The sequence below is a fragment of the Rutidosis leptorrhynchoides genome, chromosome 3 (assembly GCF_046630445.1).
Source record: "Rutidosis leptorrhynchoides isolate AG116_Rl617_1_P2 chromosome 3, CSIRO_AGI_Rlap_v1, whole genome shotgun sequence".
Taxonomy (NCBI): domain Eukaryota; kingdom Viridiplantae; phylum Streptophyta; class Magnoliopsida; order Asterales; family Asteraceae; genus Rutidosis; species Rutidosis leptorrhynchoides.
In genome coordinates, this window is record NC_092335.1 from 147,033,552 (window position 1) to 147,177,730 (window position 144,179).

General features: G+C 34.7%; 2 protein-coding genes and 1 long non-coding RNA gene across 4 annotated transcripts; 1 reads left to right on the forward strand and 2 right to left on the reverse strand.

Annotated features, from left to right (window-relative positions):
* Positions 1 to 7,311: 7,311 nt before the first annotated feature.
* On the reverse strand, positions 7,312 to 91,822 carry LOC139896894 (uncharacterized). The gene is made up of 7 exons (XM_071879535.1): positions 90,774 to 91,822; positions 90,605 to 90,631; positions 73,355 to 73,429; positions 53,088 to 54,143; positions 29,769 to 30,650; positions 28,419 to 29,471; positions 7,312 to 7,520 (listed from the first exon to the last, which is right to left on the reverse strand). The coding sequence occupies exons 1-7, from the start codon at positions 91,710 to 91,712 to the stop codon at positions 7,503 to 7,505; spliced, it is 4,050 nt and encodes a 1,349-aa protein (XP_071735636.1). The 5' UTR covers positions 91,713 to 91,822; the 3' UTR covers positions 7,312 to 7,502.
* Positions 35,453 to 36,331, forward strand: LOC139896893 (uncharacterized). 2 transcript variants are annotated; one of them, XR_011776355.1, is made up of 4 exons: positions 35,453 to 35,743; positions 35,830 to 35,914; positions 35,982 to 36,053; positions 36,161 to 36,331. It is a non-coding gene; the product is annotated as an uncharacterized lncRNA (long non-coding RNA). The 2 variants fall into 2 exon arrangements; XR_011776354.1 differs by having other exon boundaries at positions 35,453 to 35,914.
* Positions 91,823 to 104,403: 12,581 nt separating the features above from the next.
* Positions 104,404 to 107,458, reverse strand: LOC139900482 (receptor-like protein kinase HERK 1). The gene is made up of 4 exons (XM_071883251.1): positions 107,331 to 107,458; positions 105,477 to 106,434; positions 104,654 to 104,776; positions 104,404 to 104,547 (listed from the first exon to the last, which is right to left on the reverse strand). The coding sequence occupies exons 2-4, from the start codon at positions 106,410 to 106,412 to the stop codon at positions 104,404 to 104,406; spliced, it is 1,203 nt and encodes a 400-aa protein (XP_071739352.1). The 5' UTR covers positions 106,413 to 106,434; positions 107,331 to 107,458.
* Positions 107,459 to 144,179: the final 36,721 nt, after the last annotated feature.

Sequence of the window (144,179 nt, forward strand, 5' to 3'; positions counted from 1 at the left end):
ATCAAACAGAACAGAAGCTAATAGATTGTTGATAGTGAATATACCTGTGACCAAGTCGGGGTTCTCACGGGCATCCCTTGCATTTACATTGAAAGCTCTGCCACGCGGTGGTCCGCCGTCCTTTCGTTTGTTGGGACACTCATTTCTGAAGTGGCCCGTCTGTCCGCATTCATAGCACTTTCTCGGTCCAGTAGGGTTCGGCTTCCTAGTCATGGTGGTGATCTTGCAGTCCTTGCCAATATGCCCGGTCTTCTTGCACTTTTCACAAACCACGTTACAGTACCCGGTATGGTGCTTGTAGCACCTCTTGCATTGTGGTAGAGTACCCTTGTAGTTGAGGTTTGAGCTTGTGTTTGGGTTGGAATTCCCACCGTTTTTGTGCCTCTTAGCGGGGGTTTGATCATAGGCTTTCCCCTTGTTGTTATCCCACTTACGCTTATCACTACTACTCGCTTCAGACTTAGCCTTCTCCGGTTCATCGATGATAATTTGGTTCATTAAGGTATGCGCCATGCGCATTGCTTCCGGGACATTAGGTGGCTTAGACGAGGTGACATTTCCCTTAATGGACTTAGGAAGTCCCCACAAATACCTTTACATGCGCTTAAACTTCGGGGTAACCATGGTAGGACACATCAGGGCTAATTCTAGATACCTACGGTTGTAACCATCGAGATCGTTTCCCACAACCTTCAACTGCATAAACTGCATCTCCATTTTCTGGATCTCTGTCCTAGGGAAATATTCCTCAATTAGGGCCCCTTTGAATTCCTCCCATGGGGTAGCAAACGCCTCATCAATACCCTTTGCTTGAGCCAATGTGTTCCACCAAGTTAGTGCACCGTCAGACAGCGTACATGAGGCATACTTGGTCTTGTTCTCCTCTGAGCAGTTGCTAACTCGGAACACAGATTCTAATTTCTCAAACCACCTAGTGAGACCAACTGGCCCCTCAGTTTCGCTAAAGTTGTGGGGCTTGCAGCTTTTAAACTCTTTGTATGTGCACCCATTACGAATGGGTTGGATAACCGGTGGCGGTGGAGCTTGGGGGTTCATTTCAGCTAAAGCTGCGGTGACTCGTTCATTGATCATTTCCTTGATTTGTGCCGTGGTTGGCATTGATCTTTCGTTTGCCATTGATGTTCTAAACAAAAATTTTGACTCAAGTCAAAATCTAGTATTCAAATAGTAATAATACAGTATATGGTAACCAGCATGGAATCAACACAACACATGCTAATTAAGTAACGCAAATAGATTCAGATACCACAAAGTCATCACACAGTAATGTAAATAGAACACCGTGCAAGGATTAAACAACACAAAGTTCTATTCATTAATAATAGGTTGCATACATCATCATAGGTTCCTACAATACATAAGCGAAACATAAAACTACAAATGAGATTACATAAAGAAATCTAATACAAAGGCCCTATGGTGATGGTGGGTAAAGGATGTCCATCATGTGGGACATTTGGTCCTCGAGCTCAGCTACCCGAGCGCGGAGGATCTCCACTTCCCTTGTCAGTTCCTCGATAGAGGGAGATGGTGGGGCAGGCGGTGCAGTCGGTACGGGTGGTGCTGGTGGAGCTGGTGGTGCAGACGGTCCGGCTCCAGAAGTAGATGCTGCGTAACGGTAAGGCTTACGAATGAAGGGATCAGCAGGATACGGCACAAGCCGCTTACGTGCGGTAACTCTACCACGCCGACCATGAGCGTCAACGAATGGTCGACCTCCATTAATCCCTAGAATGACGGTACCATCGAAACAGTACCGCTTCTTCGGCGGGGTGGAGGGTGGCTGTACAGGTGCATCATCAGGGTCCTCATCTGAATCCTCGTCACTAGAGTCGTCAGAGGATGAGTCGTCAGACGAAGAATCGACTGATGATGGGTCATCTAGATTGGCTGGGGGTGGTTGCACGGGTGGCTCTCCTCGGGCGGCCATCATCTGTCGGTATCTGGCGGGCCCGATCAGCACGAGACGTCTATCAGGAAGGTGTCGGCACCAATGGTTATGCTCATTACGGACTGGACCTTCCCCAAGTTCTTGCGGAATTACAGCACCACCAGAATGGTGATGTGGCTCAGAGGGTCCTGGGACAAGTGGAGCTGGAATCTCCTGTAGGTCCTCGGCTCCGTCTGAGGAAATCACTGTGCCGGGTGCATGGCTACTAGCTCCGGAGGATGAAGCGCCGGAGTCACTGGAAGGTGTAGATGACGGGATCGAGTCAGCAACAACGGTAGGTGAGGTGGCCGATGAGTCCGAGTCGCTCTCCAAGTGAATGATAGTGGGCGGGGCATCCGACATCTGAACAAGGAAAAATAACTTTTTCCATGTCAGTAAGTCATAAAGCAATCACGTATTAGGCAAAGTAACTACGACAGTCTAGATCATGTATAGCAGTAAGTAGCATGGCAATAATAACAAATCGTACAGAAGTATCATGCAATCGAAAGCAGATAATATCATGCAGTAGCGAAAGCAAGTAGCAGTATACGACATATAGCGGTGAAAGTAAACAGCAGCATGCAGTAAGTTCCGTAGAAACAAGTAACCTAGCAAGTTGTAGATTAGTCCTATTAGTGAATCCTACTCAGGTCGGTCCAGACTCACTAATGCAACCTAATTCCCTACAACCAATGCTATGATACCAAATGTGACGCCCCGTACTAAATCAACATGTACGGACCATCAACAACAGGATCATTACAAGGTCAAACACTGTATGCGTTTTCAAAACAAATTTGCATTCATGATAAAAGGTGACGTCATAACCAACGTCAAATGTTTTACAACCAAAAGTATGCTTCTATGAACAGAAGCAAGTAATAATAGTATGTGACCCTTAGGTCGTTACAATTCATAGCTCAAAAGTAATAAAGTTTGAATGCAAGATAAAATGTTTCATGCGGTAAAATCTCTAATAAGGCAGCGGGTGGCTAATCAACAATACTAGTACAACAGCGGAAGCAAGCAACCTTAAGCACCTGAGAAAAACATGTTTAAAAAACGTCAACACGAATGTTGGTGAGCTATAGTTTAAGTATAACAGTAATGTAAGGTAGGACACGAGATTTCAGTGCTTTAACAGCGTTTCAAAAGAGTATGAATAGTATATGTATAACCGTGGGCCCTTGGTAACTAACTTAACGTTTATCACCCCATAAAAGTGCACTTGGCGAGTGCGTATGTTTACGAAGTATTAAACACCCGTTAAATGCTAGCGCTACTAGCCCGAGTGGGGATGTCAAACCCTATGGATCCATATCTAAGATTCGCGTTCACCGGTTCAAAGACCAATGACTAAACGTTACCGAGCTAAGGGGAAAGTTTATGCCGTTGTATAACCCACACATATATAAAGTTTAAGTACTCGTGCCTAGTATGTAAAACGTAAAATGCGCATGTATTCTCAGTTCCCAAAATAGTTAAAGTAAAAAGGGATGCTATAACTCACAGTGGTTAAGTAGTAGTAAAGTTGACACGGGAAAGGTAAGCAAGTATGTTTGTCCGAAAAGGTCCTCAACCTAAGTCAAAAGTTACTAAGTCAGTAAATCATCCCAATAGGTTTATAAGTATGTAAATTAGGTCTTAAATATCATCATCATTCATCACCAAACAAAAAGTATAAAGTAGGTTTCATTCAAGAAAAGAGTTTGAAACAAAGGCTGACTTCGATCAGTCGTCACGGCCTCTATACAAACTGAATTGAGGTGAGTAGGTCAGAATTTTCAGCACAACGTTAAAAGGACATAGTGACGTTCGGAGGGCCATAGATCCTAAACCGTAACTCGGATTAAGACGAGTCTTAAATGAAAAGTCATCTACACGAACTGAGAAAACATAAAATAAACTTTACAGTAGCCCAGGTGGTCTGATCAGTTCCAGAAAACAGTAAGTAATGTGTTCTGGTGGGTTCTTGGTGCTTGATGCTCATCACGGTTCTCATCCTTGATGCTTGTAGCTTCAAGTGTACAACTCATTGATGGGTTTGCATCACCTTAACCAAGGTTTGACCATAATAACACAAGTTTAAGTCTAAGATTAGTAGCACAACTCAATTAAGTATTGTAAGTAGTTTGATGAACCAAAGTTACATCAAGATCTTAGATCCGACACATACATGAGTTATAAAAGTAATATAAAGCTATAAACTTGAAAGTAAACTAAATAATCAAGATCTTAAGTTGTAGAACATAGTTCTTAGTTAGATCTTGAAGATCCTAGACCCAAAAGTCTAGATCTAAAGTTCTTAAGTTAGATCCTAAGTTATAACACTTGAATCTTTACTTTAATGAAAACATAAGTTATGAAACTTAGATTTTTATTTTGTGATGTGTATGTAAGCTTATAAGCTCTTGTTTATAACAAAATTAGAAGACCATAAGCTATAGAAACTTAGATCTATCAAAAGTATATGAAGTTGTAACTAGAAAGTTACACTTCCATGTTCTTGAACTTTCAAAGTTAACTTTAGTTTCACGAAGTATGAGATCAAGTTTTAACTAGTAATACTTGACCATGAACAATCAAACATGAATTTAAAGTAAGTAAAAATGAAGAACTAAACTAGATCTGCAAGTATTATGTTCATATTTGCTTCCTACTTGAGAAGATTCAAACCAAAGTTTAGATCTTAAGAATTCAAGTCAACAAAACATAAACATAAAGAAGATCATCAAGTTTATGAACTTTAGATCTTGAAAACATTTAAGAGTAGAACCTTAAACTAACAAGTTTAGGTTCTTGTTCTTGGTTCTTCATCAAACAAAAGATGGAATTAACCAAGATCTATGAAGATACAAGTTAAAGAACTTGATCTTTAACATCAACAACAACCAACAAGTAATAAATCAAGTAACAAAACAAGAAACAATGATGATGATGGATATGGGTTACGGTTTTTAGAGAGGAGAAATGAGAGAATTCAAAGTTTGTTTACTTACAAAGAAGAGAGAATATTGAGAGAAAATAAAGTGTTGTTTGAATGTGTGTGAAAAAGTGAGGTGAACTAGCAAGTATGTAACAAGTTAAAATGAAAATTGAACTCCCATACACCTCCTACAAGGCCGACGGTTTCCTAGCATAAATGGGAAGTCAAATTTCACTTTCAAGTATTGGAAAGGTGGTGAAAGCTTGAATGGGTAATAAGGTTAAATTGCATGGGAGAAAGGTGTAGCATGCTTGAAGTATTTGTCTCCTAATTAGCTTAATAAATTCATACTTAACCTTAATGTAATACTAGTATAATACATGGGCTTACAAGTCCATTAAATGTGTAGGGTGGGCTTACTAGTCCATGAAATAAAAGTCCAAGCCCAAGTACAAGTAAGTATGCAATTTAAATAAATAAAGCCCAAGTAATTAACTACTAACCTTAGTTAATTAAAATAATTAATAATAAATAATCATGAATGTAAATAATATTCAAAAATATTATTCGTGAAAAGTACGCACGTCACAACGACAAGTCGGGCCATGGAGATTCAAATACGATAACAAGTAAATGTATATAAATACATTTATTAAAGCGCAAGTATAAATAATAAATATTAATAATAAACGTTGGAAAAATACATGGTCGTTACATCCACTCTTCGTTGGCCAATTATGAGGATGTGGGAAGTGTTACCAATTGAGACCACACTTTCCGTTGACCACATTCGGATGTACATGGTGGTGCCATCCGGGAGGCGCCTTCGTTGGCCATGTGCACGGGTTGTTGGTGCTTTTCATTTGATGATTAGCACTCTTGGGAATGGTTAACCATTTTTGCGTTGTATGTTGTATATTGGGTAGTGTAGCGTGTAATATTCTTGTTTATGCAATTAACATGCTAGTTTGTGCTTGGTTGTGTTATTTGCGTTAGTGATGCTATCTTGTATGTGGTTATGTGTAAGTTGCGCAAGTAAGTGGTTTATGTATGTATGCATATAAGTATTGCATTCACTAAACGTTGTAGCTTACTCCTTTCGTTGTTTACTTTTTTTTTTTAGATTGTGGTACATCGAAGGACAAGGGTAAGAGTTTGGCCTAGCTTGCTTGTGGCGGATCTTTGGAAGGCACTTTTGGTAATGGTCCCGACGGTCATGCTCATTAAGGGGTCATTTTAGTTGAAACAATTGGTTAAACTTCTGGGTCGTGTTGTTGCAATTAACGATTTGTTATGGTTTTGTTAGACTTAAATGTGGAAGCGAATGTATTTTGAGTCATATTGAACTTGTGCTTGGGATCTTGGGGTGTGAACTTATGTTTGAGTATTTGAGTTGGGATAACACTTAGTCAAATTTCGAAACTGCACTTCCCAGGTACAGGAGAGCCGCTTTTAGGGGCAAAAGCGCTGCTCCTGATCAGCATCTGGTGATCTTTTTGATCAGTCGGAAGAAGCGCCGCTTTTGGCATCAAAAGCGCCGCTCTTGGGTCACAAAAGTGCCGCTCCTGTTTAAAAAAAATGGTCGGTCTTTAATTAAACGGTTTCGAGTCGTTTCATCTATGAAGATAATGCAACTTGTATAACACAGATGAAAGAAAGGTATATCAAAAGTGACCGAACAAAACACATACCTCCTATATTCTTCTCATGCACTCAAGATCTCATCAAGGACAACCAGATTGAAATGAGATATGTTCAATCCAGCAAAAACTCTGCCGATATTTTCACCAAAGCACTTGTAACTGCTATTTTCATAATGCATGTTCACAATATTGGCATGAGGCATGTTAAAAGGATTTAACGTCTCAGCGATGTCTAATTGAGGGGGAGTCAACTCTATGCTTCACTCTTTTTCCCTTAGCTAAAGTTTTTTCCCACTGTGTTTTCTTTAGCAAGGTTTTTAACGAGGCAGTACTAGTTGCTTTAAAATAAGATAAATTGTCATCCAAGAGGGAGTGTTATAAATACAAGCTTCAAACGTCATGGATGATCAATTATATGCAAGCCTTAAAAGTCATAGATGATCAATTATTTGTTACTATAGAATTAATCTAAGTTAGTAACAATTTTACTATAAATAGAAGATGTATGCAAGCATTATACTTGCACTCATTCAATATTTATTTCAAGTATTTTCCTTCTTCATTATCTAGTCTTTCATTATTAAAATATCTATAATAAGTTTAGGCCACTAAGGGTAGTAATCAACTAGTAAATTATAACGTATACCAATATATGTAGTTAACAACTGATAATACTCTAGTAGTGTTTTCAGTCACCTGGTTACGTGGTCTGATCAGCCGATATGTAAAGTAATATATTTAATATTCGAATCCTGGTTGTAATGGAATATTTTAAGTTCTGTGTACTAGGATTCTTCGTAATTGAAGAATTATGTGTGAGAGAGAGTAAGAAGAAATAAAAACCATTACCAGTATTTGGATTAGATTTTTTAAAATACAAAACGCAAAACACAAAACAAATGAGACGTGATGAGACACGAATAATATTACAACAGGATTCTTTTGGCGAACATGATGTCTTCAATAAACATGAGTTCCATTACAGTTTATCTCCCTCCTGTGATTGAATCAAACACAGTTAATAAGTAAAAAAATATAATAACCTTATTTCAATACGACAGATATATATCCAGTCTAGGTTAAAAAATAAAAATAAAAAACTAAATAAAAAAATTAAATCTTCGAAATATGGCCAGTTGGCCACCATCTTGTCTTAGCCAAACCCAGAACCACTCCGAATTCGAAATGATTACTCCAGTTTAATTTGCTATCACTTTTAGCCACTTAGTACCACTCCCTTCTCTAACTGAAAAAACTTAAACCGTGTATATATAACTAGTATTTTATTATATCCTCGTAGTGTTTTATTCAATAGGAAAACACTTTTATGAGAGGAGTGGGGAAGTAATTTTTTTCGTTTTATTTGAATTTTTTTTTCAAACATTAAGATTACATGAAAATATGAACATTTAAAAAAGGCACTTTGTGATAAATGTTATTATTTTGACAAAAAAATTTTCGAAGAAATAAATAATAATAATAACATGCATATGTAATGTTTTAATTAATTAATTTTTTTTTTTTTTTTTAGGTTATAAATTGGATGGAAACATCTTCTGGCCATGAGGGATAGAGTTAGGCATCATGTATTTGAAGACAATGATGGTGTAGTCAAATGGATTACAAATAAGGGCAACAGAGTTCCATACACAACTATTCAAGCGTGGGAATCTTAAAGTTAATACTTTAACTGTACCCTAGCATCATGTTGTATGGTTCCCTCGGGCAAATCCTAAACATGCTTTCATAATGTGGCTTGCTGTTCAGGAAAGATTAACCACACAGGACAAGTTAATGAAGTGTTACCCTAATAAAACATTCAAATTTGATCTATGTGGCAAAGAAGAGGACTCAATAAATCATCTATTCTAAAGTTGTGATGTGGTCCAGCGGTTGGTGGCATGCCTCCTTTAGGGAAGGTCAGGAGTTCGATCCCCGTTGACTACATATTAAAAACACAATTTCAGCCATGCCATGAAGTATCCACACATGGCACCTTTCCCATCGTTTGGGGGGGGGGGGGGGGGGGGGGCGCGTAAAGGGGAGGGGGTTTTACTTGTCCGTGCCCTTGGATCGGTTTCAAGGTTTCCTCCCGAGCAGCGATGGGGGCGGAGTTATTATCGATGCATCGACATAGTCGAAATGGGAGATGATCGCAACGGGTGATTTAGTCCCCCTCGGGTGATCCCAATCGCTGTTAAAAAAAAATCATCTATTCTTTGCCTGTGTGTTTTCAAGAAAAAGTATGGTTTGAATTGAAGAAATTTCCTATATTTAGAGGTTTTCCAGCAAATCTTCATGGCATTGTTAATATGCTAGCCGGATTTCCGTTTAGAAATCAAATATGGGATGTGATAAATCGACTTACCATTGCTGCTACTGTGTATCAAATCTGGCAAGAAAGGAACAACAGAATCTTCAAAGGAAAAAGAAGGTCAGAAATGGATCTTGTTCAAGGCATAGTTGAAGGTATTCGCTTAAAATTCACATCTCTCAAGGTTAGAGGAATTGCTGCAATTGATATGGCTGCGAAAAATTGGAGGATGGAATTGAAGGGTTGCATATTGATGATTAAGAATGGATGATTTCCTTTTCTTCTCGTTTTGTTTAGGGCTCAATTTGTTAAGTCCTAGGTTTGTATGTATTTTGTCGGTTGCTGTCTGGGGTAGTGAATATTTCCTGCCCCTTGTACTTGTTTTTTGATTTTCAATAAAACATTAATGTTTTTTTAAAAAGAAAAAAATTAGGGTTTAGAAATTATGGTTCAGAAATTAAGGTTTAGATTGAATTTTTAACACGAACGGTTTAGAATTTATGGTTTAGGGTTTTAAATTTAGGGACTAAAATTAAAACACTAAACCCTAAACTCTAAATCGGGCTAAATTTTGAAAAAAAAAAAACTTAATATAAGATGAAAAAAAAACGATTAAAAAACTTTAATTAAAACATTATTCATGATGCATGTTATTATTTAATTCTTCGAGCATTTTTTCGCCAAAATAATAACATTCATCACAAAGTTTCTTTTTAAAATGTTCATATTTTCATTTGATCTTAATGTTTGGAAGAAAAAAAATTTACTTCGCCCTTTCTTTCAAAAAAGTGTTTCACTCTCGATAATGACTATATATATATATATATATATATATATATATATATATATATATATATATATATATATATATATATATATATATATATATATATATATATATATATATATTTATTATATTATACACAGTATTAAAGTATTAATTCGGAGAATACAACTAAAAGTGTACGTAGTTTTAGTATTAGTATATATAGTATTAAAATATTAAATTGACTCTATTAATCAAGTCAACAGCAATCGTCGATTTTTGTTGGCGACTTAACTGCCGCTTAGAGCCTAAATTGAAATTCGGGCAGGTTTAAAACCCATGAAAATTTGGTTCTACCATTTTCATGGCGTCTCATATTTTCCTTTTTCTTTTCTTCTTTTTTTAACCTACTTATTAGTTGCAGGGCCATTCGGAAGCAATATCTCTATCCATAGAACATTAAGAGGGGGGATTTTCTTTATTGTTGAGGTGTTTTCACTCTGGGTGGAGAAATGACTTCTCTTTATTCTAGGACATGGGAAGGATTGTCTACATCTTACCTCTCTCATACTCCAATTTTGTGAGATTGAATCTTGTTGTTGTTGTTGTTGTTGTTGTTGTATTAATGGAGTTCATCGGAATGAAAAAAAGTTTCTTCTGAAACTTGGTGTTTAAGGATAAATTTTCTAAACGATAGTGTATAAACTTAGAAACATGAATAGCATATAGGATTTATTGTATATTCGTTGCAAGTTATTGTCATGTATCATTTACGATGACATGTGCAAGCTTAACTCTACTTTCTCCATAGTATAAATAAAAATGTAGGGTTAGGCTTTGATGAATTGTGATGATGTGTGTGAGAACACCATTATTCCTCCCTATTATCCTCTATCATGTATTATGATCCAAGTGATTAATCATTCGGGTTCAATACAATTCGATTAGTGAATCGATTCCAGTTCTTGTTTGTGGAGCTCAAATGCTTGTCTCGTGTTTCTACGAATTCATTTCCTAGAAATACATATCAGTTGGTATCAGATTCGTTCGATCCATGGGTTTTAAATTAAAAAAAGAATATAAAAAACATTAAAAAAGTCGATTATTTGTGTTTTTAGATCGATTTTTGGTTGAAAAGTGTAAATTGGAGGCCGGGGAACCTATTTTGATCATTTTCGTACGTTTAGCTTTGATTTCTGTGAATTTTTAGATATTCGCCGCCACTAACCACCACCGCTTAGTCACTGGAATCTGAAAAAACTTTCAGCTTACACAAACTTAATTGGTATGTACGGACCAGACGACTCATACGTACGCATCATAAGTCTCTTACGTACGGATTACATTCCCTAACTGTTCAGTCGTACGTACAAGATAGTGATAAGTACGTATATAACAACCGTTTTTCAGATTTCATCCGCGTCAATTTTATAGGGTTTATGTGTTAGAAGAAGAAGAAGAATAATAACAGCTTAGAGAAACGTACCTGGTTGTGTGGTGCGAAACGAAGAAGATGAAGGATAGTACGTGTACTGATTTTTGTGATTATCCAGACTAGGTTAGTAAAGGGATTTATTTTAGGCTCAATTAAACAGATTTTAAAGATTGAAGGATATTGAGTAAGTGGGCCTAATTTTAAGTCGACTTATATTTGTGAGTAAAATATAATGTGTTGTTTGTTTTTTAAGATGTTTTTGTCTGAAGGTCTGCGGATCATGTCTGTAAAGAAAATGTGACCTGAAGGTCTGTCTGCTGAATATTGAAGACTGTTTGTTTTTATGACTGCAAAATAACTTAATCATGTTTGCAGCAGTTAGAAGCACAAAGTCTGCGAGGTTGCAAATAGAATAAGACATTATTTTATCTTATATCTTCAGGAAAAAAAACAGTCTGTAGTAAAAACGTCTGCGGGCTGACAGATATAAGACATAATAAGATCTGCAGACTGAAAAACAAACAACACCTAAGTCTTTTAAGTCTTTTGTAGGCTAAAATAAACTTGTACTTCTATTTGTGAGTAAAATTGCGTTAGGCTGGAAATTGTCAAAGTAGGCCATCAAATTATTTTGTTGGACTACAATTGTTTTCTCGAAACTGATTGACGTTAGGGTGCGCTTGAGAAAACTTGGACCATTCAGCATTCAGCGCGTTTGTTTCTGAACTCTGAATGACATATGGTGCTGAATGGTTCAGCGCTAAATGCTGAACCATTCAGCGCGTTTGTTTCTGACCTCTGAATGACATATGGTGCTGAATGGTTTATAATTCAGTGCTGAACCATTCAGAGCTGAAACACTATCTTAACCATTAAGAGCTTAAATTTTCTGTAATATTCTCCTCAAATCACATCCTGAACACTTAACCAACAACTATATTGAATTTTTTATTCATGTTACACGTTAATAAGGTAATTTTCTCAGTTCATATCGTTCATTCTAAATGATTATTCAACAGTTTATTTTCATTCAGAACAAACTTTATTGAGAGACTTTGAATCATTTAGCAGTTGAACCATTCAGCGATAAATCATTCGGTTTTATCAAACGCACCCTAAATCACATAGTTGGTACTTGCATGACGGACTACACACTCGCACATAGAGCTTCACGTCCATAGCTACATGACCGAAGACTTAAGAGAAAATGATTAACAAAAATGTCAATCTTCGATGCTCCAACGCACGTTGAAACGGTCCAAGAATATTACGATACATTTAATTCGTGGTTAACAAGGACGAAGGTTTTTACGGAAACAATCATCATGTGTTTTTGGGTTACAGCTTAAGATTAAAAACCATGTTACCCTTTCCGAGCCCAGGGATTTAAATCATGCATATTTTTAGTAGAATTTGAAGAGGTCAAGATTCGATTGCATAAAATATTGGATGTACAGGAGACGATAACAACACATTGTATAAATGAGGATGAAGTGCAAGTTAGTGATGAGGAGGTTAAACAAGACACGGAAGTGGTGGTGGAAAAGCAAGACGTTCATGAAATCGTACCACACATTTCTATGAATGACTTACATGGGACAACTGCTGAGAGATGCAAACGATGATACGCAAGAACTGATCGGAGATCATTAGAGCTCATTGGAAAAAAATTGTTTCAAGTGCAAATTAAGAGACGTTTATGAATGACACTGAAACCGTTGATGCTATTGTCCCTCACGTGATACCATGCGAATCTAAAGGGGGTGGTGATGACAAGATAGAAACGGGAAGCTTAATGCATATGCAAACTACACCGTTTCAAGCCGTGGACAAATTTTATGAGACTGCTATTCTCATAAGCTCACTTCTAGATGAAACATATGAGCCAAGTGAGCTTTACACGACAATCGAAAAGTACGATAAGAAATTGGCATTCGGGGTTAAAATTGATTCTTTAGATGAACATGCATCGAGATTTTGGGATCAGCAACACATACAAGAGTCATACAATCTTTTTAATGCAACATTGGAATCTAAGAGTTTTCACGTGTTTAGACACCAAATTCATTTCATTCTCTGTACAAGAATAATTTCATTGATTGCGATTGATCGGGTAAAGAATTGTAAGGCCCGAGCCCGCGGGAATGGGGAGATGTATTTGTGGCCTAAGAGGAAGATTAAACGGCTTTGTTCAACTGACAGTTTGGTGGTCCGAGTTTGTTCAACTGATGCCACGTTTGTTTTTGACTAGGGATAATCTTTACGCGATTTAATCAAATCCGAATTCACTACTGATGTGAAGTCGTTTGACACCACTAGGTATCGAAGGAGATTCTTGAGTTCAGAATCTTTTCATGGAGAATTGACTCTATTGTGACTAATCGAATATTTGTTTTTGACTGGGGAAAGCCTGCGATTATTGTTGACAATACGTTCATTTTTTATCGTGGAAGGTTTTGGTGCGTTTTGATTTGTGTTGTTACTAAGACTCGGATCTTGATTGAACAAACGACCTAAAGGCGGAAAACAATGGATCGTATTGAATCGAATACTTTATCACCTTCGGATCACTAAAACCTATGGGAAAACCTAGATTTCGGTGTACTAGGGTTTGGTATTCGGTTGGGGTTGTGGAGGAACGACTCTGGAACTGATAGAATGCTATTAGGGTTGTGGGAGTGCGTAACATTAATCTGTAACCCGTAACACGTATTTATACTGATTCCAGTGTCCTTCGGTCGAAGGTCTATGACCTTCGGCCGAAGGTCGTCGTCCCTCGCCCGAGGGTCTCTTCCCTCGGTCGATGGTCAGAACTGTCCAACCAACAGTTCGAACATCGTATTGTCTTGGTTCATAATATATGTCAAACAAAGTATAACCAATAAAGTAAACAGTAAAGTCCAAATGTTAATGTCCATTACAATCATTAAAGAACTAGGGATTATGCACCAACAAACTCCCCCTAAGACCTAGTTCGCAGTAAAAACCAAAACAAAATAAAAGGTCTTTAGTTCTTCAGTCATCTTCTTTCGGAAACGGATCCACCACTGCATTTCTCAAATAGCACAACTTAGCTACCCTAACAAACTGTTCAGCTTGGACTCGATTCTCATGGCGGTATAACATCGTGTTGCAGTAAAGTGTAAATATATCAGCTTCGCAACAATTCCTTAACCAGACTGGATCCAATACCCGAATATAGTCATTGTCATCACTGTTTACCCTTTCCAAAACAATCACAGCCTCTTCTGACCTTTCATCATAATACCACCAACGAAACCTTTGGCTCCAGTTCTGTGGCATTCTCTTGACGGGAACTTTCCTCATGTAGTTTACCGGTTCATACTTAACAACCTTGCGTCTAACGCCCGTCTTTTTGTTTCGGCGATACGTGATCTTTGGAAATTGTGGTCTCCACGGACCAGAGAAATTCTTTGCCTTAAACGACCTTCTAACAAAGTTGGCGACCATACTTGCTGTTGAGTCCAGTTCTTGATATAACATCTTTAGTCGGCCAATCTGCATAAATTCAAAGTACGGAAGTGACTTAAAGTGCCATCCTCGTTTGATATAGTCCACTCCGTATTCCTTCTTCACAGCGTAAATGTCAAAATCTTGAATGTACGCCCAGGCTAAAATCTTTCCCTTACTCAAATGTTCATCCTTTTTCTTAATGAAGTTCAACCAATTCGGCTCTATTTCCGGTTTCTTAAAGTATTTTCTAACTCGTGAGCTTTCCTTCCATTCCTTTTCTAGACCCTTAACCTGTTCAGCACTCAACTTTACCGATCCTTCAGGAATATCCCCGGTCTTCTCCTTTTCTTTACATTGACGATTCAGAAGATCATCATTCATCTTAAAATAATCTGAGAAAGTTGGAAGTTCGTCAGCTCCATCATATACCGGATACGCCTCTGTTGGCTCATTCTCTATAACAATCTCATCAAACTCATTATCATTCTCGCCTATCGCCTCAGTTTCACTAAACTCATCTTCAGACTCAGTCCTTCTCGAAGAGGACTCTGCTGGTATGGCGTCAGCGGGTATTTCAGATTCTTGCTCTTGACGCACCAGCCAATCCAGCTCCTCTCTAGTCAGATCGTGAGGGATCTCTCCCTCTTCTAATTCATCATACACAGTACACAAGTTTAATTGATCCTGCATCTGCAAATATTCAAACATATTAAAGGATATGAGAGGAATAGCATACAGTGGTTTGTCAGCTAGGGCCAACGCCTTCGAATTCTCATCTTCTTCCTCTTCAGAATCTGTCTGTTCTGCAATCCTTATCCTTTCATCCCAATCATTCACGCGACCTTCCAACAACTTAACCTTTCCCTCAGCAACAATAGCTCTCTCTTTCGCATCAGCAATAACCAATCCCTGATTACTCACCGTCTTTTCAAGATTAGTCACCTTATCAGTCAGACGGTTAACCTCTTCAGTCTTTAAGCGGTTCTCCTCCCTCAACTTTCTCATCTCTTCTTACACCTCTTGCTTGTATTTCAACGAGTTGGCCATCGAGTCAAGTACCAACATACGAAGAGATGTAATCTCCGAAGATTCCGACCTAGAACCCTCACCTACATTCGGAGGTACAAACGGTTCTGACGTATCAACACGTTCTTGAAAGATAGGTTGTTGAATTGGAGGCGGTTGTGTCTGTTGTTGAGTAGGTGGTGGTTCAGTGGGTGTAATCTGAGGTCTTTGTTGTGAACCCGACCCCTTATCCTTCAACAAAATAAGCTTCTTCTTCTTCTTTCGTTTTGGTTTGGTGGACACATAATGCAAGTCAGCATCTACTTGTTTCCTTTTCAATCCAGCGACGCTCGTATCTTCTTCATCCTGATCCACCAAACGATTTCCACTTTCAACTGACGGGTTTTGACTCTGTACACTCTGAGTCTGACCCGTTTGATCTGCTTGACGTATCGGTTGGGTAACCTCATCGTCACTGTTAACCACTTCGAAATCTGGCTCGTTACCCGAAGTGCTGTTTTCATTCCTCCACTTCTTCTCCGGAGGACAGACATAATCTTCCCGAACTAAGTGACACACAAGCTTGCCCTTGTTCGTTGTTTTGTTCTGGTTCAAACGATTAAAGGTGATATCCTTCATATGAACCTGCTTAATCACATCCTTTCTTGTTTTCTCTAACGTTGGGATCCTCTTGTCTAACAAAATCTGTAAAAACCTAGGAAACACAAGATGACTCTGAGTAGCCACATTCTCAACCATCTGATCAAAAATAATCCCTGAAAAGTTGAAATCAGCTCGTAAAACCAAAGCAGCAAACATGCTCTGGTAAGTGTCATTCAGCTCATCAAAACCTCCTTGCAGATTACTCAAACATTTCAAAATCACCGCTGTCAAGTATCGGTAAGGATGCGAGAAACCACTACGCTTTATTGTCTTAGAGATATCCCCATCATAACTACATCGCAGCATACAACCAGTAACCTTTGTCTTTGACAACCGCTTTGGCATATCACTCGAATCACCAAAATCAAACTCGTCACGTATCAGTTGCTCGGTAATCTTAACCTCAGTACCCGAAACCTTGCTGATTATTACCGTTATCCCATCCTCAACCTCAACCTTTGCGTTTCTCCAGAATTCTCGTTGATGAGAATAGTACGCAGTGCATTCAACAGAAATAGCCGTCACAATCCTTGATCTGATAAGAAACCGGATCATCTCTTTGTATTCTTTTGCATTACGTCCATGCTCATCCAAACAAGCCACTACATTGGCCATTGAGTTGGCCTTCAACCCTGGAAGTGTAGATGAAAACGGAGTCCCACTAGATGCTGACTCAGTCTCTGAGCCAGAATTGTGTTGTTGTTCTGTTTGTTCTGCTTGAGATCCTGACATGGCTAAAACAATCTAACAAACACAAAATTCAGTCAGAACAAAAACGCGTCAAAACATTTTGAAATCAATAAATCTGCAACAGTTGACCTTCGGGTCAAAAGGTTGACCCTCGGTCAAAATAAGATGACCTTCGGTCGAAGGTCAATGTCCTTCGGTCGAAGGACCTGACCCTCGATCAACCAGTCATCGAAGCACAACAATTGGACCATCGGCCGAAGGAGGAGTCCTTCGGCCCAAAATAGAGACACCTTCGGTCGAAGGTCAACGTCCTTCGGCCGAAGGTAGTTCATCAGATCTGGAAAAAATCCCAAATCCAAAACCTTCGAATATTGATGATTTTGGTCTAAGACCTGTTGGGCTTTGCCCTAAGACCACCGATAAACAACATCACGTAATCAATTTCATCAAACATCAACCATAAATCCTTTAATTTAGCCATAATAAACCGGACCCTAAAACTGCAAAAATCAAGAGATTGGATGCGTGTTATGGTACCTGTTATACGGCGCTAGAATCACAATCAAAAAATGAATAAAAACGTCCGATTGAAAACTCTGTTGGCAACAATCAAATTCGAGAGAAAAATCGTCCAAAAACACCAAGTAAACTGTCCCGAATGACAGAACATCCTATATATACCCTTCAGTTACCTTCGGTCGAAGGTCTCTACCTTCGGTCCGAATGTCTCTGACCATCGGCCGATGGTAACTGTCCTTCGGTCGAAGGTAAAGTCCCTTCGGCCGAATGTCAGGCAGTTTAATCCAAGGTCAATTTTCTTCGATTCCCTTCAGTCGCTTCACATTTTTGCCACACTCGTGCGAGTGAGTTCTCACTCGTTCGAGTGCACACCTCATTCGTACGAGTGTAAAGCAGTCACTAATCCCAAAAATTTCAGCTTCAGTCGTTCGACTGTAACTTCAAAAATCAAAAATTCAACTTTTTCTTTAAAACTTCACTTTCCCAAACCGTTTGCTTCAAACTCCCCCTGGGACTGATCTTTCACATTAAAATTCATCACGTTTAGTCCAATTAGGATTCCAACCATAATTAAGTTCCATTTCGACAAAGAGACATCATTTAAAACAACTCTTATCAGTCTAGCTACACTAACAGATAAAATAAACGAAAATCTTTTTGTATTTTTCTGAATGAAACATAGCTGAAGAACAATTAAACACAAATGAAACAAATCTACATATGAAACCAGCAAACATTAAGGAACATATTCTTGTGAGTTAGATAACTTTGATAATTCAGGGATCAGAACTGTCATAAGTTGTAGTTTATAAACGTTCATTTCATAAAGTTTAAGTACCTATAAGCTTTATCGCGGGCTCTTGGTATTAGCACACGACTAGACTTACTGACTGTCACCCCAGACATTTTGATGATCACGTTAATTAATTACTTTGACATATTACTATGTTTGCTTAGATCATAGAGTCAGTCCTCATTTCATATCGCACGATGTTTACGGTAGTCAATTGAGCACGAAAATCCCGACGCTGTCCGTTACCACGAGTGCATACTTTGGATCTAATTGTGAAGGAAGGTTCTCATAGTAATTTTGGAATATCCCTGTCGACCATGAGTCTCTACCTTGACTTATCACTTTGAAACAATTAGCTCGGATGGATCTCACAGAACCAGTAACCTGTACACATGCGTCATGTATTTGACCACTGTCGCTAGAAACCCCTTATGCCGTATTCTAATTATTATTAAAGTTGCTTGGGAAACGGAATAATCATCGCATATGATGGCCTAACCTAATACGTCAGAGATTTTTGAGATATCTCCTTGATTGCCTAAACTTAAGAATACACCTCGGTATCTTCGTGAAATGATCTGAAACATGAACATTCTTCGCGTGTAGAATTCATCTCAATCTCGTTCTTGACGATTGATCATGATTTGAATCCTTATCTTCTTCAGAACTGTTGACTTCAAATGTCTTCTAGACCAACCAGTTGTCTCAAAGCTTTTCTAATTTTTTTTTTCATTTTTTTTTTTTTTTTTTTTTTTTTTTTTAAACAACGGTTGTCTTTGTATATCTTGAATATGATGTCTTCAATAAGTATATCTTCAATTGCTTTTCAACAGTCCATGATAAACTGAAAATCTGAAATATCTTTACCTCGGTGTACGCTCAAGTATCTACTATTTTGAGTGCATATTTGAGTTTAATTTCGATTCTCCTAATCTTGGCATGTAAGGTAACTAGAAACAGTGTGCACGCATAACAGAATACATCGCCTTGTATTGATTTTCTGGGTATAGTATTGTGAGTACTTGAAATACCCAGCGCTAACTGTCTCGCAGAGAAAGTCTCAATAGGGGATACCCTCACCTTTTGTTGATTTCCCCAACAATTATTTCTTTCATACGCACCTGTGGTAGTTAAGTGACTACCATCAACCGCTATAAACCTTTCCACGATTTCCTTGTCAAGATATTTACTTGATTGTTCGTGTGATCACCTCATTCCAAGATTAGGTCAGTAAGACTTACCAATACACCTTTGATAACAACCTATATTACATACGCGCTTAGAACGTTAAACATACATGATCAGTAAAATTTCCTCATCTCCCAACAAGGTTAAATAACTCTTTTTCCATTTTCTAATTTTTTTGTATTTTTGATTTTTCTCATTTTTTTTTTTGTATTTTCTGATGTTGCAGTTTTCTCCCCCTAAAATACTAAAACCGAAAATATTTTTGGCTTTTTGGATTTTATCTATACAAACAGAAAATAAAGAAACACACAAAAATAAAAAGCAGTAATGTTACAGAAAAGACTATGACTCGAGTTATTTTTCAGTCTCTTTGTCGGGAACCATGTCTTTTAAAAGCTTTAGTCCAATTTCAGTTAATAAAAATTCAAAACGTGGTCTATCAAAAGCTTTTGTGAACAGATCAGCCCTCTGTTCAGTAGTCCCAATTTGAACTACATCAATTAAACGTTTTTCATAACAATCCCTTATAAAGTGGTACTTAATCCCGATGTGTTTAGTTTTGGAATGGTTTACGGGATTCTTAGTGACCGCTATGGCGGCAGTATTATCAACAAAAATAGGGGTATTAGAAATTTGCAAACCGTAGTCACGCAGCTGTTGTTGGATCCAGATAACTTGAGATGTACAGCTTGCTGCAGCAATGTATTCAGCTTCACAGGTAGATTGAGCTACCGCAGTCTGCTTCTTACACTGCCATGTGACCAACCGCTTTCCTAAAAACTGACAACCCCCAGAAGTTGACTTGAAATCCTTTTTGCATCCACCATAATCCGAATCACTATACGCTGTTAACTCAAACCCATCCGCACACGGATACCACAAACCCAAACTCGGCGTTTCTTTCAAGTAGCGCATTATCTTCTTTACGACCAACATGTGATGAACATTTGGATTCGCCTGATAACGAGCACACAGGCAAACCGCAAACATTATGTCCGGCCGAGACGCCGTCAAGTACATAAGGGACCCAATCATGGCCCGGTACAAAGTCTGATCCACCTTTGCACCGTCCATATCCGGCGAAATGCCGTGATTAACCGAAAGAGGAGTCTTAGCAGGTCTCTCAGCCTCCATTTGAAAACGAGTAAGTATATCGGCAACATATTTCGTCTGGTGCAAGAAAATGCCTTTATCTGTTTGTGCAACCTGGAGACCGAGGAAAAACTTAATTGTCCCCAAAGAACTCATCTTAAACTTGCTCTGCATGACCTCCTCGAATTCATCAACCATACCTTTGTCTGTAGACCCGAAAATAATATCATCGACATAAACCTGTACCAACATCAAATGCTTCCCCTTTTCTTTAATGAAGAGCGTCTGGTCAATAACACCCCTCCTAAAACCATTTTCAATCATGTAATTGGACAAGGTTGCGTACCATGCCCGCGGAGCCTGATGTAAACCATACAAAGCTTTGTCTAACTTGTAAACCTTTTCTGGAAAATGCGGATCCTCAAACCCAGGTGGTTGCTCGACATACACAGTCTCATTAATCTTTCCATACAAAAACGCGCTCTTGACATCCATTTGATAAACCTTGAAACCTTTGTAAGAAGCGAATGCCAAGAAAATTCGAATCGCCTCCAGTCTCGCCACTGGAGCAAAAACTTCATCGTAATCAATGTCAGGTATCTGAAGATATCCCTTGACAACTAACCTTGCCTTATTCCGTACCACTATACCCTGTTCATCCTTTTTGTTCTTCAAAACCCATTTCAAACCCAGCGGCTTACAGCCGTGAGGTGGATTAACAAGCTTCCATACCTCTAAGTGTCTAAATTGCAACAGCTCTTCTTGCATTGCCAAAGCCCAATCATCATACTGTAAGGCTTCGTACACATCTTTCGGTTCGATCTGACACACAAAACAAGAATGGGCATGTCTGAAGATCCTCCCCGATCGATTCAGTTTGGAGTAAAATGCTGTCACAACATTAGCACTTAATGATTCAGTAGGTTCCGAAGTTGAGGCATCGGTAGGAGGTTTACCCGGAACACCAGTATCATCCACAAAATAATCATTCAATCGACACGGTCGTATAATATTCCTATTCGATCTACGTACTCCCCCTACATCACTGCGGGGCGCTTCATCTGATTCGGACCCTGAAGATTGCTCATGAAGACCCGAATGAAAATCAACTAACGGTGGAACCGGCTGTACTTCTTCCTCTTCTGACTCACTACCATTAACAGATTGCTCAGCCTCATAATCACTTGTATTTTCCAACTCAGGAACCGAATTGGAAGTAGACGGAATATCAGCATTCGGAACAGGAGTAGGAACACTAGTAACAGGAACATTCGCTGCAGAAGATCGAGTCTCCCACAAAAACTGTGCAGCTAAATCTTCATCAGTAACTTCTGGAGGAAGATTAAACGAGTCGAAGAGATCATTGTAGTCAAAGTGCCAAGCAAAACCCTTGACTGTAATAGCTTTTGGATCCGTCTTAGGCACCTCAACCTCATAGTGAACTTCAACACGTTTCGTCTCTGTATTATACACCCTTTTGTTCGGATTCCCATAACCTAAGAATATACCAGTAACAGCTTTCGGGTTAAATTTACCACCGGTATCTTTGATCATTATGGTGCACGGCGCACCAAACGGTTCTAGATGCTTAATGTTAGGTTTCCGCTTTTGTAACAATTCGTAACAAGTCTTCCCGTGCCTCTTAACAACGAGCACACGGTTCATGATATAGCAAGCAGTATTCACGGCCTCACCCCAAAAGTTAATAGGAAGGCCCGAGTCCGCTAACATGGTTCTAGCAGTCTCAATCAACGTACGATTCTTTCGCTCAGCTACACCATTAGACTGTGGGGTGTATGCAGGACTAAACTGTTGTTGTATCCCTTTCTCTTTGCAAAAGTGGTCCATGAACTGATTTTTGAATTCAGTACCGTTATCAGTCCTTATCTTCCTTACCTTTATGTTATACAAACTTTCAAGCTTCAAAATTAACAGTCGGATTTGCTCAAACGTTTCCGACTTCTGTTTCAACAACACAACCCACGAGAATCGTGAGTACTCATCCGTTACCACAAGACAATAAACTTCCCCTGTAAGTGTTTTCTGCTTAATTGGACCGAAAAGATCCATATGTAATAACTCTAGAGGAATGTTAATCGAATGAAACTTTTTCGCAGGATGAGATTTCTTCGTCTGTTTCCCTTTCTTACACGGAACACAACCATCCGGAATATGAAAACTCTTTACATTCAGCCCCTCAACCAAACCTTTGTGGGCCAGATGATTCATCTTTCTCAAGCTTAAGTGACCCATACGCTTGTGCCATAACACTGACTCTTGTTCAGAAGCTTTCGAGACAAAAGCTTGTTGACCACCAACAGAAGCAATGGCCTTCTTCATATCAAGAATATATAAGTCTTTGTGTCGCGGCGCAGTCATAAGGATCATATCTTTAGGAATCTCAAACTCTTTCTTCAGAATGTAGCTGTTCTTATCATCAAATAACACTTTGTAATTCTTTTCAGCCACTTGGGAAACAGACAGCAGATTGTGAGACATCTGCTCCACATAATTCACCTTATCAAAACTAACAGAGCCATTTGACAGAATGCCCTGAGCAGTAATATTACCCCCTTCAGCTCCAGCAAAATAAACTGGTCCACCGTCTATTGGTTTAACATTAGAAAGCAAAGCCAGATTCCCTGTCATGTGCCTGGACACTCCACTGTCAACTATCCACGTGCTGGTACGTGGATTGTAAGCGACCTGCACAAAACAGTAAATGATTAGTTCACAATGGGCACCCATGCCCGAATGGCAGTGGGTTTCCCATCAACACCAACAACCGGCAACTCAACCCATTTCCCTTGAGATCCAGACGGACCTTTAGAGTTGCCCTCTCGTTTCACTTCACTTTTCGGTTTCCAGACCTTTTGAACAATAGGTTTTCTATAATAATCGGCAGTCTGGAAATCATTTCGGTCACGGTCTGACATTGGAGAGACTGACCTCTGCCAGTAAACTGGCCTTGGATTGAGGTCAACCTTCCCTTTTGGGGTCTGTTTAAATGGACAAATTCCCGCCCTATGACCTGAAGTCGCACACGTATAACAAGTAGTTTCGGCAGCTCGGTAGCTGTCATCAGAATTCACGGAAGGCGGTCCTCGATATCGGGATCTTTGGACCTGAATTTTGGTAGGTGTGGACTGTCGTTTTGGTGAAACAGGTTTGGTCGGTGTTTTGGTTTGGGGTTTTGCCTGCTGTCTACGACCTGGTGGTATATATTTGGGTACACTACCATCAGTTACTCTCTTGCCAGAAGCATATTCATGCTCATGGTTTAGTCCCTGTTGGAACTTCACAACTGGTGGTGGCGTACTTTTCTTGTTTGAGGGCTTAGGTCTATCAGCAGGTTTTACGGGTCTCGGTCTCGGTTTCTGCTCAGTCACCTTCTTAGCATTTGAAGGATTCTTAAGGATGGTGACTGGCTTAGTAACGGGGGTTGGTTTCTTCACTTCGACAGTCTCACTTTCACTCTCAGAGTCAGTTTGACTGTCTTCCACAATACCCTCAACGAGGATCTGGTCCTTTGGTTCACTTTTCAAAACCTCGGCTTTTGTGGGTTTGCCAGATTTCTCTCCACTTTTCTCCTGTGGGGTACTGGAATAGTCACCCATTAGAGGTGGAGGAATCCCGTCATACCCAAGCCCGGTCTTTCCTACGTTCTTATGCGAGTGAAACTCATGCACATACGACATTCTCTGGTAATTATCAAGCCTAGCCTTTTCACATTCGTACTTATTCTTATAGGATTCTCTCTCAGTCTTAAGTACTTCCATTTCAGTAAGGTTCATATCTAAAATTCTCTTATTCAAAAGAGCATCAGCAGTTAAGCCATCTACCTTAGTTTCTAGGTTCTTGATCTTATCTACATACTCTTGCTGCTTATTCAAGTAAAACAGGGCATCCTCATAATCCTTCTTATTTACAGCTACTTCCTTTCTAAGGCTATCAACTACACTAGCATACTTAGGGCATTCACTACATGTAGTGGGAATCTTATTCAAGGTATCTACAATGGATTCTAACCTAGCTACTTCTAGTTCGTAAGCATGGCATTTTAAACAAGTAGAAGTAGAATCATTTGGTACCTTAGGTGTCTCAGAAGCATTTGCCATGAAGGCGCAGTTATCTTTCAGTTCACCAGATTCCTGATACTCCGATTCCGATTCCAGCTCAGACTCTGAACTGGTACCATCCGAGTACTCATCAACCTTATCAGCAGCATTATCTTCACTACCCTTACCCTTAGCAGCAACATTACCATCAACTATCTTTTCAAACCAATTACCCTCAGCAAAATCCAACCCAATAAGCTCATCATCCGACGAATCAGAAGACACATCAGACAACACAGCTTTAAACTTCTCAGCAAGACCCTTTTCTACTCTCTTTCTCAAACACATTTTCACTATCTCATCAGCCCGTTTAACTCGAGCTTCGCACTTGCAGACATAACAAACACAATCACAATTACCCAAACAACCAGCTTTCACTCTTTCTAACCGTTCAGCTTCCTTCTCAGATTCTGACTTACCCATAAACACTACATTGGCATGTTCAGCATCACCCAATCCAATTGACCATTCAAATCCCTCATCAGCATAGGTTGTATTCATTGCAGAAGATGATGTTTCACACACAGTCTCCCTAGGTCCGTCAGTAATTGTAACTACTTTCCTGTCAACATTCCCACTATTAGGAGCAAACGGATTCTGAAACCCTGGTTTGTGTGGTCTAGTGCAAGTTCTCTTAAAATGTCCGTACTCACCACAATTGAAGCACCTAACCTTATTCTTATCAAAACCTAACTTTGAATCTTTGTTACCATTCAAACTCGTTTGACCAGTCCGTTTCAGATACTTCTTCGCCCTTCTGATAACAATTCCCATAGCACAGATAATGTCCATCCGCTCAAGTTCATCTTCATCGATTTGTTCTAAATCCTCAGCACTCAAATGGCTATTAACCGCACTACCTGCCATCATCTCATTGCAACAGTTTACCACAACAGCCGCTAGTTGCATTTCCTCCTTAATCACCTCAGGCGCTTTGCCTTTGTAATTGTCTAGATGCATCAAAGGTAACTGAAGTTCCTCTGAGGCCTTTCTTTTCTCTCCACTTTGAGGCGATGGTTGTTGAACACAAGATTGCTGTACTGGTGGTAATGGACAAGATGTACCATACGAACTCGCAGACATGTAAGCAGTTTGGAGTGGGGCATGTTGCACCGGAATCGAGGAGATACCGGTGGTTGCTCTGTATAACTTCGGATTTTGAGCACCGTTAAGTCTTGCTTCCCTAGTCTGCATTTCTAATTCTTTCTCCATCAACTTCGATGTGAAACCATACAAAGTCATTATCCCACCTGGACCTTCTCCAGTAGTTGTACTAATTTGAGAGACTATGTAGTCCCACTTCAACGGTAACCCAAGCTTGAACTGTTTTATTGCTTTCTGTTCATCCACTGTAAGTCCATAACTTTTTAATTCACTAATCAGATGCCTATATCTTGTAACAGTCTGTTCTAAGGTTTCATCTGGTAAAGCTGCAAACCTTTTCCACTCCGCTTTTAACAACTGACCCTTGGTTTTTCTGTACCCCTCGGAACCCACTGTTGCAGCTACAAGAGCATCCCAAAGAGTTTTGGATGTCGAGTACTGCTTGAACTGATGAAAGATTTCCGGAGACAAGGCTTGCGTAAGATGGGCATATGCCTTACATTCTTGTGCATACGCAGCCTTCTCTTCGGCTTGAAATTCCGATCTGTTCTTTTCATGTAAGTCATTTCCCACAACCACGGTTGGCCATACGTAGCCAATCAAAATATAATCCCAGAGAGTTGCATCGATACCATTCAAGTAGATTTGGAAGCGACCCTTCCAATCTAAGAAATCATTTAAGTTCTCGAGTTTCGGACTACGGTTAGCCGAACCTGTTAAACTCTCGGACAAAATCAGTTTCTGTAATCCAGGATTAATTGCTAAGGCGTACTGTTGTGCAAGTTGTTCATTAGTGTCAGACATGTTTAATTGGTTTAAGTGGTTAAGTTTAAGTTCAAATTGTCCAAAATCTGTGTTCTGATCAGTTATACGTTCGGCCGAAGGTAAGGGTCGTTCGGTCGAAGGTGTTGTCGTTCGGCCGAAGGTCACGTGACGATCGGTCGAGGGACGATACAAAGTGAGGTGTTCCAAAAATTTAACTCGTTCGGTCGAAGGTAGACACTCGGCTCAGAAAATATGACACTCGGTCGAAGGTTAGGTTACGTTCGGTCGATGGTAAGGTTACGTTCGGTCGAAGGAAATACTTAAGACACTCGGCTCAAACTTTGTCCTTCGGGAGTAGGACTATGACCTTCGACCGATGGAGGTATTCGTTCGGCCGAAGGTAAATGACGTTCGGCCGAAGGTAGTTCGTCAGTAGGTTTTCCAGAAAAACGTGGGTTTCGAAGGAAAATCAACTGTAGGCTCTAATTTTTGACCAAAATCGACAAACTAAACCGATAGAAACCTTTTAATACTAAAAACGACCTCAACTATACTCAAAAACACCAAACTATAACGTGGAAAAAGAGACTTTTGATCCTAAACACCAAACGAAAACCCTAACACCTTTTAACACAAAAATTCGACTCAAAAACGTTCAATCGGTAACCCAAATGCTCTGATACCAATTTGTTGTTACTAAGACTCGGATCTTGATTGAACAAACGACCTAAAGGCGGAAAACAATGGATCGTATTGAATCGAATACTTTATCACCTTCGGATCACTAAAACCTATGGGAAAACCTAGATTTCGGTGTACTAGGGTTTGGTATTCGGTTGGGGTTGTGGAGGAACGACTCTGGAACTGATAGAATGCTATTAGGGTTGTGGGAGTGCGTAACATTAATCTGTAACCCGTAACACGTATTTATACTGATTCCAGTGTCCTTCGGTCGAAGGTCTATGACCTTCGGCCGAAGGTCGTCGTCCCTCGCCCGAGGGTCTCTTCCCTCGGTCGATGGTCAGAACTGTCCAACCAACAGTTCGAACATCGTATTGTCTTGGTTCATAATATATGTCAAACAAAGTATAACCAATAAAGTAAACAGTAAAGTCCAAATGTTAATGTCCATTACAATCATTAAAGAACTAGGGATTATGCACCAACAATTTGTCATGATCTACTACAGGCTATGGACATTACTGCTCCACATGCTTGGGGACAAACATGTCTTGAAGGAGAGGGGATTTTCATGTATCATTTACGATGGCATGTGCAAGACAAATGCCAAGCTTAGCCTTACTTTCTCCATTGTATAAATAAGAATGTAGGGTTCATTAGTTTACTAGACTTTGATTAATTGTGATAATTTGTATGAGAACACCATTGTTCCTCCTTATTATCTTGTATCATGTATTATGATCTAAGTGATTAGTCATTCGGGTTCAATACAATTCGACTAGTGATTTGATACCATTTCTTGTTTGTGGAGTTCAATTGCTTGTCTAGTGTTTCTACGAATTCATTTCCTATAAATACATATTAGTTATTTAAAATAACTAATATGAAGATGTAATTGAAAGAGAAGCTCTAGTCGAAGTTAAAGATGAAGATATAATGAAGCGTTTCCATCATATGCGTTTACGTAGAGAAAACTACTAGTTTAACGTACATTTTGTGTCGTTTTTTGGTTACATTTGGTGATTTTTTTTTTTTTTTATAGCTTTTGTTGAAAATTTTTGCCCCCGGTATAGGTATAAGACTGAGAATCATAGTTTCGCCACTGGTTATTTTCTTTTATTTTTTCTTCGAACTTATAGAAAAACATTTTAAATCAATGTCATTTAAAATCACACACCACGTTATTATCATTATTTATCATAATCATAATTATATTATTTACTATTAGTTATACGATCAGCATAACAAGTAGAAGAAGATAAACTGCATTATAAAAATATTGACTTACTTGAAAGGATATTGCTTTTTCAATCTCTTCGACGACCACTTTCATCATTGGACGTTGATTCTGCTTTGGTGCCAGACATTGATACATGACTTCTATGAATGTGTCCAGAGAACCTTCATTTATTCCTTTGTTTAAAGAAAAATTGTTTCCAACATTTTCGCCATTTATACTAGGATCCATCTTTTCCCTAATTATCTTCTTGTCGACAAACCATCTACCCAAACGCGCAGCATTCCTGTAATCATCATCATGTACATACATTACATAACGTTTGTAATCATAGCTTTGTTTTTTCCACAGATAATACGCAGGCATCCCACATAGGACCTCTAACATAACTACTCCAAAACTGTATACATCCGATTCTCTTTTCAATTTACCGGTCTCGACATATTCCGGATCCGTATAATAATTTTCTTTAGGAATCTCATTAAGGCGAAGAGCATCGTCTTTTTGATTTGGAGGTAGGAATACAGAGCATCCGAATTTAACAATCTTTGCACTCCATTTATTCTTGTCCAACACAATGTTCTTACTATTAACATCACGGTGTATTACAATCTTTTGGTCCTCCATTTCATTGTGTAGGTAGTTTAGTCCACGTGCCACGTCCAAGCATATTTTTAAACGCTTTTCCCATGAAAGAATACTTTCATCCAAATAATTATAAAGATAATCAGTGGAAACAAATTCGGTGACAATATACACCCAAGTATCTTCTTCACAGAATCCAATAAAAGATTCTATGTTACCATGGTTACAACTGCTGAGAACCTCAATTTCCGTGGACGAATATTCTTTACGGTTTGTTTCAAGATATGCCTCTGTATCGATCCTTTTTATCTTTACCGTGTAGCGTTTCTTGGTTAATTCTTCTTCTTCTTCTTCTTCTTCTTCTTCATTCACGCCTTTAATGCGGAGACGTTCTCTATCATAACAGATGAGTTCTGTTTTCCAAAGATCATGATTACTATGGCCCTCGAAACTTAGAGATTCACGTTTGCCCAGTAGTATGTCTTCTGATTTAATCCTCCACTGTTTAAACTTATCTACCTGCACGCGAAAATGTGATTGTTAAATAAAATAGTTTGTTATGCATCTCTTATTACAACATTTATCTCTATAGAGATTAGACGAAAGTTGCACTAATTTCAAAGGGAATTAGGTGTCTTTTATTTTATTCATCCATCATTAACTAATAATCTCTACTCCGGTTATAAACCCGTTTAAAACCTTTAGAACCACTATTACATTAAAATAAGCTGTTTTAATAACTAAAAAAATACTGTATTAAGCTAGCATACACGACTTTAAAAAAAAAAAAAAAAAAAAAAAATCAAGATTACTTACTTGTAACTCAAGTGCCTTCTTAAGTAGATTTAGAACTTCTTTCGACGTAGGCCGTTTTTCTCCATCTCTGTCTAAACACTTAATGACAAGGTTTAAAAATGTGGTCAAGGATGTTGACACAATACCCTCCTTTATATCTTTAAACACCAAATCATCTTGTTTTCCTTCTTTACATTTGTGCTTAACAAAACCGAGAAGATCCGGTATCTCACGTTCACGCATTTTGTAGATTGGCCTCCCGTACAAGATCTCAAATAAAACAACACCAAATGAATAAATATCAGATTTAATGGTTAAGAAACACGATTCCAGGTACACTGGGTCAACATAGCCTTGGGTACCACAAGCACCATCAATGACATAGTTTGAATCTTCATTTAATGTATACATCAAGGAAAGACCAAAATCACCAATTTTTGCCTTCCAATCATGGAACAATAAAATATTGGCGCATTTTATGTCCCTGTGTATCACTACGCTTTTGTCTCCATCAACTCCATGAAGAAACTTCAGTGCAGTTGCAATGTCAACACATATTTTAAGTCGATTTCTCCATGTAAGTTTAGCATCATCCAAATATTTATCAAGATTTCCTTTAGATGCATACTCCAAAACAATTATTTTTGCATCCGTTTCGTCACAATATCCCACAAGGTTGATGATATTTTCATGTTTATACCTGTAAAGAATTTGTAACTCGTTACGAAATTGTTGCTCCCCTTGACCTTCACTTTTATTTAGCTTCTTTGCAACAATGATACTATCTCCAACTTTTCCTTCAGTAACCGTGGCAAAACCTCCTCCTCCAATGACAGTTTTGAACTTTTCTGTGGCTAATGCAATCTTTTCAAATGACATTTTCAAGGTGTCCTCACTGACATTCTGTAAATATTGAAACAACCGAAATATATCACTTTCAAAAATATAACACATTTTTTTTGTTGATGGGATCGTCTTTTAAGTTAAGTATTGCACTGTTAAAGTACAGTTTTACAATATATTAACCATGCATGTACTATTACATTAGAAGGGAATTGTGAATATTAGACTAACTATTAATATTAATATTAATATTAATATTAATACGATGGTATCTGAATCATTCATTTTGTTGTCTGACCGCCTTAAACTCTAAGAATGCAACCTAAAATGCTGCCTAACATCCAAAAGACCGTAAGAGCGAAGGGGAATGGTCATTAGTGTTGGGAGCAAAGCCGGACCTGAGGTAGGGCCGTAGGTGCGACCTCGCTGGGCATCAAGTTAGAAAGGGCATCAAATATGGTGTTCAGATTTTTTTCTTAAAAAAAAAAAAAAAAAAGTTGCAGGAATGGGTAAAGAGATGAATGAGAATAAGGAAGAAGGGAATGGTGGAGTGACCTGGAGGCATACAACAAATTTGCTAATTAACCGCGCATAAATTTACACATTTTTAAAAAGTGTGTACTTCTTTGTTAAATTTCTCACACTTGTAAATGTGTGTAAATGTATTACATTTATAAGTATAGAATATCATTATAGTTTCACACATAAAAGTGTGGAGAAAAAAGTTCACACTAATTTGTGTTTATAATTATAAATGTAACCACACTTAAGAGTGTTAAGTTAATTTTGTCGCACTAGATTTGTTCACGCTCTCCCTTGTGTGAAGAAATGAGGTGTAACAAATTTTACTCACATTTTTAAATGTGATTAAATTTGTGTTTGTACACACTAATAAGTGTGAAGTAACTTTTCCTACAATTTTAAGTGTGAAATTTGAATAACATTCAACATTTATAAATGTAACAAACTTATACATATTTATAAGTGTAAGAAATTTGACAAAAAGCTCACACTTTCTTACAAATGTGTAAAAATATGCGTGAACAATTGATAAATTTGTTGTAGTGAGGGAGAAAATGTGTACATTACTTTATAATACAAGTATGTAATGCATTTACATGTACTTTTTGAAAATATATGAATATTTTAAGTAACAATGAATTGGTAATTGTGAAATGTCGAGGACATCTAGTGACTTTCAAAACGTCATATATTTAACTCAGTAAAAATTATTTATCTTTATATTTCTTTTTTTTTCTTCTATTTTGATTCTTTGTTATATTAAACGAGTTACACAATGTTTCTATACAAATTTGATGTTTATAGATTCTGTTACATATAAGAATTATACAGAGTAGTGTTTATTTAGATAACTCTTGATTATGAAGTAATATTTTACTATATTGATATAATAAGTTGTGGTTATTATTCCCTCTTAAATAAATTCTACATAGTATGTAATAATTTAGTAAAAAGTTAAATTATATTTTTGAAATCTAATCTTTTTCTAGTATGAAGTCACAGTATTCCGACTAGAAAATAACTTAGTTTTGATATTAGAATTAATTTATGAATATATCGATCTCAGACTTGACTTATAATATGAATTATCATTACCTGTTAGAACTCTAGAAATGAGTTAATCATACTCCCAAGAGGTCCTTTAGATGAGGGTTATATAAAAGACATAGGAATTCCACAGAAACCAACAATAGCCAATGTACTTCATAGAGATCAAAGAAGCCGTGGAACAAAAATCTCATAGAGATCAAGGAAGTCGTGGAACGATACCAATTGATAGGACCAAATACGTATGAATATCGTGTATATTGATATGAATGTTGAGAGAATTAGTCAAACAGTCAAGATTGACTAATTCCACAACTCTCTTGAACTCGATTAAGTGCTTGACTATGTGTGTGAATGTCTCACTTCTAAGGATGTCTTGTGGAATATATATAGCCCTCGTCTATATTCCACCATTCTAAGGCTTGGCACACAATCTATGCAATTTTCGGGGTTCTAACATTATCATTTTTAAATATAGTTTGTCTGTTCAAAGTATTACACTATACTGTACGTACTATTTGTTAAGATATTGATGTGAAAATGAGCAATATAAACTAACTTTTCAAACACTACATGTAGTAAGTTAATAAATCTTAATTGGGACATCTTATTGTCATCTCGCACCAAACAACAAAACTCTTGGAACCGACCCTGGTTGGGAGTTTTAAGACCCAAATAACGCAAGTGATTCAAGCAAATCACTCACCATCAAAAATAAACAAAAGTAAGAACGCGCACTACAAATAAAAGTTAATTTCCTAACACTTATTTTTTCACATTTATTGCAAACGTGGAGAAAAACTTAAATTTTTGACGCTTATAATTGTTTATAAACTAGAAAAAAATTCGACCGCGCGTTGCTGCAGTTGTATTCAACGCGCGGTCGAATTTGGATATTCGTTGTTTGGTACCTATTATATTTAGTAGGTTGGGTTGTTTGTTGTACTGCATGTATATGTATGAAATATAGCCCGAAATATTTAGTGTTTTTTTAACGATGTCCGTTTCACGTATAGTTAGTCGCATTGTGTTCGTAAAATTATTTTGAGTTGAACGGTGGTCTCGTAAAAATTTAACGCGGCGAGCGAGAAAATATGTCCCGTTGAAAATTTAGGTGAAGTTTATTTAAGGTTTTTAAATAAAATAATAAAATTTATGTTTTGTACCCTTGATTTGGAAAGTGAACTTGAAAGTTGCATTAAAGTGTAGGGGGTAATTTTTTTTTTTTTTTTGCATTGTCGTTTGGCAAGGTGGGGAGATCCTAAACGACCAAACCCACCATGCTAATTAGTATGTAGATAAATAAATAAATAAATAAATTACTCATCATATTTATAACATTTGTAACTGTTACAAAGCTTTAAATGCTTTAACACGTCACAAATTTAAAAATTGGTGACGTTTTAATCAGTTAAAAAAATTGTTGACACAATATTAACATTTCTAAGTTTCACCAAATTCTAACAATTAAAAGTGTTGGAAAAGAAGAAATGAGTGACACTGAAAAGCGTTAGGAAATTAGAAAAAAATACTAACTTTTAGAAGCGTCCAAAAAAATAAGTAAGCAACAGTTGGAAACGTCAAAAACGAATACATCAATAACGCTTGTAACCGTTAAAAAGAAAGGAAAAAGTTTTCATCAAATGCAAAAGCCAAGAGCTCGACTATAGATGCGTTTGAGGTCATCATTCAAATTTAACCGGCCAGTGGCTCACTATTTTCCCCTCGCAAACAGTGGCGAAACTAGGATTTCTTTCACCGGGGGCAAAAAAAAAAAAATTAATCGTAGCAATTTTTTTGAACAAAATTTGAAGATTTTGGGACAAAAGTTGGATATTTTGGGGCAAAATTTGAAAATTTTGGGGCAAAAGTTGGAGAATTTGGGGCAAAATTTGAAGGTTTTGAGGCAAAATATGTAAGTTTGAGGGCAAAAAATAAAATCACTGGATGCAAAGTCGAAAAACTCAAAAAAAAAAAAAAAAAAAAAAAAAATCCACCTGGCTGGCCCCTGCCCCTTAACACTTTCGCCCCTGAGTCGCAAATAAAGTGTTCTACCGCTTAATGTTCAATACACAACGGTGGCTCATATCGTTGAATTCATCCTTCTTATGCTACAAGGTTAATCAATATTTGATCTTACGTTTATTTCTGCACTAATCGTTATATGTTGTTAGGGTTTCATCAATTCATTTGTGATGAATTTGTTGAGTTAGGGCTTCATAAGTTCTTTATATCAATCAATTAGTTAGAATTTTTCATAAATTTATTGAATTTATTAAATGATTAATTTTGATTCTGTCAATTCAATCTTTGATCTTTGATGAGCTCGATTAGGGTTTAGGCTTTGAATTTTAAAAGCTGAAGTCGAACTTGATCTGAAACAGATTGCTTATAAGTAGTACAGTACAATGTAAAGTGCACACCAAGTGTTTGACATATTGCACCAATGAACTGCATGACCAGATTAATGTATGTTGTATAGATGTGATACAAGTTTTATGATCGTGTGCACATAATGTGAAAGGATTAACATTTCTCCAGTTAATAGTAAGACAATCATCATTATTGCGACAATGATATTACTGTAGTACGGACAGCACTCGAGGTTTGCCTATCATTTACTTTTTTTTTCTAACTAATAGATGTATTTATGTCTCTTCGAAGCCATATATACAGCTCCTATAGTATAAATTGATGCATCACATCATCTTCGAAATGTACTTTTGCAGTATGAATAAAGTGTATAACCAAATGTACTTTTGTTTGTGAACACCACCTCTTACATATAATCTATGCAGAAGAATGTTCTGTATATTTCTAGAAATAATCTTATGGTTAATATAATTGATTATTATCATAACAAGTTGTTAGTGATGGATAATACCAATTCAAAAAGTATTAGTTGTATTATGTGTTCCTTGACAATTTAACTCCATGCATACCCAAGTAGGTACGTGACTTTGGACTATCTACTTATTACTAGATGCTTAATTCGCAAGTTAAAATAGCTCGACATATATATACCGAGAGAAAGCTTATGATATTGTAAGTGAAATCATCTCCTTAAGGTCATGAATCTATACATCTTTTATTCCCAGTTATGTAATTGCGTCTTTATTGAACATACCGTTTCTTGATGCAAGAAGTGGTAAATTTGTTATAGAATAAGGATGTCATGTATAATACTTTACCATTATTGCTAATTGTACTTGATTCAGATATAAAATAATTGAATTTTGTGATAAAGTTAATATTAATGATATTGGTTATTGTGCAGACATGCCATATTATGTGCCCAACACCAATTTTTTGCAAGACGATTAACAAGCACCTCTTATCATAAGGGGTTAGTTTTATTTCCCAAGGATTGAATGACCTATCGTTCAATAGATTTGGTTTCTTGTTAATGAATAATGATTTAATTTAATTTAGAATATGATATGATGTGAAATGTATCATATTTTTATGGGTATATCTGAACTACCATATTTTTATGGATATATCCGAAAAGAGTCCACCTGAAAGGAGAACTTCATAAGGAGCTATGAAGGTGTAAACATTGTAGCTAACAAGTTCTTTCTACTGTAAGTTTTTAATGTTGACATTTTCAATTGATAGTTGATGTAAGTCTTGATTCTATAAGCTTTGTCTGTTTATATGCGATGAAAAGAACCATGGGATGTTTGTATTTGAGTTGTGGAACAGACTGCATCTAAATAATGGACTATTCTGCCCTTCCAAATTTTTATACCCAGGTGATGATTTAAGCCTTTTTATTGATTAATCATGTTCTTGACTCAAATTAGTATGCTTTTTTTCCAGCCCTCGTCTGGTGCATCGCGTGAGAGTTGTCCACATTGATCATATGTTTGAAGAAATCGGTTTGCAGACCTGGTAAATATTTGCAGACTTGGTACATATTTATGTCATCAAACTTTGAATCAGCTTTATGTTTAGTAAACAGTTTATATAACTTTATCTTTGTCATCTATTTAATGCAGGCCATAGTGAATAAGGATGTGATTAAGTGTGTTTTAATGTACTTGCAATATATGTTTAAGTTCAACTGTAGTCAAAATGTAGTTGAATGACGCAATGAAGAATGTAGACCTGAAGGATGTTTTGTTTGATATAGTTTGTTGAAAGGGCAAATTGCATAGAAAGGTAACATGAATGACAATTTTTTCTAATAAAGGGTATATCATAATTTTTTTTTGCCACAAAGGAATCTGATTTCAATTTAGTGCCTAAAAGGGTCTTTAATTGAAAAATGGTTGGAATTGAGGTAATACCCGACATGTGGCATTTTTAAATTATTTTTTTTGCTGACTTGTATATTCCACATGTCATTTTTTATATTTTTTTATATCCATGTCATTTTCATGTCAATAGCTTTGAAATTAATTATTTTTTATTTTTATTTTTAAAACTTCTTCATCATTTAACATCATCATTCTTCTTCAAGTAAAAAGTTTTAAATGTTATGAAATCAAAAGTCAAGAATGGTTGTGGATGTCAATTTGAATAATAGTTACGCATGCATTTGAATAGTTACTTGCACAGTAAAATTTATAATATAAATATAGGATCGAATGTAATCAGTTTTTGCACCATTCACTTTAATAAGATTTATTACTCTCTCCTTTCTCTTTAATATCAGTAGTCAAGAGTCAGATCACTAAAGGTAGTTATAAACTCTTAAATTACAACACGTTATTAGCACGAAGTGCTCCGTATAATCAAGGTTTATCTAAGCAAGCACAAGTCATTAATCAAGGTAAGAAATTCTTTAACGATATCTTCTATTATTTATTAGTAAGGTAAATATTATTATCATCATAAGTAAAATTATATTTCTGTAATCTAACTTTTATTAACTTCACTAACATTTATATTTATGTTATTTAAGTTATATATGGTCGGTTATACTGCCTGAATTATATTTATGTAATCTAACTTTTATTAACTTCACTAACATTTATATTTAAGTTATATATGGTCGGTTATACCGCCTGAATTATATTTATGTAATCTAACTTTTATTAACTTCACTAACATTTATATTTATGTTATTTAAGTTATATATGGTCAGTTGTACCGCCTGAATTATATTTCTATAATCTAACTCTTATTAACTTCACTAACATTTATATTTATGTTATCTAACATTTATAATTACTTATGCAATTAATTATTATTTATTTCATGCATACTAATGTTTATTCTTAAAATTTATTATTTATGCATAATATGTTTATTCTCTTAATCTTCGTATTTATACTAAATGTATTTATAGTAATCGTATTTGTACTAATAAAATTTTTTATTAAAATTATTATTAATACAACGAGTACATAACAGTCGTTAACGTCAACTAACGACGTTACAACGGTCATATATACATAACGGTTGTTAACGTCAACTGACGACGTTACAACGACTATATTTTTCAAATATAAAATAAACATCTCTGTTTTCACATTTTCACAAATCAATCTTCATTTTCTAAGATTACCACTCTAAAAAAAAAAAAAAAATTTGTAAAGATGATTCACACAAGGATGATTTTTCCTATTGTATTAGTCATACTAACTATCATCATTGTTGCTAATATACCACCGGATGAACCTATATTCTATCATGCTCTTGTGGTATTATCATTTGTAATCATGCCATTATTCTGTTGTTTGCTACTTATGAATTTAAAATGATTCTAATTTCATTTTATTATTTGTTTATGAATAGAAGTTGATTATGATTATGATTTATGTTGTTCATCTTTTTGATAATAGAAAATGTCGAATTTGAAAAGGCTTTAATTTGCTCCTTTAGAATCAAGTGGGAACAACTACTTAACATGGGTTATGAATGTAGAAAAACATCTCGAATCAATCGGTATTTTAGAAACCCTGAATGAGAATAACAATTGTTTCGAACAAGAGAAAGCAATAGCAAGTATTTTTCTTAGCAAACATATTGACGAGTCCTTGGAATCTACATATTATATGATCGAAGATCCAAGTGTATTATGGAAAATACTCAAAGATAGATACGATATTAATTATCAAGAAATAACGGTGATCCATGAAAGAATAAAATTGAAGATGTTAGTAGACGCTCTTATAAGAATCCCGGAGATTCTTATTAATGATCAGGTAACGTGGATCATCAGTCTAGTATTTCTTGAATACATGAACATCTTGTTTATCTCTACAAATAAGTCCCAAAAGAAAATAAAACGAGAGTGAATCTGTTGAAAAATCTTGATTAAATAAACCCTGAGCTACCTTGAGACTTGAATGGTTTGAATTTTCTAAGATGTCTAGCTTGTTATGTATCACTCATAAACAAATGGTTTTAGACCATAACGCATATGTTTATTAAGTGTCATCTTTTATGTACTTTAGATTGTAACTTGTTTGCAGGTAATATAATTTGATTATCTTGCTGAAATATAACTCATTATTTGTTTATCTTATTTGAAGTTTTAGTATGAATCCTGCTGAAATACAACATCAATTAAATGGTAAAGACCTATGTATTGCAGATAGTGGTAACATACACACTATGATCAAATCTAAGAAATATTTCATTGATTTAAATCAAATGAAGGAATTATAAATACAATATCAGGCCTTGCAAACTTGATATAAGGAACGGAAAAGGCAAAAAATCATATTACCAAATAGTACGAATTTTCTGATAAACAATGCTTTGTTTTCTCCCAAATCAAAGAGAAATTTGTTAAGTTTCTCTGATATATATCATAATGGATATGATTATCAGTCAATGATAACCGGAAATGAGAAATACCTATGTAACACCGAAAAGCGCATATGATGAAAAGCGCAACACATATGATTAAAAGCGCATATGATAAAAAGCGCATATGATGAAAAGCGCGGCGCATATGATTAAAAGCGCATATGATAAAAGGCGCATATGATGAAAAGCGCAACACATATGATTAAAAGCGCAGCATGATTAAAAGCGCATATGATGAAAAGTGCATATGATGAAAAGCGCAGCGCATATGATTAAAAGCGCATATGGTGAAAAGGATATATGATGAAAAGCGCATATGGTAATTAATGAAAAAGCACATATGGTGATTAATGAAAACCACATATGGTGATTAATGAAAACCACATATGGTGATTAATGAAAAAGCATATATGGTGATTAATGAAAAGCACATATGGTGATTAATGAAAATAATATTGAGAAAGAATCACCAATGTTTCTTGAAAGAATTCAAGGTTATATATATGGACCAATTCATCCATCATGTGGACCATTTTGATATTTCATGGTTCTAATAGACGCATCTAGCGGATGGTCTCATGTTTGTGTGTTATCAAGCCGTAATATGGCATTTGCAAAGTTTCTTGCACAAATTATTAAATTGAGAACATTATTCTGATTATACCATTAAAAGGATGAGACTTGATAATACTGGTGAGTTAACATCTCAAGCATTTAATGATTATTATATGTCTACAGGGATTGTTGTTGAACATCCAGTTGCTCATGTGCATACACAAAATTGGTTTAGCTGAATCAATAGATAAACGCTTGCAGCTAATAACTAGACAATTGGTAATGAGTACAAAACACTCAATATTTATATGGGGACATGTAAATTAACATGATGCGACATTAATTCGCATTAAACCAAGTGCAAGTCATAAATATTCTCCATTACCAACTTAATTTTGGTCGAGAGCCAAATATTTTCCATCTTAGAACATTTGGTTGTGCAGTGTATTTTTAATTGCACCACCACAACAAATGGTTCCTCAAAGAAGGATTGAAATATATGTTGGATATGAAACATCTTCAATCATAAGATATATTGAATCCATGACGGGTGATGTTTTTACAGCACATTTTTGCTGATTGTCAATTTAATGAAAAATTGTTCCCTAGATTAGGGGGAGAAATGAAAAAAAAATGATGTTTCATGATGTGAACATCAATTAAGGTATCTTGATACTCGCACAAAAGAATGCGAAACAAAAAATTAAAAAAAAAATGCATATGCAAAAACTTGCGAATAAATTGACCGATGCATTTACAGATACAAAAAGAATGACTAAATCATATATATCAGCAGTAAATGCTCTAGCAAGAATTGAAATTCCAAAAGCTGGCAATAATGTCACTCATGAGTCTTTTGTCACGTCTGAAACGTGGAAGACAAATTAGTTCCAAAAATAAAAATCCTCGAAAAGGAAATGTAACATCCCGCCTTTTTCCGTTTACTTTCCGTCTATCTATTTTAAAGTCCGTTATATAATTATAACATCTTCCGTTAATACGCGTTTTAAAATATTTCGTTTAGGTAATTCACGCACTCGCTTCAAACTTGAAGGACTAAACTTGCCAATGGACCTAAGTTGTGACTAGGTCAAAGTGGTCAAACCTCATCTCTTCCACTCATTCACCTCCTAACTCTTGATACTTTCACCTTTTACTCTCAAACACCCAATTCAAAGATTCATCATCTATTTCTGATCTAGCAAGAGTTTTGCAAAACAAATTACATCTTTGAAATCCTTGCATCTTCCTCTTCAATTTCATACCGATTTCATCTAGTTTGGGTAACTTTCTAAAATCACTAGATTCTTTGTTCTTGATGTTTTTAACTTATAAAAGTGTTAATTAGTGTCTATGGCTCAAGTCTAACATGAATATATGATTTGTATGCTTGTTCTTGTCATTTTGATGTAACTAGCTTAAACTTGAAATGGGTGTGTTTGATCTTGAGATTTGGTTGCTTAAATGTTGTTAGATGTTAAAAGTGCATGTATTAAATGTGTTACTAGCATCACTAGCTTCAATTTGGTGTGTAGGTTAACATGGAAAAGCTTCATAAACATAATTGTTAAATTTATGATTTTGGTTAGGGTTTGATAGACTTAATTATGAAATTTTGATGCATTAAATGCTTGACAATGTTGTTTGTAAGTGTTAGTTGTATCGTATGCGTAATTACCTACGAAACGGCGTATTATATGTGAGCATTCAATTCCCGAATCATCAATGTGCATTTATGAACTTGGATGCAATTAATGGTGAACATTTAATGCGGTTTTGGTTGTTATAAATGTTAGATTGATTGATGAAATGTGCTTAGTTGTTTTCCTCGTCAAAATACCTTTCCAACGATATAGGATACATGTTATAAGTGTTTCCGGATCATATGTTGTGTTTGATTAGAGTTTGGTTCGTGCACTTATGAATTTCAGCAAGCAGAACCTGTGTACCAGTTTGGACGCTGTCCAAACCTATGGACGCCGTCCAGTGCTTCATTGCTGGACGCCGTCCAGAACCTTTGGACGCCGTCCAAATGAACTGCCAGGGACTGATCTACTTAGTCATTTTTTGTTTAATTCTAACTATGCTACGCACCTCCGATTAACATGTAACTTGTTCTAACATGCTCATATATGATTATAAAACTCAGAAAAATTGTCCGAGACCCGACCCGAATGTGTTGACTTTTTCGTTGACTTTGACGTGACCAAAGTTGACTTTTATTCAAACTTAACCAAATACTTATGCAATCGTCCTAACATGCTTTTATACTTGTACCTTGCATGAAACTTGACAACGTGATTCACATGCTATATATTAATCGAGTTGTAACGAGCCATATGACTAATTGAACAACTTTAACCGACCGTGTTTACCGGTATTGATACAACCTATTTGATTAGGTCAAGACTAGCATTCGTTCTTGCACACGTTTACTTTGTGAAGTAAATTTACATTCGTGCACTCAAGGTGAGATCATAGTCCAAATTTTACTCTTTTAAACTTACATTGGGGTGAGAAAACATAAACGTTTTATTTTACAAAGTGAACGCAAGTACGAAAACAAACATTCTACATACGAGTTAGAACAAAAATCCTCAATTCGATTATCATTAGTTACACTTGCCGGGTGTAAGCGAGAACTTATGTTGCGTGGCCATACGGGTTTGACAAACCCTCATTCGGAAGGTTCGCTACCGTTATTCGGATGAAATATATTTTCGAGAAACAGTGTATGTTCTAACACTATTGTGATGGGGTTCGTGGAAAGTTAAGCCTTGATAATTGGGTGCTCGTGATAACAAATTTTAGAATGGTTTACTATTATTTCAATGTTATAAATCTTGTGGTTCATTTGTACTTACTCACTTACTTACTTAAACCTATGATTTCACCAACGTTTTCGTTGACAGATTTCTATGTTTTTCTCAGGTCCTTGAACTTTAGGTGTTACATGCTTCCGCTCACTATTTTTTGATACTTGCTTGGATGTCGAGTATACATGCATACATGGAGCATCTTTTGACTTACTTTTAAATCGCGTCGCATAGGTTTCATTTGTACGTTAAACGTTGTAATGTAACTAGTCGTTGAACTACTTTTGTAAACTTGAAACATCTTTACAGTTGAAATGAATGCGACATATTTTGGTCAAACGTCATTTTAAAGACTTATGACCACGTAACGGGACCTAAGTAGACGGCGCCGTCAATGACGATTTTGTCGGGTCGCTACAGGAAAATCAGCTGAGCTGATAATGAGGTAAAAAAAAAGGTGTTCAAGAAGAACCACAAATCAATATTCCTTCTGCAGAGGATATTGACGATGTAAATACATAAATTGCAATAAATTATGTAATATTATGGAACCGAAACAAAATGACAAATATTGATTTTTCATATAATCTTACAATGACATCATGAATAAAGATGATGATCTGGAACCAAAATCTGTCATTGCATGTCAAAATAGACATGATTGGACTCAATTGGAAAAGAGCAATATGAGCTGAATTTGAATCGCTCAATAAAAGAAAAGTTTTCGGATCTATCGTTCAACTTCTAAAAGAAAGAAATTAAAATAAAAGATCTCGGAAAAACCAAGTATTGCCTTGGTTTACAAATTGAGCATATGCCTGATGGTTTACTTGTACATCAAACAACATATACTGAAAAGATTTTGAAACGTTTTAATATGGACAAGGAAAAACCATTAAGTACTCCTATGGTTGTTAGATAACTCAATGTTGAAGCTGATCCATTTCGTCCATGTGAAGATCATGAAGATATTCTGGGACCAGAAGTGACATATCTTAGTACAATTGGAGCTCTTATGTATCTTACAAATTGTACAAGACTTGACATTTCTTTTGCAGTTAATTTGTTGGCAAGGTTCAGCTCAGCTCCTACCAAAAGACACTGGAATGAGATCAAACACATATTTCGATACCTTCGAGGAACTACTGATTTAGGATTATTTTATTCTAACGAATCAAAACAAGATTTGGTTGGTTATGCAGATGCAGGTTATTTATCTGATCCACATAAATCTAAATTTCAAAATGGATATGGATTCCTAAATAGAGGTACTGCAATATCATGGCGTTCTAAAAAACAAACACTTGTTGCAACATCATCAAATCATGCCGAAGTGATTGCATTACATGAAGCTACTCGGGAATGTTTTTGGTTGAGATCAATGACACGACTCATTACTGATTCTTGTGGACTACAACGCGATAAAAGCCCAATAACTATCTATGAAGATAATGCAGCTTGCATAGCACAGATGAAAGAAGGGTATATCAAAAGTGACCGAACAAAACACGTACCTCCTAGATTCTTCTCATACACTCAAGATCTCATTAAGTACAACCAGATTGAAATGAGGTATGTTCAATCCAGCAAAAACTCTGCTAATCTTTTCACCAAAGCACTTCCAACTGCTATTTTCAGGACGCATACTCACAATATTGGCATGAGGCATGTTCAAAAGATGTAACAGCTCAGCAATGTCTACTTAAGGGAGAGTCAACTCTATGCTGCACTCTTTTTCCCTCAGCTAAAGTTTTTTTTCCCACTGGGTTTTCTTTAGCAAGGTTTTTAACGAGGCAGTACTAGTTGTTCTCTAATGAAAACAAATTGCCATCCAAGGGGGAGTGTTAAGAAATCAAAAGTCAAGAATGGTTGTGGATGTCAATTTGAATAATAGTTACGCATGCATTTGAATAGTTACTTGCACAGTAAAATTTATAGTATAAATATAGGATCGAATGTAATCAATTTTTGCACCATTCACTTTAATAAGATTTATTACTCTCTCCTTTCTCTTTAATATCAGTAGTCCATAGCCAAGAGTCAGATCACTAAAGGTAGTTATAAACTCTTAAATTAATGATTGTCAACATCTACCTATTTTTAGTATCTTATCAAAACCATATTAAATAGTGCTGCTTAAAAGATTCATACAACAAAATCACAGCTTCAAATTTTCAAACACATAACTAGTTTAGTATAACGACCCTGGATTTTCCAACTATATTAATAATATTTATTATTAATACTTGCGTTGTACTAAATATATTCTTATACATTTTACTTGTTACCGTATTTGACATTTCAATGTCCCGACTCGTCTTTTCGACACGTGCTTTTCATGAATAATATTTCGAATATTATTTACGTTCATAATTAATTGTTATTAATTATTTCTAATTAAGTAATGTAAGTAGTTAATTACTTGGGCTTTTACTAATTTGTTACATACTTATACTTGGGCTTATATTAATGGACTTGGACTATCAAAGCCCACCCTACATTTCTTAATGGACTAATTGTGAGCCCATCATTATGCTAGTGATACATTAAGCTTAAACTAGGATTAATTAGTTTAGTGAGGAGACAAAAATGTTTCAAGCATGCATGATCACTTTCCCATGTATTTGACTTATACACTTTTCTAGCAAACACCACTCTCCCACACATGAAAAAGCAAAGTTGACTACCCCCTTTTGGAGCCTCTAAACCGTCGACCTAGATGGGTGGAGAGGGAGTTCATATTATTTTTTTTTTTTGTTACTTATATGCTTGTATTGAACTTCATTTTTCACACATCTTTCTTACACTACTTTCTCTCTAAACTTTTCTCTCTAAATTGTAAGTAATATATTTATTTTTCTTTCTTCTTTTTCCTTTAAAAATCACCAAGTATCATCATCAAATTGATTGTTTGTTGTTTGTTGTTGTTAAAGATCAAACTTTCTAGTTTGTATCTTCATGAATCTTGCTTCTTCCATCCTTTGTTTGATGAGAAACCAAGAACAAGGATCTAAGCTTGTTAGCTTATGGTTCTACACTTGAAAAGTTATAAAGATCTAAAGTTCATGAGCTTTAAGATCTTACTTGTGTTCATGTTTTGGAAACTTAAGGTTTACTTTCTTAAGATCCAAGCTTTGACTTGAATCTTCTTAAGTATGAAACAAACATGAACTTATTAATTGTAACTTTAGTTTATTTCTTTCTTTTGTAAGTATTTCAATTAGTCATTTATTTAATTTTGGTCAAGTATTGCTAGTTAAACTTGATCTCATTTTTTTTGGAACTAAAGTTTAAACTTTGTAAGTTCAAGAACATGGAAGTTAAACTTTCTAGTTATAACTTTAAACACTTATGTTGGATCTAAGTTTCTATAGCTTATGGTCTTCCAAATTTTGTCTAAAACAAAAGCTTATAAGCTTATATACATTTTACAAGATAAAAATCTAAGTTTCATAACTTATGGTTTTATTAAAGTAAAGATCCAAGTTCCATAACTTAGTGTTTAACTTAAGAACACTAGATCTAGACTTTTAGTCTAGGATATTCAAGATCTAACTAAGATCTAAGTTCTACAACTTAAGATCTTGTTTATTTAGTTTACATTCAAGTTTATAGCTTAATATTACTATTAGAACTCATGTATGTGTCAGATCTAAGATCTTGATGTAACTTTGGTTCATCAACCTTCTTACAACCCTTAAATGAGTTGTGCTACATATCTTAGACATACACTAGTGTCATGATGGTCAAAACTTAGTAAAGATGATGCAAACACATCAACGAGTTGTACACTTGAAGCTACAAGCATCAAGGATGAGAACCGTGATGAACATCAAACACCAAGAACCCACCGGAGCTTTTGTTTACTGTTTTTGAGGTCTGATCAGTCACCTGGGCGGCTACTGGAAAGGTTGATTTCCAGATTGTTCGATTCGAGTAGATGACTTTTCGTTTAGGACACGTCTTAATCCGATTTACGGTTTAGGATTTATAGCCTTCCGAAAGTCACTACACCTTTATAATGTTGTGCTGTAATTTCTAACCTACTAGCACTTAAACCGTTGCCACGGTCAAACGAAGACGAGTTTGGTTCTGAAAATTGGTCAGTAGTTGGAGGACTCACATACGGAGCCATAGCCACTGACTACGCGTCTTTTCGATTTTTATAGAGGTCGTAGCAGCTGAACGAAGTTAGTCTTTGTTTCGATCTCTATTCTTGATTGAAAACTTACTTTACTTTTTACTTATGTTGTTGATGATGATGATACTTAAGACCTAATTTACATACTTCTAAACCTTTGGAAACGATTTACTGACTTAGTAACTTTTGACTTAGGTTGAGGACATTTCGGACCAACTACTTGCTTACTTATCTCGTACCGACTTTACTACTTTTCACTGTGAGTTATAGCATCCCTTTTTACTTTAACTATTTTGGGAACTGAGAATACATGCGCTTTTTACGTTTTATATACTAGGCACGAGTACTTAAACTTTATATATGTGTGGGTTATACAACTATGACAACCCGGAAAATTTCTGATTTAAATTTCATTAAACTTCGACAAATACCGACAATTCACGAACAACTATTTGTATGTAATTACGTATTATTATTAATATTGTTTTAAACAATATATTCATTAATTACTTTTAACATTGAATATTATTATTATTAATTACTAATATCATTAATATAAAATAAATTATTAATATTATTAGTGTTAACACTTTTACTAAAATTATTAAAAATTATTATAAATATCATATTGAAACAACTTATCATTATTATTAATGACATTATATAGTTATCATTATTATTATTAAAAATGATAATTTGTCATTAAAATTATTATTGTTATCATTATTATTATTATCTATTATCATTATTAGCAATATTAAAAGTATTATTATTATTATTATTATTATTATTATTATTATTATTATTATTATTATTATTATTATTATTATTATTATTATTATTAATGAAATTATTATTATTAGTATTAAGTTTATTAATATATTTATAAAAGAATGAAAAGGAGATAAATACCTAATTTAGGTCGACCTTTGATCTGCTGTATCTGTTTTAATATTAATCATGGTTATCTGCTTTCATGATCTGCTTTCCTGAGTCGACACCCATTTTTATCAATCACTTTTTATATTATTTTTTTTCTCTTGCTTGCTCACGATATAATCTAGTCGACATCCACTCAATTTATATAAATCGGTCACATTTTCTTTGTTTATAAACACAGACGACCTTACATTATCATTTATCAAATACCACTAACCATTACAGTTTTTGATTCAATTGAATTGAAACAGAAAAACTCATTAAAAGCTCGAAAAACTCTGTACGAGTAACTTTTGGTCAAAAGCTCGAATTCGTATTGCATTTCAAAATCTTTAAATGCAGTGATGTTAGGAATTTCATACTAAAACTATCTGCAAAAGCACAACGTCCAATTCATCATATCGATCTTTAATTTTCGAGTCAAAGAAAACTCAAACAATGTGTTCATCGTGAAATTCGAGTTCATTTTGACGTTTTAGGATCAATTGATGATTTGAAAAGGTTCTAAGAACGATTTACAAACTATTTTGTGTAGAAATCGTGGTCTAAAAAGTTCTAAAAATTCGAATTTGAAATTTGAGTTCATACGTGCTGTTACAGCGTTTTTTTTTTCTTTCTATTTTAATTAATGTAACCAACCTTTAATCATCTCTGTAATTATTTATAAATCCTAAAATTTAATAAGAAGCTTCTTGTTAGTTGGTAATGAACTCTGGTCATGCGAATTGGTGAAGAAGATGATGACCAGATCTTAAGGGTTAAATAAAATTAAGTTTGGTTATAAAATAGAAAAGCAGTTGGCAGTTCAGTGGTTTGTAGTGGTGTCGGGTTAGCGAGAGGTCTCGAGTTCGAGCCCCATCTTGGGCAATTTTTTTTAGAAAAGCTTTTCAAGGTAGTTCTCTTTACCAATGTTTTTATTTTAATTATTATTGATATTATTATTAGCATTATAATTATTATCCTCACTATTATTATGATTTTAACTATTATTATTACTAATAAAAGTTATCAAGTATTATTCAAATTAAAATTATAAATTACTATTATTATTATTACTACTAAAAATTATTATTACTAGTATTATTAGTAAGTATTATTATTAATATTATCATTAGTATTATTAAAAGTATTACTAATTTTACTATTTTAAGTATTATTATTATCATTTTAAATATTACTATCATTATTTTGATTAAGAATTATTATTATTATTATTATTATTATTATTATTATTATTATTATTATTATTATTATTATTATTATTATTAGTATTATTATTATTATTATTATTATTATCATTATTATTATTATTATTATTATTATTATTATTATTATTATTATTATTTTGAAAACAATACAAATTATTATTATTATTAAGTATTAAGTATTATTATCAAAATTATTTTCATTATCATTATTATTAAACCTTTCATGTTATTTAAAAACTACTGTTATCATTTTTACTAGCAAAGTGACTAATAATAATTATTTTCAAAATCATCAATAAATATAATCAATAGTATTATTATTGTTATACAACCCATTATTCATTATCATTATTAATACCAGCTTATCAAACAAATACTTATACATAGAATATATATACACAAGTATATGTATAGAAATCTATAACAATTAAAATAATATATATAAACTTATTTGATTACGAGTATATGTGTTAATATATATACTTGATATAGGTTCGTGAATCCAAGGACAAACCTACACTTGTTTCAATACCATCAAACGCACAATTACTACAAACTATCGTATCGTATCGTGAGTTTTCATAGCTCCCTTTTTATCTATATTTTTGGGCTGAGAATACATGTGCAACTTTTATAACTGTTTTATACGTTTGACACAAGTACCAACTATTAAACTGTGATATGTTGGGCTATGACCAGCAAGTCCCCAACCGACAAGTATAAACGATAACTTGTTACGGGGCAAACTTGAAAGTCTAGTCTAAATATCAGTACCAACTGTTAAAACTATGCTATACCCGGCTATGTCCGACTAAGTTCCTACAGTGATATTTTTAATTGCTGCGGCATTCTTAATTATTGGGGATAGGCCTATCGGGAGTAACGTCCCCGATACATTTGACTAAGTCTTTGTATTACTTAATAATGAAATTAAAACGACAAGGACAGAACAACTTGTCACGGGGCAAACAACGTTTAGTCTAAATATCACGTACTGGCATAACTTTTTGATCCTGCGGGAGATCAACTTGACTGGATCTGAGTGATCTACTTATGAAAACAAATCTTGTGGTCTAACACTATTACTGAAATCATTATTTATGACAAACCTATGAACTCACTCAACCTCGTGTTGGCTTTTTAAGCATGTTTATTCTCAGGTACTTAAATATTGCTTCCGCTGTATATCTGCTGCTTTGATGATGATTGCTTGCCATGCTTGGAGTCTTCATGCATTACTTACCAATTCATTTAAAAACATTTAATGTAATCTATTTATCTTCCGCTGCAAAACTCAATAAAACGTCTCATATAGAGTCGTTCTCGTTTATACAACTGTGATTTGATATATTAAGTCACGTTATTCTTCCAGGCCCTATCTGGAGGACGTGACAACAACGGCATAAACTTTCCCCTTAGCTCGGTAACGTTTAGTCACTGGTTTTTGAACCGGTGAACGCGAATCTTAGATATGGATCCATAGGGTTTGACATCCCCACTCGAGCTAGTCGCGCTAGCATTTAACGGGTGTTTAATACTTCGTAAACTTACGCACTCGCCAAGTGTACTTTTAGGGGGTGATATTACGTTAAGTTAGTTACCAAGTGCCCACGGTTGAACATATACTTTTCATACTGTTTTGAAACACTGAAATCTCGTGGCCTACCTTACATTACTGTTATACTTAAACTATAGCTCACCAACATTCGTGTTGACGTTTTTAAGCATGTTTTCTCAGGTGCTTAGAGGTTTGATGCTTCCGCTGTAGTAGTCTTGCTGTGTAGACTCCCGCTGCTTTTGTTAGAGATGTCTCTGCATAAAATGTTTACCTTGCATTCACAAACTATGTTACTTTTGAAACAATGAATTTGTAATGACCTTTGGGTCTCGTACTTATGTTAATTGCTTCTATTCGTAGAAGCCTATTATCGTTTGTAAAACTTATGATGTTAGTTATGACATCACCCTTTCTTATGAATGCAAACTTATTTTAAAATAGCATATAGTGTTCGACCTTGTAATGATCCTGTTGTTGATGATCCGTACACGTTAATTTTGTACGGGGCATCACATTTAGTGTTCAAATCGATTCTCAACATCACTCTTGTTCATCATCATCATATGCGACGATCGCTGACCACCGACGACAACTTTACGACCACCGTCGACAACCTCCGACCACAGCCGACAACTTCCGACCACCGCCGACCACTTAATCGTTTCTTGAAACAGAAGACCAAACTCCACAAACAATTTCAAGGTGAAAACATGTCAAACCATTGTTACCGTCACCGTCTCCTGTCCTTTTCGTCATCATCATCTCCGGTCCTTTTCGTCATCATCGTTACCGTTTCCAGATCTTATCGTTTCCATTTCCGGATCTTATCGTCATCATCACCATCATCGTTAATGTTGCCCAATTGTTAATTTATATGTTTATAAATTTAATATAAAATGTATATGTTTATATATATGTAATATAAAATGTATACATTTCCAGATCTTGGTGTGTGTTTGTTGAATACTGATTTCAATGGAATATACAAATAGACAACAACAAAAAATTTATATTTTGAAATGATAACATGGAATATACACTTAAGCAAAAAATAATATAGTATAATGCCACGTGTCAGATATTACCTCAATTGACACTATTTTTCAATCAGACACCTTTTATGCACTAAATTGAAATTAAGCTCCTTTGTGGGCAAGAAAAAAACTGATATACCCTTAATCGGAAAAAGGTGGCATTTATGTTACCTTTCTGGGCAATTTGCCCTTGTTGAAGTGTATTTTAAATGTATTTGGATTATTATAATGACCTTAATGATGATTTATTCATTAAGAAATGTTGTTGGTGATATTTTTTTTTTTCATTAAAAATATAATTTCAGCTGGGGATGATTCTCACACACTGTTTTTTGATCCTCACACACCAATTTACTTGAACTCCTCCCTAATAATAGGGTAAAAGGGTGTGTGAGGATCAAAAAACAGTGTGTGAGAATCATCCACCCTTAATGCCTAGTACCATAAGCTTTTGACGATTACCTATATCCGCATCAGTTGACGCTTATAATAGTTAAAAGAATGATTTATTGGTGTCTAAAAGTAAATGGGTTTTAACATCTATTGGCGTCAACAACTAATAAATTTGTAACGCTTAGGTGTGTCAAAAGTAAAAGGTTTTTGGCAATTGAAAGTGTTAAAAATTAGTAGGTTTTTGACATTTCAAAGTGTCACAAATTAGAAGGCTTTCAACACTTAGAGGTGTTAGAAAATTAAAATGTTTTTAACACACCTAAGCGTCAGAATCTACTCAAATTTTGTAACACCGATTATTCCCACGCCGGGACAAAGCGTCAAAGATGTAGAAGGTCGCAATTTGAAGCGTTAACAAATTATTGAAAAAACGTTATAAAATACATACTTTCTTGTAGTGGCGAAAAATAAAATCGACACAATATTTAACGTGGTTATATGTAATTGTTGTGATTACTTTACTTCACGGACCAACTAAAGAGTTTTTATTGATATTTTTCGTGCATAAAGTTACAATGAGGTTATGGGTCTATTTATAGGAAATCGTTAAACCTAAAACATTATTGCACAAGTTTAACTTAACCTTCAATTACAAGAAACATTCCATAAAAATCAACTCCTTGTTATCATTTGTGATAAATGTTATCATTTTGACTTAGAAAACTCTCGAAGAAATAACATTAATCGTGATTAATGTTATTTATTGGAGCTTTTTTCCAACTTATGTGAAGTTTTTTCAAAATTTAGCCTGATTTAGAGTTTAGGGTCAAAGATTTAGGATTTTCGATTTTGGGTTTAGTCCTCAAACCCAAAACCCTAAACTCTAAACCATTCAAGTTAAAAACTCAATCGAAACCCTAAGTCTAATTTCTAAACCTTAATTTCTAAACCCTAATTTCTAAATAACATTTATCACGATGAATGTTATTTCTTCAAGCGTTTTCTAGGTTAAAATAATAACATTTATCACAAAGTATTTTTTTAATGTTCATATGTTTTCACCTAATCTTAATGTTGGTAAAAAAATAAAAATCAAAAACGGAAAGAAAAAAAAAATTTACTTCTGCTGACAGGTCACTACCCTCTGGATATATATATATATATATATATATATATATATATATATATATATATATATATATATATATATATATATATATACACACGATCGATTTGGAAACCAAAATCAAAATTCATTATCAATTTTTATTTTGGTTAAATTATGTTTTTTTTTTTTTCCTTTTTAACAGAAATCGTACTTAATTCAAATTCGTTTTTTGTTTGACATCGGTTTTAAAATTGAATTCGATTTTCGATTTTGCTCTAAAAAATTTCAAAGTCGAAAAAATCGAACTGAATAAAAAAACCTGACCGATGAACAACCGTAAAGAAAATTTTTTGGATCAACATAAGAGAGACAAAAGATAACTTGTACTATAGTATTAAAATATTGACTTACTTGAAAGGATGTTGCTTTTTCGAGTTCTTTAACAACCACTTTCATTGTTGGACGTTGATGCTGTTTGGGTGCCAAGCATTGACACATGATTTTTATGAATGTGTCTAAGGAATCTTCATTGATTCCTTTGTTCAACGAATATTTGTTTCCAACATTTTCTCCCTTTATCTTAGGATCCATCTTTCTCCTGATTATTTTCTCGTCAAACCACAGTCCAACCAAATTCGCCAAGTCTTCCGGATCACTATTGTGATATTCATCCCAAGACCTTAAACGATGGGGATACTCATAATCCATTATTCCATCGACAATCCTCCCATAAAGAATTTCTAACATAACTACTCCAAAACTAAAAACATCTGATTCTCTTTTCAATTTACCGGTCTTAACATATTCCGGATCTCTATAATGATTCGTTTTACGAAAAAGATCGCATCCGAAGTGGAGAGCATCGTCTTTTTGATTTGGAGGTAGAAATACAGAGGATCCAAATTCAACAATCTTTGCACTCCAGTCATTCTTGTCCAACACAATGTTCCTACTATTAACATCACGGTGTATTACAATCTTTTGATCCTCCATTTCATTGTGTAGGTAGTTTAGTCCACGCGCAACGTCGAAGCATATTTTTAAACGTTTTTCCCATGAAAGACTTTGATGCAAATAAGAACAAAGATAGTCAGTGGAAACAAATTCGGAGACAAGAAACTTCATTACAGTATCCATTTCAGAAAATCCAAGAAACGATTCTATGTTCGGATGGTTACAACTGCTGAGAACCTCAATTTCCGTGGTCAGATATTCTTCATGTTTTTCTTTATGATAAGCCTCGGTATTGATCGCTTTAATCATTACAGTGTAGAGTTTCTTGCGTGCTTTTTCATTCACGCCTTCTACAAGGATAAGACGTTCTCTATCATAGCAGTAGAGTTTTGTTTTCATAACTTGAGTGATATTATTATTATTATATTCTGAACTAATTGGAGATATTTCTGGCCGATCTATGGCGAATAGTATGTCTTTCAATTCAATCCTCCACTTTTCCAAGTTTTCTACCTGTGACACTGAATATTGTTAGATAACATAGTATATTATGTTTATGTTAGTCTAAATCTATACACAAGCTTAGTATAATAATAATTATTCCTATTCCTATGAGATTTCATGTATAATATGTTATCATACACGAAAGTTCCACTAATTTCAAGGGAACTAATTTGTCGGGAAAACAAATTCGAACAGAAATTAGTCAAATCTGACTCTATAATGTTTTGAATTTAACTAATAGTGAGTCTAGAGTGTAAAGATATCGATTACCTAGTTATTATCTATTCCTTAATTATAGATTGTATAGTTGGCATGTATATCTTTGTGTATCTTTTGTTATTATAGTTTGAGACTAACTCAACCTCTTGGATCCTATATATGTACCATATTGATTATTGGAATAATACGATTACACAATTAATCTCTAGATGGTATATAGAGCCAAAAACCCCTGATCTTTTTTCCAGTCGTGATGAGCGCAGCACAGCAAACGGTGTTTGCGCCAGAGGAGGGTGGTGAGAACCGTTGAGCCATTGGCATGCTGAGCTTTTGTGATTTGGGTTTCTCACCCACATCACCGAGATGAGAGCTTTTCGTTATAGAAAAGAGAGGTCAATGAAAGGATTCATGCTTCTACTCTTCATCTTTACAGTCGAAAACCTTCATCATCTTCATTATGTCTTCGCTCACAATTCCGAATGACATCGATCCAGCCCAACCTATTATTATTGTTGCTCTCACAAACATCATCAAAATCAAGTCCCTCAATTACACATCTTGGAAACTTCAAATCCAAGCAACTCTTGATGGATACGGCCTCTTCAAGTATCTAGATGGCAATTTTCCTGCACCAAATCCTACAGTCAGTCACAAGGAAGATGCCATGCCTTCAACCAATCCTACGCACACAACTTGGGTGAGTCAGAATCACCTCTTATTTGGGGCACTTACGGCACACTAGATCAAAAAATCGTTCCTCTTATGTCGACAACCAAAACCAAGAAAGAACCTGGGATACACTCACAAGCAGCTTCGCGAGTTCATCCCATGGCCATATCAAACAATTGAAATTAAAGCGCAATAATATCACCAAAGGACTGCAATCGATCACTGAATACATGCAAGCCATCAAAAGCTGCACGGATCAAATTGCACTCCTAGGTTCACCTATGCAGTCCGAAGACATCACTGACAAAGTCTTACAAGGGTTAGATAAATCTTAGCAAATTGTTATTGATGGCGTCAATGCTCGTGACACCGCCATCAGTTTTCTAGAACTTCACGAAAAGCTTATTAATCATGAATTAATGATTAAAAATCAACCTCTACTGCTCACCCTACCTCAACAGGAAACACACAACTGAAATCATCCAATTTTTCTCGATCCACAAACAACTCGATTACTCAACCAAGATCACAGAACTCATACACTGGATCACGGCTGTTCTTGGGAAAGTGCCAATGGTGCCACGCCAAAGGACATTCACTTCAGCGATGTCCCGTATTTGCTGACAGTCACCTACACATCAATTTTCCATCACCTTCCACATATCGTTCCAATAGACCGCAGGCTCATCCAGCTACAAAGAAAGCTGCAACACCTCCAACCGAATGGTTGCTTGATTTTGGAGCTTCGCACCATGTAACTCAGGATCTAGCCAATCTTTCCATTTAATCCATATAGTAGTACATATGAGATTGTCATTGGTCATGGTAAGAGACTTCATATAACGCACATCTATAACACACATCTGGTCTACATCCCTCTTAAATTTGGCTAAAGCCTTAAACCTTACTAAAGTTTTATATGTTCCTAAAATGCGTCGTAATATTCTTTCTATTTATCGTGTATGTAAAAACTATCATTTACTAATTGCCTTTACCTCTGATTCTTATATTGTGAAGGATCGACCGAGGGGAAAAACTTTGCTCACAGGACCCATTAATCATGGCATCTACCAACTATCTTCATCATTATCTTCCATATGTGTGTTTTTAAGTGTTCGAACATCAATGATCAACAGGAATCACCGACTCGGTCACCCATCATTGGCAACTTTTAAATGTCCTGTTTCGTCTTTTAAACTTCGTGTTCCGAACAATATTTCTTTTAATTGTAATGCTTGCCAATGTAATAAAACTCACAAACTTCCATTCTTTAATAATACTTTGATTTCACATTATCCTCTTGATCTGATGTTTGGACTTCTCTGGTGCACTCATTTGATGGTTATAGGTGTTATATAATCTTTGTTGACCACTTTACTTGCTATCTTTGGTTCTAAAAGAAGTCAGGACCTAAACCTCTTTTTGTGAGATTCAAGGCCATGGTAGAAAAGCATTTTTCCCCTCCTATCAAAACTTTATATTCTGAAAATGGTGGCGAGTTCATAGCATTGGCCGATCCACTTTCGATTGATGGGGTTTCGCATTTAACCTCACCACCACATACGCCAGAACACAATGGCCTAGCTGAGAGTAAACATCGACACTGATCAATCATAGAATAGATTCAACGGGTTTGGTCTATGCTTGACCAACAACAAAGGGGGATTTAAGGTTCATTTGAGTCTAACTCTCCGGTTCGGCATACCGTGAATAACCCCTTGTGGGATAAAGATCCCGACAGGGTGGTTAAACGTCGACCCACCATGGATAGCCAGCAATTGATGGCTCGAGGTAGGTGTTAGGATGTATGTTCATGGAACGTTACCTGTAACCGTAAAGAGATCGTGTGATGTGATGTAAGTTCGGTAGCGAGGGTAAGAGTTGCCCTATGTAGATAGTGCATGTGGTGGGACTGTCGTATGTCTTACTAATAATAGTATAGGTGTAAGTGAAGGTGAATCCCTTTAGTCCCCTTGTATCGTGATTCGAACCTCCAATTTATAGTGTAATCTTGCTTTTTCCTTTAGTGTCATGTAATAGGACAAGGAGATCATGGTCTGTCCTAACGGTACCAATTTGCTTGAAGGGCCGACAAAAGTAAAAAGCATCCTGTCGGACGTGCTTCCTGTCTGCCACATCCATCCTACAAGCTATAGCGCCTCCTGTCAAGTCGTACATAGACAAGGCAAGGTTCTTTTGCAAGCTTTGTGTCATTACACACCCGTCGTTGCCTGCGCGCTAGCATGTATGCGTGCACTACATATTAGAACGTGAGAGTCACGTGTGATGCGCTATACGAGCTGATCAGGTATACGTATCATTAATTCCCCCCAATTCAATATTAGGCGCAAGTATTGCGCATGGTTTTGAATTCAGCTGCTCAATCATCTATTTCATGCATCAATATAATTTGTGTTTTGTATTCTTCAAATGTTAGAAGTTATAGAAGACGACAGATGTTGACAGAGTGCATTCAATTCAAAGTGGCTTTTCCGGCGTCTATCAGTCTGTTGCATAGGTTAATGGGTCATAACAAGCATTGCTTGTCAATATCATTTTTTCCCACTCCACTTTCCGTCGCACGCTATGTGACACGTGTCCCTTATTGGCCTTTCCTTTTTTAAACGCCCATTTTTCAACTTCTTGATGGGTTTTGATTTTCACCTCCCCTATAAATGCCCCGTAATTTCACTCTAAATGTTTTTTACCTTCTTTCTTATCTTCACTCCAACGTGAATTTCCCTCTAATACGTCTTAGTGTTCTTCGCTTGACTTTAAGAATTCATATTATCAAGTACTCTGCTTCTTTTCTTTTATTGCTAATTAAATTCATTATTTTGTTATAGATGGCTTCTACTTCTATCGCTGAGCCCGATGATTCCGAAGCTATTCCTTTCGTTATTACGAAGAAGGGACTCAAGAGGTTTCGAGATTGGTATCCTCCACTAGGGCGCTAAACCTTGTTGCGCCTTATCTGATCAGCGCGCTAATCATGCGATTCCAAATAAGGTTACCGTGTATCGTGAGGTCATGCAGCAAGGAAACTTATGCTACCCTCCTACTCCTTTTTTTCATGAATGTTCTTCATCACTATGGCATTAGGATTGGACAATTGCATCCTTACAGCGCTTGCCGCATAACGTATTTTGAGATGTGGTGTAATCATTTTCGATTTGCGCCAATCTTGAACTTGTTTAAGATCATATTTTCTTATAAGTAGAGTCAAAAGAGTTGGTATGCGTTTAACGATGGCGCTAGTAAAATGTGACGACCCGGAAATTTTCGACCAAATTTAGACTTTGATCTTTATATATTTTGACACGATAAGAAAAGTCTCAAAAAGTTGGAACTGTTTTATATATATTCATTTGACCTTTGACCAATCCCGACGATTCACGAACCCTAGTTGTAAATTAATATGTACATATAAATATAAATTGTTATGATATTATGGTTATCATTAATAATATCGTTATTATATTGTAATGAGTAATAAAAGTTTGATTAAGATTATTATTATTATTATTCTTAATATTGGTATTCCTATTAAAAGTAATAATAGTAACAGATTTTTTTTATAAATATAACGAAAGTTATATTAGTAAACTTAATATTATTAATACATATATTATTGATTTATATAAACATACACATATATATATCACGATCAGGTTTTTTTGATTATTTTCCTTATATCTTCTTTTTGTTTTTGTCTTCTTCAATCTTGGACTGAAACTACTGGATACCAATTAAATCAAAAATCGTACGAAGTTGTTTACCCATCCCCATCTACTTTAATTTCTTTTTGTTTCTTTCTTTCTAGCATCACCTTTATTACTATTATAATTGTTTCTGCTTCAATCAATCATAATGAACCACTACCAATTTTTTTTTTTTATATTTATATGTAAACATATTCACACACATATTTATATATTTACACACATATGCAACATATATATGATAATGGAACCACAATCATCAAACACCATCCCCACACTTATAATCTTTCTCTTCACTTGCTTCCACCACCCTTCGATCACCTCCATCCACCAACACTCAACGGTCATCACCCAAACCACCATTTCCACTCCATCACCGTGAGCTCCAACTCATCGGCCACCAAAAACCACCACCTCTTCCATCTCTCTCTATGTTTCTCTCTCTCTTTCTAAGAACCGTCACCACCGTCCCTTTCCACTTCCGTTTTGCAGCACCATAGAGAACCACTCAAGAACACCATGATCTCCAATCACCACCACACGTCACACTAAAACCACATCGATCCTCACCTTCATAATCATCACCGAACACCATTATCATCAAGATTTATTGTTTATGTCTTTCTCTTATTTAGTCATCAACCTAACAAGACCCTCACCTGTTACCTTCAAACTGTTGCTTATGTTTTCTATAGTTTCTTTGTTTGTCAAACATACCTAAACCTTCACTCAAATTTATACAGCTCGTAATCTCTGCTACCTATCGTTTTCTCTTCAATTAAACCCTAGCGACTTAGGGTTTCACCAACTAAATCACCACAATCCAAATCACCATCTCAACTGCAATAAATCCACAACAAAACCATCAACGAACCTGCAACTCATCCTTTTCTATTTTCTGTTCCAACGAACCTTTTCTCTTTCAATTTTTAATTGATCGTGATCAATGAATATGATAAAGGTTCTATAAAAAAAAAATAAATAAATAAATAAGTAAATAAATAAAGAAAACATGATGATGAGATTGATGATGACTGGTGAAGGACCGATGACCCCATTCGTTATTCTTTCCTGTTTACGGCTACCAAACCAATTCCAAATTCACGATACTGTATTGAAGCCAAATGAAGATTGGGCTAATTTAATAAATCTATCGGGCTTATCTTAGTTGGACCGAATCCTTTTGTTTACTGTTTGGGCCGAGATGACCCAATTTTCTTTTTGGGTCGAAGTGTTGATGATAAAATATAATGGAAACAGATAGATACGGGTTAATATGTTTGGGATTAATATAATTCCAGAAAGTGAGCAAACAGCTCAATGGCGTAGAGGTTGTGTTGTCTGGCATGAAGTCGCGGGTTCGAGTCCCAGCTCGGGCATTTTAATTTTTTTTAGTCTTATTAAGGTAGTCTTAACATTATTATTGTTATTATTAATTTTAAGTATTATTATTATTATTATCATTTTTATTATTATTATTATTACTACCATTAGGATTATTATTACAACTAAACTTGTATCATAATTATTATTAGCAGAAAAATTATTAGTTTTATAGATATTATAATTATCAATATTTTTAGTATCAAATATTATTTTTAAGTATTATTATCACTATTATTGTTTTTATTGTAAAAATAATACAACTTTTTATTTAGTATTATTATTATTATTTCTACCAAACAAATATTAAGTTAGATGTATTATATTTATTATATATATATCAATTATCAATAAATTAGTTAATTAAAGTAGTTTAAAAAGCAGTTGATATATTAATATTAAGAACTCATTTAAGTTTAAAAAAAATAGATATTAATTATTTATTAACAAGACAGAAAATGAAAATAAATATATTTGCGATTATAGATGTTAATAGATATACAATTGATATAGGTTCGAGAATCCGAGGCCAACCCTATACTTGTTCAATGCCGTTATATGTATTTTTACTACAAAATACAGTATGGTGAGTTTCATTTGATCCCTTTTTAATTGCTTTTGCAATATATATTTTTGGGCTGAGAATACATGCGCTGCTTTTATGAATGCTTTACGAAATAGGCACAAGTACTTAAAATACATTCTACGTTGAGTTGTACCACTGGCATACTTCCCTGTAACTTGGTAACTATTATTTACATGAGGTATTGTAAACGCGAATCCTGTTGATAGATCTATCGGGCCTGACAACCCCAACCGGACTGGACGACCAGTATTCAACGGTTACACAGTACTTCGTTTCGTGACTACACTTGGTACGGTGTAGTGAGATTTCATAATAAAGGGAATATGCGACGTTGATTAAATGTTAAGTATGGTTACCAAGTACTCAACCACTTAGAATGCTTTACATACACTTGCGAGTGTATTATGTTTATGATTATGAAATCTTGTGGTCTATTAAAATATTGAAATGATTGTTATGATAAACCTATGAACTCACCAACCTTTTGGTTGACACTTTTAAGCATGTTTATTCTCAGGTACGAATTAAGTCTTCCGCTGTGCATTAGCTCATTTTAAGGACATTACTTGGAGTCGATCATCGCAATGGGACCAAATGTTGATGACTTCGTCCAGGAGGATTAGGACGGGATCCTTTCATAAAAGCTGGTGTTCGCGCGAAATGGAAGAATACTTTCTTTTATATTGACAATTCCTTTATCCCCGGCTCTTGCTCTAAGACGCTCTTGTGGCACACCCAAACCACTCTTGCGATGTTAGATAAAAAACCGGATCTGACTGATGCCAAGCGCCGGATTCTTGATCGGTTTATAAATCGTGAGCTCCTCATGCGCAGTTTTAGGCATGAAGTTATGTGGTTTGCTAACATGTGTGCTTATACAGCCGCCTTGCCAGTTATCAAAGATGCTAATGATTAGGATAGGCGGTGGAGAGGCGCTTGTATTCTTTTACAGTTATATATCTTATATATTTTTCGTATGCTAGCTTGTAACTTTGCTTTTTGTAGTTATGCTGCTTGATAATATTTTGAAGAGCCGCAGTATCAATGGCTTATACTCGGAGGTTGAGGGGCCTGCGAATGAAGGTGAGCGTGATCCTGAATCGGAGCCCACCGTCGAAGGTGAGGGCTCTGGTGAAGGTGATGGTGATCACAATGTTGAGACTGGCGAGGGCCATGCTGGTGGCGATTCCTAAAATGTTGATGAAGGGGGCGCGAGCGGACTGGCGACGTGGTTGGTGCTAAGATGGACGTCACCATCTCGCCCACCGATATGACTGTGCTAGCTGAGGGTACTCAAGATGAGCACCCGCCGGTGTCTGGCAGCGAGGGTGGGCGTAATCATAAACGCGCTCCCAAGGCGAAATCTGGCTAGAAGCCGAAAGCTAGCTTTGTTTTATTTAGCTTATGTGTTTATCTTCCTCTTTCTGGGGCTCATTGTAGCTGACTTGCTCTTTTGTTTATTTGTCCGCAGATAACACACTAACCTTCAATGGGTTGAACAATTTGCTGGCATTTCTGAGGAAGCAACGGCTTCCCAATTTACTTTCTTGGAGAAGATCCAACTTCCTTCATACTTCTCCAATCTGTCTCTCGAGGTTGATTTTCGTCCGAATATTCAGATGACGATGCTGAACTTGATGCATTCTCTTAACCGTCTTAATGAGAGGAAAGCCCGTGTGGACGGCACCTGATGATGTAGCGTGAGGGTACGAAATAGTATTATTTTTACTAGGAAATACTACAAAATATGACACCAGTTTTATTAATTTACGGATGGGATATACCTAAACCTTGCTACAACACTATAGGCAGTGTACCTAATCGTAGAGTAGTGTAGTTTTTAGTAAGTCCGGTTTGTTCCACAGGGAGCTAGTGATTACGTACTATATTTTTATAAAACTATATTTCTATAAATATATATATAAGTAGTAATATTATTATAAAAGGGGGGTTTTTACCGTTTAATGACCGGTTTGTCGATTTTATATTTTTAAGCGTAAAGATAAATGACAATAATTAAAGTGCGTAAAATAAATAAATGACGATAAATAAAATAACAATAAATAAAATTGCGATAGAATATGAAATAAAAGGATTATGCTTATTTAAACTTTCGTAATCATGATGTTTGACGTTTTGATTTTAATTAATTGTTACTCGGGTTAATTGTCCTTTGTCCTGGTTTATTTGATACCTATCTGGTTTTTGTCCATAATAGTCCATCGGTCATAAATATAAAGTGCGAGTGTCCTCGTCAAATTACCCTTATACCCGAAGTCAAATATTCCAACTAATTAAGGATTTAAACTGTGACGCAGTTATCACTTCTGTCAACAATTACACCAGTTATCACTGTATGTAATCCACCCCTGTTTTGATTAGATATGAATATTAATTTACCCACTTGATCAGTTTGAATAATCAATTACCCAACCCGAATAATTAATTAAATGATTATAATAGGACAACGTCACTAAATAGGAGAACCATAATCATTATTAATTATTAGGTTAATTAATTTGAAGATAGGTTCGACAGACTCCAATGAGTTGTCACTCAATTAGACAATACCCCCCATCTATTAATAGTCAATAGTCCAATTTCCACAAGTGTCGGTCTTTTGCCCAAACCTTAATTATGGTACAAAGTTCAATAACCCCGTCTTAATATTTTAGCCCAACATCACGATTACTTCGGCTCAAATAAGCATAATAATAACTTAGTTACGAGACATTAAATTAAAAAGGAAGAACATATCTTACAGTGATGGTTAATCGCGTAGCGTTGCACGGACAGAATTTCGACTTAAAACCCGTAAAATATTTCTTACAATAACCCAACTAAACCATAACTTTATTATTAAAATTAACTTATATTAAAATTATAATATAAATATGTATTACATATTACAGAAGAGAGAAAGAAATATGAAGAAAGGTGTATTTTTTCATTACTCCGTGAATTCCATTTTATAGGCAATTGGTGATTTGAAATTTTCACTTATGACCCCTTAACTATGCTCAATTAACAACTTTTTATTATTTATTATTATTCTTATTATGAATTATTTAAATATTATATTATATTCTTGAGCATAGTTAACTTGTAATTTTAGCTCCGTTGCGTCGAGCGTTGAAAGTTGGTTCATGTCTCGGTTCCGGATTTTCTAACGCCTTTTCGTATAATTTAATATCTTGTACTTTGCATTTTGCGGCTTGTACTTTTTGTAATTTTGAGACGTTTCTCATCAATATATTGAACCACTTGGAGTGTAACTTGTACGTTTGACCATTTTGGACGTTTTGGTCTTTCAAATCTTCGTTTTTGTCTTTAAATCTTCATTTTCGAGCGATTTGCGTCTTTCGTCTTCGCACTTATTTATTTAACTATTACAACTAAAAATAAGGAAATTACATTTAAAAACTTTACATATTGGAACGATATTGCTACTAAATATATGTTCATTTGGAGCACTATCAAATATCCCCACACTTGAACGTTGCTTGTCCTCAAGCAATACAGTCTTGAAACAATATAATACATCACACGAGTCACTTCTTTATCCTTCACACTTTGTACATCAGTGATTTTGATATAGCGGTATAAACAATGACAGTAACGATGGTTAAAGGTGGGTGTGTCATCCACAGTTGCCTCGGGTTTAGGTCAACGACACTTGCAATCAAATAGCTGATTTACTTTCGGTTTCCAAAGCAAAGTGCACATTTGAAAGGTGGTTTACAGTCCCACATGACTATGAAAATGTAGATCCTTAAGGAAATTGGATCTTTATGAAAACATTTGATCTTTTTGAAAATTTAATCTAGCTTTTACCCTAGATAAGTTTTCCGGAATAACCATTCACCGGTGTTTGCAAAATATTTTTTTGTGGGTTGTGTGGGTTTCAGATTTGAAAATTTTAGCTCAACACTTGTGGTTTTGTGTTACCCACTTGCTAACCTTGTATTAGGAAAGCAACACGTCCAGTTTACTTGTTACGTATATTACCTTTCGGTAAACTACCGTCCGGTTGTAAAGGAAAGCGATGAACAAGAAATTGTTAAGGCAATGTCTAATGACATGCATATGATTATGGTCTTAAAACGTGTCGGATGCTAGTACTATCCTTTGTAGGAGCAATAGTAAAGATCATCCTATGATTTTTCGGTCTGGCACAAGGTCCTGTCTCCGACCATGCTATGCAACCACCGTTTCTTACGGTTGACACCCGATTTGGTTCAGGTGACCTAATGAATTCTGATGAATTCTCAGGATTTTACGTTCAATGGTAATGAACGCATTGAAAATAGGTTTTCAGAAAACAAATCGGTTTTATTTTTGATCAAAATATTTTCTCGTTCAAGCTCGAGTTTAGATATCATTGAATTCCATGAGTTTGTAATTCTCAATCTTTAAGGTCAATCTCTAGGATTGAGTAATATCAGTCTTAAAAGCTGATTTTTGATCTTTAAGGAGATTATCCTTTCTGGGGATTTGATTCATTAGTCTTATCAAGCTAATTTGCACGGTGCCCCCCCATTATGCGAGATAAATCCTTCTCATGGTTAGGATAAATCTGACCACATGGCGACCCTGTTTGATGCTGAGGTCCGTGGATTTCCTGCTGATTTTAGAGATGACTTTCTAGATTTTTCGTCAACCTACAGCTGGTCTGAACGACAACTTCATGACCTAAATCAAGAAGCGCGTTTCTTTTTCGGAAGACTTTACTTCCTTTTAATGATGGAATTGATTCATCGTGTAGATCCATCTTTCTTACAGTAAATCGGGTAAACCAGTTAATTTAGTCCAAAGTAAAAGCACCTGCAATAACTTTATAAAAACATGTGATAGATAGTTTTTAATTGAATAACTTGGTACATTCTCCCCACACTTGGCTTTTTTCATGCGTCTTTTTATATCTTAATAAATAAACTCAAGCGTTTTAGTTGTTTCTCAATTTATGTCCTTTCCGAGGTAACAATAATTTCGGCATTAACACCTAGTTTTATCGTTCATAAATATGTATAAACATGATTTTGAATTCATTTAGTTAAAAAATTTTAAAATTTTCATAATATTTAGAAAATAAGCCAAGTATAAACCCGAGAGAATTTATAACCCTTCCCCACACTTGAGATCATGCAATGCCCTCATTTGCATGAAATCAGGCTATAATTATAAATTCATGAGGGTGATTAGTGTAGGAAAGTGATTAAAAATACCCAGTTTGTAATTACAAAGCTCGTCGAATGATAGATGGCGCGCCTCATCGTTCATTCCTTCATTTATTATATCACATTTGTTGTTTTGCATCTTGTCGTCAAAATCAGTAGCTTTTGCTGAACTTAATGTTAGTCTTTGAAAGTGCGTTGTTTTACCCTGTTGTTTACATGATAAAATACAAACATATATACATATTTTTAAAGTTGGGTATATTACCCCACGTTCAAAAATTTATAAAATCAAATATTTTTTTTTTTTGCATACTTTAAATCAATAAAATTAAAAATAATGATGACAAAATTTTTCGCCCCGCCCTCGGGTAAAGTAATTTCGGCTCAACGACCTAGTCTTCAACTCACGACGAATTTTAAAAAACATTTTTTTTCAACTTAATGAAATAAAGTAAATTTTTGTTTTTAAATTCACACAAAACTTAAAAAGAAAACATATTAATTTCATATAAAACCTAAAAAATAAAAAAATTCAGAATGGGGGGAGAAAACTAGTTCTTTAGTGTCTGCTAGTGGAAAAGACCAATCGGATTCCATTCTCGGAACTACACGAGAACAGAACAACTAACTCCAAACAGCATTTTCTTTTTAGAATATTTGAATCTCCTCACAATTAGGTAGATGTGGTGTCGAAATTGTGATTAACTTCATCGTCAATTTCTCTTGGACCATAATCAACTTGCATATCTGTGACTTTTGCTTTAAGCCAGTGACCAGCTTTTTCCGTAATATCCACAAATTCAACTAGCTTCGCCTTTTCTTTAGGCGACAGATTGGATACTAACCAGTTATATAACTTAAAGTTCCCCTTACTTTTAGCATCAATAACCCGTTTAAAAAGTTTCTTCATTGAACTGCTAATAACGGGGTCATTTAATTTCGTATCAACTATGGGGTTCTTTATTATCAAGTCATCATTAGGTGTTACTTCATTTTCCCCACACTTAGGTGTTCTATTATTGTTAAGCATTACCGTTGGAGTTGGTAAAACAACATGGTTCTTACCAATCGTTTTTGTCGGTTCAACGGTTTTAGTTTGTGGATATTTAAACTTTCGAATCATAAAGGTGATCGATTTCTCATCATTACTAAGTGTCATTCTACCCTTTCTTACATCAAATAACGCCCCGGTGGACGCTAAGAATGGTCGACCTAAAATTAGAGGAACGTTTGAGTCCTCTTCTATGTCAATGACAATGAATTCGACTAGAAAGGTTAAATTACCTACTTGAACGGGTAGGTTGTCAGCAATTCCAACTGGGTGCTTAATGGTTTGATCAAGGAGTCGAACACTTATATCCGTTGGAGTTAACTCACCTACACCTAATCTCTTATATAATGAAAGAGGCATAACACTCACACTTGAACCTAAATCTGCTAGTGCATCATACATGACACAGTCACTAAGTAGACAAGGAACAATAAATTCACCCGGATCACCTACCCTAGGTGGAGGATTTGGTGGAACTGTCTTCACCGGGTTTACTTCTACTGTTTTTGTTTCTTGCACTTTTTTATTCTTCTTCTTCTTCTTTCCAGAGGTATCACAAACTTTATTACCTATTACTTGCTCATACTCAACTCCTTTTCTTGGAAACAGGATGGGTGGTCTGTATGGTGCCACCACTGGCTTTACATACTCGGGTGGTGGTGGTGGTGTAACTTCTTCATTGTTACTTACATCTAAAACCTCCCCATCTTCTGATGCTGGTTTTTCAGAATTTGTTGAAACCATATTAACATTTTCATTCTGAGGATTTACTTCAGTATTACTCGGTAGCTTTCCTTGTTTCCTTTCACTCATCAATCTAACAAGAGTACCTACTTGTTTTTCTAGATTCAAAATAGAAGCTTGTTGAGTTCTAAATGACTGATCAAACCTCTCATTCGTTTGAGTTTGAGTTTCAATAAATTTTGTTTGAGATTCAACTAGCTTAAATACCACTTCTTCCAGATTTGACTTTTTCTCTTCGGTTTGTTGTGGTGGTTTATACAAGCCAGGTCTTTGTTGATTGAAAGTGTTGTTTTGAGTTGGTTGGTTATTCGGACCTTGTTGGTTATACGAGTTATTGTCGGGTCCTTTTGGATTGTAAAGAATGTTTTGATTTCGATTGAAGTTTGGCCTTGACGGTTGATAATTATTCTGATAACTATTTTCCAGCCTTTGGTTCATGTAGACAACATTCTCACGTTGTTCCATCGTTTGTTCAATGTGACAGTCTTTCATTAAGTGTGGTCCACCGCATTGCTCACAACTGATTCGTATTGCGTGAATATCTTTATTCATCTTTTCCATTCGTCTCTCGAAAGCATCTATTTTTGCGGAAACAGAATCAAAGTTATGGCTAGAATCAGCTCTAGCCGCTTTAGATGAACGATATATATCTTTCTCTTGGTGCCACTCATGAGAGTGGGAGGCTGTGTTATCAATAATTTTGTAAGCTTCAGTTGCGGTTTTCTTCATAATGGAACCACCAGCTGTTATGTCGATGTCTTTTCGTGTAGCAACGTTGACACCTTGGTAGAATATTTGTACTATTTGATAAGTGTCTAAACCGTGTTGAGGACATCCTCTCAACAACTTTCCAAATCTTGTCCACGCCTCATATAGAGTTTCATTTGACTTTTGTGTGAATGTAACAATTTCTCCTTGAAGTCTCACGGCTTTAGATGCCGGAAAGAATCTTTTAAGAAATTTCTCAACTAAAACATCCCATGTGTCAATCGCCCCTTCAGGTAACGATTCTAACCAATCTTTGGCTTCTCCCTTTAAAGTCCAGGGATACAACATGAGATAGATCTGTTCATCCTCAACTTCTCGGATTTTGAATAGTGTACAGATCCTATTAAACGTACGAAGATGTTCGTTTGGATCTTCCTTCGGCGCACCACTATATTGGCACTGATTAGTTACCATGTGTAGGATTTGTCCTTTGATTTCATAATCTGGCGCATTAATGTCTGGCTTAATAATGGCGTGACCTTGGCCCGTGCGTGTGGCTCTCATTCGGTCTTCCATACTTAGAGGTTCCAGATTTTTCATAATTGAATTTGTTGAATACGAATCACTAGAAGATTCTGATTTAATGGTTTGTGGTTCAGGAGGAATGATTAGTGGTTCTGGATCTTGGAATTGTCCCTGAATATTCTCCGGATTCTCAATTGTGAGGTCGGGTTCAAAAGATGGATTATCGGAAATTTGAGTTGGAGTTCTTGGTCGACTAGATGATGATTCTAAAGAAAAATCAACGGCGACAATATTGGCTAGATGTCTTGATCGAGTTATAGGTGGTGAACGTATGAAAGGTGGTGAACGTTTCACTCGGTGCATTCACTGAATATCCTATTAGTTTTTAAAAGGAAAAAAAAATTATATAAGTTATCCAATTAATAGACTTTTCTGATTTTGCCCACGTTTCGAATAGCCAAAAGATGCAGCAGAGGGGCAGGATTCGTTTGGTCTCAATATAATTGAGTACTGTTTGGCTCCAATAACCCGGTCCACGTACAAATCCAACTATTACTACGAACCAGAAAATTTTGATGTCTATCAATTTAACCACTTAAAATAAATTTTCGTAATTTTAAGAAATTTAGATAAGAAGTAGAATAAAAATCTTATCCTAAAACTAGAATAGCGAGAAATAAGAAAGAAAAAAAAAACGCGTCGAAAAAGGTCGAAAAATAAAAGGTCGAAAAATAGGCGTCGAAAAATAAAAATAAGAAAGTAGCGCGAAAAACGGCGTCGCAAAATTCTAAAGCACATAAATCTTAGTCTAAGGAATAAGCACTTAAGGGATTTTACGGCAAACCTAAAAATTCTAGAAATAAAAATAACTATGGCAAAACTAAACTTAATATTAAAAATTATAACTAGAGTCTAAAAATCTAAAGGTAATAAAAAAAAAAAATTTTTTTTTTATTTTTTTTTTTATATTTCGTTTTTTAAGGATTTAAAATTTTTTTTTTAAAATTTTTTTTTATATATATTTTTTTTAAAACTTTTTTTTTTTAAAATTTTTCTTTAAAAAAAAACGATTTTTTTACAATTTTTTTTTTAAACGAATATTTTTTTTAAAAAAAATTATTTTTTTCTTTAAAAAAATGATTTTTTTACACATTTTTTTTTTTTTAAAAAAACGATTTTTTTTACCCAAATTTTTTTTTAAAGGAATTAATAATTTTTTTATTATTATTATTTTTTTTCAAATCTTTTTTTTTAACTCATTTACTATTCATAAATAGTAAATGAAAAGAAATTAATTAATTTACTATTCACATGAAAGCGACATGATAGAAATTATTAATTGCAAGTTACATAATATACCCCTGAAATATTTAATAAATACGACTTTTTAAAACTTTTAAAACTTTTACGTATCAAATTTGATTATAAAATATTATTATATTATTATATTTTATTTCAATATTATTATATTATTATATTTATTAAATTATTATATTTAAATTAATATATCTTTAATCAATCAAAAACTATAAAAAAAAACTTAAATACCCCGTGAAAACACAAAAAGTGTCCCCGAAATTACTTTTTTTTATAACTATATTTTTACAGATATAAATTAAAAATATAGCGTTTTAGCGCTCCCCGGCAGCGGCGCCAAAAACTTGATGATGTAGCGTGAGGGTACGAAATAGTATTATTTTTACTAGGAAATACTACAAAATATGATACCAGTTTTATTAATTTACGGATGGGATATACCTAAACCTTGCTACAACACTATAGGCAGTGTACCTAATCGTAGAGTAGTGTAGTTTTTAGTAAGTCCGGTTCGTTCCACAGGGAGCTAGTGATTACGTACTATATTTTTATAAAACTATATTTATATAAATATATATATATAAGTAGTAATATTATTATAAAAGGGGGGTTTTTACCGTTTAATGACCGGTTTGTCGATTTTATATTTTTAAGCGTAAAGATAAATGACAATAATTAAAGTGCGTAAAATAAATAAATGACGATAAATAAAATAACAATAAATAAAATTGCGATAGAATATGAAATAAAAGGATTATGCTTATTTAAACTTTCGTAATCATGATGTTTGACGTTTTGATTTTAATTAATTGTTACTCGGGTTAATTGTCCTTTGTCCTGGTTTATTTGATACCTATCTGGTTTTTGTCCATAATAGTCCATCGGTCATAAATATAAAGTGCGAGTGTCCTCGTCAAATTACCCTTATACCCGAAGTCAAATATTCCAACTAATTAAGGATTTAAACTGTGACGCAGTTATCACTTCTGTCAACAATTACACCAGTTATCACTGTATGTAATCCACCCCTGTTTTGATTAGATATGAATATTAATTTACCCACTTGATCAGTTTGAATAATCAATTACCCAACCCGAATAATTAATTAAATGATTATAATAGGACAACGTCACTAAATAGGAGAACCATAATCATTATTAATTATTAGGTTAATTAATTTGAAGATAGGTTCGACAGACTCCAATGAGTTGTCACTCAATTAGACAATACCCCCCATCTATTAATAGTCAATAGTCCAATTTCCACAAGTGTCGGTCTTTTGCCCAAACCTTAATTATGGTACAAAGTTCAATAACCCCGTCTTAATATTTTAGCCCAACATCACTCATTACTTCGGCTCAAATAAGCATAATAATAACTTAGTTACGAGACATTAAATTAAAAAGGAAGAACATAGCTTACAGTGATGGTTAATCGCGTAGCGTTGCACGGACAGAATTTCGACTTAAAACCCGTAAAATATTTCTTACAATAACCCAACTAAACCATAACTTTATTATTAAAATTAACTTATATTAAAATTATAATATAAATATGTATTACATATTACAGAAGAGAGAAAGAAATATGAAGAAAGGTATATTTTTTCATTACTCCGTGAATTTCATTTTATAGGCAATTGGTGATTTGAAATTTTCACTTATGACCCCTTAACTATGCTCAATTAACAACTTTTTATTATTTATTATTATTCTTATTATGAATTATTTAAATATTATATTATATTCTTGAGCATAGTTAACTTGTAATTTTAGCTCCGTTGCGTCGAGCGTTGAAAGTTGGTTCATGTCTCGGTTCCGGATTTTCTAACGCCTTTTCGTATAATTTAATATCTTGTACTTTGCATTTTGCGGCTTGTACTTTTTGTAATTTTGAGACGTTTCTCATCAATATATTGAACCACTTGGAGTGTAACTTGTACGTTTGACCATTTTGGACGTTTTGGTCTTTCAAATCTTCGTTTTTGTCTTTAAATCTTCATTTTCGAGCGATTTGCGTCTTTCGTCTTCGCACTTATTTATTTAACTATTACAACTAAAAATAAGGAAATTACATTTAAAAACTTTACATATCGGAACGATATTGCTACTAAATATATGTTCATTTGGAGCACTATCAGCACCCGCAGCTCTATGCAAGAGACGCAGAGTCCTAGGGAAGCGCGCGATCGCGTGATCGAGTTGAGAGATCGACTTGATGCTGCCCAAAAGGCAAGATAGCGTGATCGAGTTGAGAGATCGACTTGATGTTGCCGAAAAGGCGAGATCGCGTGATCGACTTGAGAGATCAACTTGATGTTCCGGTGGCGTTTGGCAGCTTACCATCCTGTTGGTGGTGACCGTCGAATCTGTTTGTTCTCAGAATGTGATTCTCGGGTTGCGGTGGTTGGTTGCCACCCAGTTGGTGGTCCTTCAACGGTTGCTTGTTTGTCGGTAGTGGAGGGGGATTTTGGTATGGTGAGACACATTGGTTCACCAACCTTTTGGTGGTGACCATCGGTAGATGTGCCGTCCGGTTTGTTTTTCGGTGGTTGAGCTACTTTTCTCCCTGTTGGAGTGGGCATCGGTGGCTGCTGGAGGACGGTGGGAGGTAAGGGTGTGGGTGGTCGACGAGTCTGTGGCGGGTCGGGTTTTGCGTTGCCGTGGTTTTATTTGATGGGTCCTTTCCGGAATGTCATTGGATTTAAACCAGGCGACGATCTCCATGTTAGAGATCTAATTTAGATCCGAGGACGGAGTTGGTATTTTGCGGTTTGGACTTCTCTTCGATGGCTGGATATCTTCGTGGTTGCTGGTCTTGTTCTGTATTCGTTGCAGTGGCAGTCGGCTCTCTGCTGACCATTGCGGTCGTTCTGTTTGTTTAGTACATTTGTTTAGTATAGCTGGTATAGTAGTTTCCTTTGTTATAGCGTTAGTTGTCATTATATTCTTGGTTAAACGCGTTTTTCTCACCTTATTGATGAGCCATTTGATTAGGAATTTTAGTTTGTAGCTAGAGCTCGGTTTTGACTCTATTGTATCGGTTGTAAGAGTTGATCTCCGGATCCGTTTAATAATGTTATCGTTTTTTCGCAAAAAAAAAGTTCATGAGCCACTTACCTCACTAGTGCACGAGGGTATATCTGCACATATTTCGTCCAACTTTATCCGTAAATCCTCTTCGTCACCGTCACACTACATTAAATCAAGGTCAATTAACAAGATCATTATACTATTATACTACATTATCTATCTATCTATCTATCTATCTATATCTATATCTATATCTATATCTATATCTATGTATATATATTATATAAAGTGCGTGACCATAATTTTACGTGTCACCTCCTGGTTTATTCTGCCACCTGTCACTGTCTCGTAAATTACATAATTTTATACTTAATCTCTTAGAATATTATATAGATATTATTGTCAAATATAAGTATAATATTTATATTATGTTAATAACTAGCTAGATATTTATCAATATTAGATTACTCCATTTTACATAAATATTTATAATTTTATATTTAAAACTAATTGATACCTTTTGATCCTTCCATGCGATCAATTAGGGTTTGAAAACATCGCAATTGTTTTTATGGAACTCATCGCAATTGTAATGTGAAAATCCGTGAGATTACGTTACAGTTGTTTGTTTTTAAATAGCAGGGATAGTACAGTAATTTAATTACGTTGATGACGTTTCTTCCCCTAAAAAAAACGTATACATGGCAATGAAGGGTGGGGATTGAAAGACTTTTTTGGATTTAAAAGTGAAAATTATGTCATTTAAGATTTGTGTATAAATGATGATTTATTAAAAGTTTTCTTATTCTTATAATATATATAAGACATATAAGAGATATGAGATTTATTATATTTATCATATTTATTAGTCCGGAGCAGCCCGCGCGATGCAGCGGGAACTTTCGGCATGCATGTTCGTATTTAACGTAGCGTTGTGTATGTACAGAGAGAGAAACGGCTAATGTGTTAAGATCCATTTAGATGTCGGTGTGTTTAGCGTTTTTAAAAAGGTAACCGTTTCGGACGTACTTAGTCTCGTTTTGTTCGCATTTATTTCAAGTTTAACGGTATTAGCGGTGAAAATTAATTTGTGATAGGTAGGAAGATAGAGCACGTTGTAGTTTATGGTGAGATTTGTTTTTTGATTTAAATTAAAAATTGAAGTTACGCTATTAACCCCTGCACAATTTAACAGGCGAAGATAGTTGAGGGGGTAAGTGAAAAATTGTTGTGTGAACACAAGTGATGAAACTACAATTTTTTGGTGGGGAACGACATCAAACCGCACCACTTTTAGTATACTAGCCCGGACCGGCCCGCGCGTTGCGGCGGGAGCTTTCGGCATGCGTATTCATATTTAACGTAGCGTTGTGTATTTACAGAGGGGAACACGGCCCATGTGTTAAGCGCCGTTTTAAATGTCGTTGTGTTAAGCGTATTTTAAAAAGTATCCGTTTCGAACGTAGTTAGTTTTGTTTTGTTCAGTAAATTTTTTCGAGTGTAACGGTGATGTCGGAAAAATTTAACTCCCGGCGAACAGAAAGATACGGGCTGTCGTTGTGTTTAGCGTTTTTTAAAAAGTGTCCATTTCGAACGTGGTTATTTTCGTTTTGTTCATAAAATTATTTCGAGTCTGACGCTGCCTTCGAAAAAATTTAACTCGTGGCGAGCGGGAAGATACGGGTTGTCGTTGTGTTTAGCGTTTTTTTGAGAAGTGTCCGTTTTGCTTATAGTTAGTCCCGTTGGGTTCGTAAGATTTTTTCGAGTTGAACGGTGGTCTCTGAAAAATTTAACTCTCACCGAGCGAGAAGATAGGGCCCGTTATAAATTCGGGTGGAATTAGTTTCTTTTATTTTAATAAAATAATATATTTATACTTTTTACCCCTGAAAAAATGTATACTTGAGGGGCGGTTGTGTAAATATAGGCGAAGTTGAGGGACCGTTTATAATGTGAACGGAAACTCAAAACGTTAAGCGGATATAACTGAAACGACGACATTCGGCACCACTTTTAGTATGTAAGTGTTAATGTTAATTAATAATATAAGTGCTAATGTTAATGTTAATGTTAATGTTAATGTTAATTAATGTTAATTAATAATTCATAATTAATATTTATATTACTTTATTATGATTATATTAGTTTTAAGTTTTTACGGAGTATATATATTTTCATCATATGTTTATTTTACTACCCCGAGCTGTACATAATTACAAATAAGCCTTCCGAATTTGATTTATACTCATTTTGTATCAACTAATTATTACTTATTAATTACAACGAAGTAGTTACTAATATTATATATTTTATGCCTAAATGATGTTTAAGCTACAACTTAAGTTTTTACTGTGAATATATGTTTTCGGTATTAGTTAATATTTGTTTAGTCATTGCCATTGGTTAACAAGTAAAAACAATCTTTTATAGGCTCATGTTTGTCAATTGAAGATAAAATTATTATTTGGTAATCTTTATAAATATTTAGATCTATGCATGCTCCACTTTGTTTGAGGGTTGACATAATTAACAAATAATCGATAAAACACAAAAAATGAGCCCGTAAAAAGTTAATTTAAAACTGATCGTTAATAATAATATTTTATTTTATGTACATTTATAATTGTATATGCTTAATGGTTCAAACGTACGACTTCATTATCTATGCGTTAGTATTCAATACTATTAGTTCCGATACAAATATTATCAGTAGTAAAAGGTTTTTTCATTATAATTGAATTATAGATAAAGTATCAGTACTAACGTTCGAATACTAATGTATACGACTCTCGTGCAACGCACGGGCTCATAAAACTAGTATACATATAAATCTATACCCACGAAGGTATTCTGTTGATCAAGCTAAGAAAACGGCAACACCATGTTATTATAACTAGGGAAAATTCCATCAAAAGGTAACCTTTTTACAAATTCCTATTTTAGATAATCTATGTATTTTGACGTTTAAAGGATTGTTTTACCAAATGTTAATAAAAAATAAGAGTATCATTACTTTTAAGTTAAAACTCCGACAAAAAATTAACGATACTCCATGTTTTTAAGTAGATCATATGCAAGACTGATTATTGTCACTTACATCATGACACGGAATTTTTAAGTAAATCATAAGTTAAAACTCCGTCAAAAAATTAACGATACTCAATGTTTTTAAGTAAATCATATGCAAGACTGAACTCGCCTTGATTTGATGATGGCCGCAACCAAAACAGTGGTCATGATGTAGGTAAAAATTATTTTCAAAAGTTGAGCATTAGTAGCGTTATTCATAGCTAGAGGCCGCAACCAACAGGTTGTCATTGATTGTGATGAGACTTTTATCCCGTTTGTTAAACCGGCATCGATACGCAATGTCCTCAGTCTGGCGGTCTCCAGACACTGGCCTATTCATCAGCTAGATATCAAGAACGCCTTTCTTCACGGACAGCTCTCAGAGACTGTGTATATGCATTAGCCACCAGGGTTTCGGGATCCCAGATACCCGGATCACGTCTGCTTATTGCAGAAATCCTTATATGGTCTTAAACAGGCCCCTCGCGCTTGGTTTCAGCGCTTTGCAGGTTATGCTCAGAGGCTCGGCTTTTATCAAATTCGATGTGACACCTCTCTTTTTATCTATCACCAGGGATCCGCCACTGCGTACCTACTATTATATGTTGATGATATTATCTTGATTGCCGCCTCCACATGTTTACTTCAGCAGATTATCGCTTCCTTACATAAGGAATTTGATATGACTGATTTGGGCCCATTGAACTACTTACTTGTTATTCACGGCACTCGTACTGCTTCTGGTCTTTTCCTCTCACAAAAACAGTATGCCACTGAGGTTATTGAGCGGGCTGGTATGCCCACTTGTCACCCTTGTCGGACCTCGATTGAACCGGGTGCCAAGCTTACTTGCCACGGTCCTCCTGTCAAGGACCCCACTCTCTATCGGAGTCTTGCCGAAGCATTACAGTATCTCACTTTTACTAGACCGGATATTTCTTATGCAGTTCTGCAAGTATGTCTCTTCATGCACGATCCTCGAGAGCAGCATATGCATGCCCTCAAAAGGATCATTCGGTACATTCAGGGAACCACCGACCTTGGTCTTCAGTTATATGCATCTTCTCACACCTTACTGGTTGCTTATTCTGACGCTTATTGGGCAGGCTGCCCCACTACTAGGCGATCCACATCCGGTTACTGCATTTTTCTCGGCAATAACCTCCTATCCTGGTCATCTAAGCGGCAACTCACGCCCTCTCGTTCCAGTGCCGAAGCAGAGTATCGTGGGGTTGCTAATGCAGTTGCCGAGACTTGTTGGGTTCGTAATCTGCTTCGAGAGTTACATTGTCCTCTCACGTCGACTACTCTTGTCTACTGTGACAATGTCAGCTCTGTCTATCTTGTAACATCCCGCATTTTTCCGTTAAATTTATTTTAACACCGTCTTTTTTTTTTTTTTAAATAATATCTTTCGTCATTTAATTTGGTATCTTTCGTTAACTAACGTTCATAATATCCTCGTTATTTAATTATAACGTCACCCGTTTACTCGAGCGTTTTAAAATATTCTTTTGGTTATTTCCCGCACCCGCTTTGAAACTAGAGGGACCAAACTTGCCAAGGGACCAAACCTTTGACTAGGTCAAAGAGGTCAAACCTCCCTCATCCATTCATTTATCTTTTTCTTTTCCATTTTTCTTTAATACTTTCACAAATCCTCTCAAAACCCAATTCATAAATTCATCATCCAAATTCAATCAAGGAAGCTTACAACTAAACAAAATACATATTTGGAATCCTCTCTTCATCCTCTTCAATTTGATACCAACTTCATCTCATTTGGGTAACTTTCTAAAATCACTAATTTTATGTGTTCTTGAGATTTTTGAGTTATAAAGTTGTTAATTAGTGTCTATGGCTCATTGTGATGTCGTGTATGTAATTTGTATGCTCGATTCGTTGTTTTTGGTGTAACTAGTTCAATATGAAAATTACTTGCTAAATCCTTGATTTTGGATGATCAAATGTTGTTAGATTGTTAAAGTGCATGTTTTAAAAGTGTTACTAGTATCATTAGCTTCGTTTTGATGTATAGGTTGATTAAGGAAACTCCAAGAACATGATTAGTGATTTTGTGAACTTGGATTAGGGTTTGATAAGCTTTAGATGAACTTTTGATGCACCAAATGCTATGAAATATTGTAGATAAGAATTTTGTTGCAATGTGTGTATGATTACCTTCGAAACGGCATATCATACATGTAAATTGGTTGCCCGAATCATAAAATGCGTTTTAGAACTTGAAACTTTGATTATGAACGTTTAATGCGGTTTTTGGTTGTTGTTAGTGATGAATTGCTTGATGAAATGTGCTTAGTTGTTTTCCTTGTCAAATTACCTTTCTAATGATATAGGTTATGCGTTTTAAGTGTTTTCGGTGCATGAAATGTGTTATATTGTATTTTGGTTCGTGACTTGGACCATTTTTCTGCAAACTGCATGATTCCCAGGTATTGCGCGCCGCGCATTTACCCGCGCGCCACGCAGAATCAGAGATCCCAGATGTTTGCCTTCTTGGTTGAGTTCTGACCAGAAATTGCACTTGGGTGCGCGCCGCGCAACCCAGTGCGCGCCGCGCAAAAGCCCCAGGCCACTCTCTTTTGTTTTTAAATGTCACAAAAATGTTTCCGCTTAACTAAAACTCCGTTTAACATGAAACTTGACTATTAGGCTCTTATATGACTTCTCGTCTTGGGAAAATTGTCGGATACCCGACCCGACCCCGTTGACTTTGACTTTGACCAAGTTTGACTTTTAGTCAAACTTAACCAAACGATTATACAATCGTTCTAACATACTTAACTACTTGTATCGTGCATGAAACTTGACAAATTGATTCACATGCTATATTAATCGAGTCGTAACGAGCCATAGGACTAATTGAACATCTTTGACCGTTTGTGTTTACCGTTATTGATACAACCTATATGTTTAGGTCAAGACTAGCTTTGTCTTTGCACGCGTCTACTTGTTGAAGTACTTTATTAACTCTTGCACTCAAGGTGAGATCATAGTCCCACTTTTTACTCTTTTGAACTTACTTTTGGGATGAGAAAACATAAACGATTCTTTTGAACTAAGTGAACACAAGAACGGGAAAACAAACATTCTACATACGAGTTTAGAACGAAAATCCTCAATCCGATTATCATTAGTTACATCAGATGGTGTAAGCGAGAACTTATGTTATATGGCCATATGGGTTTGACAACCCTCATCTTTGACGGTTCGCTACCGTCTACGGATGAAATATATTTTCGAGAATCGGTGTTTGTTCTAGCACTATGGATGGGGTATACAATGGATGGAATGTTAAGCTTTGATAATTGGGTGCTCGTGAATATTAACTTTTAGAATGTATTACTATTATTTCAACTTTGCAAACCTTGTGGTTCGACTTACTTACTTTTACTCACTTACTTACTTAAACCTATGATTTCACCAACGTTTTCGTTGACAGATTTCTATGTTTTTCTCAGGTCTTGCACGATATGTGATACATGCTTCCGCTCACTATTTGATACTTGCATTGGATGTCGAGTATACATGCATTACTTGGAGCGTCTTTTGACTTTACTTTAAACCGTGTCGCCTAGATTTCAAATGTACTTATAACCTTGTAACTTAACTTTTGGTTGAACAATTCTTGTAAACTTTGAAAACAATCTTTATTTTGAAATGAGGGTGACATATTTTGGTCAAACATTGTCATAAAGACTTATGACCAGGTAATGGAACCCACGTAGTCGACGCCGTCACTTGACGATTTGTCGGGGTCGCTACAAGTGGTATCAGAGCCTTGGTTGTAGGGATTTAGAGTTCATTTGTGTCCACCCCGAGTCATAGGGTACATAGGTGAATCTAGACTACAACCGGCATATAGACTGAAGTAGGAATTACTTGACTATTTGTGCATTTATACTCGAACTCTTCTATCATATCTAACTCGTATTCGATCTTGATCTTACGTTGATAAATTTTGTTGATGCGCCACCTTGACTTTATGAAGTAATGTTAAATGCACATGAGAATCAGGGTAATATAATTTCCGGGATTATATTACGGTGATTCACATGGACGTTCCGACATTATGACATAGAGAATTTAAGGCGAGTCAAGGAAAATTTTCTCTCTATCCTTATTCCATGCCACGGTTAGTATTGTTGAAAATACTAACCAACGATATTCTTGTCTCATGAAGGAACAATGGCTCACCAAGGTCAACACAACACTCCTCTCGAAACTCTAGAACAAGCTCTTCAACGAATGATAACCACCGCCGTGGGTACGGCCGTGGCCGATCACTTTTCTAACAACAACAATCATGGAGCCGGTAATTCAATCGAAGGTTGCTCCTACAAGAACTTCATGAAGTACAATCCTCCCACTTTCGATGGAACCGGGGGACCGGTTACTCTCACCCGATGGTTTGAACAAACGGAGACCGTTTTTAACACAAGCGGTTGTCGAGACCAAGATAAGGTCAAGTTTTCCACCCTCACTTTCACCGGTATTGCTCTCTCATGGTGGAACACGTATGTACAATTAGTGGGAAGCGATGAAGCCCACACACTCTCTTGGACCGAATTAAGAGAAAGAATGATCACCGAATACTTCCCGCGCGACGAGACTCGAAGGCTCGAGCAGGGTCTAAGGAATTTAAAAACGGTCGGGAACGACCTCGAAGCTTATAATCAACGGTTTACTGAACTAGTCTCGATGTGTCCAAATCTCATGACTCCCGAATCCCTAAGAGTCGAACTTTACATGGATGACCTCCCTAAGAGCATTCAACACGGGGTAATGACATCCCAACCCACTAACCTACAAGAGGCTTTAGCAAAGGCCCACCAAACTTTGGAAACGGTGAATGAAATGGAAGCACCGGCACCAATGGTCGAGAACCACCCGAGTAACAACAAAAGAACATGGGGAGCCTCTCAATTTAGCAACCACAACAATAACAACAACCCCGCCAAGAAGCCTTTCACCTCCAACGACAAGAAAGGCTATGCCGGAAAACTACCTTTTTGTAACGAATGCCACAAGCATCACTTTGAAGGATGTGGCAGGTTTCGCCACCGGCGCCAAGGAAGTGGTCACGTCGCCAAACGTTGTGGAAGTACCACCCCCGTCGCTCGAATGATGCCCAACGTACACAGGACGGGCGCTTGCTTCGAATGTGGTCAAACGGGTCATTTTAGGAATGAATGCCCAAATAAGAAAATCAACCCCAACGCACGCCGTTGAACTTTCAACATCAACGCCTAGGATGCCCTAGACGATGATGGACTAGTCACGGGTACGTTTCTTCACAATAAACCGTATGTTTCATACTTATTCGATTCAATTACCGCTAGACGTTTTACAACCAAGACTTTGACTTGTACTCATTACATTCCACCTTTTTCCCTTAGATACTACTTAGGCAATTTAAGCGACCAACGGAAAGATATTGTGTGTCTATAAATTCTATCGGAGGATATACGTTAAGAATATTGACTTGACACCTATAGAACTAGGGAGCTCAGAACCTATTCGTTAAGGAGAAATTGTTTCCCTACAACTAGGTATAGATTATTGTGAACTAAATAATTTTCGGTTGAAAACCGATACCCTCTTCCTCGTATCCATGACCACCTGATTACTTGCATGAATCCCGTGTGCATTCCAAAACGACCTCCGTTCCGGTTATCATCAATTGGGGGTTAAGGGAGACGATGTCTCCTAAGCCATTTCCGAACTCGCAACGTTAGTTGTAAATCTCTCTTAGTACCGTTTGATTTATTTAGGACTCCGTCCGTATTCATGAACCTCCTAAACCACGTATGCAACTTATCTAGACAAATCTGTTATCGTATTTATAGATGACATCTTAACTTATTTAAGTAAAGAAGGAAAACGAACAACATCACCATCTTACGCTCGAACTTTTGAGAAAAGAGCAACTTTATACCAAATTCTCCGAGTGAGAATTTCTGTTGAACGAAGTCCAATTTTCTAGACCATGATGTTAATGGTCAAGGCATTACAATCAATCTCGAAATCAAGCCACATGTAATCAGGAAACTCTCCCAACTCAGACTTGTATTCGTAAAATCTTAGATCTCGTCTATTTTTACCGAAGATTCATTTCTGACTTTTCTCGTGTTACACGACTTTTAAACTCGTTAACTCACTAAGGAAAACTTTAAACCTCTTCATGTCTGAGCCTTGAATGTGATTCTTCACACCAACCTTCCTAGCTAAATTCGTATAGCACTAGATGGAACTCAAACATGGAAATATTTCTACTTGAACGCCGAAAGGCATACTCTCTCGTCTCAAAAATCAACATAACTAAAATTCGTTATTTTGCACGAAGAATTCGAATACTAAATTGTGGATCCGATCAATTTTATCGTCATCCCGTACCACACTACCTACCTCTGTTATTTCACCGTCACCGTCTGATATTACTGGGATTTAAGATAACACACAATCCAACGATACTTCACTCTTCTTTGACTTAACGCCCTTGTGTTTCTGATAATCGGTCAACTATTATTCAACCCCGAACTATACAACTACGTGTACTACCTCGTTTCTCTTTCAGACTTCAACTTTTGACAACTAGAGGCACGTTATGGCAACCTCGAGATGTAAACTCATCCTATTCTAAGTCCTCATTTCACTACTATCTTTACCGTTCGCATTTCCGTTTAAAGAAACTCCTTGTAACATTTCTCCATGGATAGAGAAACTCCTCATATTACATAAGTATTCGCCACGAGGGTGAATAGTCCTAACGAACATTTTTCGAACCCTAACTAACTTGTTCAAACGTATCTTAAGAGATTCTATTCCAACACGGTGTATCTTTGTCAATTATTCCGTATCGAAATACTCGTTTCACTTCTAGTTTTACAAGGAACCTTGGGAACCCGCTTAGACATGAGTACCGCGTACCACCCACAAACTGACGAACCGAGCAAACGAACGATTTACGTCTTGGAAAGACATGTCACAAACTCGTATTGTCACCTTTAGTAGATCACTCTTACAACAGTAGTTACCACTCGTGTGTTCACGCGCACTTTCCGAAACCCTATATGACCGCTAATGTCATACCCCTGTTCATTTAACCAAAGCATCAACCACCGAAATCTGAACTCCATCAAGAAACAACAATTGAAATCATTCAAATCCGAGGAGGGCTCGAGATGACCCGTAGTCGCCAGAAGAGTTATACCAAACTTAGATGAAAACCTCACAAATCCCAGCGTGTCACCGCGTAATATTGAGAAACCGCACCTTGGAAAGGTGTAATCCATTTTGGAAAATCAAGAAAGGCTATATCCGCAATATCGAACCTTTTGAAACCTTGGGGCGTATTGGAACCGCTTCCTATCGTTTATAACTTCCGACTAAATTAAGTTTCCGTTTACCCTACATTTCGTGTAACAAACTTAGAAACGTGTCCTGCGGAACAGGAACGTGCAATCCTTCTAGATGCACCAACTATTGATGACAAACTCCTCCTCGTAGGGAAAACCGGCTGAACTTGTGGATCGTAAAACCAAGCCCTAATACAACGTAACACCCCGACTATCCGGATTCGTGGAATGTCCAAGAAAGTACCTTCAATCATTCGTAGAGTTACTACACTAGGTCTCGAGTAAGAGACATCGACTATTACTTCCAACTAAATTTCGGGACGAAATTTCTTTTGAGGTGTGGATAATGTAACATCCCGCATTTTTCCGTTAAATTTATTTTAACACCGTCTTTTTTTTTTTTTTTAAATAATATCTTTCGTCATTTAATTTGGTATCTTTCGTTAACTAACGTTCATAATATCCTCGTTATTTAATTATAACGTCACCCGTTTACTCGAGCGTTTTAAAATATTCGTTTGGTTATTTCCCGCACCCGCTTTGAAACTAGAGGGACCAAACTTGCCAAGGGACCAAACCTTTGACTAGGTCAAAGAGGTCAAACCTCCCTCATCCATTCATTTATCTTTTTCTTTTCCATTTTTCTTTAATACTTTCACAAATCCTCTCAAAACCCAATTCATAAATTCATCATCCAAATTCAATCAAGGAAGCTTACAACTAAACAAAATACATATTTGGAATCCTCTCTTCATCCTCTTCAATTTGATACCAACTTCATATCATTTGGGTAACTTTCTAAAATCACTAATTTTATGTGTTCTTGAGATTTTTGAGTTATAAAGTTGTTAATTAGTGTCTATGGCTCATTGTGATGTCGTGTATGTAATTTGTATGCTCGATTCGTTGTTTTTGGTGTAACTAGTTCAATATGAAAATTACTTGCTAAATCCTTGATTTTGGATGATCAAATGTTGTTAGATTGTTAAAGTGCATGTTTTAAAAGTGTTACTAGTATCATTAGCTTCGTTTTGATGTATAGGTTGATTAAGGAAACTCCAAGAACATGATTAGTGATTTTGTGAACTTGGATTAGGGTTTGATAAGCTTTAGATGAACTTTTGATGCACCAAATGCTATGAAATATTGTAGATAAGAATTTTGTTGCAATGTGTGTATGATTACCTTCGAAACGGCATATCATACATGTAAATTGGTTGCCCGAATCATAAAATGCGTTTTAGAACTTGAAACTTTGATTATGAACGTTTAATGCGGTTTTTGGTTGTTGTTAGTGATGAATTGCTTGATGAAATGTGCTTAGTTGTTTTCCTTGTCAAATTACCTTTCTAATGATATAGGTTATGCGTTTTAAGTGTTTTCGGTGCATGAAATGTGTTATATTGTATTTTGGTTCGTGACTTGGACCATTTTTCTGCAAACTGCATGATTCCCAGGTATTGCGCGCCGCGCATTTACCCGCGCGCCGCGCAGAATCAGAGATCCCAGATGTTTGCCTTCTTGGTTGAGTTCTGACCAGAAATTGCACTTGGGTGCGCGCCGCGCAACCCAGTGCGCGCCGCGCAAAAGCCCCAGGCCACTCTCTTTTGTTTTTAAATGTCACAAAAATGTTTCCGCTTAACTAAAACTCCGTTTAACATGAAACTTGACTATTAGGCTCTTATATGACTTCTCGTCTTGGGAAAATTGTCGGATACCCGACCCGACCCCGTTGACTTTGACTTTGACCAAGTTTGACTTTTAGTCAAACTTAACCAAACGATTATACAATCGTTCTAACATACTTAACTACTTGTATCGTGCATGAAACTTGACAAATTGATTCACATGCTATATTAATCGAGTCGTAACGAGCCATAGGACTAACTGAACATCTTTGACCGTTTGTGTTTACCGTTATTGATACAACCTATATGTTTAGGTCAAGACTAGCTTTGTCTTTGCACGCGTCTACTTGTTGAAGTACTTTATTAACTCTTGCACTCAAGGTGAGATCATAGTCCCACTTTTTACTCTTTTGAACTTACTTTTGGGATGAGAAAACATAAACGATTCTTTTGAACTAAGTGAACACAAGAACGGGAAAACAAACATTCTACATACGAGTTTAGAACGAAAATCCTCAATCCGATTATCATTAGTTACATCAGATGGTGTAAGCGAGAACTTATGTTATATGGCCATATGGGTTTGACAACCCTCATCTTTGACGGTTCGCTACCGTCTACGGATGAAATATATTTTCGAGAATCGGTGTTTGTTCTAGCACTATGGATGGGGTATACAATGGATGGAATGTTAAGCTTTGATAATTGGGTGCTCGTGAATATTAACTTTTAGAATGTATTACTATTATTTCAACTTTGCAAACCTTGTGGTTCGACTTACTTACTTTTACTCACTTACTTACTTAAACCTATGATTTCACCAACGTTTTCGTTGACAGATTTCTATGTTTTTCTCAGGTCTTGCACGATATGTGATACATGCTTCCGCTCACTATTTGATACTTGCATTGGATGTCGAGTATACATGCATTACTTGGAGCGTCTTTTGACTTTACTTTAAACCGTGTCGCCTAGATTTCAAATGTACTTATAACCTTGTAACTTAACTTTTGGTTGAACAATTCTTGTAAACTTTGAAAACAATCTTTATTTTGAAATGAGGGTGACATATTTTGGTCAAACATTGTCATAAAGACTTATGACCAGGTAATGGGACCCACGTAGTCGACGCCGTCACTTGACGATTTGTCGGGGTCGCTACATATCTCGCCACTAATCCAGTTCAGCACCAACGAACCAAGCACATTGAGATTGATATTCACTTTGTTCATGATCTAGTTGCCCAGGGATAAGTACGGGTCCTACATGTGCCGTCCAGATATCAATTTGCCGACGTCTTTACTAAAGGTCTACCGTTTGCATTGTTTGACGAGTTCAGATCCAGTTTGAGCATCCGGAGTACTCCCGTTCCAACTGCGGGGGGATGTTAGACATATTATGTTCTCATATTCGTTATCCCATGTTTAATGTATATTGGGCTTAGCCCGTTTATTATTCTTAGGGTTATTGGCTATATTAGCCACTCTCATGTATGCTACGAACGAGACAATCAATAATATCATATCAATTATTATTTAACACCGAGAGGATAATCACCTCCACATCGATACAAGAGAGATCACCAGAAACATTAAGATTCAAAGCCCAGTTGACAACTTCCAAATGGTTGGTATAAGCCTTGGCTCCAATGGTTGAGTCCTCTGTTTAGAACCGATTGCAACATCTCAAACCAGATCAACACAAATCCAACAAAATCTACACCCAATATCATCAACCAATACCGCACGATTAGACCTTTGAGAGAAGATTCAGAGAAAGGACATCGTGGATAATACAATTGATAGAACTCGTTTAAGATAATTCCAAGAACCGGATGGGAAACGAATCCAAGTTTGAGCAGTGTTTTAACCTCCAAGACCACATCGACAAATAATGAAGGATTTCCCGAATCGATGAAAATGTGGGTACCACCGAGTTGTTTAAGCTCGGAAGAGGAGCTAGCAACGTGAAACACATTTCCAACGATGGTGACGGTTCCTTAATGTTTTCCACCGAATGGTATTTAGTGAGAAGACCGGAGATAGCAATCCACGCGAATCGGAAACACTTATCGGACCGACTGGAAAAGGGATCAATCAAGAGGATGTCTTGCGAACAAGGGTGATCGTATGTGAGCTTGGTTACATTCTCCTTATCGGAGCAGACCACGATGTACCAGAAAGAACCCCATTTTTCAAATAAACTTTGCTAGCACACCCCTACGGGCTAAACAAGAAATCAGTTTTGCCTCCAAAAACGGGCGATAATCAAAAGCACGCTAAATTTTAGTCTAATGACAGTTTCATGATTAACAGTGAGGTTAACCCTCAAAACAACTTTGCGAACACAAGCCGAAGGGTCAGTTTTGGGACCAAAATTGAGGCGAGACCGAGCTGTCCATCCAGTGGTGAATCCATAATGAAAATCCAATGGGTTCTCAAATATTTTTTTCAAAGCTAAAATATTTTAGGAGTACCTTAGTGGTTGTTTACCTCTAAAGAACGCTAAATTTTAAAAATATATGGGATCCTACAGTTAAATTTAGTGATGTCCTACACAATTTAAATAATTTTTTTAAAGTAATGGGGTCACTGGACCCCACAGCTCCAACTCCAGAATCGCCTTTGTGCCCATCCTACCTTGCCAAACAGCGACGACCTATTCATATGACAGACCGCCTCAGCAGCCACGGAATGGGACCCTAACTTAACAAAATCATATTTACGTTCATGCCAAGATTTATGTTCGAATATGCCATCGAACTTACCAAATGCATGATCAAAAGCCACCTTGAGTCTTCCCACAAAATGGGATCAATCGAATTGATTCACGAACAAATGGGATCCAAAAGACCAGCTAGGGTAAGGGAAAGGTGATTATGGGCTGGGAACAAACAATCGATGAATGAGAGGTAATGATCGAAGGGTTGGGAGAGGAGGCTGACGGAGATACCCGGTGTTCGTGAAGGTGGTGGTTGGTGTGAGGAACGTAGCGGGAAAGGGTGGTTTTGAAAAGTATGAAAAAATTTCGTTGGGATTGGATGAGGGAAAGACATTGAAGGAATACTGTCGACGGTTATACTTTTGCCATTGCGAGAAAATTAGTACTATATTCTTTTACAAGTCGGTTAGACCAATTGTATAAGTATGCGCCAAATCAACGCCAAATCTATACTTAAAATTTGCGTCGATACTGGCGGCTAGCCAATATTTCTCCGTTCTTCATTTCGTGAATAAATGCATTTTGCATCATAAGCCACATTGCAATTTTCTATAGTACACTTTCCTTTAAATGTTGTACTTTGAATTCATTAATTAATTTAGCGGTTCTGAGGAAGTGTGTGATGGGTATGTTATGGATATTAGTCTAATGTAATGAATTAGTGATTAGAAGGAATTGTTGCGGTGGCGTTAGTAGCATTGTGTTAATTTTAAACAATATGTCATGAATAATAATGATCTTATTATATACTATATGATCAATCAATTGAAAAGTATTTTCTAGCAATGAATTACCCATCTTTTAGTTATATGAGTTTAGCCAATCACTTTCAAAAGCTCCATATACCTTTTAGTGAATGTCAGAGATTACTACTTTTATGAAGAAATAGAGTATGAAGTATATTTGGATAAAAAGGATTAAAAACAATTATTTAAATATTATTTTTAATTAAAATTTTTAATGGCAGCTTTTAAAGTTGTCATTAACACCCTTAAGAAATTGACTATCCCAAATCATAACCCGAACGAGAGTCGTGCTATGAGAATTATTTGGATAACGAACCGACTACTCTCGGATCGTTGTCTTCAAAACCAGGTTGATATCAACCAACAAATATAACAACAAATCTAACATCTACAACAACTTCAACAATAATTCGGGTTTCAACAACCAACTTTTTAACCAACTTAACAACAACAAACCCAACAACAACAACAACAACAACAACAACAAACCGAACCAACGCAATAAAGCGAAGCCAGTTGATCGAGAAAAAAGAAGTCATCAAAGAAAGGACAAAAAACAAGCGTGCTAACTGGTGAACAAGAAGGTTTGGACACCACAAGAAGAAGTTTGGTTGGCAAAGTGTTAGATCAATACGTCCGAATATCCGATTCAAAGAAACTCTTAAAACGGGCGATTTTATGGGCTAATGTAGCTAGAGAGTTCAACGAAAATGACTACAGATGGTCTCGCGGAGAAGTCACGCTATCGGGAAAATGACGATATTTGGATATGGGGTGCAAGGCTTTTCAAGGTTGTTGGGAAGAAGAAAAGCGCAACCCAAGGCACATCGGACTGAATGAACAAGACATTTACGAGCGTGCAGTACAATCATATTGTCAAAAGGAAACGAAAACGTGGGTCTTCAAAAAAGTTTGGAAATATTCAAGGATTCACCGTAGTGGCATACTCCTGCTCCAGTTGGTGGAGCACTAAAGGGGTTTACGAGATGAGGACGAGGATGGCATCTACCACACGATTTATATCATAGACTATTAGGCTAACGAACTGCTTAGTGAGGATTTGATTCTGCAGCCTGTGGGAAGAGATCGGACAAAGAAAGTGGCTATGAGTTCCGCTTCTTATGATGCGGCAACATCATCTAGTGGAACAAACTCCTCAAAACTGGAGGAGTTAATTGAAGAGGTAAACACCTACAAGAACACGTTTTTGGAGAAAAATACTGAATCAATGGACGCAATCACCCGGGCGGAACATTTTAAAGCAGCTCTCGAAACTACACGTTTTTTCGCATCAATTGAAAGCTTAAACATCATGAATCTGCGGGAAAAGAAACGTGTTGTGAAAAAGCTTAAACATCATGAATCCGCAGGAAAAGAAATGTGTTGTGAAGATGAAGAAAAAATTGATCGAAGATTGCACATTAAATCAAGTGTCTATATGATGAGGATGCCGAGTAATTTTTATATTTATATTATTGAAATTTTTTTAATTTTTAGAGCTTTTTAATTATTACGAGTATATTTTTAGGCCTTTTAATTATTGTAAACGTTTTTTATTTTAATTATGTGTTTTTGATTATATATTTGTTTTGTTTTTCTATTCCTTAAAGATAATTTAACTAATTAAAAAAGAATTTCCACTAACACCTTACTCCATTACTCTTCATTTTTTCAAAACATTTGACACTTCACCACATTTGACACTTCACCGCCAACTAGGCAACTACCACACACACATAGTAACACACCAAAAATCTCTTTAACAGTACAATTGATGTAGGTAAGTTTACTTACCCGCCATAGACTTTCTTTTGCTTGCTCCTATGCCCCAAAATATATGCAAAATAGGAGTAAATAAATAATTCAGCATATATAGACACAAAGTTACGCTCTTACATACAGTGATAAAATTGTAGAGTATTATAAATAATTATTCAAAACCCAAAGCTCTTTAATTTCTTACCAACAGAGTGTAATCCTCTATATACCACGAAGTCGACCCGCAAGCCTTTTCGAATTTTTGTAATACTTTGTACGCAGTTGGGCGTTCCGTCGGATCTGCGTGTAAGCAAGAGTAGGCTAGTTCTGGTAAGAAATTGTATGCTTCTGATTTCTTCAATTCTTCCCATAGATCACGAAGTATTATTTCATCCAGCGTATTGTTTTCATAATGAAATTTGGCCAATGGACCTAGCAACGGCTTATTATCTTCGTTTGCCTTTCTACCGCACAAGATTTCAAATAAAACGATACCCAATGAGTAGATATCCGATTTGTCTGTCACCCCTCCTCCATTTTCAATTGACGGATCTATATACCCTCGTACCCCAATAGCCTCACGAAAAAAGTCTTCTTGCCTTTCTGAATATTTGATTGAATGTTCAAATCCAGATAGCCTAGGGCACATGTTTTTATCCAATACAATTGTGTAGCTATTAATATTACGGTGTATTACAGAACCCGTGCGCGAGCCACCATGGATGTAATTTATTGCACGTGCAACACCTTGACATATATCCATTCTTGCATCCCAACTCAAGGCGGTTGGGTCGCTTAGAAAGTTCACTAGACTTTTAATCTTGGGATAACGTCGATATATGATGATCATCTGACCTTGCTCGTCACAATACCCAATTAAAGACACTATATTATCGTGCTCGAGATTAGAAAGCACGGTAACCTCTGTCCAAAACTCACGTGGTCCTGGCCACTTGTTAAGACCTAACTTCCGAGCAACGATTTTAGTCGGCTTCTCCAAGTGAATGAGTTTCCCTTTATAGACATTTCCAAAAGCACTTGTCCCGATGATATTTTTTTCAGCAAAATTTTTGGTGGCTTTAAGTACTACATCAAGTGAGATTTTTAAGTCGGTATAATTTTTTACTTCTGTGAAGAGATCCATATTTCTATAGATCAAGTGAAAATTTAGAAGTACAAAAACAAGGGGTTAAATGATGAAATAGCTAGAACATAATATTTGATGCAAAAAATCAAGAGGGGAAGAACGGTGGTTTATAAATGAAGGAGAGAAGGTAAGATATCAAGTGAAAATTGCAAGCCAGCCCACAAACAGTTTGTTGTAAACGTGTAAATGAAGGAGAAGGTAAGATATATTGGATTTGTTATAATTCAGTAGGCTTATAACTACCTTTAGTGGTTTGATTCTTGATGTTATAATTCAGTAGGCTTATAACTACCTTTAGTGGTTTGATTCTTGATGTTATAATTCAGTAGGCTTATAACTACCTTTAGTGATTTGATTCTTGATTTAGAATACTAATAATGAAGTGTAAGAACAAAGATGATAATGGAGAGAAAGAAAGGAACACTTTGTAAGTGTGTGAAATGGTGCAAGTTTAATGCTTGCATTCATGGCTATTTATAGCAAAAATATCACAAGTTTAGGTAATACAATAATATTACTTTTGTGTATCAATAATTGACTATCCATTTATATATATATATTTATATATTATAACACTCCCCCTTGGATAGCAATTTTGTTTGTTGAAGATCAACTGTAAGTTACTGCCTCGTTAAAAACCTTGCTAAAGAAAACCCAGTGGGAAAAACTTTAGCTAAGGGAAAAAGAGTGCAGCATGGAGTTGACTCCCCCTCAAGTAGACATCGCTTCGGTTGTTACATCTTTTGAACATGTCTCATGCCAATGTTATGAACGTGTGTTCTGAAAATAGCAGTTGGAAGTGCTTTCGTGAAAAGATCAGCAGAGTTTTTGCTGGATTGAACATATCTCATTTCAATCTCGTTGTCCTTAATGAGATTTTGAGTGTATGAGAAGAATCTAGGAGGTATGTGTTTGGTTCGGTCACTTTTGATATACCCTTCTTTCATCTGTGCTATGCAAGCTGCATTATCTTCATAGATAATTGTTGGACTTTTATCGCGTTCTAGTCCACAAGAATCAGTAATGATTTGTGTCATTGATCTCAACCAAAAACATTCCCGAGTAGCTTCATGTAATGCAATCACTTCGGCATGATTTGATGATGTAGCAACAAGTGTTTGTTTTTGAGAACGCCATGATATTGCAGTACCTCCATTTAGGAATACATATCCAGTTTGAGATTTAGCTTTATGTGGATCAGATAAATAACCTGCATCAGCATAACCAACCAAATCTTGTTTTGATTCGTTAGAATAAAATAATCCTAAATTAGTAGTTCCTCGAAGGTATCGAAATATGTGTTTGATCCCATTCCAGTGTCTTTTGGTAGGAGCAGAGCTGAACCTTGCCAACAAATTAACTGCAAAAGAAATGTCAGGTCTTGTACAATTTGTAAGATACATAAGAGCTCCAATTGCACTAAGATATGGTACTTCTGGTCCAAGAATATCTTCATGATCTTCACATGGACGAAATGGATCAGTTTCAACATTGAGTGATCTAACAACCATAGGAGTACTTAATGGTTTTGCCTTGTCCATATTGAAACGTTTCAAAATCTTTTCAGTATATGTTGTTTGATGTACAAGTAAACCATTAGGCATATGCTCAATTTGTAAACCAAGGCAATACTTGGTTTTTCCGAGATCTTTCATTTCAAATTCTTTCTTTAGAAGTTGAATGGCTTCATGGATCTCTTTATTTGTACCTATGATGTTAAGATCATCAACATAAACAGCTATGATCACATATCCGGATGTTGTTTTCTTAATGAAAACACAAGGGCAAGTAAGATTATTTGTATACCCTTTGCTTATCAAGTAATCACTTAATCGGTTATACCACATACGTCCCGATTGTTTTAACCCATATAAAGATCTTTGTAATTTAATCGAATACATTTCTTTGGGTTTTGCATTTGATGCTTCTGGTACCTTAAATCCTTCAGGTATCTTCATATATATATCACTATCAAGTGATCCATATAGATAAGCAGTCACAACATCCATGAGATGCATTTCTAAATTTTTAGAAACTGCCAGGCTGATTAAGTATCTAAAAGTAATTGCATCCATAACAGGGGAATAAGTTTCTTCATAATCAATTCCTGGTCTTTGAGAAAAACCTTGAGCTACAAGTCTAGCTTTATACCTTGTAACTTCATTTTTCTCATTTCTTTTTCGGACAAAAATCCATCTGTATCCTACAGGTTTCACATCTTTAGGAGTGAGAATGATGGATCCGAAAACCTTTCTTTTATTGAGTGATTCTAATTCAGCTTGTATTGCTTCTTTCCATTGAGCCCAATCATGTCTATTTTGACATTCAACCATAGATGTTGGTTCTGGATCATCATCATTATTCATGATGTCATACGCAACATTAAATGAAAATTTCTCATCAAGATTTTTCATTTCATTTCGGTTCCATAATATTTTTGAATATGCATAATTGATTGCAATTTCTGTATTGACATCATCAATCTCCTCTGCAGTAGGAGTACTGATTTGTGGTTCTTCTTGAACACTTTCTTTTACTTCATTATCAGCTGATTTTCTTTTTCGAGGATTTTTATCCTTTGAACCAATTGGTCTTCCACGTTTCTGACGTGGCAAAGATTCATGAGTGACGTTATTGCCAGCTTTTGGAATTTCAATTCGAGCTGGAGTATTTACTGCTGGTATATATGATTTTGTCACCGTTTTTGTATCTGTAAATGCATCAGGCAATTGATTTGCAAGTTCTTGTATATGCATTATCTTTTGAACTTCTGTCTCGCATTCTTTTGTGCGAGGATCAAGATACTTTAATTGAGGTTCACACCATGAAACATCATTTTCTTTATTTTTCATTTCTCCCCCTAATCTAGGGAACAATGTTTCATTAAAATGACAATCAGCAAAACGTGCTGTAAAAACGTCACCTGTCATAGGTTCAATATACCTTAATATTGAAGATGTTTCATATCCAACATATATTCCCAACCTCCTTTGAGGACCCATTTTTGTACGTTGTGGTGTCGCAATTGGAACATACACTGCACAACCAAATGTTCTAAGATGAGAAATATTTGGCTCTTGACCAAAAGCAAGTTGTAGGGGGGAATATTTATGACTTGCACTTGGTCTGATGCGAATCAATGCAGCAGCATGTAAAATTGCATGACCCCATATAGATACAGGGAGTTTTGTTCTCATTATCAATGGTCTAGCGATTAACTGTAAACGTTTAATCAATGACTCGGCTAAACCATTTTGTGTATGCACATGAGCAACAGAATGTTCAACAACAATTCCTATAGACATGCAATAGTCATTAAATGCTTGAGATGTAAATTCACCAGCATTATCAAGTCTCACCCTTTTAATGGTGTAATCAGGAAAATGAGCTCTCAATTTAATAATTTGGGCAAGAAATTTTGCAAATGCCACATTACGGCTTGATAACAGACAAACATGAGACCATCTGCTAGATGCGTCTATTAGAACCATGAAATATCTAAATGGTCCACATGGTGGATGAATTGGTCCACATATATCACCTTGAATTCTTTCAAGAAACATTGGTGATTCTTTCTCAACCTTAAGTGGTGAGGGTCTAGTTATCAATTTTCCAAGAGAGCAAGATGTACATGGAACCATTGTATCATGATGGATTTTTCTATCCTTTAGTGGATGTCCATGAGTACATTCAATAATCCTTTTCATCATTGTTGATCCTGGATGGCCTAATCTGTTATGCCATAAACTGAATACACCAGGATCAATATATTTTTCGTTAACTACCATATGTATTTCTGGTACATTTATATGTGTATAATGTAATCCAGAACTAAGTCTTGGCAGTTTTTCAACCACATGACTCTTGTCAGTGATACTTAAATATTTCTCATTTTCTGTTGTTACCGACTGATAATCATACCCATTAAGGTATATGTCGGAGAAACTCAATAAATTTCTACTTGACTTGGGAGAAAATAAGGCATTATTTATTAAAAATTTCGTACCATTTGGTAGTATGAAATTTGCCTTTCCTATCCCCTTTATCAAGTTAGCAGGTCCTGATATTGTATGTATAGTTCCTTCCGTTGGTTTTAGATCAATAAAATATTTCTCGGATTTAAGTATAGTGTGTGTAGTTCCACTGTCTGCTATACAGAGATCTCCACCACTTGATTGATGTTGTGTTCCAGCAGAATTCATATTAAACTTCATATATAAGAAATAAATAGTGAGTACATTAATATTACACAATATTTTAAACGCAAATAGATAGTACTGAAACATTTAGCAAACACAATGACAAAGACAGACGATATTAAATCGTTTATTTTTCGAAAGACACACAACTTAAACATTCAAGAAATCTTCATATAAATCAGATGGTTTCTCAGTGACTGTTGGATCGACGTTATCCACAAAGTTTACTTCCTTTTCTTTATCTTTTAGCGAATCCTGATACATCTTAACAAGATGTTTAGATGTTCGGCAAGTATTAGCCCAGTGGCCCATTCTACCACATCTGTAGCAAGATTCTTCAGAATTTTTAGAAGAATTTTCTTCAACATCTTGTTTAGTGGGCTTGTTTTGTGGTTGATATTTATATTTTCGTGGATTATTATTTCTTTGACCACCACGGCTACGACCACGACCACGTCCTCGCCCATTACCATTACCATAAGGATGGTTTCTACCATAGTTATGGCTTTTGGCATGATGATGGTGATGGTTATTATAACCACGACCTTGCCCGCGTCCTTGTCCCTGTTTATAATTATTTGCAGTATTTGCTTCAGGGATTGCAAGTGTACCAGTAGGACGGGATTGCTGATTTTTCATTAATAGCTCATCATTTTGCTCTGCAACTAAGAGATATGAATTAAGTTCAGGATATGTTTTGAACTTTAGCATTCTCAAATTTCTTTGCACTGTGATGTTTGCAGCATTCATTGTGGAGAAAGTTTTCTCCATCATGTCTGCATCACTTATTTCATGTCCACAGAATTTAAGTTGTGAACATGTATTATACAGAGCTGAGCTATATTCATTTACTTTCTTAAAGTCTTGGAACCTTAATGTTCTCCATTGTTCCATAGCAGCTGGAAGTAAAATTTCTCTTTGATTATTGAATCTGCTTTTGAGACCTTCCCATAAAACATGGGGATCTTCTACAGTCACATAATTATTTTGTAAGCATTCATCAATATGTTGATGAATAAAGCAACATGCCGTTGCTTGTTCTTTTTCAGAACAAGTGTTGTTTTCATTTATGGCTTCAAGAATACCCATTGATTTAAGATGCATTTTTACTTTTATAACCCATGGCATGTAGTTGTTTCCAGTTGATTCTAAAGGAGTAAATTTAAGCTTTTCCAGATTCGACATTTTCTATTAAAACAAACAACATGATAAATTATAGTCACTTTATATTCATAAGTATATAAAAATTAAACATAAATTTAATATAACATAAATGATAAGTAGGTGACAGTGTCGACCATATGTAAGCAATCATTAATAAATGTTATATAATATAAATATTAGTAAACATAAATGATAATTAGGCGACAGTGTCGGCCATATAAATGTTAGATAATAGAAATATAAATGTTAGTAACATAAATGATAATTAGACGACAGTGTCGACCATATATTATTCAGGTGGTATAACCGACCATATATCATTTTGGTGGTATAACCGACCATATATCATTTTGGTGGCAGAGCCAACCATATTTAGTATTAAGATTATCGTGCTGATAACGTGTTATAATTCAGTAGGCTTATAACTACCTTTAGTGGTTTGATTCTTGATGTTATAATTCAGTAGGCTTATAACTACCTTTAGTGGTTTGATTCTTGATGTTATAATTCAGTAGGCTTATAACTACCTTTAGTGATTTGATTCTTGATTTAGAATACTAATAATGAAGTGTAAGAACAAAGATGATAATGGAGAGAAAGAAAGGAACACTTTGTAAGTGTGTGAAATGGTGCAAGTTTAATGCTTGCATTCATGGCTATTTATAGCAAAAATATCACAAGTTTAGGTAATACAATAATATTACTTTTGTGTATCAATAATTGACTATCCATTTATATATATATATTTATATATTATAACAGGATTATAGTTTTAGTAGTAATAATAACTCACTACACACATCACACATGTATGTATATATGATAATTGGAGTAAGACACGGAAACCTCAAATTAATTTGTATAAAAAATTTAAATTTCTTGTGGGACATAATTATAATCATAAATACAAATTAATAAAGCTTATAATTAAACAAATGCAATTTGTATGTCATTTTCCGTTGCAAGTTGCTATATATTGGCATTAATATATTTATAAACAATACAAATACAATACTAGTAGGCCGGCCATCGAGACAATTTCAGTAGACTTTATTTTATTTTTTGAAAACAGTAAGTGTAGACTTATTCAATCGTTGCTGATAAACTTGATTCAATATATACACACGCATCAGATTAGATAATCCGGAAAAACGCCGGTCAAGGTAACATAAATTATGCAATCTAATATTAAAGGTAACATGGGTTTTGCTAATCCTTAAAAAAGACTTTATACTATTATTGAAGCTTGACTTGATTGGTAGAGGGTAAGATCTAACTTGGAGTACTGCCAACTCAGGTTCGATTCTCACTCCAAAGAGGTAATTTTCAATCTTTGATGGTACTGTCAACATCAATATGATTTGGGAATGTCTTTGGGGGGCTTCCCAACCTTCGATGGTACTTCCAACATCGTCGCGAATTGGGTTTCCTCATAACGTGTATGTGGGTGACAAATGAGAGAATTCGATATTGATATCTCCGTTAAAAAATAGACTCTATACTTCAATTTTTCACATAAAATGATTTCAAATAACATAAAAATATAAAATTAAGGTAATATCGTCCAACTCACAAACGACCGTTACTCAAATTCCGTTAAATTCTCACATGTGCTTGGCATGTGAAGGATAAAATTACACGGTTAGTCCATGAACCTAATCTTCAAACATGTGCTTTGCACATAATGGTAAGTAACATCACCATCAGCCCGTAGTATGATATTGTCCGCTTTGGACACAAGCCGATCACCGACGGGCTACCCGCGCACGAGTACAACCCCGGATCGCACTTCTACCTCACGGATTTGCTTCTCGGGTAAACACCCTCAAAACGCGTCATACCAGAAGAGGTATCCACACCCTTATAAGGAGTGCTTTGTTTTTCCTCTCCCACCGATGTGGGACAAGTCTGTTACAACTCTCCCCCCCTTCGGGACACTGCGTCCCCGCAGTGCACATCGATGCGGGCCCCAGCTCTGATACCATAAGTAACATCACCATCAGCCCGTAGTATGATATTGTCCGCTTTGGACACAAGCCGATCACCGACGGGCTACCCGCGCACGAGTACAACCCCGGATCGCACTTCTACCTCACGGATTTGCTTCTCGGGTAAACACCCTCAAAACGCGTCATACCAGAAGAGGTATCCACACCCTTATAAGGAGTGCTTTGTTTTCCTCTCCCACCGATGTGGGACGAGTCTGTTACAACTCTCCCCCCCTTCGGGACACTGCGTCCCCGCAGTGCACATCGATGCGGGCCCCAGCTCTGATACCATAAGTAACATCACCATCAGCCCGTAGTATGATATTGTCCGCTTTGGACACAAGCCGATCACCGACGGGCTACCCGCGCACGAGTACAACCCCGGATCGCACTTCTACCTCACGGATTTGCTTCTCGGGTAAACACCCTCAAAACGCGTCATACCAGAAGAGGTATCCACACCCTTATAAGGAGTGCTTTGTTTTCCTCTCCCACCAATGTGGGACGAGTCTGTTACATGGTAAAATGATCATTTCGGTATCCTTTTTTTTATTATTATTTTATTATTTTTTATTTATAATAATTTAATTTTGTAATTTTTTTTTTAATTTTTTAATTTTTTAAATATTAATTTTTATTTAATTATATATATTTTCTTAAAATTTTATTTTTAATAATTTTTATTCTTTTTTTTATTTGTGTACTTTATGTATTATCCTTTTATTATTATTTTTTCATTTCAGGGACCAACCGTGTAACGAGATTTGAGCACTTAACGAAATTTGACTAACGGTCGTTAATAAGTTGGACAATATTACTCCAGTTTCACACTTTTTGAAATCAAAGTCCTTTACTGTAACAAATTGAAGTATAAAGTCTTTTTTGGGCATCAGCAAGACTCATATTACTTTAATTGTCAAATTGAGTAATTTGATTTACCTTTTCGAGACATTTGACCTAGATGATATTTTCTTTGTACATAATTATATAGATCGATCTCTTCATCTTTTTAGGTATACAATTTATGTTCGGTATGTCTAGTAGTACTACTACGTACAAAGGTCATATTCAGAGAAATAAATTAAAGGAAATCAAGTTTTCAACTTGTAATCCAGTCTTTGATAATCAGAGAGGAGGTGATGTGGAATGTTTAGGACATACGCATTCAAATTGGAGGTTATGAGTTCAAATCAACGAAGCTCAATAAATTAATTGATTAATATCTCTTGTGGTTAAGAGGTTCACCCGCGATAATTCCTTTATATAGTATTAGTTTCTTTATTAAGGGTCCATTATTATTCCTAATAGTTATATATGAAACTTCACATTCTTTAAACGTAGGTAACTTAAATATCAAATACAACCATAATTACTTTTAGAACTCAAACAACATATTAAAGAATAGAATATACTCTTAATATTAGCCCGCAAAATAGATAATCGTACTGAGATTAGTTGACTCGCAAAGATGCTCGAGACTCGAGAATACCAATACTAACAATTATTTGTTTATATCCTTTTATTTTAACTTGATTCTTATATTTATTTATTTTCTACTCTGTATAAAGAAATTAATAAACTATCTGCAGCTAAGTAAGATGCACAACCTATATATATATATATATATATATATATATATATATATATATATATATATATATATATATATATATATATATATATATATATATATATATATATATATATATATATAGTGGCTTTGAGTTTATCGACCCTTTGCCTTAGAATTATTCAATTCTATTTATTGATGGTGGCAAGGGAAGGGATGTAACTCAGCGGTAGATTTATATATATATATATATATATATATATATATATATATATATATATATATATATATATATATATATATATATATATATATATATATATTTATTTATTTATTTAAAATTTTTTGGGGGGAGGAATTTTTTTTTTTTTTTTCGTTTTTTGAAAAAACTTTGTTAACGAACATTATAGGTTGGATGAAAATATGAAAATTTAATAAAGATACTTTGTGATAAATGTTTTTATTTTGGCGAGAAAACGCTCGAAGAAGTAATATATAACAATTATCGTGTTTTTCGAGCATATATTGAGGTTTTAGATATTAGGGTTTAGATATTAGAGTTTAGGTATTAGGGTTTAGAAATTTAGGGTTTAGGGTTTAGATTTAGGGTTTAGGGTTTAGATTTAGAATTTAGTTTGAGTTTTTAACACGAACGGTTTAGAGTTTAGGGTTTAGGGTTTAGGGTTTGGTGTTTTGGGTTTATGGAATAAACCCAAAACACCAAACCCTAATCCCTAAACCCTAAACTCTAAATCGGACTAAATTTTTACTTCACAAAACATGAAAAAAAACGTTCACATTGTTTGGGGGTGTCAAGCATCCCCTAATCATGTTTCTGTATACACTATATAATTTGTATTTCAATGGAGAAAAAATATTTTCAAGATTCAAGCATCCTCTATAGTTTGCTTTTCAAAAAATCGAGAGTACAGAATTCTACTTTAATGGAGTTTTTTAGTTTAATTGTAGATGGTGGATGAGGAAGATGACACAAGCACCAATATCTTTATTATATTTCAGTTTCCACTCTCCTATTTTTACCTATAGATCATTTCAGTCCTCTTAAAGTTTGCTATTTAAATATCAATCCCTAATTAAAGTTAATTTTCTCCTTAAAAATTGTTATAGACTTTATACTCCGTAAATTTTTTGGACTTGTATCAGTTAGTTCCTGTCTCCACTTTCTAATATTTATTTATTTAATATCATCTTACTCCCTAAGTTTTACGGAGTATAATATAAGCCTCTAATTAAAATTTATTTTTTCCCTTAACGTTATATTATACACATATCTAATGAAGAATATAGTGATTTAAGCGTGTAATTACGATAAAGAGTTAAAGACGATTCACTAATTTTGTGAGTCTAGTTCTAGTCTACGAAGTAATTGTTTTTCTTTTCAAAGTTTCTTTAGTTCATTAAATCTTTATTTTTTATATATATTTAACTTATACAATTATTATAACCATTGTTTTCTCAAAACCTACATATTTTCCTCTAAAATCATCAAATTTTGTTCAAAATTCTTCAAAATTTACCCCAAAACCTCCATTTTTTGCCTTAAAAATTGATACGGTTTTAATTTTTTTTGCCCCCGGTGAAAAAAAATACTGCTTCCGCCACTGTCCGTAAGCATCCCCTATTCTGTATTCCTGACTTCGCCTCTGTATATATATATATAGGGTGAGGATCTATGGAGAACTTGAGTAGGGAGAGAATCTAGAGAACTCACATATTAATGTACATGCACCTACCATATGCACCTATTCTTTGAAGAAAAAAAATTCAAGAAAAAAAAAATTTCCAGGAAAAAAAAATTTCCAGGAAAAAAAAAATTTCTTAAGAAATATTTCCGAAATTATTTTTAATTCCACGTCAGCATGCCACGTCATCAGACTGACTGCCACATCAGCCAGACTGACTACCATGTCAGCACAGACTGACACGTGGCTCTGTCTGTGCTGACGTGGCAGTCAGTCTGTGCTGGCGTGGCAGTCAGCCTGCTGACGTGGAAAAAATAAACTTTTTTCAAAAAAAAAAAATTGTAATTTTTTTCCCGAATTTTTTTCAAATTTTAGCCCGGTTTAGGGTTTAGTCCCAAAACCCAAAACCCTAAACTCTAAACCGTTCGTGTTAAAAAACTCAATCTAAACCCTAAATCCTAATTTCTAAACCCTAATTTATGTTTAGGAATTAATTGATGCGATCGAACGAAAATACCTTTACTAGTATGAGTGAAATAAGTGAAATAACATGGTGCTATGGGTTCTCTCCTATGTCAAGTTCTCTCTAAATCCTTTCACTATATATATATATATATATATATATATATATATATATATATATATATATATATATATATATATATATATATATAATCAAGAGAGAAACACTTTTTTTGGGGAAGGGGGAAATAAATTTTTTTTCCTTTTTTTGAAATTCGTTTTTTTCAAACATTAAGATCACGTGAAAATATAAACATTTAAAAAAGAAACTTTGTGATAAATGTTATTACTTTGACCAGAAAGCGCTCGAAGAATACCATGCATTATATTATGATGAATGCTATCAGGAATATCATTTAACGTTTTTTGGTCAAAACAATAACAGATCACAAAGTGTCTTTTTTAAATATTCATATTTTCATCTAATCTTAATGTTTGTGAAAAAATTAAAAAAAAAACGAAAAAAAATAAATTTACTTCTAACTTTCCAAAAAAGTGTTTCTCTCTTGATGATCACCATATATATATATATATATATATATATATATATATATATATATATATATATATATATATATATATATATAGTGGTAGGATCAAGAGGGAAGTAACCAATCGGGGGGAAGCAAAATCTTTTTTTTTTTCGTTTTTTCAAAAAATTTTGTTCACGAACATTATAGATTGGATGAAAATATGAACATTTAATAAAGAGACTTTGTGATAAATGTTATTATTTTCGCGGAAAAACGCTCGAAGAGCTAATATATAACAATTATCGTGTTTTTCGAGCGTATGTTGAGGTTTTAGATATTAGGGTTTAGAAATTTAGGGTTTAGGGTTTAGATTTAGAGTTTAGATTTAGGGTTTAGATTGAGTTTTTAACACGAACGGTTTAGAGTTTAGGGTTTAGGGTTTGGTGTTCCATAAACCCAAAACACCAAACCCTAAACTCTAAATCGGACTAAATTTTAATTCACAAAACATGAAAAAAAAAACGTTAACATTCTTCACGAACAATATTATCTTGAATGTTATTTTTGTCGATCGTTTTCCCGCCTAAATAATAACATTCATCACGAAGTGTCTTTTCTAAATGTTCATATTTTCGTGTGATCTTGATGCCTGAAAAAAAATTCTCAAAAAAACGAAAAAAAAAAAAATTTACTTCCCCCCGATTGGTTACTTCCCCATTGATCCTGCCCCTATATATATATATATATATATATATATATAAAAGTTCGAGACACATCATCATCGGCGTATCTTTGGGATGGTATGGGTGGGCCATGGCCCTCCCAAAAAATTCGGTTAATAGTAGGCTTTTGTAGAGTATTACATTGATAAGAAAGTTGGTTCAATGGCTTTTGTTAGCATGCAATGTTTTAGAGTGACATGTGTTCAAATCCTGCACAGACCACTTTTGTTCTATATTTTAGTTGCTATTTTTTTTACATTATTGTATTACTATATTATTAAATTAATTAATCAAACTATAAATATTTAACAGTAGTATATACATGAAAACTAAAAATTGTTTTCAAATTAAATATTTGTTCTATATGATATCAAATAACCTATTTGATTTATATAAATATTCATTGTATTGTATATTATATGTTCATGGTTAACCTTCAAAAAATTATGTTCAAGATTGGCCCCCTCAACAATTGTGTTCAAGATCCACCACTACACATCATCATATAGTGAAAAAAAGTTGAATAGACAGTGTAGAATTCGTACTGTAAGTAAGTTCATTTCCAAGCACTAATTCCTTTATTAATTGGTCAATTACCTTGTTAGTGCACGGCTGAAGGCTTTCAAGCATCTTGTCTACCTCGCTGGGAGTGAAGCTTTCAAACATCTTGTCTCCCTCGCTCACTAAACACTCGTCCATGCTTTCATTGTCTTCCTTAACCTAAAATAATAAAACCTAAAATAAGAACCTTCTTGTGTTGTAGCTCACATGGTAGTGGTCTGCCTCTTTTAGTCAGAGGTCAGGGGTTCGACTCCCGTAGGGTGCAGCATTGCACACAAGGTAGCCCCTTAACCCTTGAATTCCACCCAAAGGTGCCTTCCGCACATCGCGTTGCGGAGGAAGTGGTGGAGGGGGGTTTTACCGCCCATGCCCTCGGATTGGGCCGGGTTTCCTCCTGGACAGCAGTTAGGGGCGGGTTCTGCAACTGCGAGAGATGAACGCGTATGTGGTTTAGTTCCCCTGGTTGATCGCAAATTATTGTTCAAAAAAATATAAGTTAAATAAGACTATTGCAGACAATCACTACTATAAGAAGTATAATATTATCTAAACTTTATAAACCAAAATAAAAATTATTTGTTAATTAACTATGAATTAAGAAACTCTTATGATACTGTATTAATGTACAGAGTAAATTATGTGTAAGATGTGAAAACTAATATTCATTGGTGTTAACATAGTATAATTGATTTATCAATTATTTATATAAATAATTATTAAAAGATTTTTATATCCTAGCTTTCAAGTTACTGTATCTAACATATAAGTTTATCGGATTTTCAAAATTACTGAACAAAAAACTAAAAGATACATAAAGTATATTAGTACCAAAGATTACATTCAGATGGTTAAAGATTACCTTATCGTGTGTGGGATGATCAAAGTGCACTATGTATGCCATATAAAGTATATTAGTAAGTTCAGCCACATCTGGACGTTGTGTTGGATCCTCATGTAAGCAAGAGTAAGCTACCTCTGAGAAAAACTTGAATGATTCGGGATTCATTTGATTCCACAAATCAGGATGTATTATTTCACTTAGCGTTCCATTTTCATAATGATTTTTGGCCAATGGAGCAAGCAACTTATTATCTTGAAATGCTTTCCTCCCGCATAACATTTCAAATAAGACAACGCCGAATGAGTAGATATCCGACTTGTGGTTCACACCTTTAGTCGTTTCAATTGCAGGGTCCATATACCCTTGTGTACCAATAGCTTCACCAATGTAAACTTGGTCCTTTCGATCAACTGAATGTTTGATTGAATGTTCAAAACCTGATAACCTAACACCACCATCATCAAAATTATGATCCAACACAATTGTGGAGCTGTTAATGTTACGGTGTATGATATAATAACTCTCATATAGATTATTATGGATGTGTCGTATTGCACATGCAACATGAAAACATATTTTCAGTCTATGAAACCAACTCAAGGTGGTTGGGTCACTTAGATACCTAACTAGACTTCCCTTAGCATATAGGCGATTTATGATGATCTTATCACCTTTTTCATCACAATAACCAATTAGAGACACTATATTATCGTGTTTGATAGTAGAAAGCATGGAAATCTCCGTCCAAAACTCAACATCTCCTTGCCATTGGTTACGACCTAACCTCTGTGCAACAATCTTTATAGACTTACCTGAGCGGTTGATTTTCCCTTTATACACGATTCCAAAACCACCTTTCCCGATGATGTTTTTTTCAGCAAAGTTGTTTGTGGCTTCTTGTATTTCTTCAAGTGGGATTTTTAAGTGAGCGAACTCTGTGAATGTAGGTTCCATATTTTTGGTAATCAACTGAAAGCTAGAAATTAGAAAAAATAACGGTTTAAAAACAAGAGGAAAGTAACATATCAAGTGAAAATTAAGAAGCAAAAAACAAGAGGTTATGATAAGAAGGAGAAGGTATACAAACACATTGATTTAAGTTCCAGATGGCATGACAGATGATACAGAGAGTAAGGATAACTAAAAGTTGACTATTGCATTTTATACTCAAAGTCAACCATCAATTTATTATGGAAATTGATGAAATCCCATGTAGAGGAAAATATTTAAATTAAAAAAAATAAAAATTTGTATATAAAGCATCTGGATTTATTTATATCAGCAACTTGAAACCTGTAAACACTGCTAACAGCCTTCCAAGCAATTATTTGTGGATTTATTTTTGCTTTAAATTTTAGTCTTTATGAGAACCTTGTCTAATTTATACAAAACAATTCAGTAGTCAGTTGGATGCATGTTAGGCTAACAATTATAAAATAAAGTCAACGATCGCAAGTAGCATGAATAAGTTGGAGATAATAATGCCCAAACAACTCCCGTTGACAATTATTTCGTTAATTTGATCACACTAGGAAATGAAAAATTAATATAAAACATGTGTAGGTTTTAATTCACATTCCATACATAGAGTTGAATCATTTGGTATAATTATAAATTGTGAGGAAATTTTATAAGTTTTTAGGGACTAAGATTGGTTTCAGAAGAACACTAGTCACAGAAAAATGCATAATCAATAACTAGAGAACCAACCATAAAACTAGTTAATTAGTACTACGTAATAATTTCACTTAAAAACATACACAAAGTATCAAAATCAAAAACTTAAAATTAGCATTATAGTGTAGCAATTAAATCAAATTCAAAAAGAGAAAAACCCTAACTTATTGATTAAAGTTCGATGATAGAACTAACCAGCTGTTACCAATGGTAAAATTGAATTGAAGGCAACAGGATCAGGACGAACATCATTGATCTGTATTTGAAGGATACCGCCGGAGCAGCAAAATTTATCGCGCGAACAAAATGACGATGGTAGATTTGGTGAACAATCAAAACAGCAAGGAGTATTATTTTAAAGGATTTCAAATATCGATGAGTTTGCAGTTTTGTACAATGAACCCCATAAACAATGCAGAAAAATCGTAGAATTATTTAGTAAGACCCTCATCTTCTCTGGTTTTCAGCTTCCGCACAATACTTCCTTTATATCAACTTAAGCCACCAAATACTACAAATTTAACCACTTTATCTAGAAGGGAAATTCCCCAAAATACACTTTTTTAAAAAGTTTTATTCCAAAATACACTTTCGAGAAAAAAATTGTCTATTTACACCATTAGGTCGACCACCATTTGGGTCGACTACCCATATACCCGGTCGACCACGCCAAATTTAAATGTGGTCGACCACCGTTTATAACTGGCAAGGTCGACTTCTGTTGGCTATCGGTCGACCACTATATTCGACCCCAAAAAACACGGACGACCTTAATGATGGTTGAGTATACAAAAAGACACTGAAATAGCGAGTTGGGATAACAAAATTCAAATTTCAACTCTAACATTGCAGATTCAAACCTGATTCATCAACCCTCATTCATTGCAGATTCAATCAAGAGATCACTTCAATAGTTTGTAGATAAACCCTAATTCCATCGTCAGTGTATCTATTTCGTCCCTAGATTCAATCAAGAGTTCCCTTCAAAGATGACAGATATTGAGGTAAAACCTATTTCGTTGTTGTATGTATATGTTAGTTTATCTGTATGTGTATATATGTGTATATATGTATATCTATGTATGGGTCCCTGTATTTATATATATGTGTGTATGGATGTATTTGTATGTGTGTACATGTCAGTATATGATAGGTATCTGTAATTGTATATGTATATGTAAATGTATATGTATATGTATATGTATATGTATATGTATATGTATATGTATATGTATATGTATATGTATATGTATATGTATATGTATATGTATATGTATATGTAACTATAGATATACAATTCTCCCATTGTTTTTGCTAAAGTGTATATATCTGTATATGGTTATGGGGATGCCTTAGGTCAGAAGATCACTTGTATATTCGACCGTTCAAAGGGTCGACTTCCAAAAACATACACTATAGTCGACCCCATTTTGGGTCGCCTATAGTTGAATAAAACTTTAGTCGACTAAAAAGAAGGTCGACTATAGTGTATTTGCTTTTCAATTGTATGTACCTGTATGTATGTGTATGTATATTAACATTTATGTATAATGACATTATCATTGTCTGATTACAGGTTTGGTTCGAGGCCAAGGTCACCATTCGAAGCAAGATGTTTCTTATAAGGGAGATTAAGAACAAACTCACTCCGGCTCAGGCAAAAATTTTCAGAGAGACGTGTTTCGGTCATTGGTTAGATATAAAGTGTGATGACAATGATCTGGGATACATACATTGCTTATTAATGAATCAGACTGACCGTCCGAAAAAGTTTGTAATCAACGGACTCGAAATATGTGAGGAGCCAGAAGAGCTATGGTTTCGAGTTACCCGAGACCATGTCATTAAGTGTGGTAGACGTGAGTTTTGCTTGGTTACCGGGATGCGGTTTGGTCCAGTTACATCTTTTATAGATTGGATAGGTCAAGAGAGGTCGGATTTTGACCACTCGGTTTCATCTCGTGTGTATATCTATATGTATATGTAACTGTATATGTATATGTTTTTGTATTTGTATATGTAACTGTATATGTATCTGTATATGTATATGTAACTGTAACTGTATATGTATATGTACATGTACATGTATATGTATATGTATATGTATATGTATATGTATATGTATATGTATATGTATATGTATATGTATATGTATATGTATATGAATATGAATATGTGTATGAATATGTGTATGAATATGTGTATGACAGGATGATATTTCGGACGAAGAACGACCTCTCAATCGTTTGAGGCCCACCAAGACAGAGGTTAAGTGTGAGTGGTGGGTTGCTAGTGTAAACTATTTCAAGAACCCCGATGCTAAAGTACCGGTGAAGAAAGTTGATGATCCGAAGAAATTTGATGATGAGACGAAGAAGGAGTTGACGGATATGATTAAGAATTTGACAAAGAGATTAGATGACCAGGAAAACAAACATGCCAAGGAGATTAAGGAGATGAGTGATCGGGTTGAGGCTGGCATCCGTGTTACACGTGAGACACTAAAGAATGTTCGTATGTTTTCCGCCGTTTAACTGTCGTGTATGTGTTGTGTCTGTAACTTGTGTTATTTGTTGTGTAATCAATAAATGTAGTATGAGATAATATATAATATTTGTTGTTCAAATTAAAGTTTATTTCACTAATATAGTCGACCGACTAATCGGTCGCCTACAACGCAAGTATGGTCGAATAGGGTTAGTCGACCCACTTATGGCTAACAAGTCGGTCGACCTTGAAGTCGACCATCTCATTGAAGTAGTCGACCAACATCAATGAATAATGTTGGTCGACTACCTTGAAAACTAAAGTGGTCGACCGGATAAAGGGGTAGTCGACCCAAATGGTGGTCGACCTAATGGTGTGAATAGACCATTTTTTTTCCCGAAAGTGTATTTTGGAAGAAAAGTTTAAAAAAAAGTGTATTTGGGCGAATTTCCCTATCTAGAATCATTCAGTTGATACAATTTGTGGAGCCCAATAATAAAGAGCTTTAGACTAAGACAATTAGTTGGAGTCCAACAGTAAACGGGCTCTTAAAAATATATATTTGAAGCCCACTTTAGACGGACTCTTAGAAACGCGGCATTATCCTTTTTGGGATTATCATCAAAAAGCCCATTTTTTTTTTACCTTTCTTGCATGAGAGCCAAAAAAAAAAAAATTTGCCAATTTGCCCTCGCAAGGAGCAAGGTGCCTTGCTCCCTTGCGCCTTGCGTCCTTGCGACCTTGGGAGCAAGGTGCAAGGTGCCTCTTGCTCCCTTGCTTCCAGCTGAGAGCAAGGTGCATCTTGCTCCCTTGCTTCCACCTGGGAGCACCCTTGCTTCCACCGGTGCCTCTTGCTCCCAGGTGGAAGCAAGGGAGCAAGAGGCACGTTGTGTGATGACCCGGGAATTTCCGACCAAATTTAAACTTAATCTTTATATATTTCCGACACGATAAGCAAAGTCTGTAATGTTGAGTCACAAATATTTTGAACTGTTTTATATATTCGTTTGACTTTAGACCATTCTCGACGATTCACGAACAATTGCGTATATCAAATATGTAATATATATATATATATATATATATATATATATATATATATATATATATATATATATATAAGTATAAATATAAGTATATATAATATTCTGAAGTAATAAAATACCTTTAGTCAATTAGAATTAAAAATGTAAAATAACAAATAAAATAATTAAGTTAGTACTAAGAATATATATAAATATATATATATATATATATATATATATATATATATATATATATATATATATATATATATATATATATATATATATATATGATATTATTATCTATATATATAGGATTACTATCAATAATTAATATATGGTAATAAAGGTTATCATGTAACATGTGATATAACCATTAAATAATACGTAATTAATAAATTGTAATATTACTATATTAAAATGTGATACAAGTTAAAATATAAAAGTTTTATTATTAACATTACTTTCATTATAAATGTTAATACTAATATTTGTACTATTAATATTATTATTCTAATACATAAACATATATGAAATTTGGTATGTACAAGTATTGTTATTATTATTGACATTATCATTATTAATATTAGTAATTTTATTATTATTATTAGTTTCGTTATTATTGATAAAAAAAATTAATATTAATATTAAATACTAATGTTTATACAATTAATATTTATTTGTTTCTTTATATTATTAATATACAAATACATATATATATATATATATATATATATATATATATATATATAGTAATATATATATAATGATGCAAATACATATATATATATATATATATATATATATATATATATATATATATATATATATATATATATATATATATATATATATATATATATATATATATATATATATATATATATATATATAGGCCGCACATACAAATATTTATTAGGAATCTGTATTAATATTATAAATATTATAAAGATAATTATTATTAATATTTTGGTGAATTATTATTAATAACATTAATTATTAACATCAATTAATTCAAAACAGTATATATATAGATGTATCTGAATAAATCAAAATCAGTTGCACGTAAACACCAAAAACTGTACATGATTTTGGTTTCCTATTTGTGATTTGTACAGATCGATTCCCTTAATTCGATATCAAACAAAATCAGTTAGGGAATTATAGCAGCTTTTATTTTTTTTATATTTTTTTTGTACCTGGTGGAATATTGGATGTCGACCACTTGACTAAATCAAATGAATTATTGTATATTATTGAGAAACCATCCTGCTACAAAACAAAATTTTTCAATTATAATTGCTACATCTATTTCTTGTCTCGATTACAACCTTCAATTACCTACTACTTCTAATTAACTTCTAACTTTAGTTTTGTGAAAGAAAGAACAAAAATCAAATCCGATCCTAAAGAAACTTACACAACACCTTAACTCAATCTTGTTTCCTTTCTTCGTGACCACCTATCACCACCAACGGCTACCCTCATTCTCATCACTATCTTCGACCCTGAGCCAAAACCACCACACATTTACGATCACCACCATCGATCATCATAACCTTCAATCTAATGACTAAATAACTCGAAGATACAATGTAAGTGCATATTTAACTAGTCGGTTTTTCAGTTTCAGCCGGGTACCTTGTTAGTCTAGCTGTCAACTTGTTTTCTTTCACAAATTTAATCTTGTTTCTGATGTTGCACGTACCACAAGTCATCATAAAATATTGTTGCTATGCTGTTGCTCTTCTTTTCTTCTGTCTTGATTGAGAAACCGTCATCACCATAAACCCTTTAATATCTTCCTTCTTCTCTTTTGTTGTCGCCATACTACTGCTACGCGTAAGTTTTATTTTCTATTCTTGTTTCTTTTCGGATGCCACCTCATTTTCACCAAAAACCCATCGTTCCCTTAAACCATCATCATCATCTTGTCTCTCTTCTCTTTCGGTCTTAGCTGTGAACCGTCGCTCTTCAAAACAACCCAAGAACTCACCTTAACACTTATCAATCACAGCCTGCCTAGATTTTTAGTAACCATAGAACTATCATCACCACCTTTATTAATTTTTTTTGTAAACTGCGTGAATCACAAAACCCACAAAACGTATGCTGCTATGATTATCTTTCTTTTCTGTTTTCAGTCAACAAATCAATAGAAACAAGGAATATGTGGACAGTAGAATTATGATATGTATTTTACTCAAAAGTGAATTTTACAAAGTGATGATAGTGGGTACATAATGGTGGATACAATTGATATAAAGGAATATGACATATATTATGATATTAGTGAGTGGGGACGTGGGGAATGATGGGGATATAAATTGATTCCAAATGCAACGGATTTGAAACAGCTTCTTTTTTTCTATACAAAAACTGTCGGGCTTATAAGCTAGTTCTTGGGCCGAGAAATTCGGTTGGGCTTCAAAGTATTTAAGTTGTTGGGCCGTAAAAGAAGACGGGTTAAATAATTTCGGGTTGGTGACATAAACAGAAAAACACGCTAGATCAGTTGGTTATGAGAAGTGTTGGGTTTCGAGAGGTCCTGGGTTCGATCCTTGCTAGGTGCAACTATTTTTTTTAAGGGACTTCTAAGGTAGTCATTAATATTAAAATTATTGTTATTATTATTATTTTCCTTTTCATTATTATTATTATTATTATTATTATTATTATTATTATTATTATTATTATTATTATTATTATTATTATTATCATTAGTATTAATATTATGATTATAATTATTATCACCTTTATATTTATAAGTATTATAATTGATATTAGTATTAGTAACATTTAGACTTTTTATTAACAAAAATATTATCATTAAGATTACACTAATAATAAGATTGTTGTAATTATTATTATTATTATTATTATTATTAAATATTAAGTATTATTATCAAAATCATTATTTTCATTACCATTACTATTAAATTTTTCATTTTATTAAAAACTACTATTATTATTATCATTATTATAAGATTTGTCATTAAAACTATTATTAATATTATTATTAATAAAATCATTAACATTATTATCATTATTATTAACACTAGCATTATCATTATCATTATTTTAATCACTACTAATATTATTTTAGTATTAATATAATTATAATTTTAACACACAAATGAAATATATACATATAAAATATTTGATACATATAACATAACAAAAGCTATATTTTATATAGTAACAATGAAATACATAAATTAATAACATAAAAATTATATCACTAGTAATAATATATATATTTAGTCGATTACAAGTATATGTTTTAATATATATACGAATGATATAGGTTCGTGAATCAAAGGCCAACCCTGCATTGTTCAGTTTGTCAATGTCGTCATATGTATTTTTACTACAAAATACATTAGGTGAGTTTCATTTGCTCCCTTTTACTCTTTACGTTTTTGGGCTGAGAATACATGCAAATGCTTTATTAATTGTTTTACAATATTTATATGCGTGAGTTTCATTTGCCCTTTTTACTCTTTACATTTTTGGGGCTGAGAATACATGCAAATGTTTTATTAACTGTTTTACAATAATTATATGCGTGAGTTTCATTTGCCTTTTTACCCTTTTATATTTTTGGGCTGAGAATACATGCGCAATTTTTATAAATGTTTTACGAAATAGACACAAGTAATCGAAACTACATTATATGGTTGAATGATCGAAATCGAATATGACCCTTTTTATTAAGTCTGGTAATCTAAGAATTAGGGAACAGACACCCTAATTGACGCGAACTCTAAAGATAGATCTATCGGGCCCAACAAGCCCCATCCAAAGTACCGGATGCTTTAGTACTTCGAAATTTATATCATGTCGGAAGGAGGATCCCGGAATGATGGGGATATTCTTATATGTATATTGTGAATGTCGGTTACCAGGTGTTCAATCCATATGAATGATATTTTTGTCTCTATGCATGGGACTTATGTTTATGAGAAATGGAAATATGAAATCTTGTGGTCTATTAAAATTATGAAATGATTATTTATGATAAACTGATGAACTCACCAACCTTTTGGTTGACACTTTAAAGCATGTTCATTCTCAGGTACGAAAGAAATCTTCCGCTGTGCATTTGCTCATCTTAGAGATATTACTTGGAGTCATTTATGACATATTTCAAAAGACGTTGCATTCGAGTCATTGAGTTCATCAAGATTATTATTAAGTCAATTATAGTTAGATATGTTATGAAATAGTATGCATGCCGTCAACTTTTGATGAAATGAAAGATTGTCTTTTCAAAAACGAATGCAATGTTTGTAAAATGTATCATATAGAGGTCAAGTACCTCGCAATGTAATCAACTGTTGTGAATCGTTTATAATCGATATAGACTTCGTCCGGATGGATTAGGACGGGTCTTGACACGTTGCGTCCTTGCTCCCAGGTGGAAGCAAGGGAGCAAGATGCACCTTTGCGTCCTTGCTTCCACCTGGGAGCTAGGGAGCAAGGTGCCTTGCCCCTTGCTCCCAAATAGAAGCAAGGTAGCAAGGACGCAAGACGCAAGAGAGCAAGACACCTTGCTCCTTGCGAGGGCAAATTGGCAATTTTTATTTTTTTTGGGTTCTCACGCAAGAAAGGTAAAAAAAATGGGCTTTTTGGTCTTTTTTGCTAAAAAATAAAAATAAACATTAGAGAAATCTTTCATCAATGATGGAAGAAACCAAACGGAACAAAACACAAAACGGGCAAAGAGCCCTCAAACCTGCTAACAAAACACAAAACAAAATTAAAGCGGAAAACAACCCTACACCCAACCATACAAAGAGCAAAACAACCTACACACTAAACATAAAAACATGCAACAATTACAACGAGAAACAAATTAAAAGGAGCCCATCAGAAGATACATGCAATAATCGACGACATTGAACCACCTAACAAATGATCCATCTTCTTGCGGAAAGTCTCCACTTCCGCATTAACCACCTTATATTTGGATGTCGGCAGTGGCAGACCAGGAGATTTTTTCATCAGGGGCGAATTTATTTATTTTTTAAACGTAAAGACTTTTTTTGGCAAAATATGGAGGTTTTGGGGCAAAATATAGAGTTTTTTGGACAAATTTTGGAGGTTTTTGAGCAAAATACGAAGGTTTGGGGTAAAATATGAAGGTTTTGGGGCAAAATATGAAGGATTCGATGCAAAAAAAATCCACCATGGGCAAAATGGAAAAATCGAAAAAATTTACACTAAAAATTGTCAATCCACTGGGGCGGGCGCCCCATCTTGCCCCTTCATAAGTTCCCCCAAGATGTCGGTTTAAGAAGTTTACCGTTGACCATTGAGAACCCAACAGTTTTACCCGCATGGGAAGAAAATGAAAAGTAGAGTCAAATTCCGTCGAGGATGAAGGAATCGGGATGACTTCTTCCTCAAAGCTCTCTGCAAATTCTTCTTCTTCTTGATAGTCGTTGAACTACCGAATCGCGAGTAATCATCCATCGACTACTTACCCTCTTTCTTCTTTGAAATCTTTGAAGTCCCTACGCTCGGACTCTTATTAGCAAACAACACAATTTTATGCTTTTACACGTTACGATAATCCACACTACACGATACATCCTTTTTCGCCACTCAGATCTGAATCACAGCCAGGCCCAACATTGCTATGACTAACACCGATCCCAACATCATTATGATCAAAAACGGGCTGTAGATAGATTTAAGGATCTTAGATCAAACGTACACTCGATCTAGAGGCGGAAAACTCTAGACAAAGCTTTAAGCGAGTATATTTAGATTCTTGAGATTGAATAAATCAAACCTAGACCTATGTAATAGATTAGAACGGTGCCTTTAGAGTTGTTAATCGTGTTGGAATGTTTTGGGACGATCGGAAACAATAAAGCACGGCAAGGGTTAGGATAGGGTGTGTAAACTAACAAAGAAACCCTTAACCCATATATATAGTATATGCAGCGACCCTCGATCGATGGTCAGGGACCCACGATCGATGGTCTCCCACCCTCGGTGGACTGTTTGACAGTCTATGGATGGTTACAGTTTTATAATAACGAAATAAGATTAACATAGTATATTCAAAGCACAATTAACACACAAGAGTCCAATGACCGAAATAAACATAACATAGTCAATAGAACTAGGATTTAAATTTTATGCACTAACAGAGACCCAACCTCATTATGAACTAAAATCAGGCCAAACTATATTAGACTAAAAGGGGCGATGAGATGAGCAAGCAACAAAGGGTTCAAATTTGAAGCCAAACCAGTACCCTCAGCACTTGGGTTTCCATCAACAGCAACATCATTCATTCATCTCGGCAGTGGTTAATTATAGACCCATCCACACAAACCCCAAGCTTGTTAAGAGTCAAATTTACTTTATCCAATTAGGTGGCAAAAAAGTTGTTGACCTTCTCAGCGCCGAACCCGTCTGCAGACATCTGATCCTGAACAAGGGTTTTGGGAGGACTGAGTGGGCGTCGGAGAAGATGAAGATGGGTTTTAGGTGTGGTTTTGTGTTTTTTTTTTTTTAAATCTAGCCGTTGAAGACATGGAAGGGAAATTGGCTACACAAAGAAAGTCACATATTGAGTTACCAATATAGCACTGAATATTGGTGCTATTATGAGATGTAATAGCTAGGTTGTTTGAGGGACTAAAGGACTCACCTATAGTCGTTGTGATACATTGTAATCTGTTTTATATCAATATATATTCACCGGGTGATACCCTTTACCCAAAATATATGGTTTCTCCACCCAAGGATACCTATCGGTCCGCGGGTAGAAAAAGTCGTCCCTCCCTATACTAGAGGGCAGATAGGCTGCTTCCTAAGGACCTCCGGCCAGAAAGAACCATGAATTCTGTTAAGTGAAGGGTATATATAACAAAAACGAAGTTCAATAGAACAGAGGGTGATGATTCATACACTTCATTTTTAGCCATACACCACTAACTGTGCATTAAAATGTTGTATAGTACAACATTTTAATGCACATTTAATGGTATATGGTTAAAAAAAAAGTGGGGTACAAATCACCAATAATTTACTTGGAACTCCAAAGCATCCTTAAGTTGTGCTAAAACCTCTTTAGACGTTGGTCGTTTCTCTCTATCATCATCTAAGCACTTGCAGACAATGTTAAGAAATGCATCCAATGATTTTGACACGATGTGATCTCTTATAGCTTTATGAATTATATCACCCTGTTTTCCTCCTTTAATCTTTTGCTTAATGAAACTAAGTAGAGACATACTCTGATTTCTTGGAATCGTATATACTTCTCTCCCACACAAGATCTCAAATAAAACCACTCCAAATGTATAAATATCAGATTCAATGGTTACTGTACTCGATTTCAAGTATGATTGATCAACACATCCTTTTGTGCCGCAAGCATTATCGATAGCATAGGTTGAATCTTTACTAATTGTACTTACCAAAGAAAGACCAAAATCACCAAGTTTTGCTTTCCAATCATCAAACAATAGAACATTGGTAGTTTTGATGTCCCTGTACTATATCTTTTCCTTCAACACCTGCATGAAGCAAGTAAAGTCCCGTAATAACATCTATACATATTTTAAGTCGGTGTCTCCATGTAAGTTTAGCATTATTCAAATGTTTATCCAGACTTCCATTCGTTGCATGCTCATAGACTATTATTTTTCATCCGTTTTGTCGCTATAGCCTACAAGACCGATCATATACTCACGCTTGTACTCATAAAGAATTTGTAACTCATTATAAAATTGCTTTTCTCCTTGACCTTGATTTTTATCTAACTTTTTTGCTACGATGATAGAATGCGGAGTACCATTTCCATGTGCAACTTCATCTTTGAAAACACCTCCAAAACCACCACCTCCAATGCGATCACTAAAGTTATGTGTGGCTGACTTAATGTCTTGAAATAACATTCTCAAGTTACATTTATTGTTTTCCTGTGAAAAAATAAAAATAACGAACAAACATATTCAATATTAAAATGTGATTTTATCATTTTCTTGATTCTTATCAAGTTATTTATCAATAATCAAAGTCTCACAATTTATTTATCAAATGACATTATATAAACATAAGTAGACTAAGTAGTTAGCATATATGATTCTCTAATCAGAGATGAAACCAGGAATAATAATTGATTTGATATCTGTATTAACTTCTTGTAGATGTGAGAAATCCTTTTGGATTTATAGACTCCAAGAGTGATATAAGAAAGGAAAGGATCCCCAAACATAAATACTATATAACACTCTAGAATAACACATTATATAATATAAAACTCTTCCTCAAGTTGAAGCATAGATGTTAATCATGCCCAGCTTGTCACGGAACCGAATGATACAACTTTCGGGTAGTGCTTTGGTAAAAATGTTCGCGAACTGTTCATTAATTTTGACATGAGGCATTTTGATTATCCCTTCTTCTAACTTATCACGCGTGAAAAGACAATCTACTTCTATATGTTTGGTTCTTTCATGAAAGACCGGATAGCTTGCACTATGAATTGCTGCTTTGCTGTCACACCATAAATCATAGGCTCAGACTGAGTCTCGCCAAGAAGATTATGGACCTATATAAGTTCAGAAGTAGTCTGTGCCATGGCTCTATACTCAAATTCTGAACTCGAACAAGGTACCACATTTTGTTTATTACTTTTTCAAGAAACAAGATTTCTCCAAAAAAGACAATAAGCAGTTGTAGACTTTATAGTTGTAGGATCACCATTATAGTCAGCATCAGCAAAACCCTCAATTATGTGATGACCATGATTCTGGTATAAAATACCATGTCCTGGTGTTATTTTTCAAGTACTTCAGAATATGACAGACATCATTCCAATGTGAGGTTCTTGGAGGTGATAAAAATTAGCTAACACACTTACAGGATATGCAATATCTGGTCGAGTGAGGATAAGGTAATTCAAATTGCCTACTATTCTTCTATACTTTTCTTGATTCTAAAGTAGGTCTCCCTCTTCCGCCCTTAACTTTACATATGGTATCATTGGTGTTTCACAAGCGTTTGCTTCAATCAACCCGGAGTCATTAAGTAAAACGAGACAACACTTTCTTTGAGATAAGCAAATGCCTTTTTAACTTCTAAAGACTTCAATACCCAAAACATATTTCAAAGAAGCTATATCCTTTGTTTGAAATCGACTGCTTAGGAACATCTTCAACCTATTAATTCCTACTTCATCACTTCCAGTATCATCGACATAAACAACAAGTAGAATGCACCCAGAGTTTAACGAAATGAAGAATACAGAGTGATCATAAGAACTTATTCTTAGGACAAATTCGTTTACCACATCATTGAACTTCCCAAACCAATCACGGGGAGATTGCTTCAAGCCAGATATTGCTTTTCGAATTGACATAGTCTACCCGACTTCCCTTGAGCAACGAACCCATGTGTTTACTCCATGTAGACTTCGTCCTGTAAATCTCCATATAAAACAGATTTTTTGACATCAAGCTGATGAAGAGTCCATTGATACGTAGCTGCTAAAGAAAAAAAATTAATCTGACGGATGTGAGTTTAGAAATAGGAGAAGATGTCTTGGGATAATCTAACCCATATGTTTGAGCATAGCCTTTGGCCACTAATCGAGTTTAAAGCGCGCCAAGGATCCATTTGGATTTACCTTCACTATGAAGACCCACTTACACCCAATTACCTTTTTAGATACAGGTAGATCTACTAATGTCCATGTGATATTATGATCAAGAGAGCATTCATTTCCTCTATCATAATGGTACGCCCTTCAGAATGAGCCAATGCTTCTCTAACGGTCTTTGGAATAGAGATGGAATCAATAGTAGCAACCAACAAGCGATAAGATACATACAAATTATCATAAGAGGAAAAATAAGCAATATCATAAGTGCAAGTGAGTTTGCCTTTTTGAAAGGCAATGGGTATATCAGAATCAGAATCAGAATCAGACTCAACAGGTTGGGGAACAGGACTCTCACTAGAAGCAACTGGGGTGATTCCAGGGGTGAGTCACCAGGAGAATCTATCGACAATGATTCAGGTACATAAAAGAGATCTGATGTAGGACGAGGTCGCTGACTATAGACATGTTTATAGTGCTCAAGATGGCATGGTGGTGCGGGAGTGGGTAGATGTACGATATATTCTAACAAGTCATCACTCTCTTCATGATTGTGAGTGGTAGTTACAGGAAAGAAAGGTAATTCTTCCTGAAATGTTACATCACATGAAACAACATTGCGGTGAAGAGCAAAGGAATAATACCGGTATCCTTTTTTGAAGATGAGAGTATCTAAGAAAGACACATTTAATAAACTTGGGATCTAATTTTGGTGAGATGAGGCTGAGTGTCACGGATAAAGAAAGTAATACCAAAAATCTTCGGATTAATCGGGAATAAAGGTTTTGTAGGAAACAACACCGAATATGGAATGCACCATTCAAGATATTAGACGGCATGCAATTTATGAAGAAGCAGTCAATTGAAACAGGCCAACCCAATATGATTTTGGAACATTCATTTGAAATAAAAGAGCTAGGGCTACCTCAAGAATATGTCAATTATTTTGTTCTGCTACACCATTTTGGGCTGGTGTATCAACACAAGATGACTCATGAAGGATACCATGTTGAAGCATATATGGTTTAAATGAATCTCAAAGAAACTCTTTGGCGTTATCGCTTCGCAAAGTTTGAACATAAACTTGAAATTATGTTTTTACCTCAGCAACAAAAGAGCAAAAATGGGGACGCATAGATGACTAATTCAAATGGGGACGCAGCCCACTTATTGACTCTAGGACTTAAATGGACACGCTGATGTTTGGCAAATTTACATGACTCGTAATATAAAGACGACAAAGTAGAAAACTCTGAAAATAATTTCTTTAAACTCCGGAGACACGGATGAGCTAACCGACAAGGCATCATTAAAGGAGGTGATGACTTGGAACATACTAACGACCGTGGTATTTTCGTTTTGACATCAAGTATGTATAGACCATCTTATACCCGTCCTCTACCAATAATTTGCTTCGTCGATAGATTCTGAAAAACACAAAAATCGGGGAAAAGTAAGGCAACACACTTCAAATCACGAGTAATTTTGCTAACAGATAGGAGGTTGAATGTAAAATTGGGTAGGCTTAAAACAGATGACAAAGATATAAATGGAGTAAGGTTGATGGTGCCAGAACCTATGACTTAGGAAATAGTGCCATTTGCAATCGCGACAAAAGATGATTGTTTATTAAAGTCAGAAAAAAGATGATGATTACATGTCATATAATCTGAAGCATCTGAATCATTAACCTATTTGGAGGCAGATGATAAGAGACATGTATTAGAGTTACCTATTTCAGCAAATACAATAGTTGTTGTACGTGGTGCAGTAGGTTTCAAAAATTCTTTCAATCGAGCATATTCAGCATATTATTTGCAGAAAGGGTGAATGTAGAAGAGGAAGCAATAATTGCAAAATAATTCTTCTGATTTAGGGCTAGCAGTTTCTTGCAAGTACGTTTTGTATGCCAAAATTCATGATAATAATAGCACTCAATATTCGAACCAACTTGCGCTTCAGATGCCCTATCAGTATGACCTCCCCTTGAACTCCCTTGATAGACACCATGAGAACTTCCTCCACCTCTGAACCCTCCACGGCTAACAAGAGCAGTGTTGTGGTCAAGGATTTGAGGTGTATTAACACTTTCATGGCGAAGAACACGAGAAAACGTCTCTTGAAGTGAAGGAATTGTAGATTCATTTAAAATTTGGGATTTGATAGCATCATGTTGGTCACAGGCCAGTTAAAAAGCTCATAACAGTTATTTGCTCATGTTGATTCTGCATAGTTCTAAAGGAAGCGAATAGTTAATTACATGCTGATAAGAGTCCACAACTTAATTCCATCTTTGGAAATTGGTTGAACCTTCTTGGTCAAAGTCAATGGATGATTAATGCAACTAATATTAGGAGGAAATTAGGGACCAGTTTCTGGTCAGTTTTGGTCAACCTGGTTATGTCAATGGCAGTTAATGGCTGATCAATTAATTTAATTAATATCTGGGGGATATTAAGGAGTTGGTTTCTGCATTTGAATAGTAGTATAAATTATAGGCTAGTATTTCATTCTTAACATTCAGATTCAATTATTTTCATATCTTGTTCATGTAATCGGAGACCGTGCCCCTCTCGAATCGGGCCACTATCCTTTGTATTTTAATAAAATCTAGCCTATTTCTATTTCAAAAAAATCGGTTTCTATCATTTGGTTCCATTGCCGAGAAATCGAATATGGTGCAGACCCGGAATAGCACAAGCGAGGACAGCAACCATCATGACCCAATTGCTGTTCAGTTAGCAGCCATAGCAGCAAAATTGGAATCCATTGAAACAATGCAGGAAGATATAGCAGCGCTGAAAGCAGGAGAACACTCTCGTAGAAGCAAGACTGATGATGGGGAAAGTTCACGGAAGGGTCGACATCATGGTAGACCCTATAATAAAATTGATTTCCCAACTTTTAGTGGTGGCGATCCTCGTGGATGGTTGTTGAAAGCAGAAAAATATTTCAGATATTATCGTATTCCTAATGATGACAAGGTTGAGTAGCTTCAATGCATCTAGAAGGTGATGCGTTGGATCTATATTCTTGGCTCTCAAGCGACCAACCAATCCTTTTCTAGGAAGAATTGGTCCAAGCCCTTACCAAGAATTTTGGTCCAGCCGAGTTCCAAAACCCAGACGAGTTTCTTTGTAGCATCAGACAAACAGATTCGGTTCAAGAATATCGGCAGGAGTTCGTGAAGAGATCGTCTCGAGTGTCAAATTGGCATGATCATTGTCTCTTAGGAGTCTTCTTAAATGGTCTTAAAGATGAGTTGAAATCTGATGTAAGAATTCACAAGCCACATACAGTGTACAACGCAATGAGCTTGGCTTTGGAGTTTGAATCTAAACTCTCGTCTCACTGTCCTTGGAAAAGTACTCCTTGGTCCTCAAGTGAAAAAAACCACAATCTAACACCTTACATCCCACTTCCAATATCCACCCAACCAAAAATTTCCCCCCAGATTTCTGATACAGAAAAACAAAACCACTTCTTGAAAGGAGAATGCTTCAGATGCGGCGACAAATATAGACCAGGTCATCGATGTAAGACTGGTACCCTCAAGTCGTTAGAAATCGAAGAAGATACGGAGTAACCCCACGTAACCAAGCTACTTAATTATAATCAGGACCTGGAAGAAACCGTTGAAATCAGCTTACACGCTATCTTAGGGAAACCACATCCTACAATAATGAAGGTCTTAGGTAAATTGCACTCTACTGAAGTCTTAATTTTAATTAATGGAGGTTCCACGCATAATTTCATTTCAGACGTCTTGGTGAGTAAACTCAAATTGGAACCCAACCTGGTGGCACCATTTGGTGTCCAAATTGGTAATGGCGATGTGGTTCGATGCAACAACATTTGCAAAAAACTTCCGATACATATGACAACCCGAAAATTTCCGACCAAATTTAAACTTCAATCTTTATATTATTCCGACACGATAAGCAAAGTTTGTTAAGTTGAATCTCAAGGATTTTAAACCGTGTTCATACATTCATTTAACCTCAACCAAATTTCGATGATTCACGAACCATTATATAAATGAGTATGATTATATATATATATGTATATAAATTATAACTTGAAAGCGTTAACAAAGTATTAAAATACTTTACATAAACGTATTTGTTTCAATATATGTTTAATATATTTATCGATGAGATTAAAATATCAAATGACTAAATTAGCAGATACAATGTGATATGGTTACGAGTCTCTGTTGTGAGGTCCACATTGATTTGAGAAAACTTTCCATTTTAACAATATTCGGAAAATGGTAAAGTGATTTACAAATAAGAAAAAATTGTCAATTTTCGAGTTAGACAAAGATTAGTGGAGGATTGAATTTCATAATACTCGATTGATCAATTTCCAAACATACGAAAACACTTTTCGATATAATAGAATCTTTTATTTAAAATGTCTTTGATGAAATAACATGAGTCGGAATATTGGTTGTTAAATATATAGATAACTTGCAATGTGTATTTGAAACGTGTTTATATATATTAGATATATCTGATTTCAAATTAATTAAGTATACGATTGTAACAATCGATTATTGATTCGATTGATATTTAGATATGTCAATTAGTACGTTAAAAAGTTAAAATAAATGCTAGGACATAAATGAACTATACTTGGTCAAATTTATAAAATGAAAACGTTATATAATACTTCCTATTATGTAAACGGTCTTAAATTATACTTTAAAATATAATTAGTTTTGAAAAACTATATATTATATTATTAAATAAATATTTCAAATATATATTTCGAAATGAATATATATATATATATATATATATATATATATATATATATATATATACTTTACAATGTAATAAAATTAAATATTAATTTAGTTATAAAACGTTTGAGTTAAAAGGATACTATTATATATATAAATATGTATATGTATACACAACGAGACAATGATTTATTTAAGCAAATTACTATTTTGAATAATATAGTTTATCGATGTTTTGAACCTAATTATTTATAATGGTACGTGTCATGAAATGTTAAGTGCTAGTTTTCTAAGCGTATGAAAATGCGTTCGAGAAACCGAAAATGGAACATAAGTCGATTGTCAATGTATAACGCAATGGAACAAAAATTACGAGTCATCTATACACGTAAATATAATATAATATATAATTAATTATATAAATAAAATATATTATATATATAATAATATAAATCGAGTGTCGGCAGAGTAAAACAACGAACCTTAGCTGTCCTATGGGCTCATGCAATCGCATGACATTCCCATGCTATTCTCATGCGATCGCATGAGGGTAGATATCAGAGAATGTCTATAAAATCGATCGAATTCATTTCGGTTTACACACACATATCACTCTATATCTCTCTGTACTTATATTTATATTAATATTAATATTATTATTATTATTATTATTCATATTATTATTATTAGTAGTATTAGGATCATTATTAGTAGTAGTATACATAAAATACTACGACGAGGGTATGCGCAAGCGATTTCAAAACGGATTTTTCGAGAGGGATAGAGCTAAGGAAATTATGGGTTATAGCTTTGGAGGTTATGGGTATGGTTCGGGGGTATGCTCGTAAGGTCAATCTAGTGTTTATCATCTCCGTTACATCTACGTACTTTCCTGCAATATTGAATCACAATATTGATACGTGAGCACTCATAACTTAACTTTTATATATTATTAGTGTATCCCCGACTAGTGCTCGAGTATATAGGATTATGCATGCTTGTACGTTTGATATTGTCGTCAGATAGGTTATGTTGAATCCTAAATTAGATACATATGCTACTGAGATAAGGTATATGATATGCATGTCGTTGGAAAGCTAGCGAAAAATTAAGAACTTTTCATGTAGAACTCGTGTGATTTCGATGAACGGATTAAAAGATATAGTCAACTAAATTATTATTAATTTTAGTATATTTATTGTTAAAATGATTATTATAACTATCGTCGTTATTATCGTCGTTATAATTATTATTTAATAATAATAATTATTATTATCAATATCATTATCGTTATAAGTATTATTATTAAAAATTGTCATTTTTATTAGTATTACTACCGTTATATCATTAAGATTATTATTACTATTATCATTATTATTATTATTATTATTATCATTAAAATAGTTATTAGTATTATCATAAATATTATTATAATATTTATTAATATTAGTATTATCTAATTATTATGACTACTAATATTATCATGAATGCGATATAAAAGAGGACTAAAAACTATTAATCAAATCGATTAGGAAGACATTGACTTAGATAAAAATATCGTTTTCATTATTTTTATCATTATTTTTATTATTAAAAGTATTATTAATAGTAAAAGTATTATTAATAGTAAAACTATCATTTTACTAAAATTATCATTTTTAATAGAAATATCATTGTTATTATAAGATATCATTATTATTATCATTTTAGTATTATTATTAATTATCATTTTGAATAGAATTATTATCTTTATAAAATATTACTGTTAATATTAAAAAGTATCGTTATTATTATCATGAATAGAATTATCATTTATCATAATTAATATCATCATTAGTAAATATAAATATTGTTATTATTATTAGTAGAATAACAATAATTATTATTATTATAATACAACTTTTACTTATTACTATCAATATTATTTATTCAAATAAATATGGGATACAAAAATATTATTACCACGCATAATATAATTACATTAATAATACCTATCACTATAGTTTTACGATATTAATTGAACTTTATAAATTTTATTACTTAGGATATATAAAAGTATATTTTTATCATATATATTTATATATATATTTTAATATAAATTTTTATTAATAAATGACTTTTATTATTTACTTTAATAAATATGATAAATATATTTAAATATATATAAACGACTATATTTAAGTTATATAATAAACACGTATAAATTTTGAAAAATCATTTTTAGTCAGATTGACTTTTGTTTACTTTTGCATGATAATCTCGAGCATTAGAATTGTGATACACTATGACTTGACCTAAATTTTTAGACAGATATTGACCATTATATAAATATATATATACTTAAGATAGGTTCGTGAATCCGAGGCCAACCTTGCACTTGTTCAGTGCCGTCATATGCATTATTGCTACGAAATACAGTTTTGTGAGTTTCATTACTCCCTTTTTAAATGCTTTTGCAATATATATTTTTGGGACTGAGAATACATGTGCTACTTTTATAAATGTTTGACGGAATAGACACAAGTACTTAAAAACATCCTACGAAATGAGTTACGAGTACACCGGATATCACCCCTTTTAGTCTAGTCTGGTAATCTAAGAATTAGGGAACTGACCCCTAATTGACGCGAATCTTAAAGATAGATCTATGGGCACTAACAATCCCCAGTCAGAGAATTTGAACTGCTTTAGTACTTCGATTTTAGTATACAACCGCCAGCTTTAAAATATATGATCTGTTTATGAGGTGTACACAGCCATCATATTTAAAAGAGTGGCCTGTTTGTATGTTTTTTGCATGACCGTGCAGAATGCCGGTATGCGGGGGATATTCTAGATGCATTTTGTTAAGGTCGATTACCAGGTGTTTATAATTCTTATGAATGACTTTTATCTCTATGCCGTGCGAAATACCTGATAAGAGATGATGTTTATGAAAAATGGAAATTTAAATCTTGTGGTCTATTAAAAATATGGAATTTATGGATTATGATAAACTAATGAACTCACCAACCATTTGGTTGACACTTGTAAGCATGTTTATTCTCAGGTATTAAAGAAATCTTCCGCTGTGCATTTGCTCATTTTAAAGATATTACTTGGAGTCATTCATGACATATTTCAAAAGACGTTGCATTCAAGTCGTTGAGTTCAATAATGATCATTAATAAGTAAATGACAGATTAAGTCATCTATAGTTTGGATATATTATGAAATGGTATGCATACCTATCAACTTTCAATGTAATGAAAGGTTGTCTTTTAAAAACAAATGCAATGTTTGTAAAATGTATCATATAGAGGTCAAATACCTCGCGATGTAATCATATGTTATTGTATTCGTCCTTATGGATTAGGACGGGTCGTCTCAGTACAGATCCAGGAACTTAAAATTTTACAAGATTTCTATCCATTTTCTCTTGGAGGTGCTGACCTTGTTCTGGGTATCCAATGGTTAGCCACCTTAAACACGGTTCAAGCTAATTGGAAGGAGATGTTCATGATCTTTGCAATAGATGGGAAGCAATACAAGTTACACCAATTTCCAAAGATGGAATTAAGTTGTGGACTCTTATCATTACTTCCCTCTCGGTAAAACGTCTTGTCCTCAAGACGGAATGCAAGAAATTGTTCGGCAACCAAAGCATAGGTTTCCTACATAGACTCTTCTGGGGGTCGGCTACACCATGAAATCAATAATTCTATGATAGGTTGGCCAGCCTCATAGACCCATCGATGCGTGATGACCGAATTCGGTTGTAAATTAAATTCCCAGTCTTTAGTTATAGGAAACGGTTGTAACAACCCTCACTTTTCGACTTCTAAATTTACTGAATTAACCCTAGGGTTATATGTCTGACTATATGTATTAAGGGTTGTTATATACAATTAAATATTGACCGAATAGTAATTTTTAGTCAACAATGTACGCTTAAATAAATAATATATTATTAATTTATATTATTTGACATAATTTAACTAAGTATATAAACTTTGTATCACTTTTATTATTTAGTTAATATATTATATATTTAACTATATAATAAATCTAATTATATATAAATGTAATAATATTTACAAACTTACTAAAACTATATTTTAATAATTAAAATCATAATTATTATTAAAAATTCAAAATACTGAATTATTTATTATTTTTATGCAAAATTTGTATTTATTAATTAAATAAAAAAAATTAAAAATAAAATAAAATAAAATATTATTGACAAATATTCTTGGAAAAGCATTAAATCAATTTGTTTATTTTTATAAAAAAAAATCCTTAAAATAAATGAAAAAATAAATAAATAAATAAATAAATTACTTTTTAATTAAAAATTATAATGGAAAAACTACTTTTATTATTTTATTTTGTGCATTATCCCATGACCTAACATTTAATACTTTTAAATTTTAAAATTCCATTAAGAATTAAAATATTTCTTTTTCTTTTAATTATTTTATTCTTTTTACCTAATTTTTTCAAGTATAAATACCCCTCATTTCTCATTCAAACTCACACCAAAATTTCTCTCATTCTCTCTTTGAAGAATTACTACTAGTAAGTATTCTTTTCTTACTTTTTATTTTTTTTACTTTTTACTTTTTACTTTTTACTTCGGTTATTATTTTTACCAAAACATGTAAATAATGTTATAAATTATATGCAATTAAAAATAAAATAAATAACATGTATACACTATTACTATTACTAGCACCTATAACCTACTACTTATATTGTAACATAAAAACATTTTGGGATATGTATTAGCGATGTATAGATCTTCAAACTTTCTTGACGAATGGTTTCTATGAGATTCTAGGCAGAGGGTTTGGATTTCCGATTTAAAGGGTCCTATGGCTCAAGCCCCTAGATCTAAATTAGCCATTCGAAGGGAAAGGGGTGATTGGAAGCTTATCTAATACGACAAGTATCTTAAAATGGAAAACACTGATAAAAGTAGAAACTCTATAGTCATAGAAACTTAGTAAAATAAGAAACTTTCTAAAAATGGAAACTTTATAAAAATAGTAACTTACTAGGAATAGAAACTTAATAAAACAAACACATACTTAAACTTAAACATGGGCAAAACACTTAACTACTCTTAAATATCAATAGGTTGACTTTCCTGCTCACTCATTCAACTCTTTATTCCGAGGAATAACTCTCTCTCTACTTACTAAGGTGAATTCATAGCCCCTCTTTATTGCTAGCAAACTTACTTACTTTTACTTGGGGTGAGACACATGCTGTTTTTACTTTTTACACTTTAGACACAAGTACCAAACTGTTAAACTATGCTATACCCGGCTATGTCCGACTAAGTCCCTACAGTGATATTTTTAATTGCTGCGGCATGCTTAATTATTAGGGGTAGGCCTATCGGGAGTAACGTCCCCGATACATTTGACCAAGTCATTGTATTACTTAATAATGAAATTAAACCGACAAGGACAGGCACAACTTGTCATAGGACAAAACTTGAACGTTTAGTCTAAATATCACGCATTGGCATAACTTTTTGATCCTGCGGGAGATCAACTTTACAAACTAAATCTTGTGGTCTAAATCAATGACAAACTTTTTGTTAAACTTATTAACTTCACTCAACCTTTTTGGTTGACACTTTAGCATGTTTTGTCTCAGGTGCTGTTTGATTCAAGCTCTTATACTTACCGCTTATGTAATGCTACTTGGACATAGGATCAAGAGATATCGCATTTTTTACTTCTGCATGTGAACATTTACGATATTGTTATTCCTGTCATTGTAACGACATTTCATATTCCGCTGCGTACTCATTAAAGTTAAATTCATCATTTAGTATTGTTCTTGTTTATTATAATATGTTAGTATGTTTTGATATTAGTGACGTTCCTTCCAGACCCTATTAGGAGGACGTTACAGATTGGTATCAGAGCATAACCAGGCTGTTATAGAGAACCAGGATTGCATTTTTATGTGTGCCTTACTTGTTAGCTAGGGTGCCTTAGCAATCTAGGAAACTATAACCTTTCCTGCCTTAGAATTAAAGCACTTAGGATTGCCCCATAATCTTAACGATTATGCTTTAATAAACTTGACTTAAAGATTCTAATCAAAATATCCTTCCTAATGTTAGGATGTCTAATTATCATCAAACGACCAAAATGAATCTTTTCAAGCCAACCGAAAAAGATACTGAAAGGTCTTCCACAGAAAGACCAGTCCAAAGTCCACCTTATGGCTTTAGTGGTCCTCCCTCACCAAATTATAGCCCAAATACTACTCTAAAGTTACATGGGTCTCCTGAATACTATCCAACCCCGAGGAATAAAGACAAGAGGAAATGTCTTGAAGAAACTGGAAAGAAAAGATCCCGATCTCCTTTCTACGATGAAGTTGATGCTAAGTACGAGCTCATGAATCTGCGAAAAACTACCGATGACCTAATTCGCCATATTGCAAGGATCGATTTTCAAATGAAGGAAAAAGACCTAGCGATCAAGAAGCTCATGGAGGAAAATGCTGAACTAAAGAAAGAGATAAAGTTGGTGAAGTATGAAGGTGATAGAAATACCCGATGGGGGAAGCAATCTCTCTCCTACCTAAGAGAAGATGTTGACCTTAGATTGAAGATGGAGGAAAACCGTGTGAATAATCAATTTTCTATAAGGGATCACAAGTACCATGTAATCAACAATGAAGTTTCTAACCTTTATGATAATCTCGAGTTCCTGCATGAGAAACAAAAGGCGAAGAATGAGAAAGTTGAGAAGTTTATGAAGAAGGTTGAGGACGAGAAGAAGGAATATAAATCTTAATATTCTTTAGTTATCTTTCTATTTTCCATCTATGTAAAGGCTATGCCTTAAAACTATTTCTATTTTCGAATCATATATTTAATAGTCTCATTTAATGTATATAACTCATTGTTAATATACTTAATGAGATACTTACTTATCATAATATCAATATAAATCTTAATATTCTTTAGTTATCTTTCTATTTTCCATCTATGTAAAGGCTATGCCTTAAAACTATTTCTATTTCCGAATCATATATTAAAAGGCTTATTTAATGCCTAGTTCCTTAATAAAATAAAGTGTTTTATTTATATCATGTGATATTAATACTTTATCTTATTCCTACTTGTAATTGCTCAAATTTGTTAACTTATCCGACTTATGTTTACTTTTATGTAGTGACATCATGGTTCGTTCAGCTGCACCTACCGTTAACAATGTTGTGTTAACTACTGAGCAATTCCAACAGTTACTCGCTGCCGCCCAAGGCAACGCCCAAGCTAACCATGCTAATCCACAATCGAAACTTTGTTCCTACAAGGATTTTTTAAACTGTCATCCTCCTGCATTTAAGGGGACTGAAGAAGCTGTCGAACTAGTCCGTTGGTTCGAGAAGATGGAATCTATTTTCCGTATTTGCAACTGTGGTGATAACGATCGAGTAAAGTATGCCACTAGCTCATTGGGTGGCAATGCTTTAACTTGGTGGACTGCTCATGCCAAGTCCGTAGGAATTGATAATGCTAATTCAATTCCATGGGATGAACTCAAAAGCATGATAGTCAACAAATTCTGTCCTCGAAGTCAAGTTCAGAAACTTGAAGCTGAGTTCTGGGAACTCAAGGTCAAGGGTACTGACATTGAGAACTATACCAATCGTTATCTGGAGCTTTCTACTCTATGTCCTGAAATGTTTCCTACTGAAGCTAGAAGAATTGAGCGGTATATTGAAGGTCTTCCCGAGGATGTTCAAGGAAATGTTATTGCTGCTGAGAAGGTTACTTTAGATGCTGTGATTCTCATGGCACAAAATCTCATGTTGGCCAAGAGAAGAAGGGCGTCGACCAATAAGCAAGTTGAAACCAAGGGTAAGGTAAGAGGAAGTTTGAGCCATCTCAAGGTTCGGCTCAGAATGATAATAAGAAGCCTGCGGATGGTACAAGGTTGAATTATAAGGGTACTTATCCTTTCTGTATTCGTTGTGAGAGGCATCACCCGGGGAAGTATACTGCGGTTTGTGCGTTGTGTAAGAAAGTGGGACACGTTGCTAAGACATGTAAGACTCCTCCGAAGGATAAGGATATTGTTCCGGCCAAAGCTCCTCCTACATGCTATACTTGTGGAGAGAAGGGACACATTAGTTCGAATTGTCCTAAGAAGAAAGATAATCCCGCTACTGGAGCTAATGCTACTGCTGCGAAGGGTCGTGCGTTTGTTATTACTGCTGCTGAAGCCCGAGATGAAGATGAAGTTATCACGGGTACGTATCTTGTCAATAATTTCTATGCAACTATTTTATTCGATACTGTTGCCGACAGAAGTTACGTGTCTAGTGATTTTTGTACCCTATTTGCTGAAAAGCCTCAACCCTTAGAAACTAAAAGATTAGTAGAAGTAGCCAATGGAAAGGTCATGCAAGTCGATAAAATCTATAAAAACTGCAACCTAATCTTAGCTGATAAAGAATTTAAGATAGACCTTTTGCCGGTCAAACTCGAAAGTTTTGACGTCGTAGTTGGTATGGATTGGTTACGTCCATTACATGCTGCTATCATGTGTTATGATAAAACTGTTAATGTTCCATTGGGGAATGGAGATACTCTCATCATCCAAGGTGAAAAGAGTGGTTTCAATCTTAATATCATCTCCTATATCAAAACCTGCAAATACCTTATGAAAGGTTATCCAGACATTCTAGCCCACGTTAAGCTGATCGAATCGGAAGAGAAGCGTATTGAAGATGTACCAGTGGTTAGAGACTATCCCGATGTATTTCCCGAAGATCTTCCTGGTCTTCCACCTCCTCGACAAGTTGAATTTCAAATTGATTTAGCTCCCGGTGCTGCTCCTATTGCTAAAGCACCACACCGTTTAGCACCTTCCGAAATGAAGGAACTTTCCAACCAGCTCCAAGAACTATTGGATAAAGGTTTCATTCGTCCAAGCTCGTCCCCATGGGGAGCTCCTATTCTATTTGTTAAAAAGAAGGATGGTACGTTAAGGATGTGCATTGATTACCGCGAACTTAACAAGCTTACTATCAAGAACCGTTATTCGTTGCCACGTATTGATGATCTATTCGACCAACTTCAAGGGTCAATCGTTTATTCAAAGATTGATTTGAGGTCCGGATATCACCAACTTAGAGTCAAGGAATCTGATATTCCTAATACTGCTTTTCGCACTCGTTATGGGCACTATGAATTCTGTGTCATGCCTTTTGGTTTGACCAATGCTCCTGCTGTTTTCATGGATCTCATGAATCGTGTCTGCAAACCTTATCTCGATAAATTCATCATTGTTTTCATTGATGACATTTTGATCTACTCCAAGAGTGAGAAGGAACATGAGCAACATCTGCGCGTGATTCTTGAACTCTTACGAAAGGAACAACTCTACGCTAAGTTTTCTAAGTGCGAGTTTTGGCTCAAAACCGTACAATTCCTCGGACACGTTGTTGATAGTAATGGAATACATGTCGATCCAGCTAAGATTACCGCTATCCAGAACTGGGAGATACCAAAGACTGCGAAGCATATTCGTCAATTTTTGGGACTTGCCGGTTATTATCGGAGATTTATAAAGGATTTTTCCCTTCTTGCCAAACCTCTTACGAAGCTAACTCAAAAAGGGAAGAAGTTTTAGTGGTCTGAAGAACAGGAATCTGCTTTCAAGATTCTGAAAGAGAAGTTGACCACAACCCCGATTCTATCTTTACCTGAAGGTACTGACGATTTTGTTGTTTACTGCGATGCCTCAAAGCAAGGCTTTGATTGTGTTTTAATGCAACGTGAAAAGGTTATTGCCTACGCATCTAGACAGTTGAAGAAACACGAGGAGAACTATACCACACACGACCTTGAGTTAGGTGCCGTGGTATTTGCATTAAAGATATAGAGACATTATCTATATGGTACCCAGTTTACGGTGTATACTGACCATAAAAGTCTTCGACACATCTTTGATCAAAAATAGCTGAATATGAGGCAAAGCCGATGGCTCGAGTTATTGAACGATTATGACTGTAAGATGGAATATCATCCTGGCAAGGCAAACGTAGTTGCTGATGCCCTTAGTCGAAAAGACGATGTTAAACGTGTTCGTGCCTTAAACCTGAAAATCAAATCAAATCTTATATCACGAATCTGCGAAGCTCAACTGGAAGCTATTAAACCAACACTTATCGAAGGTGAAGGACCTATCGGTTTCGAGAACCAACTCCAAGTGAAAGCTAATGGTACACGGTACTTTGGCAACAGAATTTGGGTTCCTCGCTTCGGTAATCTCCGTGAACTATTCTTGGATGAAGCGCATAAGACTAGGTATTCTATTCATCAGGGTTCCAGTAAGATGTACCACGATGTGAAGGAATTCTACTGGTGGCCTAATATGAAAGCCGACATTGCTACTTATGTTAGTAAGTGTCTCACTTGTTTGAAAGTCAAGGCTGAACATCAAAAGCCTTCTGGTCAGTTGACACAACCCGATATTCCGCAGTGGAAGTGGGAATGTATCGCTATGGACTTTATTACTAAATTGCCCAAGACTTCTAGTGGCAATGATACTATATGGGTCATAGTAGATCGTCTTACTAAATCTGCTCATTTCTTACCGATCAAGGAGACCGACAAGATGGAGAGATTGTCACAACTGTATATCAAAGAAATTGTCTCTCGTCATGGTGTTCCTATATCAATCATATCCGATCGCGACAGTAGATTCACTTCCAGATTCTGGAAATCCTTACAAACTGCTCTTGGAACTCAACTCGACATGAGTACTGCTTATCATCCGCAAACCGATGGTCAAAGTGAACGAACCATTCAAACATTGGAAGATATGCTTCGCGCTTATGTTATCGACTTCGGCAAAGGCTGGGATAGACATTTTCCTTTGGTTGAATTCTCTTACAATAATAGTTACCACTCAAGTATTAAGGCTGCACCTTTTGAGGCCTTATACGGACGAAAATGTAGATCCCCACTGTGCTGGGATGAATTAGAGGACAGACAATTAACTGGTCCTGAAATCATACACGAGACAACCTAAAAGATAGTTCAAATTAAGAAACGAATAGAAACTGCCCGCAGCCGACAGAAGAGCTATGCTAATAAAGGTTGGAAAGATTTGGAATTCCAAGTTGGTGACAAAGTCATGTTGAAAGTATCCCCTTGGAAAGGCGTCGTTCGTTTTGGTAAACGAAGCAAACTAAGTCCGCGTTTTGTTGGACCCTTCAAGATTACTGAAAGGATCGGACCCGTGGCTTATCGATTAGAATTACCTGCTGAACTTAGCAGCGTACACAACGTATTTCATGTCTCGAATCTTAAAAAGTGTCTCGCTGATGACACTCTCGTTATTCCTTTGGATGACATTCGCATTGATGATAAAATGCACTTCATAGAGGAACCCGTAGAAGTCATGGACCGATCTGCTAAACGCTTAAAACAAAGCACCATACCTATTGTTAAGATCCGTTGGAATTCACGACGTGGCCCCGAGTATACCTGGGAACGTGAAGACCAAATGAAACAGAAATATCCCCATCTCTTCTCAACCGCTGATGCATCCGAGAAGTCTACCTAAAACTTCGGGACGAAGTTTTTATTAACGGGGAGGTACTGTAACAACCCTCACTTTTCGACTTCTAAATTTACTGAATTAACCCTAGGGTTATATGTCTGACTATATGTATTAAGGGTTGTTATATACAATTAAATATTGACCGAATAGTAATTTTTAGTCAACAATGTACGCTTAAATAAATAATATATTATTAATTTATATTATTTGACATAATTTAACTAAGTATATAAACTTTGTATCACTTTTATTATTTAGTTAATGTATTATCTATTTAACTATATAATAAATCTAATTATATATAAATGTAATAATATTTACAAACTTACTAAAACTATAGTTTAATAATTAAAATCATAATTATTATTAAAAATACAAAATACCGAATTATTTATTATTTTTATGCAAAATTTGTATTTATTAATTAAATAAAAAAATAAAATAAAATAAAATAAAATATTATTAACAAATATTCTTGAAAAAGTATTAAATCAATTTGTTTATTTATATTAAAAAAAAATCCTTAAAATAAATAAAAATAAATAAATAAATAAATAAATAAATAAATTACTTTTTAATTAATAATTGTAATGAAAAAACTACTTTTATTATTTTATTTTGTGCATTATCCCATGACCTAACATTTAATACTTTTAAATTTTAAAATTCCATTAAGAATTAAAATATTTCTTTTTCTTTTAATTATTTTATTCTTTTTACCTAATTTTTTCAAGTATAAATACCCCTCATTTCTCATTCAAACTCACACCAAAATTTCTCTCATTCTCTCTTTGAAGAATTACTACTAGTAAGTACTCTTTTCTTACTTTTTATTTTTTTTACTTTTTACTTTTTACTTTTTACTTTTTACTTTTTACTTCGGTCATTATTTTTACCAAAACATGTAAATAATGTTATAAATTATATGCAATTAAAAATAAAATAAATAACATGTATACACTATTACTATTACTAGCACCTATAACCTACTACTTATATTGTAACATAAAAATATTTTGGGATATGTATTAGAGATGTATAGATCTTCGAACTTTCTTGACGAATGGTTTCTATGAGATTCTAGGCAGAGGGTTTGGATTTCCGATTTAAAGGGTCCTATGGCTCAAGCCCCTAGATCTAAATTAGCCATTCGAAGGGAAAGGGGTGATTGGAAGCTTATCTAATACGACAAGTATCCTAAAATGGAAAACACTGATAAAAGTGGAAACTCTATAGTCATAGAAACTTAGTAAAATAAGAAACTTTCTAAAAATGGAAACTTTATAAAAATAGTAACTTACTAGGAATAGAAACTTAGTAAAACAAACACATACTTAAACTTAAACATGGGCAAAACACTTAACTACTCTTAAATGTCAATAGATTGACTTTCCTGCTCACTCATTCAACTCTTTATTCCGAGGAATAACTCTCTCTCTACTTACTAAGGTGAATTCATAGCCCCTCTTTATTGCTAGCAAACTTACTTACTTTTACTTGGGGTGAGACACATGCTGTTTTTACTTTTTACACTTTAGACACAAGTACCAAACTGTTAAACTATGCTATACCCGGCTATGTCCGACTAAGTCCCTACAGTGATATTTTTAATTGCTGCGGCATGCTTAATTATTGGGGGTAGGCCTATCGGGAGTAACGTCCCCGATACATTTGACCAAGTCATTGTATTACTTAATAATGAAATTAAATCGACAAGGACAGACACAACTTGTCATGGGGCAAAACTTGAACGTTTAGTCTAAATATCACGCATTGGCATAACTTTTTGATCCTGCGGGAGATCAACTTTACAAACTAAATCTTGTGGTCTAAATCAATGACAAACTTTTTGTTAAACCTATGAACTTCACTCAACCTTTTTGGTTGACACTTTAGCATGTTTTGTCTCAGGTGCTGTTTGATTCAAGCTCTTATACTTACCGCTTATGTGATGCTACTTGGACATAGGATCAAGAGATATCGCATTTATTACTTCTGCATGTGAACATTTACGATATTGTTATTCCTGTCATTGTAACGACATTTCATTTTTCGCGGCGTACTCATTAAAGTTAAATTCATCATTTAGTATTGTTCTCGTTTATTATAATATGTTGGTATGTTTTGATATTAGTGACGTTCCTTCCAGACCCTATTGGGAGGACGTTACAACGGTGCAGTTGGTACTGAAGAAAACGATCCGTGATCTGGTTTTATGGCTAGGTGTTGAAAGCGTGGAACCTTCTTGGTCAAAGTTAATGGATAATTAATGCAATTAATATTAGGAGGAAATTAGGGACCAGTTTCTGGTCAGTTTTGGTCAAGCTGATCAAGTCAATGGCAGTCAATGGCTGATCAATTAATTTAATTAATATCTGGAGGATATTAAGGAGTTGATTTATGCATTTGAATAGTAGTATAAATTATAGGCTAGTATTTCATTCTTAGCATTCAGATTCAATTGTTTTCATATCTTGTTCATGTAATCGAAGACCGTGCCCCTCTCGAATCGGTCCACTATCCTTTGTATTTTAATAAAATCTAGCCTATTTCTATTTCAACAAATTCTGTTTCTATCACATTCCTCATAAGTTTTCTTTAATTCCATCACATACGTAGTAAGAGACCGATCATGTTGTTCACCACGATGAAAAGCTTTGCACACACTAAAAATTCTAGAGATGTTACTTTGTCCGGAATATAGGGAATCCAGATAATCCATAAGTTCTTTCACATACTCACAATGGTTTATTAAAGAGATAAGTGAAGACTCAATGGAATTCATAATCTAGAAATATAACCTAGCATCATATCGTAACCAAATATTGCGTGTAAAATCATTAGGAGGTTCCGAAGTGAGATGAGACGCTTTTCCCATACTCCTAAAATACACACGGATGGTTTTACGCCACTCAAAATAGTTAGAGCCATTAAGTTTTTTGTCTGTTAATCGAGCGGCATTCTGAATAATTTCGGGTGTCAAACTACCATATGTTTTCTTTGCATCACCCATTATGACAAGAAATAAAACTCATAAAGAATAATTTATTGGAAAAAACACAGAATACAGTTCCACATCCTTTTTTTAATTAACAGTCACCAAAAATCGAATTAAAAAAAATCAGATGGACCAATACTCACCATATCATGACCTGTCCTAATCCATCTGGACGAATACATTACATTTGTTTACATCGCGAGGTACTTGACCTCTATATGATACATTTTACAAACATTGCATTCATTTTTAAAAGACAAACTTCCATTTCATCGAAAGTTGACGGCATGCATACCATTTCATAATATATCCAACTATAATTGACTTAATAATAATCTTGATGAACTCAACGACTCGAATGCAACGTCTTTTGAAATATGTCATGAATGACTCCAAGTAATATCTCTAAAATGAGCAAATGCACAGCGGAAGATTTCTTTCATATATGAGAATAAACATGCTTTCAAGTATCAACCAAAAGGTTGGTGAGTTCATTAGTTTATCATAAATAATCATTTCCATTATTTTAATAGACCACAAAATTTCATAATTTAATTGTACCCGTAACCTGAGTACAAAATAACACGCTTAACCCGCGAATTAAAAATCATTCATATGGTGAACACTTGATAACCGACTTAACTTTAATGCATAGAATATCCCCAAATAGAACCTCTCGTCAGTATAATAATAATAATCTCGAAGTACTAAAGCATCCGTACTCCGGATGGGACTTGTCGAGGTTCATAGATCTATCTTTAGGATTCGCGTGAATTAGGGCCATACCCGATTCTAATTCTTAGGTTACCAAGCTAAAAAGGGGTGATATTCGATATTCATAATCCAGCCATAGAATGTAGTTTTTGATCACTTGTGTCTATTTCGTAAAACATTAATAAAATCAGCGCATGTATTATCAGTCCCAAAAATATATATAAAAAGGGAGTAATGAAACTCACAATACTGTATTTTGTAGTAAAAATACATATGACGACATTGAACAATGCAAGGTTGGCCTCGAATTCAAGAACCTATATCATGTATATATATTAACACATATCATCACATAATTCCTTCTATATAATATTTATATATATTTTAAATGTTGTAGTTTTATACATATATATACTTTATATCTTCAGTTATATTTTACGTATAGTTATTTTGTAAAATAATCAATATTCATACAAATAGTTATATATATATATATATATATATATATATATATATATATATATATATATATATATATATATATATATATATATATTTGTAATTGGTATTATATCAAAAATCAATAATTTGTTAAATGTAATATCTATATAATTAATGTTAATAATAATAATAGTTAAAATAATAATTTTACTAATGAGGATAACAATAATAATAAATATAATGATAATAATAATAATAATAATAATAATAATAATAATAATAATAATAATAATAATAATAATAATAATAATAATAATGATAATAATGTTAATAATGATAATATGAATGATAATACTTAAAATTGATAAATTTAATAAAATACTTTTGTTAATAGTAATAATAATAATAAAATGATAATTTTTATGATAATACTAATAATAATATTAATGATAATAATAATGATATTAGTAATAATGAGAAAAATAGTAGTAGTAATAATAATAATAATAATAATAATAATAATAACAATAATAATAATAAAATAATAAAAATACTTATTTTGATAATAATAATAATATTCATATTAATGATAATAATAATAACTTTATACTAATACTAATATTAATGATAATAATAATAGTTTGTGTTATTTTCGTAATAACGATAATAATAACAATAATCATAATAATAATAAATAAATGATAAACAATAATAAATGTGTATACCCTCAAAAGCTTTTAGTAAAAAGAAGTGCTCCAGACGGGACTCGAACACGTGACCTCTCGTTTGCATACACTCACCCTAAACCATCTATGCTATTTCGTTTTTCTGTTTTAATGATTAACCGGAATCTATTTAACCCTTATCACTCTGTTTCTATTTTCTTCTCTATAAATACCATCTTCATCAACATTTCATCATCATCACCCTTTCATTTCATGATCTAAATCATTATCGCCAATTAATTAACATCTTGATTAACGTACTCATCCGTATTCTTAACTACATAAAATCACGATCCACATTATCATTTGTCTTCGCAATCCAACAGCAATCCTAAGCCGGATCTTGGCCCAATAGCGCAGCCCAACAACACAAATAGGAATTGCGGTTCATTAAGAAAAACAATAGGCTACGACCCAATTATAGTAATTGTTCACGGCCTAATGAGAATTGGAATAGGGTAGCCCAAGAGGTATAAAGTTTGAATCGTCCAGATCAATCACAAAACCGCAGAATCATTAAAAAAATAAAAGTGGCTTGGTTTCTTTTTTTCTTTTTATAAACAAGTGGGGTTCTCATTTTTCGTGAGTGTCGGCCATTAGAGAAAAATCATTTACTCAACATTTAGAATATAGCTTATTATCTAAATTCATTATCCATCATCTCCCATATTCGAAACAAAATTTTATAGGCTGCAGTAGCAGTAAAACAGTAATGGTGGACTGGTGGTTTTGTGTTGAACGAAAGAAAAGAGAAAGAAAATATAGAAGTTGCAGTTGGTTATGTTAATGAGGCATGGTGTTCGGGTTAAATAGGAACAAAACAAAAGATAGTAGTAGTGATGAATCGTTGCAAGTGAGGATTGTGACAACCCGGAAATTTTCGAACAAATTTAAACTTAATCTTTATATGGTTTCGACACGATACGCAAAGTCTGTTAGGTTGAGTCTCAAAAATTTTGAACTGTTTCATATATTCAAATACCCTTCGACTATTCTTGACGATTCACGAACGACCGTCTGTAAATAGTTATGTATATATAAATGAATATTTATATATTAATAATTGTAGATGAATACATGTAATGTGTATGCATATATATATAATTAGTTAAATGATTATTGTAATATAAATAATTTATAAATAATATATGTATGAGATTATAATATTTCATGTTTATGTAAATAATTATGTACTAATATTAATTTGATATATTACTATTATTATTATTATTAATATCATTACTAACATTTTTATTAATAATTATCAATATACTTAGTATTAATATTAGTATTATTATTATTTTTAGTATTATTGATAAATACAAAGAGTATTATTATTATTAATGTATTTATTAATTATTATTATTAATTATTAATATAAATAAAAAAAATTAAATAAATGGTACGAATCAAATGGCCATCAAAATCAACTTTTACTTTTTATTTTCTTTCTATTGTTTGTAATTGATAGAATCTGAATCCGTTTTCCATCATTTTCACAAATTATCCTCCTGTCTGGTTTGGTTAGTTGTCGACTTCAAAGGTTATTACAAAACAAATCTTCTACTGCTATTAACTGAGTATTGATTGAAGGATTAATAAAATGATTGGTACTTGTTTTGTTTTGATTGCACCTTAAAACTCTTCAAGTAATATTTATGTATATACTTTTACACACACAAAAAGAAGGGAGATAGATAGATTAATGATAACAATTAACACCATCGTAAAAACATCTTCATCCCTTTCATATTCCTGGTGTGTACAACCACACAACCTATCGATACCTGCTGCTGCCATAACTATATTTCTATTTTGCTGTTACAATCAACCATGACAATCATTGCATACGTGTCGTTACTTAGTCTTGCTCCTACTACAACCTTTCTAACAAGACCCAGATTACATCACCTCACCATTTAACCCATTTCCCCTCTTCTTCTTCATGAAACCACCAAGATCCACCATCACTACAAACCGATCACCAATTTCTGCTCGACTCTAATCCGAACACCAAACAACCACCATCACCATCGAAATATCTATATCTTTCTCTCTTCGTTTCTGTTCAATGACCTCCACCTTTTGAACACTACAAACATTTACGACCACCTTGATATTTCTTCATTCTCTTTTGTTTTCTCGCTTCCTGTTCCATGAACAAACACAAACTATCAAACCTCTACCACCACCCTCTTGAGGTTTTAACCAATCGTCACCTTCACCATGAAATAATCACCATCACCATTTTCTTTCTTGAACCATCATAACCAAACCCAATTCACCATCACCCTCGTCATAGTTCATCACCAAACCAAATACCAAATTAGTTTATACTGCTATATGGACGTTTTTTGTTCGTGAAGTAATGAAAGGATGCCAAAAAAAAAAAAAAGGACGTAGGTGGTTATATAGCAAAGTATTTGAAGTAATAAAGTTGATAAGAAATATAATAATTGGAGCATGCTAAATACATGGGTATCCAGGATTTGCAAAAGATGTGGTTTAATTTTTTTTAAACAAAACTAGTCCCACCCATAAGAAAAAGGTGCCGACATTCATAACCACTCTTGTAAGTGGGACGTTTTTTTTTATTTCTTAAATTGGGGGACGTAAAAGTGGAGGAGACTACTTTCTATTTCTAATTTATTTTTTTTTTCGCAATCAATGATGATAGTATGATCATCA

Excerpts from the sequence above, each read along its gene's own strand:
- LOC139896894 (XM_071879535.1), bottom strand. The coding sequence starts at position 91,712 with ATGGATCTCTTCACAGAAGTAAAAAATTATACCGACTTAAAAATCTCA. Across the intron at positions 30,651-53,087 it reads AAAAAGCAACATCCTTTCAA|AATGTCAGTGAGGACACCTT; the intron begins GTAAGTCAATAT and ends CAATATTTACAG. Across the intron at positions 29,472-29,768 it reads AGAAGGCACTTGAGTTACAA|GTAGATAAGTTTAAACAGTG; the intron begins GTAAGTAATCTT and ends TTTCGCGTGCAG.
- LOC139900482 (XM_071883251.1), bottom strand. The coding sequence starts at position 106,412 with ATGGAACCTACATTCACAGAGTTCGCTCACTTAAAAATCCCACTTGAA. Across the intron at positions 104,777-105,476 it reads ATCATCCCACACACGATAAG|GTTAAGGAAGACAATGAAAG; the intron begins GTAATCTTTAAC and ends TTATTATTTTAG. Across the intron at positions 104,548-104,653 it reads TTCAGCCGTGCACTAACAAG|TGGTGGATCTTGAACACAAT; the intron begins GTAATTGACCAA and ends GATGATGTGTAG.